Here is a 141079-nt window from a genome sequence, read left to right as displayed (position 1 = left end):
GAATAGCTAATGATAACAGCCTCAGGCAATGGATGGACTTGCAAGCCCCTTCTAGGTCCCTTTCGGCATAATTTCACAGTGGAGTATAAGGCTGATCCCTTGACTGCCATTGCTCATCCACACTCCTCTGTGCATGTAAAGACAAGCCAGTTGTCACACAGCCTAACAATACCCTTTTGGAGGACACCATGGAGAACAGCATGATTCTTCATTTAATTTCAGCCAAGGAAAGGCCAAATACAAGCTGAGAAATATGAAATACATGCAAAATGCATCTTTGATGTACTCTGCCTCTGAGAAAGAGAGGGAGGAGGCAAGAGGACACATGGGGAAAAGGGGGTGCTAGAGGTGGCACTGGAAATAATAAACAAAGAAGGAAAGCTGCTTAGCTTGTGGTGGAAACATCAGGGTGAGTGAAAGATCCTGACAGTTTATTGAGAATAACAAGGACCAGAGTTCACTAGGTTTGGGCAGTATCCAAGAAGTAGAAAGATGATATTGCAAAGCACAACAGCTAACAAGCAATTTGCAAGGATAGATATATATGTATATATATCACATGCTACTCTGAGAAAAAAAATAAATGACTGTGGGAAACATCCCAGTAAGCCTGACTCACAAGACGTCGTTAAAACTTTGTGTACAGCAGTGGAATAACTCACATTGCTGAATGAAGTGTTTGGGAATAGGCTGACATGCACGTGATACAACAGCCAACCCCCTCCTCACCGCAGACAATGGTTTCAGGCTCTCTTCCACTTTCCTACAATCTGATGTGTTTGCACTGCACTCACCTGTAGGATTTGGTTTTCAATTACATCTGTGAGAAAACTGCAGCAGCCAGACTGTGGGGAGGATGCAGCCAGGCAGTGTGGGGAGGATGCTGCACCCAGCTCCTCATCACTGCTTACTTCCTCTTCAGCCCATTCCACCCTTGCAGTCTGCCACATTTCTGCCCATACTTCCAGCCCAAATGATGTAGTTTAAAAGAGATTCCCTGCAATAAGAAGCATTTTCCTTTCAAGGAGACTGGGCATGTGGCTGTGCTGGGAGACCAGGAAACAGCCTGGGGGGGGATGGACCTGTCCTGGCTACAGGCAGGACAGCCCTATGGCCTGGATCCTACAGCTCTGCTTGCAGTCCACCTCATATTTACCTAGCACTCACCTCCTTCTAGACCTCTGCTTCTGTCGGTGCTATAGATGTGTAGGAACTGCAGGAAGACATAGGATTCCTTCCATTTGCTACGAGAAAACTGCAGCTTGGCTTATGTTACGTGTGTTTCTCTGTGTGCACAGGAAGGGTTATTGGATGTTAATAGAATTATCAGTGTTTAAACAATTGCTGGCCACATCCTCCACAGGCGCAGACCAGCATCTCCAGAATCTGACTGATTTTCCTTCCAGACAACTCAGCCACATCTAGTGACTTGAAATGTGTTTTGCAGGAGTGCTCAGAAAGGCGGATGCACGGAAGCATGTTCCCTTCTTCTCCATTCATCTGCTACTATGATGATGAATATGATATCAAGAGAAGGGCAAACAGATTAAAAAGAAAGGTTGCAGGTACAGTATGTTTTGTGAGATCTCTCCTGCCTTTCAGTTCTTCAAAATACTTTTTGTTGTGTTTAATGTTTCACATGTTGGGAAGGCTATAGGGACTTGCAGGTAGACTTGAACACTAGTATAAGATCTGTGACTTTATTCAACCCTGACTATCATGGAAATTTATTGTGTCAAAGTCACAAGGTGGGTGCTATCAGATGTTTTAATCCTAAAAAATCCACTGAGATTGAAAATGCTATAAACGAGGCAGAAGAGGATTAAGATGTAACTTGTTATGATTCTAGTCTGCTGACAGAAAAAAAAAATACTATGAAAAAATCTACCAGAGTCGCTACCCAAATTTTGGCTTCAATGGACAGCACAGCTACCCCAGCTGCAAGCACAGCTTCCCCAGCTGCAAGCACAGCAGCTACTCAAACTTCGACTGCAACAGACAGCGCGGCTACCCCAGCTCCAAGCACCATAGCTACACCAATCCCAGCGACAAGGATAGTCGTTACTCAAACCACAGTGATAATAACTGCAGCTAAACCAGAGGACCAATTCGTACCAATATCGGTTGCCCCTGTAAGCAAGAGAAAAAGCAAAAAAGAGGCAAGAAGGGTGAAGCAAGATGAAGAAACAATGCATTCACCACTCGGTCCAGCATCTGATCAGGAGTCATCATCACATGAAGACGAAGAAGAAGAAGAGGTGACTTCTCGATCTCGGACCTCAACCAAGCTACAGAATATGAGAAAAGATTAAAATCTTTTAATCTTGCCATCAATCAAGGGAGCACATCATCACCTGGTTGCTCCGATGCTGGGACAATGGGGCCAATGGTCACGAACTAGAAGGCAGGGAAGCCAAGCAGCTGGTATCACTTGCTAGAGAAGGGGGAATTGACAAAGCAAATGCAAGAGAGAAAAAGTCCCTCAGTCTTTGGAGGTGCCTCTTGGCAGCTGTGAAAGAAAGGTTCCTATACAAGGATGATGTTATGAGTCGTTCAGCCAAGTGGACTACTTTAGACAAAGGCATCCAGTCTCTGAGGCAATCAGCCATTGTAGAGATGATCTTTCACATCAAGTCAAATAATGGGGATATACCCATAGACCCAGATGAAGTTGAATGTACACGATCCATGTGGCGAAAACTAACACAGAATGCATCGTCGTCATATGCCCATTCATTGGCAACGGTAACCTGGAATGACATGGTACCACTAACAGTGGATGAAATTATTCATAAACTCCGGGAGTTCAAAGACAACCTCACCCCTTCCATCATCTCAGCTGTGGAAAATCTGTCCCAGGATCTCAGACAACTGAGGGACGATCTGTCTGATTTATCCAGCTCCTCACGTGTACCAACACATGTCTCAGCTATTAACAAAAGGAGTCCTATTCTCCAAGAGAGAAGATATAGAAGGTATATGCCACAGGCCACCCTATGGTTTTACCTGTGGGATCACAGAGAAGACATGACAAAGTGGGACGGAAAACCTACTTCAGCTTTGGAGGAATGGGTGAGTGAATTGAAGAGGGGAGCAAGGGCCAAGACTATCATCCCATGAGATCTGCAGCTTCAGTCTCTGGTGAGCAGGTTCCCAGATGGAGTGGAAGAGCTGATTTTACTCCAGCTCCTGTGATAAAGACTAATCCCTATCAAGAAGACGTAAGTGACCAATGTGACGACTATTAGAGCCTCCAGCCGGGTGGAGGTAGGGGACGATTGGATTTACTGGACTGTGTGGATCAGATGGCCTGGCACATCTGTCCCACAGAAGTATAAGGCTCTAGTAGATACCAGTGCACAGTGTAACCTGATGCCATCAAGCTGTCAAGGGGTAGAACCCATCTATATTTCTGGAGTGACAGGAGGATCCCAAGAGTTGACTGTACTGGAGGCTGAAATCAGCCTGACTGGGAGGAAATGGCAAAAGCACCCCATTGTGACTGGTCCATGCACTAAGAAATTATTTATTTTTTTCTCTCTGTCTGTGGGTGTATGTGAATGTATATATATGTAAGAGTGATGTCATATTGAAAATGTGGGATCTGAGCATGACGTGAATGGTGTGGAATAAGGGGTGGATACTGTCCTGGGTTCAGCAGTAGCAGTCAGTTTTCTCCTTCTTAGCAGCTGGTGCAGTGCTGTGTTTTGACTTTCGGCCTGGGAACACAGCTGATAACACAAATGTTTTTAGTTGTTGCTAAGTAATGTTTACTCTGACTAAGGACTTTGTGAGTCTCATGCTCTGCCAGGGACGAGGGGAGGCCGGAAGGAAGCAGAGACAGGACACCTGACCCAAACTAACCAAAGGGGTATTCCATACCACAGCACAGCATGCCCAGGGAGGTAACTGGGAGTTACCCGGAAGGGGCACAGGCTGTCTTTGGCGGGGGTTCAGACTCGTTCGGCAAGTGGTATCATATTCTCTTCCCTTGTTATTTTCTCTTATTATTATCATTGGTGGTAGCAGTAGTGGTTTGTGTTATACCTTAGTTACTGGACTGTTCTTATCTCAACCCATGGGAGTTACATTCTCTTGATTCTCTTCACCATCCCTGCGGGAGCTGGGGGGGGGCAGCGAGGGGAAGGAAAGAAAGAGGGAGAAAGTGGCGGGGGGAGTGCGTGGACAAGCTGTGTGGCTGGGTTTAAACCACAACATTGTCTAACTAACTTCATAAATACACAAGGACAGCTGTGATGGCTTGAGCACTATGTTTTAGGTGGTTTGCATGCTTATTGAAAGGCACTGCTCTGTTTTGCAGAACTATATGAAGCTGGCCTTCTGCCTGAAAAGCCAGAGACACCATGGCAGGAGGAGGAACATGAGGGGCACAGCCGTAAGAAAAAGAACAAGCCTTGGAAAGAACATCAGAAACATAACAAAGATGGCAAGTGTCAGAAAAGGGTGAAGATGTCCCAGGCAGAGAAACACAGAGAAGAGAAACCCAGGAGTGATGTTGAAATCAGCCACAACCTGGAAGAGGACTTCCCTAGAGGGTGTAAAAGGCAGGCATTTAAGGGCAGCAGAATCCATCACAAGTCCATTTTCAAGGCATTCTCAGGCAGCAAGACTGCTTACACACAGGAGTCTCTGAAAGGTGCTAAAAGAAAGAAGAAATGGAAAAAGCGGAAAGATGCTAGTGCTGGTAACACTGAGAATTTATTCCTCATAAAACAGAAGAAGAAGAGGTCTTCTTCCTGGTGATGAGGAAGCAGATAGGTAGCACTGGCATTTACTGACTCCAGTTCTGTCTTCTCTTTATTTTTGTCCCTCTCTTAGTACACTGAATTTGAGTTTGTCCCTGAACCCATATGGGCATACCCAGGTACAAGTCACACACTGAATTCTGTTCCCAGAAGGGAGTGCTCTGTCTGTCATGAACTGGCCACTTGACAGGCGGGCTTAGTGGTTGTGCCTGGAGTGGCTGTACTTTTCAGCAGTCCCCATATAGGCTGTAAGTCTTCTTTGCTTGGGGGGATATTTAGGTAAAAGGGGCCATGCTTGATTTGGTAGCTTTTGTTTTTGCATTAGTGAGGTGTTGCTCTGCCTGCCAGAGCAGGATGTGTTGCTAGGGAACACAGTGCCTTTGGAGCTGATGGAGGAGAGACTCTCATGTTAGGGGAAGTTGGGATGCAGACCAGGGATGTGGATATAAAGCATGTTTCCTGCAGCCACTCAGTATTTTCCGGCTTGCATCTGGGCACGGTTTCACTTCAGTTCCTCCCAGAAGGAGGGTGTTGCAAAGTCATTGGCTTGCACTTTGAGATTTGACAGTCTTCTGCCTCATGCTCCATTGTGGATCCATCACCCCCAGTGCCACAATTTTTGGTGCACAGGCCCATTCCCTCTCCTTGCCAACAAGTCAGCAGGGCAGGAAAAAGCGGCTGAGAACAGAGTTTACATCTCAAATTAAATATGTCCTGTTCCCCTTGATGTGGAAGTTATTTCCAGTGAAAAGATAGCAGAGTATGAAAGAATTATTTGGTTCCAGACATACTGTGTTAAAATTTAGTATTTTTTTTAAAGACAGGTATTTTTGTACACTGGAATTAAATGTGTTTAAAAGCTTTGTAAGAAGAAATGCTTAATCAAAGGAGCAACCCAAATAAAACTTCACAAGGGATATAAAAAAATGTAGCTTTATTTCACATTTTCTCACATTACTAAGCATAATTAAAGCCAGTTTTCTTCTCTTTTGTGAGCTGAAACTACATCACCTCTGGCAAGAGATTCTCCTGGTTTTGAAAAGAAAATTATGACTCATAACCTGCTCCATCCTATACCACTCCTTTTGCTAAGCAATTGATAGTAACTAAAAGCTGCGTTTCAGAAAAGTGCATGTCCTCTCTTAATTTTACTAAGAGATAGGCCTTTGTCTACGGTTGTGTTTTAAAATTAGAAAGCATTTGTAACCTGTGCTAATTTAAGGGCATCTGAGAAACTGATAGAGATACTCTAGAAACAGTTCAGGGGTATCATTCTGACAGCAGTATTCTTTGCTGGTACTTCCTGAATTCATCAGCTTTTTGTTTGGCAAAGTTGCCAGTGAGAACACTGGTATTTTAGTGACCATATCACCTCATCTCAGAGGTGGCTGGAGTAGAGCTACACCTGCATAATACTTGAGAACCTAATGCCCTGTTTTGTGTGTATGTCCTTGCTGGCAACCAAAGTTAAATTTCAGTGATCACTTGATTGAAAAGTTCCTGACAACACTGAAAAAGGAAATCAGTTTTAGCCCTAATAAAAAATAAAAAAATGAAGAAAATACTAATTCCATTCCTGAAAAAGCTCTACCCTAACATTGAAACTCATCTTTTCTTGTATGCTGAGTTTTGCATCTTGACTTCCAGATGTGTTTTCTCCACTGTTTTTCAAGGTAATATTGAATAAATCTGGGGATTTTTTGAGTAAAAATGGCTCAGTGAAATTGTGGCCTCACCATTTTCTTCACTGTACAGTTGTGTGATAAGGACTGGTATCCCTGGGAGTGTTCACAAACCATATAGATGAGACCCTTAATGACATGGTTTAGTGGTGGCCTTGATAGTGATGGGGAGCTGTTGGACTTGATCTTCAAGGTCTTTTCCAACCTGATCGATTCTATGGTTCTAACCCACAGAAGCCTGACTGTAGATTGTGACTTGTGCCTGTCACTGGCAGTAACTGCTGCAAGCACCAGATGATACATTTTTGATGGAAACATCTCTTGACTTTCCTTTTGAGTCCTGAGATCCCTAACCTGGCCCTTGCTCTGATAGATGTCTTGCTTGTTGTTGCAAGACAGTGAACAAAAGCACAGGGAAGTGGGGTATTTGGAAGCATGCGAAGAGAAGAAGAACAGTTGGAGCTGGATGAAGGAACTCCTGGCAACATTGCAGGTGAATGCCAGGATCTGAGTGACCAGGGACCAGTGCTGCAGTGCAGCTCCCATAAGTTGCTGACCATGAGGCAGCAAAGCTGTGTTAAAGGAAACAACATACTGCAGAAACATACACAAACTGAAGCAATAACCACAAGCCTACTTAGGTCATGGCAGGTTAAGACATCAGCTCAAATACTACTTTATGTCAGGCTTTGCACAGCAAAAGAGGGCAAATCTGCTGTAGAGGGCCCACAAGAGAATTTGGAGGTGAATCAGAGGGCCAAGATAATGCAGCTATCAAGGAAAGGTTGACTTGTTTTCTAGAGGAAAGGCAGCTGGATAAATAACGTGCAAAGTAAAATTTCCGTTCTTAATATGGGAGTCAGTAGAACAGCAAAGCATGCATTTAAAGAACAGAAACAAATGTGTAACTGAACCACTAAGGAAAAAGACCCTAAAATGGTAAAGCTGACAAGGGGACAGCAGAGGGCTGCCTGAGGGGGTGTGCTGTCTTGCTGGTGGGTTTCAGGAAAGAGTTGAACAACCTGGTGGAAATCATAGAATCACAGAATGCCTCCAGAGACAGCGCATCTACCACCTCTCTGGGCAACCTGTGCCAGTGTTTTACCACCCTCATTGTAAAGAATTTCTTCCTCTCATCCAGCCTGAATCCCCCCTCTTTTAGTTTAAAGTCATCACCCCTCATCCTGTTGCATCAGTCCCTGCTAAAAAGTCTTTCCCCATCTTTCTTACAGGCTCCTTTTAAGAACTGAAAGGCCACAATAAGGTTTCCCTGGAACCTTCTCTTCTCCAGGCTAAACAACCCCAACTCTCTCAGCCGTTCCTCATAGCAGAGGTGCTCCATCCCTCTGATCCTTTTTGTGGCCCTTCTCTGGACCCTCTCCAACAGGCCTATGTCTTTCCTGTACTGAGGACTCCAGACCTGGGCACAGTACTCCAAGTGGGGTCTCATCAGAGCAAAGTAGAGGGGCAGACTCACCTCCCTTGGCCTGCTGGCTATGCTTCTCTGGATGCAGCCCAAGATACAATTGGCCTGGGCTGCAAGCACGCATTGCCCACTCATGTCCAATCTTTCATCCACCAGTACCGCCAAGTCCTTCTCCTCACAGTTACTCTCAATCCCTTCATCCCCCAGCATGTATTGATACCAGAGGTTGTCTTAACCCACTTGCAGGACTCTGCACTTGGCCTTGTTGAACCTCATGAAGTTCATGTGGTGAAAGAGGTGGCTGAGCAAGCTGATGAGTGGATGGACCGATGAGGTCCCTTCCTTCAGCAGTCTCAGCAGGCTGGTCCTGCCCTCCCTCATGCATAAGCAGCAGTGCCCTGAGCTGCTATTGGGTAGTGCAAAGTTATGCGTGCCTCTAGTCAGACACTGCAGGAAAGGAGAGCAGGAAAATGAAGACTCTTACATCCCACCAGCTGCACGGGACTGCCTGTCCTCAGCAATTGCTCCCCAGCCTGGAGGAGTGCTCAGGTGGCTGAAAGTCAGTGCCCCACATCTCCCAACAAGTGCACTCCACTCCAGTTTCAAAATCTTCCCTCAGACTGGGTGCTCTAGCCTCCTTGCACATGGGAGTGACAGGGCGCAGTGAAGCAACATTGATTTGTCTCTTGCCTGACACTGGGGCTGTAGCAGGACCCTCATTTGCAGACCTGTTTCCAGCCTCAGATGGAGTTTGATGGTGTACAGCCAGTCAGTGAACCTTCTCTCCCCAGATCTTTAAACTTCACCTGGACCAGTGAGTAAATCATCGCCATTTACCTGCTGGAGGAGAACCAAGCATCTGGTCTGTGTGCCCATGCTGGGGGCTCCACTCCCAGGTCTCTTTCTTGGGCCACTTGAAACAAAATGGGGTTTGTCCTGCACCAGTGGGCTGTCACTCGTAATCAGTGACCCTCAGCACTACCAATAAGGCTTCTGTCCAGCAGCTGATGAATTTTACAGACCTTAGCCTAAAAATAATATAGTTGAAGATGTTTCTGCATGAAATAAGAAGGATGGGATAAGGAAAATAGCTGAAGGGGTAAAGTATTTTCCACAACCAAAAATATCACTACATTAGGTACTAGTTAAAAGAAAGCACTGCATTAAAATCCTGTTCTTGGCCTGGTGACTTGCAGACTGAGTTACTTTCATTAAGCTCCACTTTATCCTATTAAACCAAAATGTATTTCAGCCTGTCATTCCTCCCACCTGCTTTTTCCCCCTCCTTTAAAGAACTGTCAGTCTTTACTCCAGGGATGCCTGCGACTGAAAAACATGCTTATCCCAGGAGAGGATAGTGTCTTGAGGTCACAGTTGATGTGCACTGGTGAAGCAGCATGAGGAAACCTACACTGCGTGAATAAATAAAGGACTGTAGCTCAGCCCAGACTTGGTGGAGGAGACAAGATGGACGGATCAAAAGGTCAGAGTCTTGTTTGATAATGGGGGCAGTTGTCCCAGGAGTGAAGAGGAGGGAAGAGAGTATTTGGTCTATCATTTGTTGCAGCCTCTACACAGCAAGGTTGAGGAAGAAAGAAATACTTTTGATTTGAGGTGTACATCTCTGCAGCATACCAGCAAGCAGTAGAAAGGAATTAAATGTGTCTTTGTAATACAGTGGAATAGAGGGCTGGCTCCTGCTTGAAACTTTCTTTTCCCTAAAGACTGCCTCTATATATATATATACATATATATATATATATATATATATACACACATATACATATATATTTATATATAAAAATTATTTTTATTAGTATATATTCTTATATATATTCTAGATAATATATTTTATATATAATTTTTCAATACATTTTATATCAAATATATTATAAATATTATGTATTTATATATTATATATAATATTTTTATATTTTTATATATATATATAGAGAGAGAGGTACAAGATATTGTAGAATCTGCTAGGAAAGTCATTTAACTAAGCATGTCTGAGCTACACAGCCACCCTGTACTGCACCACTGTGAACAGTGACCAGAATTTTCAATGCTGAGAGCCAGGCTGCATGACCCCAAGCAGCTCCAAAGGAGAGGTCTGAAACCTGCTGCAGAAAGGTGATCTGCTCCCATGTCACCAGTGCTGTGTGGGTCTCCAGCCAGATCCCCAGGGAAGCATCAGACATAAGCAGCATCCTGCTGATGGCAGGACGAAAATTCAGGGCTTCCCCCCTCAGACAGCACTGGTACCGAGGTGCAGGGTCCCATGATGTTCTGACCAGAGTGTGCTGCCTCCTCCGAGTTGGCACTGCTCCTCTGGCAGCAGCACTAGGCAGTCTGTTTCAGACACCACAGCTCTCCAGTCTGACTTCCTGTTTGCCAGCAAGCTGGTGGAGATGTTTCCCCTAAGGAGACCCTAAAGCGTAATGTCAGTTGCTGATCTTTCTGTGGCACCAGAGCACCACAGCACGGAGCTGTGTCCCAATCCTGCCCGTGCAGAGGCTGCAGTGAGAGCAGGAGTGGGTGTCCTGGCACTGAGGACAGATAGGCTTAATGACAGAGGGGAGCAATTATCACCCGGTTTTGGTGTGTGGAGCCAAAGGCCAGACAGGTATGCCTAAGACCTGCTGCTGAGCCAGGAGCAGAGTATAGGCATGGCCCACATCACCCTTAAAAACATCCTTCTTCCCTCTCAGGCAAGGAGCTGCAGCTGCACTGCTGGCTTAGCAGACTTGGCAGACCCTGGAGGTTCAGCCCTTGATCTTTGCCAAGCAATAGTCACTTGCTATGACTCACTTGCAGAGCGTGGCTGGGATTTAATTTGCTGTGCTTTGCCAGCCTTCTTTAGCTGCAGCTCAGAAGACACCGTTACCTGCCCACTCTGGAAATCTTAAGAAAAATTTGTCTGACAAACAATCAATTTTGTTTCCAGGCAGCAACCCTGGTCTCAGCTGAGAGGAGGTGCATCACCTCTGGTACCTGCCAGACATGTGGGATCTCACGTACTCCTGTAGCTTCTGGTAGCCTGAGCAGCCTCCACCTGCAGCAGGAGGGCCACCTGCCTCACGTGCTGCAAGTGTACAGGCATGGGCTTAGGCCCCAGGTGCCCGTGTTTGGGGTCACAATCTCCAAATGAGCTGTTGAGCTGATCCCAGCAAGCAGTGGATGTAATTGCACCTGTGGTGCTTGCATAGAGCAGGGCAAAATTAGCTGTCTTTATCTCTTATCATTTTCCTTCCACAGCAGCTCAAGAGCAGACTGAGCCCTGAGGAGTCAGGTCCTGTCTGTGGTGACCCTTGCAGACCCACAAGCCTTGGCCTCACTCTTGCCAACAGAGTTTGTTCCACCCACGTCACTGAATGGCTCTTCCAAGAGTGATGAGTTTTTGCCCTGTGAGCAAACCAAGACAAAAGCCAAACCAAGGCTCAGTTTGCCTGAATCCCTGGATGGGGACACCTCAATGCATCAGCCTTTTACAGGCCAGATCAGCAAGGAAGGGTACTCTCACACTGCCCTGTTCCACATCCACCTTTTAGATGGGACTGCGTTCTTCTGCCAGCAAGTCACCAACACACACCTGAGACTGGTTCCTTCCCAGAACTGGGTTTGCTTTTTGTGGGAAGGAGTCCCTTCTTCTTCACCCAGTCTTTACAGGTTGTCTGCCAAAAATCCCTACAATCTGCCAGCTAGCAGAGGTGCAAAGGACTTCATCCAGCATCCACAAAAAGACTTAATATGGAAACAGGGTTGATTCAGCTCACAGTGTGTGCATTGGTCTGGAAGATGATCTCTGCAGTGAACTGAAATGATAAGGCTGGATCAGATCTTGCCCTCTTTCTCAATATTGTGGCCTAAGTCTCCTGCAGGTGTTCTGCAGGAGGAAATCTCTTTCTTTGCAACAGTTATTACAAAAGGTGAAAAATACAGTAGGCTAACGAGTCATGAGTGAGGGAAGCTGCCCACATGGATGAGGCTCTGTGGGTTGATTGCTGCTGCCAAAACATCAGTGGGTGCACTTTCTAAAGCAATGCTGGAGCAGGAGGACCCACACCAATATGAAAGCTTGTCTCCAGCATTGACTTCCTAATCACAAAGTCCTGCAAAAATTAATTTGCATACTGTTTGTTGGGGCTTAGGCAGAACATAAGCTCTAAGAACCCCACTGTATGAGAAATTCAGCACTTGCTGAAGCAGACTAAGCAAAGCTTCTCCTCCTTCTCCTCCTCTTAGCCTGTGTGTGTCAAGAGGCTTCTACTGAACTCCTCGTAGATTTTACATGCACCGTGGGGTTTTTGTCTTATAATTATTCTTTTAATAATTTACTTTCAATGAAAGAACAAAGTCAACTCAAGCTGCAAGATATTTTTTTAAATACATACACATTCTGAGATTTATTTTTAACTTTAAAATTATATTAGCAAAACTGCCTCAGCTAAAGGTAGGAAGCACTACCTAAAGTGGGTGTTGCCCATGGATCGTATTCCTCCTCTTCCTCTGTAGTGCACTGATTTGGTACCTAAAGTCCTCTGCTTTTTTGTCTTCTTCACAGGTGAGAGAAATCCAAAGCAGTTTAGACTAATACCCAACCCGCTTGTGCCCCCTGACAGGCAGAATTATCTCAGAGAAGCGCAGGTGCCTGAAAAGCTATTGCTTCCAGTCCTGATTCTGTCCCCGGTCTGGGCAGAAGTTTGATCCAAGAAGGTGCAAGCTGGTGGCTGCATGTCCCTTCAGCTCCTTGCTGCTGGCATGAATGAGTGCATTGTGGAGGTAAAGAAAACTTCATTGTCACGGCATAGTTCTTCCCCTTTTGGGGAACAGAGGTTTACACTGCAGCTGTGCAGTTCCTGCTGACAGTGCCCAGCAGCACAGAGGGAACTGATGGAGCACTCACAGCTGTGCAGCACCATTCTGCACTTCAGATGGGGACAGACAGTTTTGTCTGCAGCCCTCGGTGGCTCTTAACTGTCTTCACTGTGTCCATTGGTACTGATGCAGACTTTCAGACAGCTACAACTGCCTGTGTCACTGCATGGCACATCAGCCAGTAACTGCACCTTTTTGCATTGCAAAATGATTATTAGCACCTCAGTTCATTATCAAAGCAAATTTAATTTTTCAATGTAAAGGAGCCAGTTGTATTTATAAAGGAAACACTGTTGATACAGCCAGAAAAAATTAATTCATGACAAATGTAAGGAAAATTAATAGTATTTAACCAGGACAATATTTGACTGTGTCTAATTGTGCTTTGACAGGTAAAATACACTATCTTTGAAAAGTCCTGACAGAGATTCTGGCAGAAGCTTTTTACACTTCTGATGAAACTGCATTTAAATATCGGGGTTTTTAATTAACCTTGTACCAGTCTGGTCAAATCATACAAAAACTGTTGTGGAAACTCAGTATTCTCCCGTGTATTTGTGCACTGGCAGAAGTGTTGTGTACATTCAGGAGGGTCTTGTCTAATTCAAATGCATTGAGGCAGAAAAAATGAAAAGGAAGAGGAGAAAACAGCAATGGCAGAACTGCCTTGAAGCACCCCTGGACTGCAGGTGTGGATCCTCGTAGGGGGCACAGTGGCATGGACATACAGACACCAGCCAGATTCAGCTGAGGCCACATCTGAGAAAGCATCCACCACTGCTTCCCTCTGTCAGCCCTCCCTGCACTGTGGGGGTGCCCACTCATACGTGAGAAGCAGAACAGAAATGGGAGCAGGACACTGATGGGGTGGATTTCCCTTTGAAGGGGAAGCCAAAGAACCAGGCTCTACCCCAAGGTCCATTCACCACACAGGGCTTGCTCCTGCTGGTGCAAATGGTCTCCTACAGCTGGAGTCCCTGCACCTTTCCATATGCTCTGGACTACCTTCCTGTATTTCCCTGTGGTAGGCAGATACGAAGAGCACCACTGCATAGTAACAAAAGCCCCAAGGCTTCTCACTGGACATGAACTCATATTCATTTAGGGCAGGACAAGTCCCCAGGTGATCTCCACCAGTCAGGTTCTTCCCTGGCAGATCCCTCTCCTCAGGCTTACCATGGCAAATGAGGCCTGCAGACACACGTGGTCACAGGGACCCCAAAAGTGGAAGGTTCAGCAGGTGTTGAGGCATTTGGGGTGGGGGAAATCTCATAGAGCCACATAGGGTCCCTAGTTCTTCTAAGAAGCTTACCAGCAAGAACATGCTGATGCAGGTGACATTTTGAATCATGAGTTGGTTGTGAATAGCAGGAACAGGTTCAGTAGAAGAACAAACTCAGCCAAGGCCTAGGTGCCCCTTAGATCAGAGCACCAGAGGTTCTGGTTCTCCAAAGCTTTCCACATCCCAGCTGTGGCCCAGCCCCTCTACAATACCAGCTGTCAACAGCAGCAGGAGAGCTGCATCATTTGGGTGAAGAAATCCCACAGGAGGGAGTTTTGTCTTGTTAACACCTTCCCCATTACACTTGAGCAGAGGTTTCTCAAGCAACTAGCTCTAGTTCCAGTGCCAGTGCTCCCATGGAGAGCTGTGTGGGTACCATGGCCTTCTCCAGCACTCTGGCACCAAATGACATGCCAGATTCCTGCTGTGCTCAGTGGGTTGACAGCAGTGTGTACCTCTGAGCCACCCTCAGGTCAAAGTTGCATCATGTCCTTTTTGCACCCATGTTGTCTGCTTGCCGCAGCCAGGGCTGGAGATGGGAGCAGGATGGTGCTGGCTGGGGCTGCTTGCTGATGGATTGATTTTTCCTGCTCTTGGGGAAGATTCAAAGCTTGTCTGAGCTTTGGAAAGGCAACCTGGAGAGCCCCAGTGAATGAAAGCACCAGGCAGGCAGGACAGGCTCCCCCATTTCCCTTGTGGGGTGTGGGTGCTGCAGAAAGAACATCTACCTCCTCAGTGTCCTCCCCCAGCCCTGCAGACAGTCACAGTCTCTCACCCTGCCACCACACCCAGCTCTCCTCAGGACGGCTTGGAAATGCACTGTCTTCCCAACTCAGCCTGCCAACTTGAAGCCAATTTGCATTGGATAATTGTTTTCAATTAAGTGATAACAATCCTGTTCTGAACAGAAATAATCTTGTCCAAAGGCCAAACAGTTTATCCTGTCTTGGAGATGAGGCTGCAGCTTTGTGGAGGCACACATCAGTGTCAGCGCTGTTATGCAGTCCCATGTGCTGACTAATTCAGCCCTCTCAAATCAGCCCACCATGGTCCCTGGTGCACCCTCCAGGTCCCCCACCAGCGCCCGTGGCTCCTGTGCAGGCCCACCGGCACACCAGGTCCCCCAGTGAGCAAAGGGGTTTTGCAACCCTGGCAGTTTTATTCCTGTCCCCAGGTGGGAGCAGAGTTATTTCCCATCTGCTGGTCTCACTTGCCCACTGGCTTCCTTCCTCCTGCAGCACCACCTGGAGCAGGCACATGGTCTGCACAGCAAGTACAGCAAGAACAGAGGTGTGCACCAAAACAGCCCAAATCTCCCACAGCCCTGATGGAGAGGACTCAGGTGTGTTTTGTGCAATGTTGGTAGCTTTCTGCTCAGCATCTTCCCTGCTTAGAACGTCTGGCCTCTGCAGGAACCAGCAGCAGGAGTGTCCAGATGCCCTTTGTGAACCAGCCTCTTGGTGCTACTTGTGCGCACTGTCCTTTGCTCTTGAAAGAGGCAAGAGCCACTGAGGGTCGCTCTCACACAGTGTGCAGTGAGTGTGGGCTGGTGACATTTCCCAGTAGTGAATGTAGGCTGCCCATCTTTAACTTGGTTGTCATGAGAAAACACAGATAGGAATGCTGCCACCAAAGTACAGAGTTGGCTGGTCTGTATCCTGCCCTCGTGTGGGGCAAGGATCCACCCCAACCAAACTATCTGCCTGCTTATAGAATCATAGAATCACAGAACTGCAGAACAGTTTGCGTCAGAAACCACCTTCTAAGCTCATCTAGTCCATCACTCCTGCAATGAGCAGGGACATCTTGAGCTGGGACATCTTCAGCTAGCTCAGAACCACATCCAGCCTGGCCTCAAATGTTTCCGGGGATGGCTCATCCACTGCCTCTTTGGCCAGCCTTTGACAGAAGTCATGGGAATTTGGTTCTGAGATCTGGAGGGTCTGGCCAGCTCCAGCACAGGAAGGGATAGAGACTGCAGGCAACAGACACGGCTGCAGAGGAGGGCTGCCTGTGGTGCTTGTGACTGTGCCTCAGAGACAGCCATGGAGCCAAGCTGAACCTGCAGGGGCAGTTGTACATGCACAGATTTATGTTCCGTGCTTTACTGGATGGAAGTTGGGGTGGGTTTGTTGGTTTGGGGTTTTTTTAATCCACCAAAGCCCAGTCGGGAAGATTGGACTATAGAGCTCCTGCAAGTGAAAAATGGCAAATCCAATATCTTTTTAGTAGTGTTTTTATATTCAAATTAGACATAATCTCCATGAATAAAATTACTGTTCCCAAGGGATCATGCCCAATTTAAATGTATAAAATGTCATTAAAAGGGCACTGGCTTGCTATTAAAATTTAACTCCAGCAAACCCCCAATGTCATTTGTATTATAGTTTTACAATTAAGCCAGAGATGTTGGAAATAATAGTTTTGATGTACAATCTGGTACCATACAGTAGGAGTGCGTTGCTCCTAAGACTGCAGTCAGACCCATGGCTGGAAACATGGCCACATTGAATCACTGATGTCACCTGCGCTGGCTGCAGCTCTGGGGAGGAGTTCAGCCATGGCACTGCTGAGAGGCATCCGGTCAGGAGCAGGTCTGGAGCACTGCACCTTTGACTCATGCTTGCAGTGGTCTCATCCAAGGCCAATGGCTGCAGCAAAGATGAGGCCAGAGCAAGCTGCTGTGCTGCTGGAAAGACTCCATGCATGGGGCTGGGACCCCCTCTCTTTCAGGCCCATGAAAGCTGTTCCAGGACTGGGCCAGGCAAAGGATGCCGATCCCTTTCTTTGCAGTTTTGCTGTCCCAAAAGTGCTGCTCCTGATCATGTGGTACCACCAAAAACATCCCAGGGTTCATCCTCCCGCCCTGCCCCTGGCAGCAGGGCTCAGCTGGATCCCAGGAGGGTGAGGTGCAGCACCTATTGAGTCTGGTGTGTGCATGCTGGCTGCCCATCCATGCTGTGGGGATGGCTCGCTGCAGCCACATTTGTCCAAGATGAGGAGCAAGGCACAGACAGTGCAGGGAGCAGCTTGGCTTTGCTCCTGGCATTGCCTCTGGTCAGCTGCACTGGTGCTGCATGCCATGGTGTGGCTGCATGGGGAGGACAGTGGTGCTCTCAAGGGCAGGAAATCCCCAGCAGGGATCTTCCCCAGGCAGCTGGTGCACTCAGGAAGCAGCTAGAAGTGGCCACAGGATGAAGCAAGGCCAGAAGGGAAGGTCTGCCCTGCATGATGCTGCACCAGACAGGCTGGGGAGGTGGTGCCAACGCTTACCTCCCTGCCCCCAGCAGAGGTGTAGCTTGTGCCAGGTCATTATGCAGTCCAGAAAGCCAACTGTATCCTGGGCTGCATCAAAAGAGGCGTGACCCGCAGGTCGAAGGAGGTGATCCTGCCCCTCTACTCTGCTCTTGTGAGACCCCACTTTGAGCACTGTGTACTGTTGCTGTGTCCTCAATATAAGAAGGACAGAGAAGAGATTCAGAGCAGCTCTGCGGAGAAGGACTTGGGGGTGTTGGTTGGTGGGAAACTGAACATGAGCCAGCTTCAGTGTGCGCTCGCAGCCCAGAAAGCCAACCGTATCCTGGGCTGCATCAAAAGGAGCGTGACCAGCAGGTCGAAGGAGGTGATCCTGCCCCTCTACTCTGCTCTCGTGAGACCTCACCTGGAGTATTGTGTGCAGTTCTGGTGTCCTCGACATAAAAAGGACATGGAACTGCTGGAACAAGTCCAGAGGAGGGCCACGAGGATGATCAGGGGACTGGAGCAGCTCCCGTATGAAGACAGGCTGAGAAAGTCGGGGCTGTTCAGCCTGGAGAAGAGAAGGCTGCGTGGGGACCTAATAGCAGCCTTCCAGTACCTGAAGGGGGCCTATACGGATGCTGGGGAGGGACTCTTCATTAGGGACTGTAATGACAGGACAAGGGGTAACGGGTTAAAACTTAAACAGGGGAAGTTTAGATTGGATATAAGGAGGAAGTTCTTCACTGTAAGGGTGGTGAGGCACTGGAATGGGTTGCCCAGGGAGGTTGTGAATGCTCCATCCCTGGAGGTGTTCAAGGGCAGGCTGGACAAAGCCTTGGGTGGGATGGTTTAGTGTGAGGTGTCCCTGCCCATGGCATGGGGGTTGGAACTAGATGATCTGAAGGTCCTTTCCAGCCCTTACTATTCTACGCTTATATGATTCTATGGCATAGAGCTGCTGGAGCAAGCCCAGAAGAGGCCATGGGTATGATCAGGGGGCTAACACTCTCCCTAACAGATGGTGACCGTGCTGAGCCTTGCTGTCATGTACTGCAGTCCAAAAGCCAAACCAGGTAATCCTAGGAGGTGCCAGCAACCACTGGAATGGCCTGTCCTGTCCCTAACACAGGCTTCAGCTTTTGTTGAACACTGATCAGCATAACCAAAGCAGCTTCCTACTCAATGTGCCAGCCAACTGTGCCTGCCAAAAGGATGCAACCAATGTTTCCTGCAAAATCTGAGAACCTGAAGCCCCCAGCTGAGGTTAGCAGGAGCTGGCCCTCTGGCAAACTGGTCACTGAGTCCAGAGCCTATGCTGGCCTCAGGCATCTGACACTAGGGCCTCTTTTGCTGAGATCTGGAGGAGAAAAAGGAATCCAAGCAAGCTCTGCACATCCTTTCCAGACAGCACTTGCTGTCACACAAAGTGCAAGTGATCCCTGGGAGAGGAGCTGCTGTGCCATCAAGGTGTCTGTCACCCACCCCAGGCCATGCCAGGTCACTCAGTGGAACTGTGGACTGAGACAGCCTGGGGAACCACCACCAGTCCTTCCTCTTCTTTTTGCCCACAAAGCCCAACCCTTTGGAAAAGCTGGGTGCTCGCTCTGTGAGGGCCTGGCCTGGCCATGGAAAAGGCAGGTGGCAGGGAGGGGAGCAGTCGTCTGTCCATTCCTGCAGCCGGCCACAGCCCGTGACCTCTGCAGACCCGGTGCAGTTTGCTTCCAAGAGTCAACATGACAGCACTGCACACAAACATGTACTCCATTGGAAGAGACTGCATAGAAAGTCTTTGCTCTCTGCCAAATAATTACAATGCACTAAAGGGTATAATCAATATTTAAATATGCATTTAACTGTCACTAACTGTTGAGTAAACAGGGGAATGAATACGCATGTTATAAAATACATGTATTTAACTAACATGCAATTAATGCGGCAAAACAGTCAAAACAGTGTTATTTTTTTTCATTTCTTCTGGGAACAGAACACCTTCCAAAGCATTTTAATTAATGCAGTAATATTCTGCAAACAAAGACCACATTCAATATTTTCATTCTCTTCTTTTTCCCAGAGAACAGAAAAAGCAATCCTCCATGTAGAAGAGCACTGTTAAGCAAAACAGAGTATGCAGACCCCCGGGACAGCTGCAGTCGAACAGCCACAACAAGAGAAAAGTAAACACCCCTCTGTGGACTTTGCAAGATCCAGCTCAGTTCCTGGCCTTCACCCCAGCAAGGTGACACCACAGCCTGTGGGGACTGTGCAGGTAGCACCATGCGGAGCAGCACCAAGAGGACTCTGCCTAGCACTGCAGAGGGACACCAGCAGAGGTGGCCTTGGAGGCGTCTGCCATAAGTTGCCCTCATGGCCAGGCTGCTTGCCACCCCAGGGAGAGAGTGGTCCCAGCCACAAGTCCTTGGCAGCACCCAGCATCATGGCATCCTCTGCCAGTCTCCTCTCTTGTCATCTGTCTGGCAGTTGCCTGAATTACTGCTGGAGCTCATAAAGTACATGCAAAAAGCCCGCAAAATGGGAAGCATTCATCTGAGACATGCAGCCCAAACGTCCTGCTCGTGCTGCAGACGGATCACTTAGCCTTGTCATTGTGTGAGGGTGAGAGTTTTTCACTGCTGTGATATTTTCCCATTAGCTATTACAAGGAGATGCTGCTGGAGGGAACAAGAGAAAGGTTTCTCCTACGCATGACTGAGCTGCAAAGGCCAAATCAAAGGGACAGGTTGTGCCCTGGGTAATCCTTACCTTGATTTCCATGTTAAAACATGATAAGCCATGTAATAAAAACCTTGTTTCCTTTCCACACCCTCATATCCTCAGTACTGGAGCCCTTTATCGTGCCCAGCCCCACAGCCATGAACACCACCAAAATTCCAGTAGGGTGCCCTCCCTCCCTGGCCAGTGCTGTCTCTACAGCCACGATAGCAGCTGTCAATGGGCAGGTGTCCCCTGTCACACCAAAGCCACTATCATGCCCCTGTGGTCACGGCAAGTTGCAGAGGCGCAGCAAAGCCTCAAAGCGTGGCAATGCAGAGGAAAAACAAATCCCAGGGACCACCCCGTAGAGGAGCATGAGAGACAGTGAGCTGTGCCATCAGCAGCCACTGCAGCAATAGGTGGTGCCCATCCTCTCTTCTCTGGTCTCTCTGGCTGGGGTCTCTCTTGTACGTGTGGGTCCTCAGGGGTCTGTACTGGAACTAGAACTGTTCAATATCTTCATCAAAGACAGTGGGATTGCGTGTACCCTCTGCACATTTGCAGATGACATGAAGCTGAGTGGTGCAGTTGACATGCCCAAGGGACAGGATGCTATCCAGCGGGACTTGGACAGGCTGAAGAGGTGGGCCCATGTGAACCTCATAACGTTCAACAGGGCGAAATGCAGGGTCCTGCACGTTGGTCAAAGCAATCCTCAGTATCAATACATGCTGGGGGACAGAGGGATTGAGAGTTGCCCTGAGGAGAAGGACTTGGGGGTACTGGTGGATTGGACATGAGTGGGCAATGTGCACTTGCAGCCCAGAAGGCCAATCATATCTTGGGCTGCATCCAGAGGAGCATAGCCAGCAGGTCAAGGGAAGCGATTCTTCCCCTCTACCCCTCTCTCCCCTCTGGTGAGACCCCACTTGGAGTACTGTGCCCAGGACTGGAGTCCTCAGTACAGGAAAGACATAGGCCTGTTGGAGAGGGTCCAGAGAAGGGCCACAAAAAGGATCAGAGGGATGGAGCACCTCTGCTATGAGGAACGGCTGAGAGAGTTGGGGTTGTTTAGCCTGGAGAAGAGAAGGTTCCAGGGAAACCTTATTGTGGCCTTTCAGTTCTTAAAAGGAGCCTATAAGAAAGATGGGGAAAGACATTTTAGCAGGGACTGATGCAACAGGATGAGGGGTGACGACCTCATCATGGGGGATTCAGGCTGGACATGAGGAAGAAATCTTCTACAGTGAGAGTGGCAAAACACTGGGGGCACAGGTTGCCCAGACAGGTGGTGAATGCACCATCCCTGGAGATGTGCAGGGCCAGGCTGGATGTGGTTCTGGGCAGCCTGCTGTAGTTGAAGATGTCCCTGTTCATTGCAGGGGGTTGGACTAGATGAGCTTTGAAGGTCCCTTCCAGCACAAACTATTCTATGATTCTATGACTCCATGATTCTGCTCTTGCCACCTGTGTGGGCACAAAGGGACAGTGGGTGAATGCAGCCAGCAGAAAGCAGGCTCTCCCAGCCCTCCTGCCATTCCACGTGCACAGTGCTCCTGCAGGCTCTGCTGCCATGCACCTCCCCAGCGGCCAGGTGACAAGCTGCATATGAGTGTCCTGGGGGACCCGTATTACACCAGAGCTAGTGGAAAGCATCCCAGGGCACTGCTGTGCTCAACTTCCCTTTGCGGAGGACATGTGACTCAGCAGGCAGAAACCCCCTGTGAGGACCAGCAGGAACTGAAGTGCTGGGAGCGGCAACTGTGGGGCAAAACCTGTGTCTACACAGGCTTCTCCTCATGTGCAGAGATGTACTGAACAGCTTGCTCCTGTATGCACCCAGAGACCAAGAAGCACCAGCACACTCCAGAACCCCCATTGTTTGTGCTCTGTGACCTCCTGAAGCACTTTCTGCACATCCTGCCCAAGGGAGGGAGTTTTGCTTTTATTGTTAGAGAAAAGCAGCAACTTAATGAAAAATATGTTTTGGGGTTGGTTTTTTTTTTTCTTTTGAAGAAGTTTCCAGATTTATGCTAATGTCAGAGCATAATGTCAAGCATCTGAGTCATTAGGTGGCTGACAGCACAGTGGGTCATGTTTTTTTATTAGAATGCATGAATCCAAAATGAAAATATTGGCAGACTTAGCATGCAGCGGTCTGGTGGGGAAATGCCCCCATCCGGGCATTTCCAACAATAGATTGCATCTAAAACAGTTCTGAGTTTGGTCCTGACCACTAATGCTCTGCACAATCACATGAAAAAAAGTCCCTTTTAATTCTTAAAAGAAAAACAGTTTAATCATCGTAAGAAACTATACCTTCAGGGTATCATTTCAAAAATACAGGCAGAGATTAGAAGGGATTTGCGAGATTGTGTTTATTCCCAATTTAGGTGCTTTCCATAAATTAATTATAAAAGCAAGCCCAAACCAGTCAGAAGTACACTGGGAAATTCTCAGAGTGTTAGTCATTTTCATGCACTAATATTCATGCCATCTGCCTGCCCTTTTTCTATTTTTTTCTAAACAATCTATTGTTAACTGTAGCATGCTTTCTTTTGCTGCATTTAGTCCCTCTCCCCCTCACCCTGCTGCAGGTAGTTACCCTGGGCATGCTGTTGTATTTTTATTGAAAAAGCATTAAAAGGAGGAAGGCATGCTTTGTTAATTGGCACCGATGCACAGCACTGCATCACAAGGCACACACCAGTCATCCTTTCGTTCCCGTTTAGGGGGGTTCTCTCCCATCTGTGCATCATTGCCTTTCCAAGCTTCCCACTGCAGAAGACCAGGGGCTGGAGGACAGTATCTCCAGCAGGATGAAGAGCGTGGAATAAGGCTACACTTGTCCTAGGTCCTTCCTGCAGCACAGTGTGACATCCTGGGAGAGCCCTGGAGCTCCAGGAGCAGAGGATGTACCAGACGAGGCTGAGCATTTCTCCACACGTGATATCTACATAATGTAATCAAAGACCAACCTCTGTGTCAGCCTGTAACAGCAATAGTAAAATGCAGGTGCCAAGCATCCTCCAGGCAAGTCTCTTCTGGCAGCCGTTACATTTCGGAAAAGTGAGAGAAGGAGGGAAGCACATTTGATAAGAACGGGGGACAGCAGGACAAGATCTTGTGACAGGATGAGATCTGCCAAAAAATGGTTCCAGTGCTGTCAGTGCCACTGCAGCCCACTCAGCAGTAGTCTTGGGATTAAGGACCCTTCCCTCACCTTGGGAGCTGCAGCCCAGCGTAACCTACCTGGCCTTGTCCAGCAGTGTCTGGCTGGGCCAGGGGGAAGAGGAGAGAGCAGGAGAGCTGTCGGGGAGGCAAGCTGCAGGGCCAGGGCTGCAGGACGTGTGTATGGGCAGCCCGATACTCTCCCTGCAACCCGGGCAGGCACAGGGTAGACACGGGAGCCGCGCCAAGCACAGCCACTGCTGCCACCTAGGACGCGGATCCCTCTCTCCAGGCTGGCAGGGGGTCAGTACCCCCTGCCCTCAGTGTTCCGAAAATGGTGCTCCCCACTTGCGCCTGCAGACAGCTGCTCAGGCGGCCTAATGACCAGAACCAGAGCTTGCGTCTCTCCTCACTCCTGCTCTGTGCCCCGCTGGGGGTGCTGGCTGGTCACAACCCCTGAAGGAATCCTTCCTGAACCTCCCAAAACCTGCAGCTGCTGTGAAAATACAAGCGCCTCACCTCTGCCACCTATCTTGGCCAGTCCATCATGGAAGCGGCGGTGGTGGCTTGGTTTTGTCCCTTGAGCCATCTGGAAACAGGAAGGAAGGGCAGAAGTCAGCGCAGGGAAGCACCCAGGAGCTGCCCTAGCTCCAGGGCCATGCCATTTGGCTGCTCCTCCATTCCCTGGCTGGCAGAAACCCAGGCCATTGCATGAAGGCAACTGGTGGTGAGTTTTATCTGTCTGCACTGAATTCTATCTAGGCACAGCTTTGAGCCTTCTTTTAGAGATGGAAGCTGTCACTTTTAAGAAAGGAAAATTAAAATATTGCTGGTTAGAACAGCATTGTCCAAAGGTTTTTGTTGCTCCTAAATACAAAATCCTAGCTATCCCTTAAGAAGGATTAAAGAAGCTGGTATGGTTGAAATCCCTAATGGAGACAATATGTATTTCCTCCCTACAGGAAAACTCTGAAAATGCTTTAAAAATAATCTTGTGGTAATACTCTAACAGCCTAAGCACACATTCACCCTCCAGTAAAGCCAGACTTTCATCTGGCTAATAGACTTCTGAACAGAGCCCTGCTCCTCATGTCCCACATGCAAAATCCCTGGCTGTGCAAACTGCACAGAGGAGAGGAGCCCCCTCTGCTGTGGGACAGCAAGGCAAGCGGGGATGCAGGCACACAGCCAAGGCAAGTGGGAGCCGCAATGGAAGGAAGCTCAGACCAGACCAGGATGGGAAAAGCTGGGCTCTGCCAGCCTTGGGCCCCCAGCCGTGCAGGCAGTATGCTCCCACGTACAGCTCCACATCCCTCTCTCCGAGGAGGGAGTCTTGAATATCCAGTGGCAGTGAGGAAGAGAGTGGGAAGAGATTGCATTTGAAGGAGCAATCCTGAAAGGCTCTAGCTCTCCGTGGGACAGGGCAGTCCCCCTCCACATGTGCAGGTGCTGAGGAGCAGTGCAGACCAGAACCTGGAGTCACAGCCCAGGAGGAAGGAGAGGTGAGTGCCTGTGCCTTGGGAGAGCCTATGGGACCACAGCATGAGGTCCTTCTGTGAACCAAAATCTTCCTGTCACCACAGATACTGGCAATGACAAGATAAATGACTGATGGAGCAAAAAGCCAGTTCTCCCAGTGCACCCCTGTGGATCCTTGCCTTCATGCTGCCTCTTCACTGACCCTCACAAGGCCCATAACAACTTCAGGCAGCTTTGTCCACCTGCCTACCCAGCCACCCATCATAAAGAGGTCAGAGGCACTTGCTCGATAAATTAACCCATAGGCTTGTGAGTATCTGATCTTTTCCATGGCCCCACCTCCCCAGCTGCCACATTGACTAGCAGGACTCTAGTGACCCCAGTCCTGCACAGAAGTCACAGCGCAAGTGCCTGAGATCCCAGGGCTTGTGCTGGAGGAGATGCAGCCTTGGAGGCAGCAGCATGACTGGCAGGGCCACCAGAACTGCTGATGGAGGGCTGTGCAGCACCAGCACAGCAGAAGGGTGTGTGTGTGTGTGTGTGTGCTTCCAGCCTCGCAGGGAGACTGTTTGGCAAGAAAAGTGCCTTGCATGAGGACAGCGAGTGACTTTGCGTGCAGTGATGATGCTGACTGACAAGGTCCTGCTGGGCTGGTGCTCCCAGGCTGGCTAGTTCTGGCTTAGGGCAGCCCCTTCCAGCAGATTACCAGTTTTGTCAGGAACAGGTCTGGTAGCTGCAAACCACCACCAGGCTATGGTCACCAGTCACTCTTCTGCAATGTCAGGAACCCAACCCAAGAGCAGATAGCACCACCACAGTAGGACATGACCACTTTTATCCCAGGGAGGCAAAGAGGAGGTGAGCGGTGCACCAGCAAGCAGCAGCACATCTAGCCCCTTTCCCCAAGGCATTGAACAGGGACTGCTGGGGGATTCTGGGTGGGAAAGACAGTCCAGACCTACTCACCCCAGGCAAGGGGCATGCAGAACCATGGGCACAGACCCGCAGGCCAGGTCCCCTGCTCCTCCCAGGAGCCAGTGCCACTGCTGGTGCTCAGCTTTATTAATGGAGACACAGCACATCCCAAAATAGGAGTGCAGCCATGCCCCACAGCAGAGTTATTAATTAAACAGCTGGATCCCAACAAATGGACTTTGCTCTGAGAAGCGACCAAGTAATTTGGTGGGGGTAAAGTTGGCTGGATTTGGTCCCATGACCCGCCCTCTGGCAAGTAGTTTTCCAGTCCAGGCTGGTATAAACCCCTGGGAAACTGATTCTCACTCCCAGCACTCCCTGGAGAGCCAGGGCCAGGGTGAGGTGGGATGGGATGGACTGGGATGGGTTTGGATGGGATAGAATGGGATGGGATGGGATGGGGAGACAGATGAGATCCAGTCATTTTGCTGGCTTTTTAGAAGGAGCTGCCATTCCTCCACACTCCTGTATCCTCTGAAGAGCTGCAAGCTTTGCTGGGGTGATTTATATTTCAAAGGACATTACCTTCATATAGTGAAAGCCAGAGGTTGCTTTTGTCCTGCCCTTACATGCACTCCTAAAATCCCAGCAAATTCCTGCTGTACTGAAGAGGGTGACATTCCCATCTCCTCCAGTTGAGCACACACCCAAGTCACTGGCAGAGGCCGGTGCTCAGCTCACAGCAGCTCTGTGGCCCCACCTGTAGTGGCCCCATGGTTTGAGAGGCTAGGTGAAGCTGGGACACATCTAGAGCTGCCTCCTGACCTATCCAGCCAGCTGTCTCTCTTTGCACTGAGCCCACTGACAGCAGAAAATAAAAGCAAAGCATCGGGAATTTGACAGCCTTGCACAGGTGAAGTGTGAAAACCATGCTCAGGGAGGCTGCTCCCACGGGGAGGCTTTTACAGATGTGACAGCATCAATGTGGTGTTAAGGCCAACCCCTGCAAGTTCATGAAGAAGGAAAGCAAAGCTGGCTGTGGACCTGGCTAGGACAAACCCAGGTTCCTTGATTCTCCAGCAGCAGCCCAGCCTCCTGCCAGCAAGTGAAGAAAGACGTGGCACCTTTTCAACTAATTTCAGCTTTCGGAAAGGTTTTGCAGAGCCCTGAAGAGTTTCCCAGGGTGGAAGGATCAGTCTGAAACAAACCAGACAGTAAGAACAGAATTTACAGCTCAGTTTTCACCAGCGTATCCAGATAACACAAAAGGTGCCATGTCAAAGATCAGTGACTGATTAATTGCTTTAACATTCTGAAACTCCAGGGTGAAGCAAAGTGTGGTAGACCAAGAAAAGGCTATGAAGCATCCCCCCAGCTTAGGCAGACTGACAGACACTGTGCAGCATGTCAAGAAGCCAGCAAAAGTTGGTGGAAGAGGCTATGGTGGAGGACAGTGGTGGGTGCAAACACAGTGGGAAAACAATTCAGAAGGAAAAGGTGGGATGAGAATATTGTGACAGGTAAAGATTCCATGGCTAAGCCCAATGTATATGATGTAAGCCTGATGTATTTACGCGTTCAACACTGTCCCACACGACATCATTTGTCTCTAAATCAGAGAGACATCAATTTGATATGTGGACAACTCGGTGGATAAAGAACTGGCTGGATGGCCGCACACAAAGAGTTGTGGTCAATGGCTCAATGTCCAGCTGGAGACCACTAACGAGTGGTGTCCCTCAGGGATCGGTGTTGGGATCGGTTCAACATCTCTGTTGGTGACATGGACAGTGGGATTGAGTGCACACTCAGCAAGTTTGCCAATGACACCAAGCTGTGTGGTTCGGTTGATACACTGGAGGGAAGGGATGCCATCCAGAGGGACCTTGACATGCTGTGAGGTGGGCTGATGCCAACCTTGTGAAGCTTAACCATGACACGTGCAGGGTCCTGCACCTGGGTCGGAGCAATCCCAGGCACAGCTACAGGTTGGGCAGAGAAGAGATTCAGAGCAGCCCTGCAGAGAAGAACTTGGGGGTTTTGGTTGATGAGAAAATGAACATGAGCCTGCTTCAGTGTGCGCTCGCAGCCCAGAAAGCCAACCGTATCCTGGGCTGCATCAAAAGGAGCGTGACCAGCATGTATGTGTGTGCATAAGTGTATACCTCGTCCACACCAGCTACCCCCTGGGACGAAGGGCTCCTTAGCTCTCCATGTTGACATGCGTACCTGTATGCGCACACATACATGAAGGACTGACAGAGGGACACACCCAGTTTGTTCCCTCTGTCCTTCCATTTGCCTGCTGTGCTTTTCTGAGCCACCAGTGCACAGACACCCGTAAGAATACAGACAGATTTTATTAAAACTTCATCTTAGGTTTAAACAATCGAGGATGATCAGGGGACTGGAGCACCTCCCGTATGAAGACAGGCTGAGAAAGTTGGGGCTGTTCAGCCTGGAGAAGAGAAGGCTGCGTGGAGACCTCATAGCAGCCTTCCAGTACCTGAAGGGGGCCTATAGGGATGCTGGGGAGGGACTCTTCGTCAGGGACTGTAGTGACAGCACAAGGGGTAACGGGTTAAAACTTAAAGAGGGGAAGTTTAGACTGGATATAAGGAGGAAGTTCTTTACTGTAAGGATGGTGAGGTACTGTAATTGGCTGCCCAGGGAAGATGTGAATGCTCCATCTGTTGTGGTGTTCAAGGTCTTGGGTGACGTGGTTTAGTGTGAGGTGTCCCTGCCCATGGCAGGGGGGTTGGAACTAAATGATCTTAATGTCCTTTCCAGCCCTAACTATTCTATGATTCTATGATTTACTAAATAACGACTGAAAATACATGCAGGAAATTAATCAACAGTTTTCCTCACTGGCATCTGTGTTCATCAGGACACTCCTGTTCATCAGGAGCTGTTAACGGTCAGAGGCTGAATAAAAGACGACACTTCATCTAGAAGAGGCATCTCCAGGCCACTAAAATACATTCTGGCTTGCCCAAAAGGAGTGGCCCCATTCTCTCTTCCCAAAATGTAGGTGTTCCTTTTTTTTAGTGGGGAGAAAATTGAGCCTTATCCTCAGAAATGTAAATGCTTCTTTTTATTTGGGAAAGACTTCGTCTGTCCGGGAAGATAGCGAAGCAGAGAAAATTTACAGAAACGATATGTTCCACCAACGCCTATATGCAGGCGCAGAGCCATCTTGGGCGTGGCGGTAGGCCCGGCAGCCATCTTGTGCGTGGCGGCAAGCCCCGGGGGCCATCTTGTGCATGGCGGCGCCCGGCGGCGCGGCTCTTACTGCAGTCCCTAGCGGCGTTCGGATTTCCTTGCTTAGAGGGGCTGCTGCTAAGCGTGTGGGTAGAGCCTAGAACAGCTCTTTATCTAATGTCTTCTGAAAAAGCATTTTTTTCTACTCGATACTATGTGCCTCAGCTGGGCTGGGTGTAGTTATGCCTGAGGAAGGAGCTTCCTCTCAAAGAGAGGGAGAACAACGTTCTCCAGTTGGACTGAAGCAGAGACATCGATCTGACCTGGAATGTTGCTTTGGCTGTTTTGTTTTCTCCTTTATTCCAGCTTATAGCTGGAAAGTTTTCTTGTGGCACCACTGTTGTGCAAAGTGTTCTGTTTTCATGACCAAAGGCAAAAGGGATGCCAGTAGTTGAAAACAAGTGGTGTGTAGAGACAAGCTGTAGGGGATAGACACAAGGTGTAGGGGATGATGCATGCTACTGGACCCGTCCTGTGGCATTACTGTTGTTGCAGAGTTGAAGCATTGCTTTAGGGTGTGGAAGGGCTGAGTACTTCAAGGGGTTCAACAGTTGCATTTTTAGAGACCCTGGCATCTCTGAGAAAAGCCAATTCTTAGTGCACAAGCATTTTCCTTGACACCTTGTGAGATTTTTGCCTCCAAAGCCTTGCATGTACCTTTTTGTAGGAGGTGGCCTACTCACAGGATCATGGGGTATCTTGGGTGGGAACTGGCTTCTAGAGGCTTCTGCTTGAACCTCGTGCTCAAAGCAGCATCAGACCAAGCTTCTTGGGGCTTTGTCCCATCACATCTTCCTGGCATGAGACAGCGCCGTCCCTCTGGGCAACCTGTTCATCTCTTTGCTGTCCTTATGAGGAGAAAGGCTTTTCCTTATTTCCAGCCTGATTGTCTCTCGATGCCTTTCGATTCCCTCACGCTGTGAGGTGGGCTGATGCCAACTTTGTGAAGCTTAACCATGACACGTGCAGGGTCCTGCACCTGGGTCGGAGCAATCCCAGGCACAGCTACAGGTTGGGCAGAGAAGAGATTCAGAGCGGCCCTGCAGAGAAGGACTTGGGGGTTTTGGTTGATGAGAAAATGAACATGAGCCTGCTTCAGTGTGCGCTCGCAGCCCAGAAAGCCAACCGTATCCTGGGCTGCATCAAAAGGAGCATGACCAGCAGGTCGAAGGAGGTGATCCTGCCCCTCTACTCTGCTCTTGTGAGACCTCACCTGGAGTATTGTGTGCAGTTCTGGTGTCCTCAACATAAAAAGGACATGGAGCTGTTGGAACAAGTCCAGAGGAGGGCCGTGAGGATGATCAGGGGACTGGAGCACCTCCCATATGAAGACAGGCTGAGAAAGTTGGGACTGTTCAGCCTGGAGAAGAGAAGGCTGCATGTGGACCTCATAGCAGCCTTCCAGTATCTGAAGGGGGGCCTATACGGATGCTGAGGAGGGACTCTTCATTAGGGACTGTAGTGACAGGACAAGGGGATAAGGGGTTAAAACTTAAACAGGGGAAGTTCAGGTTGGATAGGAAGTTCTTTACTGTAAGGGTGGTGAGGCACTGGAATGGGTTGCCCAGGAGAGCTGTGAGTGCTCCATCCCTGGCAGTGTTCAAGGCCAGGTTGGACACAGCTTGGGTGGCATGGTTTAGTGTGAGGTGTCTCTGCCCATGGCAGGGGGGCTGGAACTAGCTGATCTTAAGGTCCTTTCCAACCCTAACTAATCTATGATTCTACGACTCCCCCTTCACAGCATGCACAAAGGAGTGGGGAGCTGGCCAGGTGGTGCTGTGGAGAGCCATCACAGGCTGGCATTTCACCAAAAGAAAGGAATTAGAGGAAATACAGGAAATAATTACATGCAAAGCATGCATTCATGTGTGTGTGTATGTCTTTTTTTACACAGATATTTATATGCAGGATCTATAAAACACCAGATGGGAAACAATAAATGGCTATCCAGTTTGTTCTGTTGGACAAGAAGAAGAAGAAATACACCTCTTTCTGTGTACGGCTGGGAGCCAGTCACCAAAGGGGTCACAAACAGACTGGATGCTCCATTGAACAGACAGACACTTCAGGCTTAGAAAAACTGCCTATGTTTTGCAAATGGCACAATCTCTGTGCACTTGTGAAGTGCTAATTAAAAGGGGTTATTTCTTAGGGTAGCTTTACTGATACCTCTGCTCTGAAAGGTCCAAAGAAGCCGAAATAGGCCAGCCTTGGGAGCAGGCAGTGGGATGGGAGCACCCGAAGCAGAGAGAGATGGTGCAGCCACCTGCTGCTGCTCTGTGCCCTCAAGGGACAAGCAGGTCTGCCTATCCAGCAATGGTTTCAAACTGCTTTGGTTTGGCTTGCAGCAGCAGGGCAGCTGGAACCCCTCTGGATGTGCCATACAGCCTCCTGGCTGATCTCCTGCAGACTTTCCTACTAACCAGCAGCTGCCCCCATGCATCTCCCATTCCTTTCTCCCAGACCCTGCTTCAGGGTCCTGACTCAGTCCCTCCAGTTCTCCCAGAGTGCTCCCAGTTTCCTCCTACATCCCCAAGTGCTGGCTAATGAGGAGCTGGGTAGGGTGCCAGGTGACTGTATGCTCCTCCAGTGGGCAGGTTGCCTGCACCACACAGCAGGACCAGCAGCAGCCGCAGGCTTCTCTTGCCAGGACCCTGGCACTGGTCTCCCTTCTTCTGCCCGCCTTTAGCAAGCGGGACTGCTGCCAGGCTAGGATGAAAGTGAATGGAGGTTTCATGCACTTTGGGGAAGAATCAGCAGAGGTGGGTAGAAGTCATCCATGCAGGGAGAGAGGGGATGGGCAGACACTCCTGACGCCCCCACACTGCAAGGCAAGGTACCACAACTCAGATGGCATTGAGTGCTCTCTCCTCCTCCACTCTCCAACCTGATGGCTTAAAAACCCACGAGGATTTGGAAAAGCTGGACCACTTTGATTTGCACTCTGTGTCTGGAGATGTGAGCCACACTCCTACAGCCATCAGTGTAAAAGGTGGACATTTAGAGGGCCAGAACCTTGCCAGTGTCCAATGGAGGGAAGGGCTGCATCACACACTGAAGTCAGACACATGGTCAGTGCCTTCACCCCTCCATCCTCATCCCCTGGGAACACTTCAGCAAGACCTTCACCTCCTTTGGCACTGAACAGTCATCCACAAGGCAGAGACTCACAGGAGATCATGATCCATTTGTTCCTGTGCTCATGAAACTCCTGCCTTTTGAAAATCAAGCACACAATCCTGTGATGCAGGACCAGTGGCTCTGAGTGGCACTGGAGATGGGGCAATATGGGTGAGGAAGCTATGAGTGTCAGCAGCAGGCTCAAGTGCAGTCCCATCTGTGCCTGGCCTGACAACATGGTTTTGACCAGTGCAGGAGCTGAGGAAAAAGAAGGCTCAGGAGGTCCTATCACTGTGTATGAATACCTGGTGGGGGAACAGAGATGCAGAAGCCAGGCTCTTCTCAACAGTGTCCAGTGGCAAGGTGATGGGCACACACTGAGACACAGGAAATTCCACCAAAATGGAAGAAAAACACTTTTTCACTTTCAGGGTGGCTGAACACTGGAACCAGTTGTCCAAAGAGATTGTGGAGCCTCCATCTGCGGAGATACCTAATCCCAGCTGGACATGACAATGGTTCCAGGTGACCCTGCTTTGGCAGAGGTTGGACAAGGTGATGTATGGAGGTTCCTCCAGCCTCAGAAACCCTGTGGCTCTGAGCTGCACCCTGTCACATAGGACACCAGTAAGATGTAGTGAACTGACAGCCTCTTCAGGACTGAGGAGCTTGCACTTTCCAAAAGGCAGCCCTAAGTTTCTTGCCCTGTGGGCTGTGACCTGTAAAGTGAACAGGCTTGTAGAACCAGGCTGCTTGTGTAGTGCAAAAGGATTTTTTCACCAAGCTGACCAAAGTGATGTTATCTACAGGACTAGGACTGAGTCTGTGAGCAAAATACCCTCAGGTCTGGCAAGAGCCTGGCTTCATCCCACTGGAGCCATCTTCCAGAAGCATGATGCAGGGAAGAACACATTCCCTTAACCTTGCCCAGATCATGTTGTCGCAAGCTTTTGCCACTGACCTGTGATTTTCCGAGACAAGAGTGCATTTACTGGGCAGGTCCTGAGAACACTTTGTGCCTCCACCCTAGTGGAGCTAGTGTCTCAGGAGTGGTGATGAGCCAAGGCACTCAAGAAAAGCGGTTCTGAACAGTTATAGCAGACTTTGAATCTCAAGCCACATAGCTAAGGGCACAGTTTATAGGTTCTCTATGCATCTGTTGCTTGAAAATCCATTTGTGCTTGGTGTGATGTAAACCAATCTGTGACACACTCACTAGAGATACTGCTAATTCAGGCCTGGGTGCTCAGTGGACTGTTCCACAAGTCAAATACACCAGTACAGCCAACTCATTACATTTATACACAAAAGGTACAGGGAGTACAGTTCCAGCGATAGTGATCGGTTGTAATCTACATATAATTGTAATATTTGATGCCTCATTCCCAGGTGTGTGCTCTCACAGCCCAGAAAGGCAACTGTATCCTGGGCTGCATCAAAATGAGTGTGACCAGCAAGCTGAAAGAGGTGATCTTGCCCTTCTGCTCTCATGAGACCTCACTTGGAGTATTGTGTACAGTTCTGGTGTCCTCAGCATAAAAAGGACATGGAACTGCTGGAGCAAGTCCAGAGGAGTCCATGAGGATGATGAGGGGACTGGAGCACCTCCCGTATGAAGACAGGCTGAGAAAGTTGGGGCTGTTCAGCCTGGAGAAGAGAAGGCTGCGTTGAGACCTCATAGCAGCCTTCCAGTATCTGAAGGGGGCCTACAAGAATGCTGGAGAGGGACTCTACATCAGGGACTGTGGTGACAGGACATGGGGAAATGGTTTAGACTTAAAAGGGGGAAGTTCAAGTTAGATATAAGGAGGAAGTTCTTTACTGTGAAGGTGGTGAGGCACTGGAACAGGCTTCCCAGAGAAGTGGTGACTGCTCCATCCCTGGCAGTGTTCAAGGCCAGGTTGGATAGCGCCTTGAGAGTCATGATCTAGTGTGAGGTGTGCCTGCCTGTGGCAGGGGGATGATCTTAAAGACCTTTCCAAATCAAACCATTCTATGATTCTGTGATCCTATGATTCTAATCACTATGCACGCTCTGTGGAAGGGTCTTCACACGGGCTGGGGTCTTTCTGAGCTGTGGATGTGATTTTTAGTATTATAATGAAGGCAGTTCACTTTAGGACAACTTGAAATATAGTTCTTTTCCCAAGTTAAGTAATCAAATGGTGACCTGGCCAAGCTGTCAAATAACTCAGCCTTTGGTGCCACCAATCCTGGACATTCTCCTTGGATCCTTCGAACACAGCAAAGTTTGTTTTTTCCTTTTTGTTTTATGAGGGGTGCTTCCTCCCAGGCCCAAGATACAGTAACTATGAACTATGGTACCATTTGCAGGTGCACGGTATAACAAACAAGCAATATATCTGAAGATAGAAAAGAGATTTCAATAGAAAATTTAATAAAAATTTTCTTTCAAGAATTATGTTGACATAATAAAAAAGGTCAACAGAAAAACAATCTAATCTATTGCTGTTTCCCTGCACTTGGAGGAAGAATCTCATAAGAAGCTCTTTCACGTCAATGCCCTGGATCAGACCAGCTGGTTAGGGATCCCACTCCTCTTTGGCCTCCGGAGGCAGCGCCACAGTGCTGGCAGGCAGGAACTGCCAGAAGGCTCTTTACATGCATCATACAGCATCTGCTTCATTTCAAGCGCCAGGGAAGAGACCAAGGGGCTGCTGTCATTCTCCATGTTTTGAAGGGCTGGGATGGAAACGAACAGAACCACGGTCACAGCCCAGATCTGCAGGGGATCTGAAGAGTACCTCCAGCTAGGGCCACTCTCGCCCCGCTGCAATTCCCACAGCCAGGAAGGAGGCAGGGGTACCAGGATTAGCTGGAAGGTGTTGCCCACCAATGTCCCACATGCTCCTCAAATCTCTCTACTCTGCTCACACCATCCTTCACCCACAGAGGGAGCAGAGCCCTCCTAGGCCAGGACAGGGATTATAGCTTCCTACCCAGGGCCTTTCCTCCTACCCACAGGCACCCACTTCCCTCACTCACCCTCATTAATGACCAGGATCTTCTCCTTGCGCCCATCCTTCAGCCGCTGCCCAGCAAGCCCTAGGCACACACAGCCCGTCACAGATCCCGCTGACCTGACCACCCCCGCAGCCCAGTTCACACCCGCCAGCCCACTGGGCAAGGCTGAGCCCAGGGTAGCTCCTGGAGCGTGAAGTGGCCATGAGGGACCAAGCCCCACATCAATCACATCGGGCAGCTGGGGCTCTGCAGCTGCCCAGTGGATTTGGCAGTAGCCATGGCTGGGGCTAAGCTGCTGAGGTGCAGTGAGGGACCCCCGGACCAGTTGTGACTCACCAATGAACCTGACAGCCACCTCGCGCAAGGGCTCCTGCGGGCTCTGCAGGTACAGCAGGCTATGGTGCACGCAGTCCTCCAATCTGCTTCTGCTACTCTTCAGCTAGAGCGAGCACACAGGGACAGAGTTGACACAGTCCCTCCCCCCGCACCCAGGACTGGCCTCCCCTGCCAGGACACCCGCGATGCCCAGCCAGCAGCTAGCTGGGGCCAGGGTTTGGAGGGAGCAGAGGGCAGTGTGCTCCCTGCCCACAGTGCTGCACTGCCACCCTGCCACCGAAGGCCAGTGGGGCACCCCTGGACTCTGGAGGGGGGAGGAAATGGGACCCTTGTGCGCTGCAGGCAGGCAGCACAGGGCTGCCCTGGAGGGCAGGGGGAAAGCTACTAGCCCCACGTGCTGGGGACTGCGGGAGAGAGGCTTCTCCAGGCTGGCTTGCAGGGCTTTGGGGACATCCTTACCATGCACTTGGCAGCTCTCCATATCTGCTCTGTCTGCAGCAGCTTCTGGAGCTGCTGCCACCTCAGGAACTTGGCAGCTTCAAGGACAGCTTCCTTGGAGACCTTCAGAACAGCAGGGACAGGGAGATGCTACCTCTACCCAGGAAAGAGGACCTGGAGGTCCCTGGGCAGAGCATGAGGGCAGCAAGGGTTGGGGTCAAAACCTGGCCTTAGGCACCTGCAGGTGCCTCTGGAAAGCCCACAGGGCCTCCAGTGCTCAGGTCTTTGCAGCCAGCACTGCTGCTGGGCAACGCTGGATCTGGCAGGGCAAGTGTAGGATATGTCCCTAACCACCTTCACAGGGGCTGCCAGCTCTGCGGCTGCAGGCAGGAAGGGGCTCTGAGCCCTCATCAGGGCTCCAGCTGAAGCACATTCAAAGAGCTCAGAATTGCCCACCTGAGCCACACTTGAGTCACTATCATGCAGGTGGAAGAACAAGGGCAGGAGGCTTCTCTGCACATCCTTCCTCCTCTGCTTTTTGTGAGAGCTGAATGGAACCCTCATCACATCTCTGCTGAGGAGGATGGACTGCTTTCGCACGCAGCTGCTCGCCTAGGACGAGAGAAGTAAGAGGAGAGGACCTCAGCCCTCGCTCCTCCAAGCCACTGAAGTGAGAAGAACCACCACTCACAGGCCAGTGGGCACACATGGAGAGTGATGCACCATCCCTGAGCCACACGCACACGCCACCCAAGGGGTCTCTCGCTGCCTTACGTTTTCAAAGAGTGTCAGGAGCATTTTGAGCAGCTGCAGAGCAATGGCGCCAGCCGTCTGCCTGTCTACCACGCAGAGCACGTTGCTGAGGACAGTCAGGGCTGCCTTCAAGACATCGCAGTCATCATCCTGCAGTTGCTGCATAACAGCTGGCAGCAGGCCTTGCAGAGACATAGCCTTTGCCTATGTGAAACACGCTTTTTTGGTGACACAGTCGAGGAGGACAGCACCAGCAAAACCACTCTGCTTGCAGAGGGGCAGAGAGAGATCTCTCCATGCGCAGCACAGCCCAAGGCCCTGCCTTACGCTTTCAGTGGCTGAGGGGCTGCTGAACAGGGCAGTGGGGGCAGTGGGCACAGCTCTCACCACTCCTGATTCCTGGCACAGCCCAAGCACACCGCTGCGCACACCACCACCTGCTGCCCGGGCCCGGGCAGATGCCCTCACTGAGCCTGGCTGCCCCTGCTCACCTGCTCAGGTTTCTCAGACAGCGTGGCGAGGCTTGTGACCGCTGCCTTGCGCAGCACCAAACTCTTGCTATGCAGCTGCGTGTGGAGGACGTGCAGGATGGGGGTATTGTCAGCCTTAAACCTGGTGCAGTCCAGGAGCTGAAACACACCCGGAGTTGAGTGAGAGCCCAGCACAGCAACAGAGCTCCTGGAAGGCTCAGGGCAAGGCACCAGAGCTGGGCACAGCTCAGACGGGAGGCAGTGGCACCCTTGCCACCGACCCTCTGCCTCATGCACGTGGCCCAGCTTCCCCCTGCCTGCTCTTGGAGGGGAAATACTTGCCCCCAGGCCCACCTCAATGAAGACAATAAGGGCACAGATGTCCTCATAGGATCGCACGATTCCAGCCGCCTCTTCACATATGGAGGCGCAGCTGACCAGTTCTTTACGCTTCAGGACTCTAGCAGGGGGAAGAAAGCATTGGCAGCACTGAGACAGGCAAAGCTCTCTGGGACCATGGTGCCAGCCCCAGCCATTACCCTGTAGGCCAGGCCACACAGGTCAATCAAGGCTCCATCTGCACCTTGTGTTGGCTGCTTGCACCTCACCACCTGTGCTAAAGGGGATCATGGAGGGGACCCTTTCTCTCCAGGGGGGAAACACCAGCAGATGCAAGGATGACTGACAAAGCTCTTACCTACTCAGCACCCTGATGCCAGTGGGGTAGTCACGGGGGCTCATGAGCATGTCCCAGGCACCCTCCCCTTTGATGTCTTCAACCAGGGAGTCACCACCCAGAAAATGGCATAAAGCTTGCATGGTCCTCACCATGCACCTGCACACAGAGCGAAAGCATGGTCAGATGTGGAAGCCTGGCCCTGGCTCTGTCCCAGGGCACAAACCAGGGAGCAGCAACAGAGCACCTGCGACGGTTGACTACACGATCCTCAACCTCCTTCTTCCAAGTCTCAAAGCAGCAGCAGCCCTCCTGTGGGCTCTTCATGGTGAAGGAGATCTGCAAGACTATTGCCATGAAGAGCTCCTCTAAAAGTTTCCTTACTTTGCTTTGGTTGGAAGGCACCGAGAAGACCATGCGCATGACAGTAGCTACCTGCAGAAAACACCAAGGGACACTCATGCTGCAAAGATGTCTCTGCAGAGATGTCCCCTGTGGGCTGGGGGGTTCCGGAGCTGCTCTGAGCTGAGGGAGATGCCAGGATAAGAGTCCAGCCAGCTGCATGGCCTGGAACTCCCCTGTGGCAGCATTCAGGGCTTGGTGCCCATTTGTAGCCTAGGCACATAAGCTTTGATGGTCCTGAGGGGAGAGCTCAGCCAGCCCCATGGGCCATGATGGCTACGCTGCACTCAGCTTCTCCAGCCCCACAGCCTGCTCTGCCCCTCAGGCTTCCTGGCTGCCCAAATGGCAGGAGGTGGGGAGGGAGGAGGACCCCCAAGGGCAGCAGGGGCAGGCTGCCTGCCAGTCTGCCATGGGGCCGAGCAGCATGTGCTGCCCTGCCTGGCTGTAGCCCTGAAGCCCCCAGTGACCTTTTGGAGGTCCAGGTTTGGGAGCAGATGGAGAGGGGAGGAAGAGCTGGAGAGGGCTGCGCAGCCCCGGGCAGGGGGAACCAGGCCTCATCCGGACACTCACAGTCAGCAATAAGTGGCAGTTGCATTTTGTGCTGAATCTGTTGTGTGACATGCTTCTGTGCTGGATCAGCAGCAGTGACTTCAGTATTCTGTCTGAAATGCTGGGCTCACGCACCAGCATGTTCCACATGGCCTCGGTAGTGGTGTAATGACAGAGCTCAGAGTCAGTGGGGCCATCCTGGCCATAACAAGTTTTGTCTGGGCAGTTCTCAGAGGTCCTAGGATTCCCCTGAAGCTGAAGGGCCACGTCTATGTCACCACTGATGGAAATAAGCAGCAGGTTAGTGGTCACATCCCAAGAGTGCAGATCAGCCATTTGGAGAAGGGTCTGCATCAGGATGTCCTGCAGGGACCTTCTGGTGACACGCATCAGCTGCCTGTAGATGATCTGCATGAGGTCGTCCACCTGGCGGAGGCAGGAGTGTGGAGCTGGGTGGAGTGCAGCCACGGCCCCTGCTGCCACCAAGAACTGCTCCTCTCCTGTCACCCCTTGCCAGCCTCAAAGGCCACCGGACGTGTGCCCTGAGGGCACACGCGCGGGGCAGTCCAGCTGCACGCTGCTTACCTTGGTCAGCTTCAAGCACGATTGTGTCAAGACTACCTTCAGCGTGTTGGCAATCACCTGGATGTTAGAGACTCTTTCTTGTGCCATGTTCCTCAAGATTGTGAGGATGAAGTCGTACCTCTCAAGTGGGAGTAAGAAGCTCCCAGTTGCCTAAGGGAGAAAGAGAAGGAAAAGTTGTCGCCCTGAGGGCCCTGGTGGCAGAGCAGAGCTAAGTAGCCAGGTTGGCTCTGGGCTGACACAGCCGGGGCAGTGCTGGCCCACCGCCAGAACAAGTGCCAGCACTGGGGGCTGCTCTGGGGTGATTGCAGCCGTGAGAGCATGTGTGAGAGACTGAACTGAAATCAGGCTCTACCATTCATTGCCTCAAAGATTGGTGTGAAAGACTGGTGTGAGGAACTGAGGTCCACTGTCTCAAAGACTGCTCTCCCTTATCTCAAGAACTGCTGACAGACATGTACACAGAGCTGGCTGCAAGACCAGCGAAACTGGATGCATGCTATCAACCAGGAATGGGCAGTACAGGACATTACAAACAGAGGTACTTCCTCCCAACACATAATAAAACGGGACAAAAGTAATCGCCGGGTGGCCACCCAAGAAGGAAGATGACTATGGGCCCTCATGACGCCACTGGATCCACAGTGGTGACTATATCTCTGCCCTCTGAATGCTTGCTTCATTTCTGTCCTCTTTTCCAAACTGTCCTAGCACTATATATTTTATAGTAATCTTTTTAAAATAATTCTATTTTTATAATGAACAAACTGACCAAGTGTGGCACTTGACCTCATTTGCATCTTAATTTCACTCTGGGAATCACTACAAAAATATTTCTGACACTAGGTTTTATCCAGTCGGACTTTCAGAGCGTGTAGAGGGAGCTGCCCTCCGGGCTGGAAGAATGGGCTGAGCCACAGGCAAGAGCTACAGTGTGTTGGCTCTGCCAGGAATCGGAGCTTGCCAGTGGCCAGGACGGCCAGAGCTGCTCCGCTGACACTGGGTTAAAGCCCCTGTGTGCTCCCTTGTGGAGCATGGGACGCCATGCCATCCGCCACAATAGGCAAGGCACTGGTTCATGGGAGTGTCCTGCTAGCCCCACAGCCGAGACCCCCAGTAAGAGAGGAGCAGGTCATTACCACCATTTCATCACTGAGCTCTATAGGCCACAAGGTGTTAGTGGCTTCCCGCTCCAGAGGGATCTCTGCATCCTCACGTTCTGTACAGCAGCCTGGGCAGGAGGGGAAACACGGAGTGAACAATGGCAGGAACAGCAGAGAGCTGGAGGGAGCAGGTGAGGGTGTCAAGGAGAGCCGTGCTTGGCTCTCCACTCCACGGGAGCTGGAGATGTGCCAGGGCGGTCGTGGGCCCATTTACCAGGGGAGGGGAGGAAACCGCCTGTTAGGCTGTGGAAGGGCAGGGGAGTTCAGTCTGGCTTTCTGCTCAGGAGGAGGACAGAAGCCCAGGCATGCTGCAGCCACCGGCTCTCCAGCTCAAGGGTTCTCGGGACAGGCCCCAAGCTGCTGCTCCGCAGCAGGCTGTGTGTGCGCTACGGTTTGCACAGCTGCTGCTCTGCTCCAGCCTCGGAGGCATTTGCTGCTCCTTCCTCTAGCAGAGGAGGGGGCTAGAGCAGTGCAGCACCTTGCCTGGGCCCTTGCAGCTGGAAAGCTCCAGCCTGCCTCAGTGTCTCTTACTCTGTCGCACCAGAAGGAACCTCTTGAAGTTACACAATGCCTGCAAAGCCCCGCAGCTGATCTCCTGGTCCTTCTCAGCACAGGAGAGGGCAAGGTACCCCAGTGCCTGCCCTAGGAATTCCAGAGGCTTGCTTCTGGAGAAGCACTGTGTGCTGCGTCTTGCATTCAAGTGCTGTGGGAGAGAGGAAGCGGCAGTAGCAGGGCCAAGCTGTGGCAGATGGGATGAAAGCCTTAACCTCTAAGAGCAGCCCCCAGGCCGAGTGCCGCGTGAGCAGCAGCTCTGGAGAGCTCTGCCCTGTGCTGCACCGCGTGGAGACCCAGTTCGTGGCGGTCCAGCCAGGGCAAGGACTGTGCTGCCTCCCTACAAAGGGAACTCTGGAAGGGTTCTGCCTTCTCGGCCTGTGAGCCCCTGGGACTGGGGTAGGTGTCTGAAAGAAGACCGAGACCCTGGATCTGCTGCTCCTCCAGACCCATAGTCAGCTGACAGAGCCCTCTTTCACCACCTGCAGGACTCCCCATCTCCAGGGAAGGGAGGGCTGCCAGAGGAGCATCTGCAAAATGCTCTCATGCCCAGGGGCAGTACTGGCCCCTGAGAGAAAAGGCACAGGACAGAGTGCAGCTCCCAGAGAGAGGACCAAAGATGCTGGTGCAAGGTTGAGCCTTGCTGAAGCCCCTACTGCCCTGCACCCAGGCTTCCCTTGCAGGGGGCCCAGAGTGATTGGCTGCTTTGTGGCAGCAGGAAGGGGCAAGTGGTAGCCGTAAGTCACCTTCATCACAGGCTCCTTACCTCCAGCGCTGAAGAGGGCGAGAAAAGGTAGGAGAGGCGTACAATCCACCCTACAGCCTTCCGGCGCTTAGCCACATCCTCGGATGCCGTGATGGGCAGCAGAGCCTGAGGAGGGAAAAGCTGCAGGTCTGCTGTGGGAAACAACAGCGACTCGGAGGGCAGTGGTTGTGACAAGCATCTCGTGCTGTTTATGCAATGTGCTGCCAAGGCTTCCCATGGTCCAGAGTAAGACCTGGAATGGGGCCCATCTGTGTCGTCATCTGGGGACCACTGCCAGCTGTTGGTGACCTGCTGCAGTCAGGGAAGTTGCCAGCTCCCATCCCCAAGGCACCTCTGTCCCCTTCCACATGCAGCTCCAAAAAGGCTCCAAGAGGACCAGAACCTCTGGCAGGGGCTGCACAAAGGAGGCCAGGCCCATGAGGACGCCAGAAGAGAAGACCTTCAGGGCTGGACTCCCATTGCACTATGTACCTTGTACCATGGCCGTACCCTAGGGCATCCCCACCCTGCTGGCAAATGGGGAGGAGAACGTGAACGGGGCAGACAGTGAGGGCAGTGGCTCAGCAGTGCCAGAAACTCCTTTCACCCCTTGGCCTGGGGGCTGGGGTGCGCATGCTTTAGAAGGTCTCCTCACTTTAGGGTAAGGCAAGGAAGACACCCCCTGAGCTCTGCTCTTGGTAAATGCCTGACCTGCAATATCCTCCCTGTTATGAAGATGCAGGATCTCTGTGAAGCACCACAGATCAGCACCTTCAGCAGAGTGTCCAGAGTTTTCAGGATCTGTAAGGAGAGACAGAGACAGATACACACAGATACAGCAGCTTACATGCTCACCCTGACCCTTCTTCCTTGCAGAAAGCTTGTTTGCCTGCCTTCTACCTGAGGTGGGCTTCAGCTGCCCTCTGGTGCCCAGGGGAGGCCTCAGGGTCTCCCTCACCTTCCTTCTCCGGTTCGCTTCCAGCAGCCAAAGTCAATAAGGGGACCATGCAGAAGGACAGGCTGCCAGGCTCCCTGTAGCTCAGCCCGCATTTACCTGATCATAGAATGGAGTACGCTGGCTGATCGTCTCACTTGCAACAAAAGTGAAGGTGCCACCTATGTGTTTGTAGAGACGCTTGTCCAGCAAGTTTTCCCTGTATTTGCTGTAAGGAGAGAAGGTGCCAGCTGGATGCAAGGGCTTCTACACTGGGGAAGGTGGCCACAAACACTTTGACTAGCAGTCCCCAGGGTTGAACCTGCGCAAGGTAGGCAAGGCATCTCCTCCCTCCCCCATTCTGCTGAGTCAGGGACACAGGGCAGCCCTGGCCAGTGGACCCTGAAGCCCCTTCCATCTCCTGCCTCTTCCTTCAGAGGAAAAGCCAAGAGGCGTCAGGGAGCCCGGGAGCACCCACCGCTATCCTGCCTGACCCACTGATGGGCTGAGAGAGCAGAGGCCCAAAGACCATGCCACCAGGACAGGAAATGCATGGTGCTACCAGGCCCATGGGAGGCTCTGGCCTGGCCAGGCTCTGGGACAGGTACCTCAGGGCAGCGATGGCAAGCAGGGCTTGCTGCCACATCATGGTGTCCATGTTGTCAAAGGCCTCGTTCTGCATTAGTACCTGGAGAGGGAAAGCATGGCTAGGATGGGGCACAGCAGCTGCCAGTGCCTGGCACCAGTCTGCCAGTCTGCAGAGTGGGCAGAGTCTGCAGGTCAGCACCAGCACCCACAGCAGCCCCTCGCTCTGCAGTAGCCCCAGTGGCAGGAAGGGCTGTTCCCACAAGGCCTGTCCCGCTCTCCTGCTGTGCCCACACGCCTGAGTGCTGTCCTTATCACCGGTCCGGTGCTTGGCCATCTTTGCTCCCTTCCCTTAGCCCCACTGGCGGGCCTCTCACCTCCAGTGTATTCAGCAGCTCATGGGATGCTGGGCTTTGGTACCTTCCCTGCAGTGAGGCTCTGCAGAGCATGTCGATGGAGGCCAGAAACTTCATCTTCGACTCCTGATCCTGTCAGTCCAGGAGAAGAGAGACAGAGAAGACGGGTGAGGGGGCAGAGGCACAGCCAGCAGGAGTTGAGGCTTGAGGGGCTGCAGCAATGGTGCAGGGGGCCAGGAGGCGAACAGCTCTGTACTGCCAGCAGCCCTCCTGGAGCTTGTGTGTCGGCAGCACACGTGGCAGCACCCAACTGGGAGCTGCTGGCGCAGCTTTGCTGACAAATTCTGCCATTACCCTTCTGGTGCTTTTGATAAAGTCCATGATGTAGTTGCGGGCTTCCTTTTCCTCATTCTGCAACTGGCTGCTAGCGTCAGCAGCAGCTACACCTGATGAAGAGCAAACACGGGGATAGTTGTAGGCAGGGGAAGGAGGCAGAGGGAAGAGAAGAGTCCTCTCTCCAGCCCTGCACCGGCTGCTGTGCCCGCAGCACACCCTGGGCCAGGGTGCTGATGCCCTGTCCATCTCCTCCAGGATGCTGCCAGGAGCAGGGCGAGAAAGGTGCCAAGCCCTGTAGCACCGCTGCCTCCTGCCCATGCAGCTGCTTCTCCCTGACCTGTTCTGTGCCCCAAGGTCGTCCCCCCGGGGTCCTGTTGATACCTACTCATGTAATGGATGGAGGCACTCTGAGATTCCTCCGTGGGCATTGCCTGGGTCTTTCTGACTGCTGATGGTCACCATCAGCTGCCCCAGCAGGGGCTCCTGCAAGAGCTGCTTGGCTCTTCTCTCCTCGGAGTCCTGGATACTGTGGGGCTGGGCACACTACTTGCCATGAAGGCCCCATTGTTACCCACCACCCGCATTGTGTATCTTGTCCCGCATTGTGACCTACGTGCCACAGAGCCAACCAGCATGTGTTGCCCTGCCTGGCTGCGGCCCTGAACTCAGGTAACCAAGAAACCACATTTTCTTCCACCTTATTTTTTCTTTTCATTAACAGCTAGAATTTCACTGAATGGTTCAGGCTGGAAAGGAACTTAAGATCATCCAGTTCCTCAGAGGAGGCTGAGGGAAAGACATTCATTCAGCCTGTAGAGGAGACAGCTTCAGTGCAGACCTCACAGCAGTCTTTTACTACCTACAGGAGGACATGAAGACAGAGCCAGTTTCTTCACAGCACTGCATGGGGGGATAATGGCAGACAAGAGGCATCGAGAGACAATCAGGCTGGAAATAAGGAAAAGCCTTTCTCCTCATAAGGACAGCAAAGAGATGAACAGGTTGCCCAGAGGGACGGCGCTGTCTCATGCCAGGAAGATGTGATGGGACAAAGCCCCAAGAAGCTTGGTCTGATGCTGCTTTGAGCACGAGGTTCAAGCAGAATCCTCTAGAAGCCAGTTCCCACCCAAGATACCCCATGATCCTGTGAGTAGGCCACCTCCTACAAAAAGGTACATGCAAGGCTTTGGAGGCAAAAATCTCACAAGGTGTCAAGGAAAATGCTTGTGCACTAAGATTTGGCTTTTCTCAGAGATGCCAGGGTCTCTAAAAATGCAACTGTTGAACCCCTTGAAGGACTCAGCCCTTCCACACCCTAAAGCAATGCTTCAACTCTGCAACAACAGTAATGCCACAGGACGGGTCCAGTAGCATGCATCACCCCCTACACTTTGTGTCTATCCCCTACAGCTTGTCTCTACACACCACTTGTTTTCAACTACTGGCATCCCTTTTGCCTTTGGTCATGAAAACAGAACACTTTGCACAACAGTGGTGCCACAAGAAAACTTTCCAGCTATAAGCTGGAATAAAGGAGAAAACAAAACAGCCAAAGCAACATTCCAGGTCAGATCTGTGTCTCTGCTTCAGTCCAACTGGAGAACGTTGTTCTCCCTCTCTTTGAGAGGAAGCTCCTTCCTCAGGCATAACTACACCCAGCCCAGCTGAGGCACATAGTATCGAGTAGAAAAAAATGCTTTTTCAGAAGACATTAGATAAAGAGCTGTTCTAGGCTCTACCCACACGCTTAGCAGCAGCCCCTCTAAGCAAGGAAATCCGAACGCCGCTAGGGACTGCAGTAAGAGCCGCGCCGCCGGGCGCCGCCATGCACAAGATGGCCCCCGGGGCTTGCCGCCACGCACAAAATGGCTGCCGGGCCTACCGCCACGCCCAAGATGGCTCTGCGCCTGCATATAGGCGTTGGTGGAACATATCGTTTCTGTAAATTTTCTCTGCTTCGCTATCTTCCCGGACAGACGAAGTCTTTCCCAAATAAAAAGAAGCATTTACATTTCTGAGGATAAGGCTCAATTTTCTCCCCACTAAAAAAAAGGAACACCTACATTTTGGGAAGAGAGAATGGGGCCACTCCTTTTGGGCAAGCCAGAATGTATTTTACTGGCCTGGAGATGCCTCTTCTAGATGAAGTGTCGTCTTTTATTCAGCCTCTGACCGTTAACAGCTCCTGATGAACAGGAGTGTCCTGATGAACACAGATGCCAGTGAGGAAAACTGTTGATTAATTTCCTGCATGTATTTTCAGTCGTTATTTAGTAAATCATAGAATCATAGAATAGTTAGGGCTGGAAAGGACATTAAGATCATTTAGTTCCAACCCCCCTGCCATGGGCAGGGACACCTCACACTAAACCACGTCACTCAAGACCTTGAACACCACAACAGATGGAGCATTCACATCTTCCCTGGGCAGCCAATTACAGTACCTCACCATCCTTACAGTAAAGAACTTCCTCCTTATATCCAGTCTAAACTTCCCCTCTTTAAGTTTTAACCCGTTACCCCTTGTCCTATCACTACAGTCCCTAATGAAGAGTCCCTCCCCAGCATCCGTATAGGCCCCCTTCAGATACTGGAAGGCTGCTATGAGGTCCCCACACAGCCTTCTCTTCTCCAGGCTGAGCAGCCCCAACTTTCTCAGCCTGTCTTCATACGGGAGGTGCTCCAGTCCCCTGATCATCCTCGATTGTTTAAACCTAAGATGAAGTTTTAATAAAATCTGTCTGTATTCTTACGGGTGTCTGTGCACTGGTGGCTCAGAAAAGCACAGCAGGCAAATGGAAGGACAGAGGGAACAAACTGGGTGTGTCCCTCTGTCAGTCCTTCATGTATGTGTGCGCATACAGGTACGCATGTCAACATGGAGAGCTAAGGAGCCCTTCGTCCCAGGGGGTAGCTGGTGTGGACGAGGTATACACTTATGCACACACATACATGTATGTGTATATGTGTATCTGTATTTGCATATATTTATTTGGACTTCTTTTGACTTTTTTCAAATTCTCTGCAAAATCAGGGTTTTATCTGTGAGCCCTGGTGTCTTCTCCAGAACTGGCGGAGGGGCTACTACCAAATACTGCAAACTATGACACCTCTGCCTGTCACCACAGTGATGATTCCATACCTTTGTACAGAAGTAAGGCTATAATACATAATGCCGTTATCACAGCATCACCACTCAGCCAGGGGTCTGGTAGTCTAGATAAGCAAGGTGGGGCAGGAACTGCATCAATCAGCGTTTAGGCATGGATTTTTGCCTTTTTTTTTTTTTTTTTTTGGGTGCCAGTGCCCTTACAGTTGTGTTGGTGATGACTGGTACCACTTTTGCTGGGAGAGTGTGTTTCTGGTCCTAGATTCTGTTTTGCTGTGGTCACTCAACCTGGTCCTTGACAAGAGGTGTAGAATATCTTATTGATATAAGATTCCTCAGGCACGCTGATGAAAATTCCTTTGATGCTGTTGAGAAAATTGTAGTACATGTTCACAGTAATCAGATTCTTGTGCTACAAGTTAGGAATTCAAATAGAAGTAGAAAAGCATGGAGCGTGGGGTTTTTTTTAGAGTTAATGTAATAGTCATTCAGTTTAAATTCTACCAGATTAGGTGCGTGGCAGTAAGTTTATTCAATGTCCATTCTTTTTCTATGGGGTTGCATCACGTATGGGGTCTAGGCTGAGCTGGTTGCCAGCGCTTCATAGAAAACCTGCGTTTGATGCTACAGGTATTGGGTAGTGGTTTAGGATGAAAGTTTCCACCTCAGAGCTGCCAGCGACTCCTCTGGGAGCTGTCGGAAGGCCAGAGATAAGCAGAGTAAAGTCTCTTTCAGTGCTAAACAGACTTTGCTTGTTAATACACAGATTTGAATTTGCCGGAGACCTGATCTGATTCTACTCTATGATCACAAAATGAACACAGGTATACGAGTGGGACACACACACACATCAAAAGAAAGTGGGATAAACCAGATGCATTATCTCTGGGCATAAGCACAGAGTCACACCCGTAAAGAAAACACACTTGTGGACAGAGAGCAAGTGTATTTTAATGTCCTGGAATATCTATCCAGGATTCCTTCTGCTGCTACACAGCAGGTGCTCCACAGGCTTGTGCCACATGAGATGGGGACACGTGCAGCACACCACAACACCCCGGGTTTGTGTTTAGGAAGATGACAATCTGCAGGCAGAGGCTGAAGCCCTATGACTCTGTTTGGCAGGTGCGATGTGACCAATATGACCACGGGGCAGAGCCTGACTGGCTCACCACGGTTCACTGTGCCAGCTCTGTTGGGAAAACAAAGGGTCTATGCACTATGTGGCTTCTTCCTCATCATTGCCCTGGGAGGTAAAAGCCTTCCATTACCTAAGGGAAGCTTTAACAAGAGGGCTGGAGAGAGCCAGAGCGCACACCCATCTGATCTTTATGGGAGCTTTATGGTAAACTCGGAGGCCAGGGATTAGAGTGCTTTTCTCTGGTACGAGTCACCAGTGCTGTATGAGGTATCCACTTGGAAACTGTACTGGTGGGATTTTCCTTTATCGTGATGCATGCCTGCTCCGACCGTCAGTATGTTGTCAGATTATGCCAGTAGTTTTATTTTTCAAATAATTGCTTGAAAGTTTATTTTATTTGATTGAGCTGTGTTATCATTAGAGCTGACATCTTATCTCCCTCCCTGATCACATAAGGATTTGTGTCAGGAGTATATGCTCTTCAGTATGACATATCCACACTAATCTTATGGCACAGTGGCTGCAAGGGTTTTCCTTTTCCCTTTCCTCTGTCCTCCTCTGCTTATCCAGGTGAATATGGTAAAGTCGTTGTTGAATATGGAGTGACGCACTTCACTTGTGAGAGAAGCAGAAATATGTTTATTGATGTAAAATTTGTAAAAAATTGTTGGTAAATGTGGCAGTGGTTTAACAAGATTCAATGGCAAGGTACACTTGAGTATTTACTGCATAGAGGACAGGGTCACATTGTCAGGGAGGCCCTCTCCTTGAGTCATAAGGTTCAGAAAGGGCCCCCTTGCATTCTAAACTCCTTCTCAGAGAGGAGCCTAGGTGCAGCGGGATCAAGACTTCACACTTGGTCAATGGTTTATGTCTAAAGGGTTGTACGTGTACAGTCAGTCCTTTCCATCACTTTGCTAAGACTTCAGAGTTTAGCATGCTGTTAATCGCTTACTGAGGATCTCTTGCCGCAAGGAGTCTCTCAACCTTGAGGACTAACCTTGAGAGGCATCCCTACTCAAGGGGAGATCCTGGACTGCAGCCTGCTCTCAGGCAGGATAGCTCCATGGGCTCTGTGCTGCCCACCAGCTATGGAGTGAGATAATTGACTCATAGTCATGTTTGCATACTGACTACAGAAACTTGGACCTTGACCAGAACTACAGGGGGTGGGGGTGGGGGAGCACATTGTTGAGATTAGCCTTTGGCTATTGTGTTGTTATCCATCTCCCCAGAAATGAGTTGCGGCTATCACGACCAGACCAGACGCATCCATTACCACCACCACTGGTGGTTATTGCGCAGAATTGCAAGAAATAAAGGTCGGCGGGAGGGGGGCAGGGGGGAAGGGTGGGGAGAGGGAGAGGGAGGGGGAACTTACCATCACAGTAACTCATTTGGAAGAACCTGTTTGTGACTCCAGAGCCAGTGCACTGCGTGCTGGGGCAGTGTCTGGACGCTTCACCTGTTCCTCCAGTGGCACCAGTAGGAGTGAAATGGAGACCTCCAGAGAGGATTTATTTACAAAACAAAACACACTATGCAAACATGTGTTTTTGTCAACATAATACATTCCACATCTGCTGTTGGTAGTCATCCTTAGTGTATGTATAGGATCTTGAACATGGGACAATAAGGAATTTGTGAGAGAAAGACAGGTCCTGGTCCCGTTTGAAAAGATCAAAGGAGAACATCCAGGATTGCCTGTACCAAGGATAAGTTCTTGATAGCTTGGCCAAGTCACCATTTGATTACATAACTTGGGAAAAGAACTAACTTTCAAGGTGTCATAAAGTGAACTGCCTTCATTATAATACTAAAAATCACATCCACAGCTCAGAAAGACCCCGGCCCAGGTGTAGACCCTTCCACAGAGCACGTACAATGATTAGAAGGTACGACACAGCAAATACAACAATTACACGTAGATTAAAACCGATTACTGTCACTGGGACTGTACTACCTATACCTTTTGTGTATAAACGTAATAAGAAAGGCACATTGATGTGCCTGACTTGTGGAACAGTCCACTGAGCACCCAGCCTGAATAAACAGTATCTCTCCTGAGTGTGTTGAATTGCTTTACTGCACACTGGGCACGAATCTGCTTTTCGGACCACAGTGGTACTGGCTTTGCTGTCTTCCCAGACATACGAAGTCTTTCCCAAATAAAAAGAAGCATTTACATTTCTGAGGATAAGGCTCAATTTTCTCCCCAGTGAAAAAAAGGAACACCTACATTTTGGGAAGAGAGAATGGGGCCACTCCTTTTGGGCAAGCCAAAATGTATTTTAGTGGCCTGGAGATGCCTCTTCTAGATGAGGTGTCATCTTTTATTCAGCCTCTGACCGTTAACAGCTCCTGATGAACAGGAATGTCCTGATGAACACAGATGCCAGTGAGGAAAACTGTTGATTATCAATTTCCTGCATGTATTTTCAGTCATTATTTAGTAAATCATAGAATTATAGAAGCATAAATGTGGGGATTGGAACATACTGAAACTGTCAGAGACCATGGGAAGGAGGAACTACAGCAGGCAATTAAGAGTGACCCGTCTCTGACTGGTACTTGGAAGATGTTGGAACTGGCAAGAACAAGGACGTTGGAACTGGAAAGAGGATGTTGATAAGAAAATCAGGTAGACCTTTCACCTGATGTAACCGCAAGGCCAACACAGATGTGCTTGGCTAATTGCTTGGAAGCATATAAATATCGCGTAACCTTTGCAATAAGCGATCCAGCTTGTACTCTGCCTCTGGGTCCGTGCCTTCCATCGTCACAATAGAATAGTTAGGGTTGGAAAGGACATGGTGACCTGGCCAAGCTGTCAAATAACTCAGCCTTTGGTGCCACCAATCCTGGACATTCTCCTTGGATCCTTTGAACGCAACAAAGTTGAGGAGGAGGAGGACCTCTGCCCTGGGATACAGGCGGCTGATCTTATACTGGGCTCTAAACTAAATGAGCCTCCCATGGTGGAAATGCAGCACTGAGCACCCTGTGCAGGATATACGCCATGCTGAATGGTGAAAAGGAGGGAAGGTGTTTCAGGAGGCTAGCCAGCTTTTGCCTGGCAACTGCTTGGGCATAGGCTTACCCTGAGTGTGGTAGGTGCTTGCCTCTTGCCTTTGCATTGCTTGCCTTGTTTTCTTTCTGTCCTCTTCCACTTCTCCTTTGCTTGTCTTGCCTTACCAGGTTACTTGCTTTTAGTGTTCCTTTCCTCTTCCCACAACCCAAGCAAGCCTGGAAGCCTACTAGCATTAATCCTCAGCACCAAGATACCCTGCCTTGCCTCAGTCAACACCAGTAACGAGTTACCCGTGCATCTCCCATTCAGTGTCGTTAGTTAGCAACAGTCATATTAAGTCAGCTATTTCTGGAAAGCATGCTAAGGCACATGAGAAACAATCAGGTGGTTGGTGACAGCCAGCATGGCTTCACTAAGGGGAAATCCTGCCTGACCAATCTGGTGGCCTTCTGTGATGGGGCTACGGAACGGACGGACAAGGGTAGAGCAGTTGACGTCATCTATCTGGACTTGTGCAAAGTGTTCGACTCTGTCCCACATGACATCCTTGTCTCTAAACTGGACAGAGATCGGTTTGATAGATGGACCACTCGGTGGATGAAGAACTGGCTGGATGGCCGCACACAAAGAGTTGTGGTCAATGGCTCAATGTCCAGCTGGAGACCAGTAACGAGTGGTGTCGCTCAGGGATCAGTGTTGGGACTGGTCTTGTTCAACATCTCTGTCGGTGACATGGACAGTGAGATTGAGTGCGCACTCAGCAAGTTTGCCAGTGACACCAAGCTGTGTGGTTCGGTTGATACACTGGAGGGAAGGGATGCCATCCAGAGGGACATTGACACGCTGTGAGGTGAGCAGATGCCAACCTTATGAAGTTCAACCATGCCAAGTGCAAGGTCCTGCACCTGGGTCGGAGCAATCCCAGGCACAGCTACAGGTTGGGCAGAGCAGCCCTGCAGAGAAGGACTTGGGGGTGTTGGTTGATAAGAAAATGAACATGAGCTGGCTTCAGTGTGCGCTCTCAGCCCAGAAAGCCATCCGCATCCTGGGCTGCATCAAAAGGAGCGTGACCAGCAGGTCGAAGGAGGTGATCCTGCCCCTCTACTCTGCTCTCGTGTGACCTCACCTGGAGTATTGTGTGCAGTTCTGGTGTCCTCAACATAAAAAGGACATGGAACTGTTGGAACAAGTCCAGAGGAGGGCCACGAGGATGATCAGGGGACTGGAGCACCTCCCGTATGAAGACCGGCTGAGAAAGTTGGGGCTGTTCAGCCTGGAGAAGAGAAGGCTGCGTGGGGATCTCATAGCAACCTTCCAGTATCTGAAGGGGGCCTATACGGATGCTGGGGAGGGACTCTTCATTAGGGACTGTAGTGATAGGACAAGGGGTAACGGGTTCAAACTTAAACAGGGGAAGTTTAGACTGGATATAAGGAGGAAGTTCTTTACTGTAAGGATGGTGAGGTACTGTAATTGGCTGCCCAGGGAAGATGTGAATGCTCCATCTGTTGTGGTATTCAAGGTCTTGGGTGACGTGGTTTAGTGTGAGGTGTCCCTGCCCATGGCAGGGGGGTTGAAACTAGATGATCTTAATGTCCTTTCCAACCCTAACTATTCTATGATTCTATGAAGCAGAGACATAGATCTGACCTGGGGATCTGGGGAGACGGGTAACAACACAATAGCCAAAGGCTAATCTCAACAATGTGCTCCCCCACCCCCACCCCCTGTAGCTCTGGTCAAGGTCCAAGTTTCTGTAGTCAGTATGCTGTCCTGGTTTGAGGACATGACTATGAGTCAATTATCTCACTCCATAGCTGGTGAGCAGCACAGAGCCCATGGAGCTATCCTGCCTGAGAGCAGGCTGCAGTCCAGGATCTCCCCTTGAGTAGGGATGCCTCTCAAGGTTAGTCCTCAAGGTTGAGAGACTCCTTGTGGCAAGAGATCCTCAGTAAGCGATTAACAGCATGCTAAACTCTGAAGTCTTAGCAAAGTGATGGAAAGGACTGACTGTACACGTACAACCCTTTATACATAAACCATTGACCAAGTGTGAAGTCTTGATCCCGCTGCACCTAGGCTCCTCTCTGAGAAGGAGTTTAGAATGCAAGGGGGCCCTTTCTGAACCTTATGACTCAAGGAGAGGGCCTCCCTGACAATGTGACCCTGTCCTCTATGCAGTAAATACTCAAGTGTACCTTGCCATTGAATCTTGTTAAACCACTGCCACATTTACCAACAATTTTTTACAAATTTTACATCAATAAATATATTTCTGCTTCTCTCACAAGTGAAGTGCGTCACTCCATATTCAACAACGACTTTACCATATTCACCTGGATAAGCAGAGGAGGACAGAGGAAAGGGGAAAGGAAAACCCTTGCAGCCACTGTGCCATAAGATTAGTGTGGATATGTCATACTGAAGAGCATATACTCCTGACACAAATCCTTATGTGATCAGGGAGGGAGATAAGATGTCAGCTCTAATGATAACACAGCTCAATCAAATAAAATAAACTTTCAAGCAATTATTTGAAAAATAAAACTACTGGCATAATCTGACAACATACTGACGGTCGGAGCAGGCATGCATCACGATAAAGGAAAATCCCACCAGTACAGTTTCCAAGCGGATACCTCATACAGCACTGGTGACTCGTACCAGAGAAAAGCACTCTAATCCCTGGCCTCCGAGTTTACCATAAAGCTCCCATAAAGATCAGATGGGTGTGCGCTCTGGCTCTCTCCAGCCCTCTTGTTAAAGCTTCCCTTAGGTAATGGAAGGCTTTTACCTCCCAGGGCAATGATGAGGAAGAAGCCACATAGTGCATAGACCCTTTGTTTTCCCAACAGAGCTGGCACAGTGAACCGTGGTGAGCCAGTCAGGCTCTGCCCCGTGGTCATATTGGTCACATCGCACCTGCCAAACAGAGTCATAGGGCTTCAGCCTCTGCCTGCAGATTGTCATCTTCCTAAACACAAACCCGGGGTGTTGTGGTGTGCTGCACGTGTCCCCATCTCATGTGGCACAAGCCTGTGGAGCACCTGCTGTGTAGCAGCAGAAGGAATCCTGGATAGATATTCCAGGACATTAAAATACACTTGCTCTCTGTCCACAAGTGTGTTTTCTTTACGGGTGTGACTCTGTGCTTATGCCCAGAGATAATGCATCTGGTTTATCCCACTTTCTTTTGATGTGTGTGTGTGTCCCACTCGTATACCTGTGTTCATTTTGTGATCATAGAGTAGAATCAGATCAGGTCTCCGGCAAATTCAAATCTGTGTATTAACAAGCAAAGTCTGTTTAGCACTGAAAGAGACTTTACTCTGCTTATCTCTGGCCTTCCGACAGCTCCCAGAGGAGTCGCTGGCAGCTCTGAGGTGGAAACTTTCATCCTAAACCACTACCCAATACCTGTAGCATCAAATGCAGGTTTTCTATGAAGCGCTGGCAACCAGCTCAGCCTAGACCCCATACGTGATGCAACCCCATAGAAAAAGAATGGACATTGAATAAACTTACTGCCACGCACCTAATCTGGTAGAATTTAAACTGAATGACTATTACATTAACTCTAAAAAAAACCCCACGCTCCATGCTTTTCTACTTCTATTTGAATTCCTAACTTGTAGCACAAGAATCTGATTACTGTGAACATGTACTACAATTTTCTCAACAGCATCAAAGGAATTTTCATCAGCGTGCCTGAGGAATCTTATATCAATAAGATATTCTACACCTCTTGTCAAGGACCAGGTTGAGTGACCACAGCAAAACAGAATCTAGGACCAGAAACACACTCTCTCAGCAAAAGTGGTACCAGTCATCACCAACACAACTGTAAGGGCACTGGCACCCAAAAAAAAAAAAAAAAAAAGGCAAAAATCCATGCCTAAACGCTGATTGATGCAGTTCCTGCCCCACCTTGCTTATCTAGACTACCAGACCCCTGGCTGAGTAGTTATCAATGCTGTGATAACGGCATTATGTATTATAGCCTTACTTCTGTACAAAGGTATGGAATCATCACTGTGGTGACAGACAGAGGTGTCATAGTTTGCAGTATTTGGTAGTAGCCCCTCCGCCAGTTCTGGAGAAGACACCAGGGCTCACAAATAAAACCCTGATGTTGCAGAGAATTTGAAAAAAGTCAAAAGAAGTCCAAATAAATGTATGCAAATACAGATACACATATACACATACATGTATGTGTGTGCATAAGTGTATACCTCGTCCACACCAGCTACCCCCTGGGACGAAGGGCTCCTTAGCTCTCCATGTTGACATGCGTACCTGTATGCGCACACATACATGAAGGACTGACAGAGGGACACACCCAGTTTGTTCCCTCTGTCCTTCCATTTGCCTGCTGTGCTTTTCTGAGCCACCAGTGCACAGACACCCGTAAGAATACAGACAGATTTTATTAAAACTTCATCTTAGGTTTAAACAATCTTTTAAAAGCCCTGCAGAGCTTGTGTAAGTTTCAGGCCCCTGCTAGCCCACAGGCAGAGAGCAGGCAGGCAGATCTTCAGCAGGTGTACACTGAATGCAGATGTCTGCAAGCTGGAGCACAGTAGCTAGGCCTCCACTCCATTTCTCAGGATTCGCAGTATCCACATGTCCAGTGGAGCTGCCTGTCTACAAAAGGCTTACGTAAGGTTCCATCTCCTGCTTCATGATACAATCCACCCTTCCCTCTACAGTCCTTAAACATTACCCATCAGCTTCCCAGCCACACTGCTGGGTGCCCACCGCCAGACTAGGCAACCCAGGTACCAACAGACCCTCTCTTCTCCAGGGCACCGATCCAGCAGCTTGAAAGGCAGGAGTCTTTCCCTCCTGCAGCCACTGTTAGGGCTTGGATACATTTGTCCTGTGCAAGGCAGGAATGGGAGGCTGCATGCGGAGTGGCTTCATTGAGGGAGGGCCCCCAGCAGCCCCTGCAGAAATTGGCACGGGGCAGAGGTGTTGCTGGCTCCTCCTGACTCTCGTGTCCTGCCACCCACACAAGCACCAACAGCAGCATAATGGGAGGGTTCCTCTGAAGTGGAGGTGGTGGTTCTGAACAGTGAAGCTCCCACCCAAGCCTCCAGACCAGCGGGTTTGCAGGGCAAAGATAGGCTGCTCTTCCTGGTGGGCATGGCAAAGCTCTGTGCAGAGAGCAACCCACACCTGAAACCTCATGGTCATTTACTGGCTGGCCTCATGACAAGCTGCTAGTCTACCAGCAGCATGAATGTGATACGCGGATTGATACGCGGATTGACTCCACAACTCGTTAAAGTTGTAAAGTAGGTATGCTTTATTCAGCACTGAGGTGCATGGGGATCGTTCCTCCAAAGTATGCACACCCAGGGTCGTTTTTCCTTTACATTTATTCCCTTGAGGCATACATATGCATTAGATTACTGATACGCCTATACACATTTAGTATCTGTTCCCGCTTCGTATTATAGTGAGCTAGAAGGTCCTTTGCGCCTGCACAGTGCCCCCTCTGGTCATGGGCAGGGGTCTCAAGATGAAGTAAATGAGTCTTCCTCCTGTGGGCAGGGGTCCTCAAGATGAAGTAAATGAGTCTTCCTCTTCTTAAACTTTTCACCTTTTAATCTTCGTGCATGGCTTTAGGGTTTAGTCAGTACCTCATCCATAAATCATCAGCTTCTCCCCCTTATCAATAGACCCAGACATTTGCATTTCCTTGTCAACAGTTGCTTATCAGTAGAATCAGGCCTCTGTCTCCTCCTCTTATCAGTAGTCTGTGCCTTGTTTGCTTGGTAAGCATGATAGTTGTTTACAGCAGATAATACTTTTGTTTAAGCAAGGGGTTCTTCTAACTCTCTTATACAATCCCCTGTATTTTCCTTTGTACATTTCATTAACCCTGTATCAAATACATGCCTCAGTCTGGAGGAAGAAAAGGCAACATTAGTCGGGCGGAGGAGCTGCAGAGAGGCTGTAAGCCCCACAAGGCACCACCAGCAGACCAGCACCCACCAGCCCATCACTAGCAAGGCACCACCAACAGCCCCAGCATGGTGATTCAACATGACTGGTTGAGGTTTAACAGGCAAAGTGCCAGGTCGTGCACTTGGGCCACAACGACCCCATGCAACACTCCAGGCTTGGGTAAGAGTGGCTGGAAAGCTGTTTGGTGGAAAAGGACCTCAGGGTGCTGACTGACAGAGCTGAACACGAGCCAGCTTGTGCCCAGGCAGCCAAGGCCGACAGCGTCCTGGCCTGTATCAGCACCAGTGTGGGCAGCCGGACCAGGGCAGGACGCTGCACTGGCACTGGTGAGGCCGTAGCTCAGATACTGCATTCAGTTCTGGGCCCCTCACTACAAGAAGGACATTGAGATGCTGGAGCGGGTCCAGAGAAGGGCAACGGGGCTGGTGAAGGGCCTGGGACACAGGGGTGATGGGGAACGGCTGAGGGACCTAGGGCATTTAGTCTGAAGAAGGCTCAGGGGGTACCTTGTTGCTGTCTACAACTACGGGACAGGAGACTGGAGCCAGGAGGTGATCTCTTCTCCCAAATAACAAGGGCTAGGACAAGAGGAAACAGCATCAAGCTACTCCAGAGGAGGTTTAGACTGGAGATTAGGAACAATTTCTTCACCAAAAGGGCAGTCAGGCATTGGAACAGGCTGCCCAGGGAAGTGGTGGAACCACCACCCTTGGCAGCCTTCAAAGTGTAATTGAGGCCCTTAGTGACATGGTTCAGTGGTGGTGCTGGCAGTGCTGGGGGAACTGTAAGATCTGACGGCCTGAAAAGGCCTTTTCCAACTTGGCTGCCTCCGTGATTCTACGGTGGGTAAGCAGCCAGGCCTTCTGCCCCCTCTGCGGAGGCCCTTCCAACGTGCCCCAACGGCCGATCGCAGTGGGCGGGCGCTTGCCTAGCCGGGCCGGGGCGGGCCGGGGCGGAGCGGCCGCCCGGGGTCGCTGCGGCGGCAGCGGTGACGGGTCGGGTCGGTTCAGCGTGGCGGCCATGGCGGTGTTCGTGACGCGGCGGATCCCGGCCGAAGGGCTGCGCGTACTGTCGCAGGCTGGCGGGTGAGCGTGGGTCGGGGTCCAAGTGCGGGTGGGTCGGTGTCCCCTCGGCCCCGGTCCGGGGCGGGGTGACGGGCCGCTCTCTCGCAGATGCCGCGTCCAGCAGTGGGACTCGGAGGAGCCGGTGCCGCGGGCCGAGCTGCTGGCGGGAGTGGCGGGGAAGCACGGGCTGCTCTGCCTGCTCTCCGACCGCATCGACCGCGAGGTGCTGGAGGCCGCCGGTGGGTGCGGGCAGCGGGACCCGCTGCCCCTCTCCCGTTCCTTTCCCCGTTCCCTTCCCAGCGTTCGCCCGCCCCCCCCCCCCCCCGGGGCGACGGTGGGCAGCAGCGTGCCGTGGCGTGTCGTAGGTCCCGGCCTGAAAGTCATCAGCACCATGTCCGTGGGGTTTGACCACCTCGCCCTGGAGGAAATCAAGAAGCGGTAACCTTTGCCTGCTCTGTACCTCACCCTGCCCTGTGAGGGATGGGGTCCAGCCGCGGGAGGTGGTGGGGAAGGGGGGTGAAGCTCAGAGCTCATCCCGCTGTTCACACAGCAGATCACACTGTGGATTGCTTGGCACAGGCGTGGTGGGTGACTTGACAGAGCATGGGGCTGGATAGGTGGGTAGGGTTTGTGACCTGCACCTCCCTGTTGGTAGGGTATGGCTGGGGTCACCTCCAACCCAGCTGGGGTTGGAGGAGCCTCTGGATGTCAGGGTATGGTTCGGATAACCTCACCCCAACTGCTGTTGAGATGACTCTTTGGAGGACAGGCTGAGAAGCCGAAAGGGATGTTCTCTTGCATGTGGTACTGCAGATACGTAGAAGAGGGAACTTCAGCAACTTGGCCAGAACATCAGTGACTTGCCCAGAAATTTTGAGGTAGAGCCCCAAGGCTGGCAGCATTGCCCCAGAGACCTTTGCTTACCTTGCAGAGGGATCCGTGTGGGGTATACCCCTGATGTCCTGACCGATGCCACCGCAGAGCTGTCTGTAGCTTTACTTCTGTCTGCATGCCGCCGGCTGCCAGAGGCAGTGGAGCAGGTAAAGAAGTGAGTGTCACCATCAGCCAGCTGGTGCAAGGGCTGGCACCAGCCACCTTGCAGGCCAAGGTGGGAGTCCCCTGCAGTTCCCTGGCTTTTCGTAGACATGCTGCTCAGGGGCTGTAAGAGGGGCAGAGTTCCCCTCTTGTGTGCTAGGTAGAGGCCCTGTGTGAAAGGGCACCCAAAGCCACTGCAGACCCCTCTGGGAGGGCACGCACGGAAGGTCTGGCCAGAGCTCCCTGAATGGCAGTTGCTCCAGGGCTGGGGATAGCAGTGCCTAATTCAAATCAGTCCCAAGGCAGCTGCTTCTGCAGCATACCTAAGGAGACCTGCAGGAGACCACCAAGGTCCCTTGAAGCAGGAGCCTCAGAGAAGCTGGCTGTAAGATCATCTGGCTGTGTCAGAGGGACTGGCCATCCCCAGCATTGTACTCTAGTGTGCTTGCCCAAATGCTGGACTGGGCTGTGCACAGGCTCTCTCGTGCCGCCATCTGACATCTGTTTCTACCTGACTTTCTCTTTTAGTGGTGGCTGGACAACATGGAAGCCCTTGTGGATGTGTGGTTATGGTCTGTCTGATAGTACGGTGGGCATCATAGGTCTGGGGAGAATAGGTAAGTGCAGGTCATGCAGAAGATTCGTGTGTCTCCAGCGACGGCAAGGTGGTTCTGGAGGTGTTCAGCCAAGGTGGTGTCCCTGTTGCTCACCTCCTTAAAGTCCATGACAGCAGCCAGGAGAGCTGCTCTGAGCCGTGATCTTGACTCATCAGGCCTAAACTTTGAAAGTGTTAAAGCGTTCAAACACATCCAGTACATGTAAATGGTAGAGCAAACTGGATGTCATCCTCTCAATATTCAGGTAAACAAAAGCCCTGACAAAGTCCAAGGTGACATGTTTGTCATCCATTCAGTTGTGGACTTTGTCAGATGGCTATTTCTTTCCTCACTTTCCAGTTTGCTCCCTAGGGTGTCTTCAGGTTTAATATCCCATTGCTCCATTTCTGCAGTTTCGCTATGGGAGTTCAGTCCTGCTCACTTCAGGAGCAGCAGAAGACCTCCACCCCATGCTCGCCATGCGCCTGGCAGGAGGAATACCACCACAATGACCCTTTAGCGAGCAGTGTGCTCTCTGCAATAAGTGCAAGCTCGCTGAAGGATGGATTGCCTGGAGAGTACTGACAGATGCTCGCAGCCCAGCACGGGTCTCTGTGCAGCATGTGTCGTGCAGGCACAGTGGCTAAACAGTCTCCTCTTTTCCTTCTAGGACAGGCAGTTGCCCGCCGCCTAAAGCCATTTGGGGTCAAGAAGTTTTTGTACACTGGCAGTGGCCCAAAACCAGAGAGTGGTGCGGAGTTTGGAGCTGAGTTTGGTAAGCAAGGCTCCAGGAGCAGGGGCGGCATCTGTTTCATGGCAGCACAGAGAACTATTCGGGCTCACTGGGGAGTTGTCACTCCCTGGGAGTGGTCCAGCGGGGAAGAGAGGTTCCAGGTGACTTCCTCGGTGTAGCTGGCATGAACTACAGTGGGAGCAGCAAAGGAAGGAATGGGAATCCCCAAACGCTTCTCATGCAGTGTTAGTGGATGGCAGGGAAGAGACCTGCCTTCTTTGAGTCAGGTGATTCCAGCCAGTAAGCTGCACATACCTGGGCTCCAACTGACAACCGTTGCTGTGGGCTGTGGTGGTTTCTGCTGCTTTTGCCTTTCGACTTTCTCCTGTGTCCATCCATTTATGATTTTCAGTTAGTTTCATTTGTGCAAGGAAGTGGAATGTAACAGGGATTGGAAAGTGGCAGTCGTGCGCCTTTGAGGAGGGGATGGATCTTTGGCAGGACTTCTCCTGCCCCTTGCACTTTCCTCTCACCTCCAGGAGTGAAAGTGACCCTGCCTGTGGCAGGGGGGTGGAACTAAATGATCTTTTAAGGTCCCTTCTAACCCAAACTGTTCTTTCATGATTCTACAATGATTCTATGAAGTCATCGGTAGGTAACACATAGAAAGATTTAATGCTGGCATAAGCTGGTGCTACCATATTTTGCTGCCTAAACGTGAAGTATGTACCACAGCCTCCTTTAGGCCAGATGGCTGAAGCACTGCTAGATTCCCCTTTGGCTTGGTTTTAATTCAAAAGTGAAACAAAACATTGCAGTAGTATCTGTAGGGATGTGTTTGATTTTTGTTGGGTGTTTAATGGTCCTTGTGCCTCCCCATTTTGTGGAGAGGGGTCTCTCCAGAGCAGCACTCACTTGCAGGTGAACTTTTTGGATAAAGAAGGTTACTGAGGTCTGTTGGTGAGGTTCCCCAGGCCAAACTGACCTGTTTTTCTCCACTCAGTCCCACTCACAAGGCTGGCCGAAGAATCAGACTTCGTTGTGGTGACATGCGCTTTGACTCCGGCCACCCAAGGAATGTGCAACAAGGACTTCTTCACCAGAATGAAGAAGACCTCTGTGTTTGTCAACACAAGCAGGTAATCGCAACCAGATCTCCTGCACAGGGCTGGGGGGTGGGTGTTGACCATCACCCTCTGACAATTACAGCTCCATGGGGGATCTGGTAGGATGAGGTGTGCTTCCGCTGCAGGTGCAGGCAGTCTGTACAACCTTCATGGTCCAAGGTGTCTTAGGACCACGGCAAAGGCAGGATAAGTTATTCCATCACACAGCTGCCCCAGAGTTGTCCTGTGCTTGGGCACTCGGCTCCTCTCCCACTGCTGGGCAGCCTGGACCAGAAGAAATAGCAGCTCATTGTGTTGCGAGGTTCAGGCAGATCCAGAGAGAGTCTGAAATCTTCTCAGGCAGAGAGGATCCAGGTGCCTCTACTCAGGCTGTCCCTGCCATGGGCTGTGTCCTGGCCATGTGCCCCTCGGAGCCCATGGGACCCCTCAGCAGCATGGGGTCTCTGTGTTTGCCAGGGGGTCTGTGGTGAACCAGGAGGATCTGTACAACGCACTGGCCCAGGGCCAGATCGCAGCAGCAGGCCTGGATGTCACAACACCGGAGCCACTGCCCACTGATCACCCCCTGCTCTCCCTCAAGAACTGTGGTAAGTGAGTGGCTGGGCCCCAACTCTGCTCTGACAGCCTGCACTTTGGGTGCCTCGTGTGCCCATGGCTGGGGACCTGCTAGCTGAAGTGTGAGGGATTCCCTGCCACTGTTAGCCTGCCAGTGTGACCAAGCACTGAAATGTGAAAGGACAGGAAGGTCAAGTGTATTTAAGCAAACTGTAGGTAGGCACTGCACAATGCAGAGAGCTCGTAGGGTGGAAGACCTCATCAACATGATGTAAAACAAATGTGGGAGGTATTTTGATTCTCCAGAAAGCAGCTGAGGTCAGCTCATTTTTTAACACCTTCCTGATGGATCTCCATTTGATCATTAAAGGCATGGGGAGAAATTCGTGGAAGAGTCTGATACCAGTGGGTGCCTGAATGAGAAACTGAATCTCTGCTCATGCCCTGCTAAGCTGTGGTATAGATGTTCTGCTAGAACATAGGTAGATACAGAATAGATACTGAATAGATACAGAAGATATATGTAATAATTACGTATATAAGAATGTATAATAATTATATATATACCTAGAATATATGCTGTATATAATCTCTAGATAATACATATTTGTATTCTAGCATATGTTCTGTTAGAAACATTTCCCATGTGGCTAAAAATCTGGGTGCTGAGTCTGCCTAGAAGAATTTTGGCCTTGGGAGTGCTGCAGCCACTGTAGAACTCTCCAGCTAGCCCATCTACTGTGAGCCTGGGCTGCCAGGCGCAGGTTCAGCATACATGCTCAAAAGCACAGTTCATGTAAGTGCTGAAGTGCTGGCCTTGTCCTGACATCCACATTCGCCATCAGATGTCAGCAAATGAGACAGCCCCGAGCTGAAAAGGCCGGCAAGTGTTCATGCAGAGCATGAGCAGAGGATGAGCAGAGGTTTCTTTGCAGATCTAGCTGTATCCCCTGGACAGACTAGGGCAGCTTTGACTGGTAAAGTGGAGCCCAGTGAGCTCAGGCAGCCTGTTTTCTGTATGATGACAAGTGTCAGGCCAGTAGGAAGATGCTGGTCTCAGGACTAGTGCATGTATTCTCCAGAGGAGATTGGGTTGGATGAAGCAGGCTGGTTAGGAAGGTGCTTGCTCAGCTGCTCTTGTGCTTCAGTATTGTCCGGCTGCTGGACTGGAAGTGGGAGTGCCTGCCATTAGGGGCAGTAGCTGATCACTGTTACTTTCACTAATGGTTTCCTGAAAGCTTCCTGAGAGCTACTGGGTGGGGCACAATGATGTTTTAGTGCAAGAGATTAGCAGCCCTCAGAGTTTACCTGGGATCCTCATTGTAGCAGACTGAAGGGACTGTGCAGGGTGGTGTGTTCCATGGCCTCACTGCCCACCAGTGCAGCTTCATCCTCAAAGGCACCATGGGCTCACAAGCCGCCTGGGATGAGTTAGGGACAGCTCCTGGTGTAGTTACTGCCTCCCCTCATGTGGCCTTCAGTGAGTAACTTGGCCTAATCCTTATAAAATGGGGCAAGGAGCTTTGCTGCTCCAGATAGGGAATGTATAGGTCAGGCTAGGTACTCAGTGGGACTGACTTGGACACAAGCCGGTAAACCTCACTTGTATCCCTTGAGGCAGAAAATACATAAAACAGAAATGCAACACAGAGAGGACACAGCTTTCTAGTTGGAAAGTCAATGTATGCAGTTGTCTGCAGCCCCATTGCTGGCGCAGGGGCAGGGTGCCTGTTCCTACCTGAATGCTCAGCTTTGCTGGGGTGACCAGCCTTCCTGAGAACTGATGGCATGAGCTGGGCCAGAGTAGCCTCCTCTCACGTGGTTGAGTGCTTTGGCTGCTCAGGCTGCACCTGAAGCAGGAGATGTGGTGCATGAGCCTTCATTTGTGAGGGCAAAATACCAGAGTGGTTGTGCAGGCGGCAGCAGTATGCCCTCTCTCCAGGAAGGAGGTTTTTGGAGTAGGAAATGTCTGTTTCAAAATGAAACCATAGAGACAGCCATGAAAATTTGGAACTGGCAGTGGCTGAGTTTCTGTTTCGGAAGTACAAGATCATAGCTGTGGCATTATCTTTTTCTTTTTTTTTTTTAAGACTTTTTTTACGTGTTTGCTTTGATTCCCACAGTAGACAGGAAATAGAGTTGACATTGCTTTCACAGCAAACAAGGAGCCCAGACTGTTCTCAGCTTGGGGAGAAAGGACCTGTGTGTGCCCACAGCCCTTGAGAGAGCCTTTTATCCCCAGACAGCAGCATGTCAGGTGTTCAGGCTTCTGCATTGCCTGTAGTTGCTGTCTGTTATGAAACCAGCAGAGATGCAGAGGTTTTTATCCGTACCTTTGGCAAGTACTCTTCACTACTGTTATAATAATTTGCTACTGAAACAACTTTGGCTCATTCCTTTGCATTGCATAAGAGGAGCCTTTCCACACAGGCGGATGGAAATCCCTGCCCTGACTATGCTACAGCATACCAGCTGTGTTGCAAGGGCCACTTGCTTCCACGTGTGCCTTTCCAGTACACCCATGGGTCTGTAAACCAGGATGTTTCACAGTAGTCTTCAGTTTCTTGCTGCAATATGTGTTGGTTCATGCCTGTCAGTGAGCTGATCCTCCTTAAAGCCGTTTGGCAATCACACAACAGTGTGTAAATTTCACTGCATTTTTGTCTGCCACAGGGATAGTAGGAGGACTCTCTCTTGGCTGACTCTCTTTGGCCTGGACGACTTAAAAAAGCCCAGTTAGCCATTTGTTTCTTGTTCCATGTCTGCTGCCAGCTCCTGGTGGAGCAGCAGCTGGTGCCTGGTGGACCCAGGTTGCCCACATCCCAGGAAGACCCCTGAAAGAGGCTGTAAGAGGTCAGCAAAGGTAAGGAACAAGCAAGTAACCTTCCCTGTCCCCCTGCAGTGATTCTGCCACACATCGGGAGTGCCACGTATGCCACAAGGAGCACCATGGCAGTACTGGCAGCCAACAACCTCCTGGCTGGGCTGCGAGGGGAGGCCATGCCCCACGAGCTGCTGCTGTGATGGCCAGAGTCCCCACCCTGGAGGGCAGCAGGACTTGGTGTTACTGTCCCCTGGAGAAGTCTTGGAGACCAGTCTTGTGCCTCCTTGCCTCTGCAGCAGCGTGCCAGCAGTGCCTGTGGTGAGGGAACTGCACCAAAGCTATTAAAGAGAAGCAATGAGTGTGTCGTGCTTATTTTCTATGAGAACAGGGTGCACATGGCATAGCACACAGCTCTGCAGGGGGCTGCGAGTGCCCTGGTCATGTTGCTGCTGAATTCAGCAGGCTATGGATGGTGTTAAGTCCCAGTTCAGAAAACACTGGCAGTGTTGGGATTTGAATGTTAGCCAGCATGTGTCATATGTAAAAGAGCTGCTGCAGTAGCACCTGTCCTCGGAAGCCTGGCTCCTGGGGTCACAGCGAGAGGCCATGCAGTTCCAGACTGGAGCTCCCAGCCTCATAGCGAGGGAGGGAGGAGAGGTAATTGCTCAGTTGGCACAGGCCCACTGCTGCCAAGGGAGCTGCTGCCAAGCACATGTTCAAGGGGTTTGCTGAATCAGCGCTAAGGTGTGATATTTCCATTCTTCAAACGTCAAAAGCAGAAAGGCTTGTATGGCTGCCCTGGCATTTTCAGTTCTGCTTTTGTCTCTGTAACTAATTCTGGGCACAGCTCTGAAGTGGACTACAGACTGGAATTCACACTGGGAGCTTCTGCATCCTCCTGTGCGTTCTGGCTTCAGCTCACCACCTCAGTTTGGTTTGGTTTTTTTTCCCCAGACACGCAATGACACGTTAGTGCAGGGGAAAGCCTGAGCAGGTGCCAAGCCTGTAGCTGCCAGAAGAGGCCTGGGTGAGCACATTTCAGGGGCTTTGAGGGGTCTATCTCTCCTCTAGTACTGTCCCACTTCTATAAACGGGGGTTGGAACCCATCTCTCTGTGCCAGTCCTCCACAGCAAGTTTCTGCTCCAGTTGATGACACAATTGGCTCCAGGTGTGCTCCTTGGATTGCTCTGTGCTGCTTGCTTGTTTGAGGGCTGCATGTCCCAGTGACATTGTTTCCTTAAGGAAAAAAGAAAGGTGGCTGCAACATTGCATTGCAGTGGCAAGAGGACTTTAACATGTGTAAAGCTTGTTAGAAATCCTGCTTTGAATGGGTGCATGTAGAGTGTGATCTCCAAGCAGTTTCCTGCTGCAAGGGTGGAAAGGGTCAAGAACACTTTCCAGTTTCATGGGGGCATGCCTATAAGCCATATGCAGCAGGATATTGCACAGGGAGTGCACAGCCCTGCAGAATCCAGCCATGCTCTTGAAGGCAGGAGCAACTCATCCCTTACTTTCTTCAGCAGAGGGCTTGGCTGTGTGCTTGCATTCTTCTTTCCAAGAATAAGGAGTGAGTAAGCCCTTTTCCCAGTGTTACCCTGCTACCTCTGGGAGCTTGCCTGAAGGGGACATCTTTCCTCACAGTCCCCTGCAGCAGTCTTTCCCAGTCTGCTGCAAGCAAGACCAGGTCAGGCATCTCTCCTCAGGTGGTAGCTGAGCCCTCTGGGGGCCATGGGACATGTTCTCTGGTTGGGAGTCAGGGTCACAGCTTCATGGCATAGACCAGCAATTTTCCCATCCTGTACAGCCAGCACTCGGGGAGCAGTTGTTGAAAGGTTGCTACACAGCAAAGGAAAACACCCAACTGGGATTTTCAGAGTAAAAGGCTAGGATTTGATGTATAGGAATGCTGCATTTTGAACTCAACAGCATTAAACAAGCACGTTGCTGTTGCTTCACTGGAGATATAGCAGAAACTTTTTCTGTATCTAGTCTTGCAGCAACAGCACTGCCAGAGCTGGACACATCTGCAAGCTGTGAATCTGTATTCCCCATTTATGAACAAATGTATGATGAGGAAGCCAGTTCAATTTAATTTCTTTTTGTGTTCTACCTCTGCAGGGTTGTGGGGAAAGCCTTGGTGAAAGCAGTGTGCTAGGGCTGGTAGGGGATGAGACTGGGGTCCAAGGTGGCCCATCACTGCCCAGAGGTGGCAAGGCTGCTTGGAGGTGCAGTGTGGTCTTGCCATGGTCCCATCCCCTTGTGCCCTCCTGGCACCTACTACAATGAGGCAGATGGGACCACCCTGCCTGCTGCCTGCAGGATCTGTTCACAGACCTGCCAGTCATGGCTGCATGGTGCCACCCGCCCTGGCCAGCCCCTGCTGCATGGTGTGGAGATGGCTCTCACCGGTGTTAAACCAGCCTCCTCCCAACTCCGTGTGCTCCCAGCCACTGTGCTGTGGAAAGTGGTGAAAAGCAGGCCTGGGCTCAGGTTCCTTGTGAGCTGTGGCTCTCCACTGGCCATCCTTCTCTCCATGCCTTGTCACTCTTCTCTCCAGGTTTCAGCATTCAGAGCAGCATATGGAGCAAAGGACAGCCTCATTTCCAAGGCTGTGGGAGGTTTGGAGCAGAGGAGGAAGCAAGAGAACATGTCGGTTTGCTTGACCCCAGGGGAATCTGTCCCACGGACACAGAACACAAAGCATGCCCAGTGCATTCAGCCAGGGCAGGTGCTGAAGCTGCTGGGCAGTTACAGGCTCTGACAGCAGGGGAGCACCTGCACCAACCACCTGGCCACTACGGGGTCACAGCATACTATGTTTCCAAAGGCAAGAGTGCAGCAGCTCCATTGGCCTCATGGGCACAGGAGCCCACCATGTGCTCCACTACACAACACCTAAACACAACTCAGGAGCTTGTGGTTTTGGAGGAGCCATCTTCAGCTGGGATTAAGCACACTTAAGAGACAGTGTCATGGTTTAACTCCAGCCAAGTACCACACAGCCACTCGCTCCCTCACTTACCCCCTGCCCTGGTGGGATGGGGAGGAGAATCAGAGAAAAGGTAAAACCCATGGGTTAAGATAAGAACAGTTTAATAGTTAAAATAAAATACAATACTACTAATAATGAAAACAGAGATGGCAAAAAGAGAGCTCAAAGAAAACCAAACAACAGCCAGCCCACTCCTGGAAGGCAACCAGTGCCCAGTGCAGCTTCGCTTCTCTTCTCCCAGCATATCAGGCACCAGGCAAGCAGTGCACAGCAGGCAGCCATGCCACCAAAGGTGCTCAAGCCTGTAGGTAGCAATGCAGCCACATGGACAAAGAGAGAACAGCCTCTGGAAGACAGCCCAAGACAGTAACCAGCCATAACATGCCTGAACTGCTTAATTCACTGCTTGTTACTGTACAGCACAGGAAAGTTTCTGGCAAGAGTAAATAAAAAGTCTGCATCTCTGAGAGCAGCAGTGCACTGTTGTCTCCAGTTCTCATCATATATAAAAACTGAGCAGGGTCCTGCATAATAATCCAGCACATTTCGTAAGTGATGAGAGGGGAAGGCAGTAGCTGGCAGCAGTGTAAGCCTGGTCCAGAGAGGAAGCTGGAACACGCAGAGAAAAGCCTGTGCTTGGGAATTAAAGTTCATCTAGTGCACTCTAGTTCTCTCTCTGTCCCGTGGCAAGTGTTCTTCATACAGAATGCTCTACTTGAACTTCTCAATGTTAACTGAACCATACTCTGATAGCAATAATAGCTATTGGAAGATGTTCGTTAATTAGTTATAGATGCTGGCTAGTTAAAGGAAGACCTTTGTTTCATGTCTCAGAGAGTATCTGGCATGTTTATCAATATGTTTTGATTCACAAGCCTTGTTCGAGTACTGACCATCAGAAGCAGAGTGTTTGGGAATTTTCTAGTAAGGCCTCCGCTGACCAAGGAATGGCTGGTACCCATGGTGGATAGGAAGGGAGTGGGCTCCTGAGCATCTCAGCTGGCTGGAAATTTCCAAGTGACACAACAGAAGGACTTATTTTGATGTGAAAACCTTGGCTGTATTACGTGGATGTCAGCCCATCAGGTTAGTTTGCTGGTCTGTATGATTTTTTGAGGTTTGACCCTAAAGATCCTGGTATTGGTAAAGTTACTGTAATGCCGAAGGATGTTGACTAAATATTTGAGAGGTTATTGTGACCCCTAATAATGTGAGAAATAGTTAAGTGTAAGTGAACTGGTACCTGAGCACCTGTATTAGATTCCTGAGCACATTATGAAATAGACACAAGCTTGTAAATAAGGCTGCTGTAGTGACTGAAGCACATTTCGGGTGTCACATCTTGGAATTTCTTCGAGAAGGGAACCTTCTGCAGCTATCATTTTGCTCTGCCACACAGAGAAATCATCAGTATGCCCTTAGTGAAAAGATTTTGCTTTCTAAAAGTACTGAAGAAACTGTAAATGATGAAATGATAACCTTATCTTTCTGCCCCAGCTTCAATGAACCTGTAGTTTTTTGGGCGAGTCTTGAGTGTGGCTGGTCAGAGCTGAGCCTAACGACAGCAAAGCACAGTTAAGCCTTGCCGCATCTCTGTCCAAAGGCAAACAACAGGATTTCTTGCTCAGCAAGTTATGGGCATAACCCATACCAACAATCCCTAGTCAAAACTTTATGCCACCAACAACTAAATCGCTAGCCAGCGTGGTGAGCAAGCAGCAGCATCTCAGTAGCTGCACTGGGCTTCCAGACCAGTGTCAACATGTTCCCATGGGAATTCAGAGAGCAGCCATCACAATGGATTACGGATTTTACAGATGTCATGTAGACATTAACATTATTTCAGAAACAACCATAATAATAATATTCTACCAGGAACAAAATTGTTAATGAGTGAAGTACAGGCTTGTATGATTAGGTTTTGCCAAGAACAAGTATTTCTTTACAGCCTTTCATAAGGAGCAATAATCACTTTGCAGGTGCCTTTTGCATGTCCTGTTTTGGGGATTATTTGGCTGATGCAAACAAGGAGACATGCACTTAACCTGCTTTGAGGGAAACAACATCTCACACCAGCAGAGTGATTTCTTCATTCACAGCACGCTCAAGGCAGCAGGAAGAGCCCAGAGCACAGCAAGGAAGAGGTATTGGAACACAGACCCTCTAGACAGGCAGCCAGTGTCTGTGGAGCTGAGTACCTTGCTTGCTTTTTTCATCTGCTTACAAGGGTCAGCCCACACTGCGTAACACATATGCAGTGAAGGTGGTAAAAGTGCCACAGAAGTGGCACTTGAAGAACCTACTGCCGCTTAAACAATCATTGGCAGGGAGAGACCCCTCCCTTGGACTTTCTGAATTCTTCTTGTGGTTTGGTCATGTTTTACATGGTTAAATTAGGAGTCAGAGATGCTTGTGGACTGACCTAGTGAGGCTGCAGTACCCTGCTGAAGTCAGCAATGTGTAACAGACATCTGCAGATTCAGCTAGCAGAGGACAGAACACGAAGCCTTGCCTGATGGAAGCTTTCCAACAGGAAACTGCCACAGTCCTTCCAAGAGTACATTTTCTGGCAAGAACAGCAAGTTCGACAGCATAAGTGAACACTGCACTTCAGTTAAGCATGCACTCCTACAAACGCAGGGTTACATAGATGTGGTATTGATTTATGATTTTTACCAACTGACACATTAATTCAGTCATTCCTTTTTACAGGAAGCTCCAGACTGAACTTATTTTCACCTATTTTTAAGAAAAAATTAGAGTGGAATGCAGCTTTTAAACTACAGACTCTTGGGTTTATGCCTTTTCAAAGTCTATTTAATGACCCTGATGTCTATTCAAGGTATCATGTCATGAAATTTAGTCTTGTCAGCACTAATACATTCTATTACGCAAGTCACCGAGCCAGTCTTTGTTAGTTGCCATGTGCTGCGGACACGGGAGGTCACTGATGCACATTCAGATGTTATAATCAAAATGAATTGCACCATTACCAGTCACTTACCCTGCCAGCACGAGCACATGTGTGGGTGAGACAGCTGAAAAAAAGGTCAATAATTTCCATGCACAACTAGGGATGCTCCCAGAATCCCAAGGCTTTACAGCCTTTGTCTGATGAGGGACATGCAGGCAATGCGCCTCTTCCCACCCAGGTTGTGGCAGGAATTCATGTAAGTAGGTCAGCCAGCTGCAGGGCATCTCAAATGATCTGCAGGAAACATCTTTAATATCACCTCCAGAGCAGACAGCTGGCCAGAAGACAGCCCACCGCACTGAGGCAGTGGGTCCATGAGACATTACCACTCTGAGCCTGATCAAAACCACTACAGTCAAGTACAGCCACACTTTGGCTATCAGCTAAAAGTGTTGATGGGACAAGACTGTCCTTCAAGACTTTATACTGGCTCAAATATGAAACCACTTCTAGCTGATCAGATACTACACATCCTCTCGAAATCGGCAAAGCCTCAGCATGAAGCAGGATGCCGGCCATGGGCAGCACTACACGCTTGACCTCATTTCACAAAAAACGCCTATGCGTGTGCCTACATTTCAATAGGATTATTTTGCACTGTCAAGTGATCTAGTAACACAGAGTCCAGTCAGCTAACACACAAGCATTACTTGTTTAGTCAATACATTATATGCTTTTGGCAAAGACCTCAGGATAGCATAAACAAGTAAATCAAGTCAGACACAGCAGCACAAAAATGCAGGGTTTATTTTCAGATGTTTCGTAATACTAACATACGGACATCTTCACATGAGATGTCACTGTAGCATTTGCAAAGTTAAATTTTGAACAAAAGTCAGGGTGATAAATTCTGACAGAGTTACTAGGCTTTGAGATGAGAGACTCTCATTTTACTGTAGAGGATAGTTAAGTGGAGATAACCATTCTGAGGTATTGCTTCATACTGGAAGTCTAAGGAAGCAACAAGCCAGCCACAGGCTCCCGGGTTTGCAGTGTGCTCCTCCGGATGCACAAGATCTCAATGAATAATGAAATTTAAAATTGCTACTTCCAAAAAATGCTCTAAGTTGAATCTTTTCTTAAAGAAAGAAGGCAGAAGTCCTCCTGCACCAGTTCTGATATTTTGAAATATCATAATTTTTTTTTATAAAAACAGATCAAAAGTATAGTTAAGTATATTTATCTGCTCATATTGGTTCTTAATTACTCTAGTCTCCTTACTCAGATAGATGCCTTATTGTGATGTGTAAGAATTCAAGGAATTCAGATGTGCTATAGGACCAGATAGAAAATATAAAAAAACCCTATTTTTAAAGCAAAACACTAGAAATGCAAGGGAGTTGAAACAATGTCAGGACATTACTAATAAGGCTACATGAGAAAATACTGAAGTACAAAATACTGCAGTTCATTGATGTTTCGGTGAGATTGCTTAGTATAGCTCAATGCTGTTAGTCCCCTGATAGCAAAATTATCATCAATTAAAATACGGCGTGTCCCAATGCTTTAAAAAAATGCAGCACATTTCCTTAATGCTTATAAAATCAAGAGCCAGAAATATGTCCATTAAATAAATCCTATGACAAAATACTAATATTTTAAACGAATCAATCCCGTCATTCACTGTGTTTCTACGTTCCTGTTTACCTTGGATGCTCAAGGTACAAATGACACTTTGACAGACACCTGCCAATTTTTTTCAACATGAAGCAGTGTAATTGGAGATGAAGACACATTTCCCTATTAGCGGACTACTGTTTCTCATAAAGCCAGGTACAGAAAGATTTCCGTATTTCCTTTGGCTTGTGACAGTTTAGTGACCGTTTGGTTTCTGTGCTTCAACAGTTTTGATAGCATCCTGTTAAATGACCTACAGAACTGTGGATTAGGACTTTATTTTCAGTTTACCTAAATATAAATCCGAGATGTTTAAGAAAGCTGACTATTAGGTAGCACAAAATCCGTAAAACTGCTGAATATCATCACACAGAATTTTGCTACACGGAATAAAAAAAGAGGGGAAGGTTTGCCATTCTTTTTTCAGTATTAATGGAAAGCTGTTGCTCTGTGACTTAAGATACTAGGAAATGTAAATCCCATCTCTCCTGAGCAGAAAGGACATGCTGTAGCTCTGACCCAGCTCCTGTATGGCAGGGCAGTTATTTATCAGCAGAAGTGCCCCAAACTTTTACTTGGAAACCTTACATGCTGAATGCCTGTAGTTAGTTCATGTGTATCTTAACAAAAAATCCCAAAAAACCCTCCCCCCCAAAAACCCCACTGCAGACAGTGTTAGTTACAATAGCGTGAAAGAAAAGGAAATTAAAGCAAGATTTACACAACTCACTTGAAGAATAATGATCACTGAATTTCTGCTATACAAAGCGTACAGTGCTATTTTTTTAAAATTAATGTTAGATTTTTTTATAAATGTATGTGGAAAAGTACTTTTTTGACACTGCTTTAACAGGAAGGACTAGATTTGACAACTACATTTTATAAAGACATAAATAAATATGGCAGATGAGGATTATCCTTGACTGGTTTGACCTGAGGAACAATCCACAATTGTGAAGAAAAGTAAATACGCATACAGAGGAGGAAATTAAAGCCTAAAGATAGGAGTGTCAGAAAAAACCCAATATGTTTCTGCAATAACAGGGATCAGATTGACTATATCAGCATCTGGAAACAGCAAGAGACTATCTTACACAGTAAAAAAGCCATCACAAATTACCTCTCTCCTTCAAAATAACAAAGCAGACAAAGACAAGGTCTTTTCAGACTTCTGTGTATATAGAATTTTAACACAGGAGATACAAAGTGGTTAAAATACTGCTAAGAATAGCACAAACAAGAAACAGTACTTCACTTACCACTTACTACAAGTTTCTACAGAAAAAAATCAAACATCCAGATCTTGCTGTATTCAAATCATATACACATCTGGCAGTCCAAATGTTACCTGCCTTGGATTTAATTTAAGCACCTTCATTACACAGTGTCCTTTACTACAAAACAGCCAAACATACATTCATGACCCTAAAACTATTCTTATAATTAGTATATTTTAAAGCATTATGTCAGACAGGTGCATCCAAAGTTTTCTCTTTTCAAGATACGTGGTCTGCATTGGTTACAGTAAACAGTGCTTGCATTACTGTCCACACATAATGCAACAACTTGGTTTACAGGTAATTTATTTAAATGCTTGAAGTTTTACAAAGTATTTTAGGGGGAAAAAATTAGAAAAAAAAAAAAAAAAGAAAAGAAAAAAGAGGAAATTTGCACTTCAGTTTCTCATTCTTGAAACACGCTACTTCTTGAGATAACTATGCTCTCACTCCTCTGCCCTGCAAAGGAACTGCTGAGCTTTATTGATTTTATCCCCATCAGCCCAAGGCCTGAATGTACATCACTGTAATCACACATCTACAGTGTGACTTCTGATGATCCACAAGTTCTCCACTTACAGCTGTTTAAGCCTCACAACACCCCTGTGAGGTAGGTACAGTAATATCCCCAATTTATAGAACCAAGACTTTTGTGTGTGTGGCAAATCATATGTTGTGTTCACTGACTGACCAGAGCAGCTTCTAAGCCTGCAGCCTTCAAGAAAACAGTGTTCATGTTCAGGTACTTCAGGGAGCTAGATGTCTGCACTGGCATGCTCCTTCAGGCCCGGAGTGGATAAGGTTAAAGCAAAGTGCTAGGCAGATTGCTGCTCTGCCACCTCAGGCAGGTTGTCTTGGAGTGTTTGTACAGGTGACTGGACTGGCTGAACCGCTTGCCACACTTGAGGCAGGCATAAGGCTTTTCTCCCGTGTGCACACGGATGTGTTTCTTGCAGTCTGTCAAGGTCAAAAATGTCTTGCAGCAGATCTTGCATGCATACTTGCGTGCACCTTCTACAACCAAGACGTTGTGCTCCGATAAGGCCTTCTTGCATTTTGAAAGGACATCTGCAGATGCCCGTGTCAGCTGTGGCGGACCAGGTTGCGATGGATGCCCATTTTCAAAAGAAGTGGTCCCATTCATGATCAGCTGGGAACTGGATGAGTTATCTTGCATCTGGGAGCTCCTGACCGAGGTCACCACAGGCATTTTGGGGGCTATGCGTCGGTAGCCAGGAAAACTGTTAGCTCCACCTCTTACTGAGCCCATCATTGCCCTTGATAGGGAGTGCAAGCCTAAGCCTGACCGTGGAAAATCCATGCCAAACTGTTCTGCTGCACGGTACCCAGAAGTCTGTACACACGGGAGACCCATCACATCCTGCATTGGTCTAACAAAATGAGAATCTGCAGGCTCACTAAATGGATTCTCAACATGAGACACAGTGGCAGATGAATGGCCAACCGCAGGCCCTGACTCTGGACTCATTAGATAAGAGGCATCACTGTCCATTCTGCAGTCACTGGTGGTATTTGGAATATTGTCATCGCTGTTTTGAGTGGCACTGAAGCCACCACTTCTACTTTTATTCAGAAAATTTGAGATACTGAAGGTAGACTTGTGTTCCAGGTTATTTGATACCTCCATGATATGGATGTCTCCCACCCTATCAGTAGTAGACTGTGGGTCAGAAAAGCTACGATCACTGCTTTCAGGACTCAGTTCTATCTTCTCTGCACTCACTACTCCTCCTTCCACTTCAACAGACTCACTCCCCTCCGCTTGGGAAGTGACATCGCTCACCTCATCTTGAGGCTCCGGGGAACTCAACGGCTCAGACTTCACCACCACCCTCATGTGCTCTTTTTCATTCAGGCTGACCTCTGGATTCTCACATGGGAAGTTGTTCTTCTCAGAAGCAGCCTCCTGGTCAAAGCTGGTTTCCACTTGTGTTGCCTGGGATGCCATAGACATTTGTGAAATGTTTCCTCCGCTGTTGTCAGACTGGCTGGGCACTTGAGCATCTTCCTGAGTACTGAAAGACTGATCAAACAAAATAGTATTATCCTCCTGGTTATCAGCAACAGCATCAGCCTTAGAGTTGTCCACAATCTTCAGTGAATCCGGTGAGAAGAAGTCTTCCCGTGAATGAACTACTGACTGCCCGCTCTCTGTAGTCACATCAGAAACAGACTCATCCATGGTAGGCCTAATGCGCTGCCTGGCCCGATCTTCAGAAGACTGTTTACGTTTGTGGAGACGACGGATAGGGAAAGTAGTGCGCTGTTCAATGTTACTTCTCATAGAGGAGCTCATAGTATTTGGTTGTTCCTCTGTGCTCTGAGTAGAATTTAGGGCAGAGCTCACAATGCTCAGTCCAAGCTGCTGCAGCATGAAAGACCTCTGCATGCGTGCATTTTGCTCTTGAACTCTATCACTTGGTGGAGACATCGGCAGTGTCCTGGTAGTAAGGTAGTGCTTGCATGCTTTAACAACAGAATTCAAATGTAAGTGAGAAGCTGCCAGTAAGACATCCATAACATTGCTCTCCCCAAGCATTAGTGTGGAAGTATACATCATGTCTATCAGAGCAGCAAAAGCTTCTGCTGTCACCACCTCGCTGTCCAGCTGAATCATATTCATAGTCTGATCTCCTTCTGCTACAGTAAACAGAGCTCGGAAATGTGTGCTACATGCTGCCAAAACAGAGCGATGGGCTTTGAAATGCCTGTTTCCCACCACAATGACACAATCACAAAGCTGGCCATGAAGCCTCTGGTAGTTGAGCTGCTGAAAAATTTGCTCAAAATGTCCTGGAAAATCCATGATCCTGTAAAACAGAACAGAAGAAACTATAATATTAAAAACAGTTGAAGTCCTATTCAGACCACAGCCAAACTGGGCTTAACAATGCAAGATGGCAGCTGAAACACAGATGAACAATAACTGATCTTAATTTACCACTGCCACATTGGTACTGCATCAAAGTTAGCAATCTTGCAGGGGCAGAATAGGAATAAGAATATACAGGTTCTGCCATGCAGCTGACCTAGAATAACAGCCGCCTCAGCATCAGACATGTCATGGGCAGCTCTGCTGCAAACTGTGTAACACAGGTCATTTCACCTCCGTCAGCTGCTGTCCAAACTAAAACACACTCTTCAGCAAAATATTTAATCCTGGTTCTTAAAAAAATCTGTAAAAAATCTACTGCAGCCTTTGATAACCTCCTGCTGAAAAGTCTGAACTTTAAGTCTCATTTAATCCAGCTTCACCTTCTGCAAATGACTTTCCGCATAGTTTCTCAGATACTGTGCAGAACTGACATTCACGTATCTGCTTTCAACATAGAAACACAGCAAAAAAGACTTCATGGAAAAGAAGGGAGACACTTCTGCACTAGGACAAGTGGTCAGCTCTTATCTCAAGCTGCCATCTTTAGCTATCAGAAGTGCAATACGGTTCTGTTATTTAGTATCCCTTATCAGCTGGGATGCACTGAAAGTCCATGAAATGGCAGTAGGATAGAAGAGTCTGACAACATTAAGAGACATCACCATGCTTGCTATTCCTTGCAAACCTTCTTGGTCCACAAGGAAGTTATAGAAAGCTTCAGACAACATGATGGACTAATCAACATGACAACTAGACAAACTCAAGGGTGTTTTCTTCTTTAATTTCCATTAACAGAACATAAGTCAAATCTTAGTAGACTCACATTAAGACTAAATAAATGACTTCTGGTGATACTTTTTCTCATGACGAGTCAACAAAATGTAAGATCTAGGAAACAGAAAGGTTGCACATACAGGGCATACACACACACATTTTTGTGTTCATATTTATTTTTCAGTAGCAATACCAGTATCACATGACACAAGATGACCGTAAATTAGCTAAATAAAAGGTCACGCAGAAAGAATTATGCTTTTGAAATGGGATCAAATATGAGTGCACCATTTTAGCAATTCTGTCCTCAAATGCACACATTGTAAACAAAACATATTTGCATTTGCATATATGCACAGTCATAAGCTATGTGAGAAAAACTGCATACAAAGCTTCCCATGGTCATATTTAACTCAAACTCTTTGCAGGTGTTTCACTTTACACACTGACTTTGCTCAGAAGGTTGCTAGGTCAGGGGCAGTGGCTGCTAGTACGCATACTCATTCAGAGGAAAATGGGTACAGCAGTTATTGTTGATTGCTAATTACTTTGCAATTTTGTTCACCTGGATGGACACAGATTAACTATTTACTTAGAAGGATCAGCAGAAAAAGCAAAATCTCAGAGCAACCCCTGAGATCACAGGCATGGAGCAACAGCAGCACATGTCCACAAAGGTTCCCTCAGCCTGCAGAAGCACACAAACACCAGCAGCTCAAAGCTCTGTGCTCTCCTTTACTGAAGGCAAAAGGCAGTAAGGAAGGCAGGACAGACAAGGGACTACCAACTTCGAGACACGTACTGCTGTAAGACTGTGCTGGTTAAGGGTCAGAAAGACAAGCAATGCACTGAAGACCACTGATGGATTTACACACTTACGTATATGTAAGCAGGCAGCTGTGGAATTAGAAGGATCTGTGGGTTTCCAGCAGCAACTTGGTTCCTACAAGGAAAGTACCTCTGCAATGCTCCCCAGCCTTGGATTATCACTATTAACATCAGGGGAAAGTGGAAAGGTTCTTGATCCTCTTCTATTAAGAACATACTTCTTTTGAACTCATTTGGAAGTTATTCTGCCAGTAGCATGAGATTAGGTTTCTCAGTCACACCATCCACTGGCAGAACTGAACAAGCACAAGCTGTATACATGCTGGTCCCATCCAGCAAGGGGACAAAGCTAGCCCCTCCCCCCTTTTCTATTAGTCCCACAGCTATAAACCATGTTGGACTTAAATATTAGCATCCTCAGTCAAAACCTGCCAGCGTCTCCAATAGCTACAGAAGGAGTGGGCAGAGAAGCATGCCCTGTAACACTTTTTGTCGTTAAGTAACACTTTTTGTTGTTAAGTAACAAACTTTCGTGTTGCCAGGAGAGGTGGCTACAGACAGCTGTCCTATAGGAAAGACTTTAAGACACTCTCTGCTTTTAAGCCTGCCTTGAGGCTACTACGGACACTAGTGTGGGGTGAACAGCTGCCATTTTCTGATTCCCAGGCTTATGAAACACCTTAGGGGCAACCTGGACAAAGGGACTTGCTCAAGTTTGCAGCTTTTGCAGTACTTGACTATCATCAGGCTGTATAAAATTAATGGAATTGGTAGTATAGTAGGTGAAGAGATCTGAATTCACGCCAGAAGAGGTGGCAAACTAACATAAAACACAAAGACTAAAACCCTAAGGTCACAAAAGATGTCACAGAATGGCCCCAGACTGCCTCAACTGTCAGGCTGTAGCTACTGCAAAAGTAGCTACTGTTCCCCAGCTGAGAGGCAGCTGGCATTCACCCACTTCCTCCATGTGTAATGGGATACAACACATGTTTTGCAGGTCTTGGCTGGAAAAGGATTTCATGACATAGTCCACTGGAAAAAGAACCTTTGCCCTCTCCGACAGATACAGGCTCACAAAGAACTTCAGTTTTACCTAAACACTGAAAAGCTGGAATTTCTGCTGGCAAGTTATCTGCTGCCTTCAACTGTAATTGTTTCCTGAATATTTTAGGAAGAAGAAATAAATAAATGACAGTTTATGTCTTCCAGCAACGGAGAGGGTCCAGGCTTACTAGTGGCATCAAAAATCCACTAACTTGGCAGCACTAAGGCTATGATGCCTGAAAAAACACCATAATGCAATTTAATTAAGTATTGTGGCACAGTACTCCCTTATCACTATGAAGCTGTGTAATAAACCAGAAGAATTTGGGTTTGACACTTTATTTTTTAAGTAATAGGAATGCAGATAATACCTGAATTTATTTCTTTTTAACTATCCATGCATATTTGACAGTAAAAAAACATTTTCAAACTAAAAAACATTAAACAAGACAAACTTTGGAATTGCATAGTTTTTATTTCTATACATTTCCTCTGAGAGAAGTGTAAGACAAGGGAAAGGGAGCAAGTACTTCTTGGTGCCCTCCTGGAGGAAGGAGGAACAAAAGAGCAGACCCTGAAAACTCACTGATCTCCAGCAGCCAGACAAAAGGAAGACTGGGGAGCCTGTTGTGACAAGAGACACAAGTCCTGACAAGAAATGTCTGGAATGTGGCAGATGCCAGGACTGCTTCCTGAGTACTGCTGCTAACACTGCTGTCTGCCTCTGCTGCCCAGCACACCTGGTTAAACATGCTTTCCTTTGTTCAGCAAGCACCATGCACAGACAATCATCTCTGTCAGGAAAGGTCCCCTCCAGCCAGCCATCTCTGCAAAGTTGAGAGGGGACTGCCAAATAACTGTTCATTTATCTTCTTTTGCTCACCTCCGAGATGGGCCAGGTGTTATACCAGAGATAACAGTCTGTTCTTGATTTCATGGGACTGAACAATGTAGGGGGAATTTTGAGAGAAGACTGGTGAGGCTGGTGGGTGCAACAGTTGCCAGAGTTACAAAGAAACTCTTGCTCCTTCTAGAGTACCATCACTAAGCATCAGTGTGCTCTTGGGGGCCTAGATGCTGGCTGATCTTTTTTTTCACCTTGCTCCCCAGTCAAGACTGACAGCTCCAAGAACAGTTGTGTGGCTATATGCAGGGCTCATCTACACAGCATACAATGCTACAGCCCGCTTGGCAGATGCCCTGGAAAACACCAGACACACACCACACCAGGAGAGGCAAGGGATCTCCTTTCCTTCAGGACTAGAACTGGAGGGCACTGTGGTTTTAACTACAGTGACTTTCCAAAATGCAGCAGTGCTGAACCATTAGCAGCACCACCTACAAGGGCAGCTAAGACGGGAGCACTGTGCCCCATCTGCAGCCAAGAACGAAATCATTCCACTTGTACCTTCACTGCAGAAAGCACAAGCCCAGTAGAGACTGCTCCATCTTCAAGGGTCATTAGCACTCAAGCACTCAAGTAGTTCCCAGTCTGTGTACTGCTTTATGCCATTTTAGGAAATGCACGGTAGAAGACAAAATACTTGAGAGCTCATGCATTGCCCCTATCAAGACAATCCCAGGGGGTGGCATTCTTTAGAAGGCTGTATAATAATGCATTCCAACCAATGCACAGAGAAGGCTGGAGGTGTAAAACACCAAGCAACAGGAGGACAGGATTTCACATCAGTAAAAACACTGAGAGGGACTCCAGAAAGAAAGACAGGCTAAAGGGAGGGTCCAAGGTATTTCTGCCCAGGCAGGAATATATACCTGAACAAGTCAGAACTTGTTTTGACCGATGATTTGGGATTTCAGAGTTCACAGAGAGTCCTTCCCTAGAGTCACCAAAAGTGACTGCATCCTTCATGCATCTGAAATAATACAAACCCCAGTTTTGCTTCAATTAATCTGGATTGGTATTTAACTTCTACTACCCCAGAAACGCTGAAGTCCTTGAATCAGAATCAACAAACAGACCACACAAATGAAGTTGAGATCTTGTACAAGATCAATTGAAAATTATAAACCAGATTTGATTTGTATCTATCGTATACTATCCACATATCACATTTGGTGAGATTATGAGCTACTCCAGCTTATTAAATACATGCAAAGCATTTATGTCATTATCAAAATATGTATGAGTGGCATAGTTCAGGATACACCCATTCTGTCTGTCTTCTGCTGCTGTTCCACTGATATCTCACCCTTCAGCAACAGCTGGCTGTAAAAACACTGCTGAAACACTGACAGGCTGCACATCTCATCATTCTCCTGTCAAGCAACTCAACATCTCCAGCACACGATGGGTGGTATCCCATGACATGGTGTGCAAATGCCTACTCAGATGAAGGACACAGATGTTCCCAACTGAGTAGTGAGTGGTTTCAGCAGTCAGTCTTTGCAGCCTTCAGGAGGCTCACAGCCAGCTCCAGTTCATATCCTGGGGACAAAGGGAAAGTCAGATGAAACATTCTGATGAATCAGATCCAGTCTGTCGGACTCAGGGAGAAGCATCAGTGGTGAAAACAGCACACACTGAGTCCAGTGAAGAGCAGCGGGAAAGGGAACAGCTTAGTTCTATAATTGAACAATGACCACAATTGAAAAGAAACTATACCAAATTGTCTGGTATAATATTGTGTTAGTAAAACTACAATTTGTTTAGTAAAACTATACAAATATACTATACTTGTTTAGCAAATACTGTAATTGTCCAGTAAAACTATACAAATAGTTTTACCAATAAGTAAAAATAGTCAGAGCCATAAAAATTTTAAGAGCAAGCCATGAAAAAACATCTAGCAACCTAGTCTAGTGGAAGGCATCCTGGTCTGCAGCAGGTGAGGTTGGAACTAGATGGTCTTTAAGGTCTCTTCCAACCCAAACCATTCTATGATTCTATGAAATCCTGACCGCAATACAAACCTTCTTCCTGTCCCTGGACTAAGGTCTATGAGATGAAACCAGCAGGGTAAGAACAAAAGAAATACTCCTTCACATAATGCAGTTAAGCTACAGAACTCCTTGCCATGGGCAAGTACATGTGAATTCAACAGCAATTATGTAGATGCATTGAAGAATAACAGAGAGCTGTTAAATATTCAGATGCCACCTCTACCTAGAGAAGTCACTAAACCACAAGTCACTGGAGGCACAGGTTTATATACACTTACCTTTCTGGCTTTATATTTTACAGCTTGCTTTGTTGTTTCTGAAGAGTTTTAGGAGAGAACTAAGGGTTTTTTTTTAATGTAAGAATAATTTGGTAAAAAATAATAGAGAAACATCTTCTACCTAGCATTTTGATTATGCTTGAATAAAAAAAATATGCTTAGGATATATTTAAAAACTTGCCTTTCCACTGCTAGAGGAAAATATACCAACAGCCCACGCGAGGTGAGACTGCTGCTATTGCTAAATGCCCACAGATTGCAGCAGGAAAGTCAGAGAAGATAGATTCCCAGCAGGCACAAATGCATGGAGCATATGTATACAAGAGACACTCAGCACTCACACAAACACAGGTAGAAGCAAAGGCCTCATCCTGCTCTCCTCTCTGGCTGGAGGACACATGCAGGCAAGACTCCTCCAGCAGCTGGCCCTCCCAGTAGCTGTCCTGTGGGTCCCAGTCTCCCCATTGCCAGTCTGCATGCACACAAGCCCCTAGGCCACAGCCTGTCTCCAGCTGCCAGCAGACTGTCACAGGTACACAGAAACAATCTTGTAGATACAGGTGGTGTCACACCCAGAGCTGCCCTTACAGACCCTGTAATGGATGGGAACCTAACTGAGAGTCCATTCCCTCTCATGATCATGAGAAGCATTAATGAAGCACGTTTTTACAAAGTGTATTTGAGAAAGTATATATATTTTTATCCATTGACTATTTGTTGTAAAGAGGCGGGAAAACATGCATGCAGCTGTTCTATGACCATCACATTTGGCTGTGCCAGACGGCCTGGCCAATGCTCTTGGTGTGGCCAACAGTGAGAAGGTGAGAAACTGCACGGCCTCACGAGTAAAAAATTACAGATCTAGCATAAAGCCAGCTGTGTTTCTGAGAAAAAAAGCAGGCCTCTGAAGCCTCACCTATAGATGGACTCACTGTGTGGGAGTTTTCCCAGTTACCTGAGACTCCCAGCATCACCTGCAATGGGGCTTCCCAGCTTGAAGTGTGGACATAGATGATGATTTGGTGGTAATTGGCAACGTATTTCTTCTTAATCTCTCTTCTCTTTATGCAGTAACGATTTGATGCATTGCTAATTTTCCTCTGTGGTATAAATACATACAGGTATCTCTGAATCGCTTTATTGTGCCTGTTTACTATATACATAGATATATACCTGATTCACATTAGTGTGCTTATTTGCTTTAGTAAGCTTGTTTAATAAACTGTGCATGTTATACGGCTACCATGTGATTGTTTCAAGTACCCTGCCTGTTTGCAAAACAGACCCACAAACCCCCTTGCTCCCAGGACACTTCACCTGCTCATCCAGTTTGATCTCTGCTGGCTATTAGACACCCACATACCCACACTGGCTTCAGTCAATGCCCCATGGACACAGTGACCCTCTGCCCTGTAGCTGCATTCATAGTAACCACAGATCCCTCACACAGGACAGACAGGAACTCAGTGAGGAGCAGGATAGATGACACTGATCACATGCGGGGCATGGTCAGGCAAGCTTAGTGACCAGCCAACTGCCTACACATGATTAGCCCTTTTCACCCCCTCTGTATTTCCACACTTGTTCCTCCTCAAATCTCCTAAACTACCCCTTTGCCCCACTTTTGGTGTCTCATGTAAACATCCCATAGTAAGTCCTGTGGGACTTCCGGTTTTCCCTGCAGCCCCTGTATCTCTGCAGTGGGCAGCAACCCCTTTAGTATGACGGGACACTGGGCAGATGCTCTGCTGGACTGCCCTAGCAGGGGCCTGGATAGGGTGCTCCTTTCTTGGGGTTCTTGATTTAGATTCCCACTGTGCCCCTATGGCCTCTGGGCCTGCGGAGATGGGCCTGTGATGGGCTAGCTCCAGGTATGGCCTTGGGAGCAGCTCTGCAGGGTAGCATTTAGGCTCCCGCTCCTGCTATTGCCTTTCCAAGCTCCCTTAGGGCTGTGCAGAGGAGCTTTGATCATGTTACTGGACATTCATGGTGTCACACAGTATAATATTTCTCATGTATTTGGTATATGTGGATGAAAATATGGCCTAAATTTCTTAAAGTAAGCTTTCCATATTAAGAAAGCATCAGGACTAAAAATACCTAATTGGGAAGATGATATGCATGTGTTCTGAAATTCTAGGGGAAATAACCTACAGTTTACAGTTACACAGCCTGTTTAGTCATTTCTCATTAGCTATTAACCTCAGAGTCTGTCAACTCCAACCAAATTTAACAAAGATGAGACTAGATAGTGAATTCCCATATTTTCTGTTGGTGCCTGGTTACAGAAGCAGCCAGATTTATAAGGACGACTTTTCATATTCTCTTAAACACCACAAAACACCCAAACCCAGCCAGCTGACCAGTTTGAACACACAGCCACCAATAAAGCACTCATTCAGCCATCTGCTCAGCCAGGAAACACAAGGGACAGCTGGTAACACAACCATGTAGCAGGACAAGGGGCACTAGATCTTTCCATAGGAAATCAGGTTTTATTAGCGCATATTTCTGCTTCTTCTAATGGTAATAATTTCTCACACGGTTTCTTTCTATTTTTTGTATGATTAACATTCAGAATACTTTGTAGACTTACAGCCCTTTTTTCCAGCAAATCCTTAATACTTAATCTAATACTTAAGCTGCAGCAAGCTGGGAGAAGGCAAGTATTTAAGTACACCTGAACTGAAACTGCTGCAGAATCCAAACCTCTTCTTTCACGTCTTAAAAAAACAAAAAAGTTAAGGTTAACTCACTATAAAATAGTGTGAAAAATAACAGCTCCAAATAATGATCTAGTTACAATTTTATTACTATGTCAAACACTACAGGACACAGTTTAGATTACACTATAATCCTGAGCCACTGTTAAGAAGTCAAACATATGCAGTCAAACATATAAAAAACTTAAACACGACCTCAAGTTTCCCCTAAGGAAGCTTTGAAAAGTTTGCAAAGTAACTGATTTTGTGTTACTAAACCAACAAAAGCTGCCTCAACTATATGATTCATTAGAACGGTATCAGAAGAAATCTCACATACAAATACACTAATGAAAACTTCAGACTAGGTACTTGGTTTTTCTTTATCAAGTAAGTGAAGGACAATTTATTACTTGCATCTCAAACCCCATTCCCAACAATCTGTATTTAAATGCAGTCAGTATTCTAGGTACCAAGCTTGCAGGAATTCCTGGCATATAGTCAAAACTTAAGAGCATGCCAACATAACTGCTTTCCCCTTAGCTTAAATGACATTTTACAAAACATTACAATGCACTTGTACTGTGCTTAAGCAACATGCTTAAAAAAAATACACCTCATATAAAGCTCCCCTGAAGCCTGAACTACACATATAAATCTAGATAGGAGTCAGTGATACACGTGTTATTTTTAGAAAATGCCTTCTACTATCAGTTAGGTTTTTAACTACCAGTTGGGTTTTTAACAAGTCAGCAGGACAGCGGGAGCACAGAGGCAAGAAGAAATGGAAGTCTTCACTTCGACATCTTCTGCAAGTTTTGTCACTTCGAAATATGGATGGTATGCATTTTGTGCTCTGAGAGTGTTTTCAATCTGAACATACGGTGAAATTTTAGTTAACAGTTGTTAAAACGGTTTCTGTATCTGTGCCATGTAACTACAGCAGACTCCAGTGTTACATCACTTTTGTGTATGTGACAATACAGTGAGTGCCGAACATGAAAGGCATTTTGTATGTGTCTGACAAGCACCTGCAACTACTGACTTTCACGACTGACAGTTGTGCTTACAGCATCTCATTTGAGGTGCTTTCTTAGCCAAGTTTTATATATAGCTCTACTCACACAGTTTATCTCCCTATTTATTGTCAAGGAGGATGAGTTACAACTTGTCTAAGAATCAGAAAGGATAAACTGCACTGCAAAAGCTGCTGCTGGTTACACCAGCCCTCCAGAGAAGAGATTAAAATATGGTTTAGTATTTTCTCATCATCTGAAAGGTACTGCAGATAGATAGTCTACCTCATGGCAACACCAAGTCATTAACAAACAGTAACAGCACAGCTTGCCAGGAGCAAAAAAAGCTTCTTTGAAAGAAGCAACAAAATGCTTCCTAAAACCAGCTAAATTTTTCCTAGACACTGAAGAGACACTACCTGTGACACGGCCATCTTTCTGTTTTCTGGCATTTCTACTCACTTCCTCCCAACCCTCTGATGTACCTCTTGGTCTCCAGATCCTGCAGTGTAGCTTAAGGTTCAGAAGACACACAGGAGACTGAAACGTGACACACATTTTGATGCACGATCTCAGCTTGCCACCAGAGGGGTTGTTGTTGTAATTCCACTATTTAACACACCTACATTGCTGTATATTCTTAACTCACAGAACACTGTCCCCTTGTAATTCTTGGCTAACCCCTTCACTGACTGAGCTTCAAAGTCAGTACCATAGCTTTCATAGGCATCAGTCTCTCTCAAGAGGTCACATATGCTTTTCTGGTCAGCTTACAAAAGCACAGTGTTTCCTAGGTATCAGTAAGAAGCAGATGATGATAATGGATTCTTTTCTTGATCTTGGGAAGCTAAAAAACCTGTATCTAAATATAAGAAAATGGTTGCTCCCCAGAGCACAAAAAGTTTTATAGGCACTGCACAAAGAAACACCTGAAGACAGGTGTTTGGGCACTACCACTATTTGACTCATTTAGAAAGGGAAAAGCAGAGAATGCTGCTACACAGAACTGGCAGAAAAGCCATTTAAGGGCATGGGAAGATATGCTGCCATCAACAAGGATTGATTTGAACTCAGTTACACTATCAGTTCAAATAACTTCTCTTGAGATTCATGGTACCATGGCAGTCTCTCTCACTGCCATGGTTCTCTCACAACAATGTCCAGTACTGCAAAGCAAACTTAGCTGCCAGCTTCTCCTGCCTACCATCACCCCAGTTTATTAACCAAACAAGAAACACCATGCAGAAGCAAAGGTCTTCAGGCACGGATCCCAAAGGCAGCTCAGCACCAGTATGATGTCTTCTTGCCTAATATGGCAATAATTTCTCAATCTAGCTCTTCAACTTCACTATTTACCAGAGATTCAAGAATTTTAAACAACCCTGTTCAACAGCCTTCCTTGCTGATTCCTTTGCCTAAGCTTTCAAAGCCAGTGAAACTAAAAGTTAACTGCATACACATGTACTTTTGCCAGAAAATGGTTTAGATTGAAGAAATATTAGTCTGCCACCACCAGAATGGATTCATTAGTATTATACATCTTTAGCCAATCAAATAACTATATCCACATAACCAATTCAACAGATGACTGCTATATATCAAATGAGAACTGTTGAGCTGTCTTGCTCCTGATCTTCCCAAACTCATTTCAAAAATTCATCTTCTAACATTGTCTTTTTATCCTCATGGATGCACTGCACAGTTCTGTCTACTTTGGTACTGTGAGGGGTTTACAACACCCCCACCCAACTGTTCTCTGACTCCCCCTCCTCAGCAAGATGCAGGAGAAAGATGAAAAGCCTTAGGGGTTGAGATAAGGACAGGGAAATCATTCACCAATTACCATCTGAAACACTCAACTTGGGGAAGATTAATTTAATTTATTGCCCATAGATAAGAGTAGGATAGAAAGAAAGAAAACCAAAACCACATTCCCCCCACCCTTCTTCCCAGGCTCAACTTCACTCCCAATTCTTCTACCTCTTCCCCTCAAGCAGCTTAGGGGAAAACACAGTGCGGATGGTGGTGAGTTCACAATGCTTCATCTCTGCTGCTCCTTCCTCCTCACACTCTTTCATTGCTCCAGCGTGGGTCTCTCCCACAAGGTGCAGTCCTTCAGGAGCACACGGCTCCAGCGCAGGTCCCCCATGGTCCACAGGTCCTGCCAGCAAACCTGCTTCAGTGTGGGCTTCTGTCTCCATGGGGCCACAGGTCCAGTCAGGAGCCTGCTCCAGGGCAGGCTCTCCATAGGCTGCAGCTTCCCTCAAGGCATTCCACCTGCTCCACTGTGGACCCTGATGATCTTCAGGTGGACAATATCCCTAACCATGGTCTTCACCACCAGCTGCAGGGAATCTCTGCTCTGGCACCTGGAGCACCTCCTCCCCCTCCGTCTTCACTGACCGTGGTAGCTTGCAGGGCTGTTTTTCTCACTCCTCTCTCACAGCTGCTGTTGCCAAGTGTTTTCTAGCCTTTCTTAAATATGTTATTTGGCCAACAGCAGGTCCATCTTGGAGCTGGCTGGAACAGGCTTTGTCCTGTATGGAGTAACTTCTGGTGTCTTCTCACAGAATAAACTCCTGCAGCCTCTCAGCTACTAAAACCTTGCTACAAACCCTGAAATAGGCATGTATTAATGAAGAATTTGAAAGAACACATTGTCCTAATCACGATTTGAAAGTCAAAATACAGGGTTACAACTTACATGGTTTGAATGCATTATGCCAAATTAACTAAATTCCTTCTTAATAATTTTTGAAAGGTGCATGATGCAGCTTTTGTTGGTCCAGAGATGGTAACTTCCTTCTCTGTTCTGGCACAGGACTACCTTTTCCTTATAACATATGGGTCTACAGCAGAATCTAACATAGTTACCAGCTTGAACACTACAGTGTTTGCCTTTGTTAGCACAAACATGAGAAAAACTGGCATCTACAGGTGTAAGTGCCACAGAGATAACACATTCCAGAGAAGCAACTGGTGTGCACACAACTTTTGTAAACCAGTAGTACACGTAACACCTCTCCACTAGTACGCTGTCCTCCACAAGACAGGATATGGTTCAATTATCAAACATCACTGCAGGCATCACACAAACATCACTGCAGACTCAGCAAAAAAGGCCCCCCAGAAATTCCTTCTCAAACGCAGCATCTCAGCTCAGCATAACCGCTGTGTATGTCGTGAGAAGGTCGAAGCCAAACGCATTTCGAGAAGATCCGAGGCAGAGGCCAAGCACCAGCTCTACTCCACCAGACCCTGGCTGAAGGAGGGCCCGACCCCTGCAGGCGCCCTGCATTCGCCAGTGTGACCCTGCAGACACCAGCCCGTGACTGAACTGGCCCACGGACCTGAACAGCACATGGAAACCCCGCGAAGAGAACTGCAGCGCCGAGAAAAGCGAAGCCAGCACCAGCCCGTGGGGCACGCCTGCTACCCTAGGGGGTCCTCTCAACAACAACAGGGCCACGTTGCCTGCCACCAGCTGAGCATCTACTGCTACTGCCACCCGCAGCTGCCCACTCCGCAGCACCGGCGGCGCTCTGACCTCTTGCGCTCTCCGCCGGGGTGGCTTCGGCGGCTGCTCTGCTCCGCCAGCAGCGCGCCACCCTCCCAGGCACCTCGGCCTACCGAGCGCTCCCAGCTGGCCTAGGAGTCCTGCCCGGGGTGGGAACAGGAGACGGGGAAGCCGCGGCCGCCCTCGTCACCCGCCCCTCCCCCGCTGCCTGGCGCCGGCACCACCCGCCGGGCCCGCCACCGCCACCGCTCACCTGCGGTCCCCGCCCCCCCCGCTGCCTCTGCTCTCCGGTCGGGAAGGGCCCCGGCGGGGCGCCCTGGGAGGCAGGAAGGGCCAGGCGAGCCTGCGGCCGCTGTCGTCGTCGTCCCTGCTGCCCTGTGCCCCGCTTCCGCAGCTCCGCCCTCACGGGTCCTCCTCTGCAGCGGCGCCGCCGTCGGACGGAAGTGACGCCATCGTGCAGCAACCCGCTCGGTGGGCGTGGGCGGGCCGGCCTGCCCGGCCATCGACCAATCAGCGCCCTCATTGCTGACAGGCAACGGCACCGCCGTCTTCCTCCCTACTGCCGTCCGGACACGATAATAAGCACAGCCGTGATTGGGCGAATCGCGCCTCCCCGGGAGCCAGCTCCAGCTGCCACCTTTTGCCGCCATGGCCGCCGCCACCGCCACTTGGTGCTACCGCGGGGACCCCGGCTCGGAGCAGCCGGCGGTGCTGGGTGAGGCGGGAGCCGAGATGGGGCGGACGGGAGCGGGGTCGGGGTCGGGGTTGGGGTTGCGGGGCGGGGCAGGGCAGGGCCAGGCCACCCTGGCTTACAGGCTCTCTTCGCCGCCTTGCAGTGCAGTTCTCTAACGGCAGGCTGCAGCGGACCGGCTCGATGCGGTTCACCGTCTACCGGAACAGGGACACGGCACACCCCCAGAAGAAGCACCGGAGGATTTTGGTAAGGGCTCGCCTGAAGAGCACGCTCCCGCGGCCGCCTGTAGCCGGGCCTCGTGTGGGCAGCGGCTCCTGTAAGGCCGGCCGCGGAAGCCTGGGGCTGCGCCGGCCCCGAAAAGGTGCCGTCCGTGGTACGTACCGTGCAGCTGGTACCGTCCACCCGCCCTTGTCTCGCCGTGTAACGAGGGCTACACTGCTGCAGCCTAGGCCTGCCGGAAGGCGGCAGCGCCTGTTGGAGATACAGGAGCATAGACTCATAGAATAGTTTGGGTTGGAAGGGACCTTCCTGGAGTCTTCTCCAGGCTGAACAACCCCAGCCCTCTCAGTTCGTCATAGCAGAGGTGCTCTATCCCCCTGATCCTTTTTGTGGCCCTTCTCTGGATCGTCTCCCAACAGGTCCATGTCTTTCTTGTACTGAGGACTCCAGAGCTGGACACAGTACTCCAGGTGGAGTCTCACCAGAGCAGAGGGGCAGAATCACCTCCCTTGACCTGTTGGCCACTCTCCTCTGGATGCAGCCCAAGATACAATTGGCCCGGGCTGCAGTCACACATTGCCTGCTCGTGTCCAGTCTTTTATCCACCAGTACCCCCAAGTCCTTCTTGGGGTTACTCAATCCCTTCATCCCCCAGCCTTTATTGATACCAGGGATTTCCCCAACCCATGTGCATGAGTCTGCACTTGGCCCTGTTACGAGTTTCGCATGGGCCTAACTCTTGAGCTTGTCCAGGTCCCTCTGGATGGCTTCCTGTCCCTTGGGCTGTCCCACTCAGCTTCATGTCATCTGCAAATGTGCTGAGAGTATACTCAATCCCACTATGTCACTGATGAAGACATTAAATAGTGCTGGTCCCAGTACAGACTCATGAGGAGCACCACTTGTCACTGATGTGGATCCAGACATTGAGCCATTGACCAGTACCTACTGGATCCAGGAGGGAGCTGCACCCACTCCTGTGCCAAGGATGCACCAGGGATCCCTACCTTGGGATAGCAAAGGTTTGGCAGCAAAGGTTTTTTGCCTTTGTTTTGTTTTGCAACAGGGAGCAGCATCAAGCTGCACTATGGGAGGTTTAGACTGGATATGAGGAACAATTCCTTCTCCATAGGGTCTTGAGGCATTGGAACAGGCTGCCCAGGGCAGTAGAGTCACCGTCCCTGGAAGTGTTCACAAACCGCATAGACAAGGCTCTTAGTGACATGGTTTAGTGGTGGCATTGACAGTGTTCAGGACAATTAGACTTGATGATCTTAAAGGTCTTTTCCGACTTGTTTGATTTTGTCATTCTGCGAAGTTCTGGTTCTTATGTGGGCTGCTGCCATAATGGAGGTGGGCGTGATGGGGTGTGGCAGAACAGGGAAGCCCTTGGCAGGGGTGGGAGAACCCTTCCCTTACCCTGCGTGCTCCCGGGTGAGCCATGCTCGCTGCACTTCTGCGGAGACCCACTAGGTGTCCTTGGACCCCGGAGGAATGGGTGCAGGTTCTGCAGGGTCACTATGGTTTCTGTGGAGCATGTCATGATCACCTTCTTGGCACTGTGAGTTAACTCTTGGAACAGAAAGGAATCTGAAAAATTGCAGTATGGGATGTTTGTGATTAAGGATATTGAGACGGATGTATGAGTAAATTTCCATCTGAGCTGAGTATGTGCTTATTTGACAAAAATTTGACGTATACATGGTATTCTTAGGCAGAGGTTGAGGCACTGAAGTTGCGTGTATTCATGATTTATTTTAATAACCTACAGGGAAAAAATGTTTGAAAATGAAAAGCTGTTACTTAACTAGTCATGTCCATTTGGTCGCAAAATCTGCTGTGTTATGTTTACACGGTGAACACAGTGGATTCTTTATAAATTTTTTTTGTTGTTGTTCTTGTTAAGTTACATTATAAGGAAATTTATATCTTTTCACTGAAGGGAGAGCCAAGATTAAAGTCAGAATTTGCTTTGTTCTGCTATTGTTAAGTTTTACAGCTGCCTACATGCATGATTCGATGAATAAATGGATTTTCAGACATTTATTTTTCAGCCAGTTATGAGTAATTCCGATTACTCAGGAGAAACACTCTGTAGTATAGTAGAAACACAAATATTTTGAAATGCATTTAGATGGTTGAGGCGTTTGTGGTAGTGCTGGCTCTTTATAGTCAGTGAATTGCAGTCACTTGGCAGTACTAGACCTTTAAGTCTTTATATTACAAACATAGACTCTACGTTTAAATTACTATTCACATGATTTCTTTGCAGTGGTTCCTCATCTTCTGGCTGAGGTAGAATTATATATCATTGGTGGTCTCAGCTTCAAGAAATGTTGTCTGTTAAAGATTTTGACCTGATGCAGAGTGTACCCAGGGTGGGCTAGTGTCTAATGCCTAGGAATGTAGAGCTTTGTGGCACCAGGGAAAATGAAATGCGGAGAAGGTTATTTACAGTCCTGTACTCAAGTAATTTTCCTTTGGTTTTCAGGTCTCAGAAACTGAAAGGCTTTCATATGTGGGGAATAACTTTGGCAGCGGAGCTATGAAATGTAATTCCCTATGCAGGTATGGATTGCTAGCAAAATGAGGGCACAAACTTGGAGGCAGAAGCAAAGGTGTTGCTCATACACAAAGTTCCTGGTAGCCTTTTTTAAATGTGGCTCAGAAGTTCCCATGGAGGCCGCGATTTGATTTGTTGGGAGACTCCAGCATTTGACAGCTGCATAGTTTGTGCACTTTACATCCCTTTGGAAGTTGTGATATTTCATACAGTGTGTGTTTGATAAGGTCTTCAGAAGGAAAAGATGAGGAGATGGTTTGATGTAGTTGAGATGTAGGAATAATAGCTTTGTTATTAAGAAACTATAAAACTAATGTTAAGAAATTGCCAAGATCATCTGCTGCTGCCCAGGAACCTTCTGGGTCATTAATCACCATTTAACTTCAGGGCCACAGCACGGTGTTGCTAGGTGAAATAACAAGCTGCCGTACACTGTAAAAAGAACACTGGTGAAATCACCAGCTTTTACATGTTCTGGTGTAAGATTATGACCTTTGTGGCATTGGGGCAGATCCCACTGGTCTCCTCTAAGTATACTGTATGTGAAATCTTTCTCAGTCTCTAACAGAATCACCACCAAAAGGGTAGAGAGCCAGTGTGAAATAATCTTGCCTTGTTATAACCTAAGGTGTTTATTTTCTCCTTTGGTACATATTATTGTTCCTACTAGCCTACACAAGGCTGAAATGCATATAATGTGCATGTCAGGATCTTGGTACCAAGTGCTTTGCTCTGTAGATCCACTCCACTTGGCCCATGTGGTTTGCTTGCGTAGGTCATCTCTTCTCTAGTTGGACTGTACTGATGTGTTTTGTATCTGGCTAGTTAAAGTGCAGGTGAGGGAGTAAGAAGCAGATCTGTGTACAATTTTTAGGAAGAGGAGGTATTTTCAGATGTTGGTGCCCTGGTGGTCCAGTGTTCTGAGTAAGACCGGACATTAGGAAGCATTTCTTTACAGAGGTGGTGTTCAGACTCTGGGACAGGCTTACTAGGCGGCTGGTTGATGCTCCAAGCCTGTCAGTGTTTGAGAGGTATTTGAGCAATGCCCTTAATGACATGCTTTAACTTTTGGTCAGCCCCGACTTGATCAGGCAGTTGCACTAGATGATCACTGTAGGCTCCTTCCAGCCTAAATACTCTATATTCTATAAAAGGAACAGGTTTCACCTCTGCAAATAGTCTGTCAAAATAATACTACTACTACTCATTGTTCTTTTCTCTGGGAAGTGAAACACGGAGAACTGCACCTTCAGATGTAGTAGTCTTCAGTTTAAGATACTATAGCTGAAAAAAGGCATCAAGGAGCTTTTTCTTCTTGAGTTTGAAAGATAAATTTAGTTTTCTGAGTATGTATGATACAGATATCAATGCAGTATTATTTCTAGGCTTATTTAGCAGTCTTATCTCTGGGCACTGATTAAGAGATGGTTTTAATGGCTTAAGTTGTTCTTACCTGCACCTCTGAAGATCCCGAGCTATGGACACTAACAAGGCAAGCTAACTGCTGATAATATGTTCAGCTTCAGGTATTAGTTTTGCATTAGGTGTGCACATGCCTCACGATCCACAGAGATGCAGGCAAGAATCAATTAAGTAATTTCTTGCTTTTCTTTCAAGTTTTCCCACGCCATCCTTCTGTCCCTTTTCTCCCGCATCTGCTTCAGCTGCGTGTATGAGGATTTCCTCCAGTGGATCCATTCCTGTAGTTCTTAGCAGCTGTTAGCCTAGAAATGTGCATTCACAACTGCTCAAGTAAGTGTAACAGGGAGCAGAAACTAGCTCTGATCAAACCACCCTCTGTATTCTGAGTGGAAAGTCTTTATTCTGAGTTTTCTGAGTGGCAAGTCTTTATTCTGAGTTGAGCCCACTCAACCTCTTGGCTTCCTGGGACAGCAGGAACTGCCCAGAAATCCTTTCTGGCCAAGAGGTGCTGAGGTTCCCACTGTATGTGGGCAGCTCCTCTGAGAGCATAGAGTGTTGCTGTCACTGCAGCAGGCAGCCTGTTGTGCAAGTGGGTTTTTGCTTCAGGAAGTGTGTTTTGACTTCTAGGAAAATGTGTTATGGACTGGAAGAAGTTCAGGTACCAGTCAGAAGGGGTCATATGGAATGAACTCTTCTGGCTGGATAAGAAACTGGTGCAGGTGATAACTTGATCTGTGTTAGCCAAGGGTGACATACAGCCTGTTCTTCTTGGTGGGTCATGAGACATAGTGAGGAGCTGCATAAACCATTTGGGCTTGCCCCTCTGAGATGTGGGATGAAAAGGAAGTTACCTGAGAGAAATTATCATATTTCAGAAATGGCAAAGTCACATTTCCAAGGAGCTCTGAGGACTTAAAAGTGACTTGTACTAAGCAGAGAACTGGCCACAGGGAACCAAAGCTTTAAAAACACAGGCAACCGCATAGAAGCACTATATGTAACACCTATATAACATAGAAAAGAAACCAAAGGCTCTGGCACATCAAAAGAGGCAAAAGACAATTTAGCATTCTGGAGCTAATTTAGTTGTCATAAAACTTCTACATTTACTTAGGGCAACAAGTCTTTATATTTTTATTTATGTGCATGCGTGCTGTAACTCGTTTTACTGTGATATTCTAAATGTGCTTGGAAAACTTGCATTTGCAAAGCAGAATAATTGGCAGAGGGTGAGGAATACACATGGCTTTGCACTATTTATTTTAAAACATCAGTTCCACTGGACTGTCTCTCACTAATGATTTGCCCCTCTTCTTCCCAGGTATTTTATTGGTGTGTTAGACAAGAACTCTGGGCAAATGGAAGTGTATAATGCTGAAATATTCAACATGCAGCCCTTGCTGTCAGGTAAGAAGATACTGTGTTTAACCCCAGCACCAGAGTCACAGCATGCTAGACCTCTGTATGCATTCAGCTACTGACTGCTTGATTGCTGACAGCAAAACTCTGTTTTCTCCCTGGCTGCTCTTTCTTTCTCATTTCTGCCTTATTCCCTTAGCATGAAGGAAGGAGGATACATTACACTCTCCTTCGGAAGCACTGAATGATGTGAAAACAGGGGGAATAAATTAAGGTGAAATTTAGGGTGGATGTTAGCCAGAGAGCGTTATGGGTGGGAGGGTGGAGGTTCTGGAGTTGGTAGCAAAGTTGTCACTGTTCAGAATATTGTAGCTTTGTCTAGATGTGCTCTGCTGAGGGAATCCTAGAAATTGTCAGGTCAAGGGACTGGATCACTGTAAAAACGAAACAGCTTTTCTTCAGCAGAACTGCTTTTTGTTACTGAACTCAGGAGGATAACCCAAAGAATTTGGTCTTTTGGGAGCTTATTTTCCCCTGTGCTGCAGTCCATGTGTTATGCTCATAGACTTTATAGCAATAATTGGCCCGTCTTTTGTGTTCTAGGTGCATACTCTCTTATTCGATGTGTTCTGTAATTGACAAAGTCCTGTGGAGGAGATCTTGAAGTGATGTGCTAAGTGTTTTAGTAATGCATTACAGCTAAAGGGATACCAAATAACTGTGCTGTCCTTGCTCCTGCAATCCAAGCATACTAACTTTTGTTCTTTCATAGATAACTTAGTACCTGATGACACAAAGGATTATCGGAATAAATCCTACAGGGAGAAGGTAAGGTTGAGATCCTGTATCATATTCTGCTGTGATCCCACTAACAGCGGCAGATGATACTTACCTGAGACTGTAATGTTTGGTTTACTGCTGTGTAAACCTGTGTAGTTTCAGTACTCCCTCTGTGCCTTACAGGTCTATGAGGTAGTGCATTATTAGCGCTTACCTTGCAGAATTTTCGTAATTATTTTAGGTTTATTGCAATCTCAGTTACTTCCTGACCCTTGTGGATCAGCGCTTGTTGCATGGTTGGGTTGTGCCTAGTGAAATGTTTGAAGTTTTCTTAAGAGAGTGTGAATGTGGAACAAGTGGTGGTTAGCTGAGTTTTCTTCTTGTGTGCAAAGTGTCTTCAGTTCAGCAGTGTGTTTCAGTTTGCATCTTTCTTGCCTAGATGGATTTGTGCATTGAGGCCTTTGGTACAAGCAAGCAGAAGCGAGCTCTGAACTCTCGGCGAGTGAATGCAGTGGGCAGTGATATTTTGAACACAGCTGTGACAAAAGCAGCAGCAAACATTATAGATGCAAAGGGAGTAACAGGTAATATTATTGTCTCAGGGGTTTAATGAAGGCAATCAGAAGTCCCTTTTTCTGTCTTTCCCTTGACAAGTATGGTGAGAAGAAGAAAGCGGGTGTCTTTGAGTGACCAAGGAGGCAGCTGGAGAGGGGCACGTGTGGAAGAACTCACAGGTCTTTCTAGTGGGAAAGGAACTGCTTCCTTTTGATCCTGCTAGTCTTGCTGTGGGAGTTGCCTGAAGGAGGAAAGATTACTGTGGCATCAATGTCCCTGGCCATTACTGGGATTTCCTGGGATTCAGTGTTCTGGGATAAAGGGAGTGCATTCACCTGGTCTGAACTAAGACACTGAACATTCATTAAGGTGAACTGTACCACTGGCTTCACAGTGGCATGTCTATGTAAAATGGTCCATGTCCTAAATCAGGTCACAGCCCCATCAAGTGCAATCCCATGTGCTGTTGTGAGATAGGTTGATGGACTTAGGCTTCTGCTATGGAGGAGCCTGCAGCAAATAGGCAGTCTGCTATGCACTTAGTTATTGTCACTATTGCAGGGAACATTCACTCTCCAAAGCGTCATCTTGAGCTGAAGCTTCAAGGAGAGTTGATAACCTCACTACTGAGTGCTGGTGAAGCTGCATCTGTATCATGTCATCCAGCCTATGCTACCCTGTCCTGATCAAGAGGGAGGTGAAGAAATGATGGAGGAGAGGCCACGCAACTTGCAGGCAGGGGCCACACAACTGACAAGGAGAGGTAGAAGGAGCTGAGCTTGGTTAGTCTGGTAAAGAGGAGGCCCAGGAGGATCTAACAGCCCACAGCTACCTGAAGGGCAGTCAGAGCCAAACCCTTTTCAGCAGTACCAGGCAGTACAAGAATCACTAGCACAAGCTGCAGCGGTACCTGAACCTTGAGAGGACCAGATGGGAGACTGGGGGAACTGTCTTGCCTTGGAGGGTTGTGGAGCCCTGAAACACATCCCAGAGAGGTGTAGACTCATCATCCTTGGGACTTCCAAGCTCTGGGAGGACAGATCTAGGGTAGCACTGATACTGTGCTGTAGACAGCGCTACTCTGAGCAGGAGGTTTAACAGGAGACCTCCAGAGCTCCTTTCCACTAGTGCTTCTGGGATTGTGGGTTTCATTGGCTATGCATGGGAGAGATGTCTGTTGACCATAGAACCCGTCAGCTGTCTTCCCTTCTGTTCCAGGTGGATAATGTCTGTGCTCTTGGAGCTGCTTTGTGCCAAATGGCTCTCCAGTAGAACCCATAGTGCAAAAAACATATACTGTCCACCCTGCAGGAAAGAGGTGCAGCAGGAGCAGCAACCAGTTTGTCTTGGTGCACTTCTTTCCCAGATTTTTATCTAGTCTGGAGAGGCTTTTGTAAATTTTAAGGAGCAGGAAGTTCTTGGTGGAAATGATGACCCAGGATGCTGAGTACATAGCAGGCATGTCAGAAGCTGTCAGCCTTTCTGTGCCTATGGGAATGCTTTCTGTACAGTCACCACCTACATGTGTCAGGAACAAAACAAAATGGGGAATAGCTGTAGCCTTTCCTTACTACTGTCCCAACTGAAATAAACTGAACTGGTGTTTTAAACTAGTGACAAAACTGGTGTTGATGCAAGAACCACCATTGAGTAGACCTGTATTTAAAGAAAGGATTTGGGTTGTGGTCATGTTCTTGGTGTTTTTGTTTGTATGGTGCAAATATTTTTTTTCCTGCTTCCCTCCAAAGCTCTGATCCAGGATGTGGCCCAAGATGATGTACAGAACATCTCTACCTTCCTCCCACCATGTAATGAAGATGCTGACAAACCAGAAAATGTTTACAAGTTTGAGGACAGTATCTTTTTCTGTGGCACAGTGGTTTCTTATACAACTGTAACCCTTTATGTCAGTGATCTGACATGGGAGTGAGTGTTGTGAAGTGTGTGAATGAGCCAAGCCTTCTTCCCTCGCAAGCCAAAAGCTGAGAGCAAGGACACAATGCGTTGAGATTTCTCCCATATCCTGCCTCTTTGCTACAAGAGAACAGGATGCTGTGCCTCGCTGTTGGCAGTAGTTCGACTGAGATTAGGGATGAGGTTGGCTATGCAGACATGACTTGGGGTACAGTTACAGTCCTTTAGAGACCTTTGTTATTGGCCAGCTTCCAAGTGTAGTTACAACCTGCCTATTTATAATTTCATTTTGTCCTTCCCTGCCCCGTATCTCTTAGAATGGATGTAGCTTATCTCATTGTGGGCTGTTCAGACCAGAAAGGAGAGCAAAGGCATTTTTGTTCTTTTCTTTAAAATCCTTCCAGTTCTGTCCCCAGCAGAGTATGAAGCATTGCGGATTCCAGCAGCAGCTTTTGTTAACATCACTCCAGAAGAAATCACCAGGAAAACACAAGAGAGAAGGTAATGCTGCTGCAAACAGCCTCCTAATAGTCTAGATGTGCCCTGTGAAGCTGTAGTTTATCTGTGGGTCAGGATGGCTACTGCTGCCAGCTCCAATGCACCCAGGCTGACCTTTTCAGTGCAGAGGGAAGACATTTGATCCAGCCACAGCTGCGCAACACTTACCCTGGGGAGTTTGTGATATAATTTTATACATGTGAGGAAACTGTACACAGCAGCATGGTTGCTCTTCGGGGAACTGATTGCAGAGGACAAGAGTGGAGAAATCCTAAGTGGGGTCTGAAGGCAGGTGCCTAGAAGATGGACCACAGAACTACTGAACATGATATTCCCATGGCTGGGCACTGTCACAGCCAAATAGTGATTTGCTGTTGAGGTTTCTGTGGCTTGGCATGGATGTACATTTAGAGCTATTAGGCCATTGTGCTAAGGGTCTGAAGTGAGCAGGAAGAGCACAAACTGCACCTGTGCTTCCTGCCTGTGCTGAAGTAGAGGTTTGTGTGCGACATGAAGAGCCTCCAGTTTCTGCAGTGCAGGGACCTTCTTAGTAGCTGCACACTAAAAGGGCTGGCTGAACATGGTGGGCATTGACAGGAAAGTGTACTCACAAAGCAGTTTCCTGGGCTATTCTTAGAGGTGTCCAGGGCGCAATTCTCAAACAGCTGAGCATTGAAGTTACAGGTGTGTCCTGTCCTTCTGATGATGTAAATTGATTCCTGGTTCTTTGAGTCTCAGCCTCTTCTTTCTTCTTCAGCCATTGCTGCTTTGTTTTAGAAGAGCTGAAGTTCCTGCCTGCTAATGAGAAGAGCAGAGATCACAAAGCCCGATGCCTCTGGTTCCTGGACACCCTTATTAAGTTCAGCTACCAGAAAGTGATCAAAACAAAGTGTAAGAGTTTTCAGCTCCTCTACTTTTAAGCTGTGACTTTTTAATGCTGAGACTTGTTTTGTAATTACTGCAGTAGAAAATTATGAAGCTGCCCAGAATGAGCTGAGTGATCAAAGAGCTAGCTAGTGGTTGAACAGCTGCAGCTAGCTGCAGCAGTTTCTTTCAGCCTGTTTCATGCTGAGGTTGATGATCTCCACATTGTTGAGGGTTGCTAGATCTGCATCTGCTGCGAGATGGATGTCTAATCTTTTTTAGTTCCTTTGTAACTGGTGTGCATCAGAATGTGCATCACGAGATTCTCTTTGTAGGAGACAGGGTAGCTTAGATTGGAAATTTTGAGATTCTCCCTAGTTTATCGATAGTGCTGCACTTATAAACAAGTTTTATGTTTTCACTCTTTAGTCCTAAGCCAAGAAGCTGGAAAGTGTTATCCAGCCTCCGTATTTCAGGTGCAAAAGGCATTCAGTACACAGTACATCTTTTATCTTTCTTTTTGTGCTTTTGTCTTCATCATCCTTTGCTTATTAGTTCAGTCTGTGGGTCACAGTGATCATATCTGTTATATTCAGGGTTCTACTTTTTAAATACCAGGAACTGCTGTTTTCAAAATGACTACACAAAATATTTTGGTTGAAATCTTCAGGACTTACCATCTTCCATAGAACTTGTGTATCTCCTTGTCAGTGGTGAAAATGTAATTTTTGGCATTTTCAATGGCAGGGGGTGATGGAGGAGGACATGGCAAGCCTGATTGTAAATATCTTCCTGCACTGCTGGAAACAGAGGAGTCACCCTGTAGAACTTAGTCAAGGATGACATGGAAATGACGGGTCTTGGTTGCTAGTAGGAATTCATTAGCGTGGTTTCAGTTTTAATAATATTTTCTGACAGGACCATTTATTGAAGGGTAGAAATCTATTAAAAGAAATATATGCATAGGTGCACATGCACACATTCTAGATTGTGTAGTTTTGATGTAGGAGGTCCCATTTAGAAAGAAAATAAAAGCTGTTAGGAGCCTCTTTAAGACCTGAAAAATGATGCGACCTAGAAATTAAGTGCTGAGGTTTCTTTTGGGTTTTCTATGTTCCTGGGAAGAGTGATGAATGTCATAGTGATAGGTGTGCTATTATGATGGCTGGAGTAGTAGTGAAAGAAAGAGTATGTTCATTCCACTGTAAAATCCTTTTCTGTCCTAGATCCAATGGGTCCTGAATGCCCACAGATTATTAGCAGGAAACTCATGAAGAATTTCACTTCACTGACATACAACAATAGCAGGTAAGGAATTATGTTTGTTTTGATGGTCTTGAGCCAGACATACAGCAGAGTTCAGCTTAAAGGTCTATGGACACATTGTCAGGAAACCTACCGAAATGTAAGTACATTTTCTTGATTCATGCCTTCAGCCCCACAGAACACTGGGCTGTGGCTGGTGGTAGTCGCTTTCAGAGAATGCTGGTCCATCATGTAAAAGGGGGGGAGATTTTCTCAACCCCTAGTGTTCATTCTGTTTCTCAGCGCCCCAAGAAAGCTGAGACCCTGTGCCCAACCAGTCTGTTTATAGAGACCATTCACTGACCAGTCCTGCTGGTTCAGAGGGTGATTCAACTGACTTGCCTCAGGGAAGTGCTCTTGTTATAACAGCCTGGCAATCCTGTTGAATGGAAGTACCAAACTAAAGGGAAGAGTGAAGAGTGTCCTCACTCTTGCCAGTGTCTTCTCCATGCTCAGGGAGCTGACAGCCTCTCTGCCTAGAAGGGGCATAATGGTGATGCTTTGCTATTGCATAGCTGTACTACCACTGTTGATCTGTCAGAAGTAGAGAGTTTGAGTCCAAATGGGCCAGCTTTTGTCTGAAGGCTCTGACCCGTGACAAATGGCAAGCAATCAAATGCTCCCAGAGGATCACCAGACAGGGATCTGATTTGTGTGGATTATGTGTTTGAGGTGCCATTAGTACTTCCACTGAATACCCTCAGAACAGCTTTCCTTTGCCTTTCTCTTGCAAGAGACCAGTGCCAAAGAGACTGAAGTGCCTTTAGCTGGTGGATTTGTCAAGGTTGCATAGTGATAAGCTCAGGGGCCCCCACTTCTGAATAGAAGCGGGCACCTGAGGTGGACAAAGAAGTCTGTTAAGCCCCTGTGATCAGGGGTCTGTGCTGCTTTGAGCTCTTTGGTGTCTAGGAAAAGTCCACCATGTCTAACTGGGGCTCCAGTTCTGTCTGCACCTAGTGGGGCTTGTGTTTTGGGTTCACTGACACTTCACGTCTCATGTGTTCTTCCTCTTGCCATGCAGTGTCCAGAATTTAATCTCTGCATCAATGAAGGCTAAAATCACAGCATATGTTATTGCATTGGCTCTGCACATTAACAACTTCCAAATCGACCTCACTGTCCTGCAGAATGACTTGAAGCTCCAAGAAGGCAGGTGAGTTGTCATGTTTGTTCAGACCTGCTGAGATATGCTGTGATCCTCCTACAAAGAGCTCTGAGGAGAGATCTTGTTCTGAAGCCCCTCTGGTACCTGGGTAGTACAGTAATACCTGCTAGCAAGTCCCTTCTGTTATAACTGGACTCTTATCTTTTATGAGTTTGTTGAAGCTTTATTTTTAAGCCCTGTTGTTCATAAAGGGGGTGGTTACATATCTGAAACTTAGGGTGCTTGCCACAGAGGTCCTCAACTGCATCAAGAGGCTCTTCAGCTGTTCTGCCAGGAAGGAAATAAAGGCAGGCAGTATAGAAGTAGCCAGGTGCGGCAGATTCTAGACAGGACTTATTCACTGCCACTTAGCTCTGTTTCTTGCATGATAAATCACATCACTCTTGACCTTCTTGCCTGCTGTGTCCCTTGTCCTGCAGAGCTCCAGTCCTTGTTAGGTACCAATTTGGGTGTAAGTAGTACTTCAAAGGTACCTGTAAGGTTTGCAGCTGACTGCAACAGGAAAACTAGAAACAGGGGTTTTCTCTCACAGTTGCATGATGAGCATGTAGTTGTATTTACGTGGAGGAATCCCAGGCCCCTGAAATTTATCCATTCTGGGCTTGGCTGCAAGAAGATTGTTTTTTAAATACTGACAAACTTGGGGACTCTGCGACAAACATCATGGGGAGAGGCTGTAGGCAGAAATGCTGGCCATATGGCATATGCCGGCAGTATTTGAAATGTTTGCCAGATCACGGCTAGTGAAAGTGGGTAGAAAACAGCTTGCAGAATAACCTTCAGGGCAAAGAGCCCTTGCTGTGTTAGCTCTTCAGGGCAGTTGCTCCATAGACTTCAATTGTCATGCATCTGCCTTTAGCTGCAAGACCTGCTTTTCCCAGCAGGTGTCAGTCGGAGCCTGCTGCCAGCTCGTCTGGCTCTGGGAGTTCTATTCCAGTTTATGCTGCACTGTACTGTCTCTCAGGCCCCTGCTGAATTAATCAGGCATCGATGAGAACTGCTGAAGAAGTGCACTGTGCTTGATGGGAAGCTTCCCAGCAAGCAGACATCAGCTCAGCCTGCACTTTTTTATTAGTTGTGCCTGGAAAGAGGTCAGGTGGCTCTGTTAGTGACTGCTCAGCCATGCTGATTAGTATCTGTCTCCCACCCTGTGGCGTTTTGTGGGCGATGGTTACACCAAGGACATGTGCTTCCTAACTCAGTCACTGAGACTGTGGTCTTACCAGAATTGCTTAGTGACTGTGCAGCTGGGTAGGAACTGTGGAGGGACATAAGCCCTTCACTGCAACTCAGAAAAACACTGTGGCATATCCTGGGGTTTCTGGCTGAGGGGTGTAATGTTAAGGTCCATTAATATCTGGAAATAATCAGAGCCCTTAGTCACCTCCTGGTTTTGCAAGCTCCTTAGTCACCCATGATGCGGTTAATTCTAAATTTTGTCCCCAGTTGCGTTCTTTATTCTTTGATGTGTAGTAGTGGGTTTAACAGCAGTGTTTGCTACTAGTTTCCGCCTTCTGTTTCTTGTTCTCTCTTTTTTTTCTCTCTTGGTTTTTCCCCTTTCTCTTCATTCTTTTCATTCTTCTCAGTATTTTTTTTCTTTTTCCATTTTCCTTTTTTTTTTTTTTTTTTTTTTTAATTTTTCTTTTCCTTGTTGCAGTGAAGTTTTTTTAAGGAATCCATGTTGGTTTTTGCAATTGATACCCAGATTTTGTTCTTAACTACTGTACTGAAGCTGGCAGCACAGGCCATAGGATGCTGTTGAGAAAAAGGTGGAGAAGGCTAGGACCTGTTGGAAAAATTGTGGAGAGACACATAGCCCTGAGTCCCCTGATGGGATGATCCGTGCTTCAAGTGAGAGGTTTGACTGAAGAACCCTTCCCAGCTCAATCTGTATGTCTTTCAAAGATAACAAAGTCAGCTGGGAGGATTCTGGGACTTGAGTGTTCTCAAGACCCCAGATGAAGCTGGGACATTTATTTCCCTGCTAGCTTCCCTTCAGCTGCACTTTGTTCTCTCTGTTGGACAAGCTTGCAGGTGTGTTCTGGTTGTGCCTTCTTGCCCAAACTCTTCACATTGCACATCTCAGCCAAGCCTCTCTTCTTACACCGAAGAATGCTCAATTTTAGTTGCTAAGAGACATTCTTGCTGTACCAAGTTCCATTCATCATACAACACACAAGAGATGAGTGCACAGGGAAGCATCCATGGGCTGCCAGCAGCAGCATCTGAACACAAACAGTGCCTGTTCTCTTCGTAGGGAAGCATTATTTTTCTCTCAAGTAAGCTTGAGTAAAGCAGTGTGGGTTTAGAATGCTATCCAAGGTGCTGGTGCTGAGCTCAGAAGCCTTGTAGTCTCCCCAGGAAGGCTCTACCTCGTAGTCTTTGAATACTTTCAGCATCTGTCTCCATGGTATCCTTTACATGCGGAAAACACATCCTGCTTGCTGGCGCCTTTTGGCTTCTGCCCTGTGGCAACACCCTGTTAGTTGATTTTTTGTGCAGTATTATGGGACAGAAGACTTGTGCACCCCACTCACACAGTGTTTCTCTGGTGTTTTCCAGGATGATGGACATAGCAAAGGCCATGCGGTTGAAGGTCTCCAAGGCAAAGGGACTGCCAGAATTTGAAAATTACCAGAACCACAAGCTGGGCACTCTTTCTCTCCCCTTGCCTGTGCAGAAGGCATCAGGGAACCAAAAGAAGCGCAAGAAAATGAACTAAAATGTCTGGGAGGGGCAAAACAGTTGTTTTCTCAACTGCTGTTCCACATCACAGGAGTGCTTTTTTCTGTTGGATTTGGCTGTCCAGCATCAGCACATAACCCTGCTGAAATCCTCTCTCAAGGCTGGGTTGTAGCAGATGTTCACCTTATTAAACTGCTTATTTTTTTCATTTATGTAGAAAAAGCTGTAGTAAAACCTTTTTCTTTTTTCCTGTCTGTATGAGGGGAGAAAGATGTAGGTTGTGCTGGAGCAAGAAAACATGGTTTGAAACTGCAGGTCCTCCACTGACTACTGAGGATTCCCAGTACCTGGGAGAGACACTGCTGGGTTAATTTCTCTGTGTATTCAGTCTAGTCCTGGGCTGCAAGGCTCATTTATATGTGTATACTAAGCAAGGCTGTAGGAATCTGGGGCTTGTGAGGCTGAGGATTACCTCCAAGAGAAAAAGCTTACATGAAACAGGAACATGGGCTGCCAAGAGCAGTCTTCTCTTTGAGGTGTTTTTGCTCGATTGTAATTTGAGTTTAGTACATAATTCTGGGATTTAAGAGTAACTCATTGCACACCTTAATGACTCACTACTCACAGCTCTGTCACTCACAGAAGTGACAGAAACATCCAGTTTTCTGAGTAAAGGAGAATTAATCCCATGGGAATTATAGGCTGCAGTTAGGAATGTTTCTATCACAGAATTGCTGATATTGGAAGGGAACTCTGGTGGTCAGTTTGTCTAGTCCCCCTGTTCAACCAGGGCCACCCACAGCCAGGTGCTTTTGCGAAATGAGTAGCTTAGCGTTAAAGAATGTTCTTCAAAGGTTTTAGCAAGAGCAGTTTTAATGAGATCTATAGAGGCATGACTTAACAGAATTCAATGGCAAGGTTCACTCTATTACATATTACACGGATGACCCATACAAAGGAAAATCGAGGTAAAATTGAGCTAGGGATGATTGATACAGAGACCAAAGTCACAAAGGGTAAGGGAAACCCTCCTGTTGAATTATGAGATTCAGAGTAGACCATTTTCCTTTCTAAGCTCCTGATGGAATCTAGGTTCAGCAGTATCTAGTCTTGGTCTTGGATGTGGTCAATGGCATTCATATAACAGGTCACAAATGTCATTTAGCAGCAGTTTGTTGTTTTAAGGTGCCTCTTACAAAGTGAGTCAGTGGAATTTACTGTAATTACTATAACAATCTACACCTGCCTACAGATACATAAAGACATATAAATGTATACCTGTTAAAAATTTCCCTTGAATCAGTGAAACATTCACCTCTAACGGCTTGGCATTTCTCAGCAGATGAGGGTTGAATCTCAAGGAGTGGGGGACTGCAGCCTAGGCTCCATCTTCTAGTGATGGTCCTGACAGTCCTCAGATTACTGCATACTCCCAGAGACAAATGCTGGTCACTGCCTGCTGCAGTCCAGGAGAGCTCAAAAGGCCTCACTTTGAACCGCTGTTTATAGGTTTGCAAGAAAATCAGTTTTAGTCATTAATAAATCTCCATCCTGGCTGCAGCCCAAGATGGTAATTGCTGGAAATGTTTCAAAACTCCAGTAACAGTGGTACTGTTCCACTTGCGCTGCAGTCAGGGAAGGAGTGTTCTAGGGCTGTCAGGGGATGACTCATTATTCCTGCTCTTGTTTCCTACCATAGCCAGGGTCCCTGGTGTGCTCAGTGCATCCCTCCTTGCCATGTATTAGTTCCTGTTATGGTCAAGGGATGCTTCACCTTTCAACTCATCAGAGAAAGACCAAGAATTGATGGGAATTCCTGGATTGTGGAGCAGCCCAGAAGGTGGGGGTTGGAGGAAGGGGGATGCACCACCACAGGTGCCCAGAACCATATCCGTATGACTTGTGCGTCTCTCCAGTGATGAAAAATCCACAATCTCCCTGGGCAACCTGTGGCAGTGCTCAGTCACTCTTACAGTAAAGTAGTGCTGGCTGATGTTCAGAGGGAGCCTTCTGTGTTTCAGTGTGTGCTTGTGGCCTCTGGTCCTGGCACTGGGCATCCCTGGAAAGCCTGGTTTGTCTTCTTGGCACCTTCTGTTCCGTTATTTATAGACATGGGTGAGATCCCCCTGAACCTTCTTTCCAGGCTGAGCAGTCCTAGCTCTCAGTCTTTCCTCATAGGAGTGATGCTTCAGGCCCTCCAGCATCTTAGCTGCCCTTCATTGGACTCTCTCCAGTATGTCCCTGTCTCTCTTGTACTGGGAAGCCCAGAACAGGACACAGCACTCCAGGTGTGAGGGCTGAGCAGAGGGAAAGTGTCACCTCCCTTGACCTGCTGGAGATGGTCCTCCAAATGCCACCCAGAACACCACTAGCCTGTCTGCAAGGACCTGTTTCTGGCTCATGTTCAACTTGGTGTCTCTCTCAACCTGATCGGAAGACATATGTGACTCAGACCTGGTCAAAGTCAATATATTTGTCACTTGTTTGGAATTAAGGCACAAACGAGGCCAGATGCTGAAACTGTCTAACAAACTAAAGTGTTTATTCCTAGAGATCAGAGAGAGAAGAGGGGAAGAGAGAGATCAGAAGAGTTGCAAGCAGATAGTCACCACCTGTGGATTCAGCAACGTCTCACTGGTCCTCTTCACCCATGGTGTTGCTGGTGGTGGGAGCTCCCCTTCTGACCTCAGCCCTGCCCTTGATGTTCATGTTCTTTGGGGTGTTATCCATAACATGCATGCGGAGTGTAGAGATAATGACGGATGTGTTTTAGTGAACACATTCATAGTTCCAAAGTTGGGGTTCCGTGAGCATCCTCTGGGAGGTCATCCTTCGTATTGTGGTGCCCCATCCTTTGAGTCAGCATTTTTCACAGACCTGTGAACAGGGGATCAGAACAATCCTGCCTATGCAGTATTGAAAGCAACATCCTTACTGTTTGCTTCATATGCAATAATTCTTGCAAAACTTCCCAGGGTCGAATGCAAATGGTATCGAGACAAGCTCAATTAAAGTGGTGTTTGAGAAGTGGTGTTTGACACAAGCTCAGTTTCCAGTGTCCATGAGGACCCTGAGGTGCCTTTATGCCAAGCTGTCTTCCAGCTGCGCAGCCCCCAGCATGTTTTGGTGCATGGGGTTGCTCCTCCCCAGGTGGAGGACTCTGCACTTCCCCATGCTGAACTTTGGAAGCCCCTGACTTATACAGACCTTGTTCCCAAGTCTTCAGTAAAGTGGATTTGCTCAGGGAGCTGGTCTGGCTGAAAGCACTTTTTGTGGTGGTCTTTTAATTCTCATTAGGATCTGGTCTTCTGCATGTCAGAGCCAGCAGCTCTCACTTAGGCTGGTATGAAGCACTATTCTGAGATACATAATTAGCTTATCCTCTTTATCTAACTGTAGTTCATTGCAGCTGTGTTTCTGGTGGCTGGTATGGAGCATGAGGAAGGGCAGATGTGAATCACCCTAAGTGCCATGGGTTTTTGGAAGAAAAATTAAATGGTACTGCAATGTACCCCTTCCCCTCCTGGAGGGATGGGGAGGAGAATCGAGAGAATGTAACTCCCATGGGTTGAGGCAAGAACAGTTTAGTAACTAAGGTATAACACAAACCACTACTGCTACCGCCAATGATAATAATAAGAGAAAATAACAAGGGAAGAGAATATGATACCACTCGCCAAACGAGTCCGAACCCCCGCCAAAGACAGCCCGTGCCCCTTCCGGGTAACTCCCATTTACCTCCCTGGCCATGATGTGCTGTGGTATGGAATACCTCTTTGGTCAGTTTGCGTCAGGTGTCCTGTCTCTTGCTTCCTCCTGGCCTCCCCTCCTCCCTGGCAGAGCATGAGGCTCAGAAAGTCCTTGGCCAGACCAAACATTGGTGTTATCAGCTCTGTTCCCAGGCCAAAAGTCAAAACACAGCACTGCACCAGCTACTAAAAAGGAGAAAACTGACTGCTACTGCTGAACCCAGGACAGTATCCACCCCTTATTCCATACCATTCACGTCATGCTCAGATCCCACATTTTCAATATACCATCACTCTTATCTCAGTGCACTCTTATCTTAGTGCATGGACCAGTTCCTGTAAAGCTGCTGAGTCCATCTGATCCATGATGTCAGGCTACATCTCTTGTAACAGTCTCTCAGAGCAGGAGAGGCTTTGTGCAGTGATCACACTAGTGAATAACCTGGGCAATAGTGTCCATTGCTAAGTCCATCCCTCGATCATGAGTCTATCTGTATGTTGCATCTCTGCCCTGATGGCCTGAAGTGTCATGGGCCCACCAGGCTCAAAATAATTCATGGCCCCCTTCAGCAGTTTCTGCAGCTTGTTGCTGGGGACTCCATACAGCTGCCTTCCATCTCCGACGCTTCCAAAGCACTGGAGGGGCCCAGTGGACCAGATACTCGCTCATACTGTCCCACACACCCTGCCACTCATGACTCTCCAGCCTTGGGGAAAATCTCCTGCTCCTCCTATATCGTCATCTAACCCTAGACAAGACCCAAACCCGACTCTGCTTAGCTTTTGAGATCAGACAAAATGGTCGTGGGTAGAACACACTCTGTGTGTGTCCCAGCATGCCGATCCCCATCACAATCAGCAGGCAGGTCCCAAGGGTACCCAAAGGCCATTCAAAACCTTCAGAACTCCCAAATGATGCTGCTGTACCTGTCACAGTGCTGCAACAGCTGCTAAGAAGGAGAAAAATAACTGGTACTGCTGAACCCAGGACACAGAGGTGGTTGCCTAACCAACTGAGCAAAAAGTGATGCTTTTTTCCATGATTTGGAGCACCTTACATCAGAGAATGTTAATTGTCTCTCTTGATATCACTGCTGTGTGCAGCAGAGCATGTTCTGTCTGTGTCTGAAAGCATCACTCCTGATTCAGGTGCTAACTTAGCCCAAATGGGAGAACTGCTCATCTGCAATGTATCTCACTATTAGCTGATGCACTTTGGAAAGCAGCTGTTTGCCTTCCCAACAACACAGCAGAGTTCTCTGTGTGGAGAGAAGTGCCAAGGCAGGGATGTGGCAGTGGGATGTGGAAGGGGACCAGATATTCCATCTTAGTGCCAGAGAGATACCCTGCAGCATTGGGCAGCTCCGACTGAAGCAGGCAGGACAGGGCTGCAGGCAGGTCCCATGGAGGGGACACTTGCCAAGGTGTGAACCACAGCAGGGTGTAGGTAGGCTAGAGGGACTCAGAGGCCCCAGTAACGTACACTCATCCGTGTCCACATCATGAAGAGGGGAATGTGAGTAGATGAGTTGATCCCTCAGAGACAGGAATGGGTGAAAGGAGAAATCCAGTGGCACAGGGGAAAGATGCTTTGCTGGAAAGGGGGAGAGGTTTACTAACACTCTTCTTAACTTTCTGGGGTCACGTTACTTGAGAGCACATCCTGGACATTGAGAACACAAGATACGCTGGTATCTCTCCAGAAGCTTGTGTGCAGGTTGGCCTGTGGGAGGCTGACTGACACAGAACCTCTCCCCATTAATCCTCTGCCTCTGCCCAGTCCTTTGCTAGCATACAGACAGCATTATAGTCCTCTTGATAATGTGTTTGGCCACCAGATAGAAGATTCCATGAAATAGGTTTGGACACAGGCTCTCACACCTAAGAGCATGGAGCTCTGTAGAACAGAGGTTGCAGTCAGCTTCTCTCAGCAGTACTGGCATATTGTCTCACAGGTGGCTCCTGCACAGACAGCAGCAGGACAGGCACAGCAGCAGGGAGGTACTCAGCTTCTGCCACTGCTACCTTTCTGGAAATTATGATCTCTAATTAACTTACAAGCAGACAAATCACTCTTTGAGCAAAGCAAAGTGCAAGGTCTGTGCTGTGCCAAGAAGTGGCTGTACAGGTCATGTATGTGCACTGGCTTTGCACAAAGTTCAGGTGATGAAGAAGCCAGCAGAGCTCTGGGCTATGCCCTCAGCAATCTGCCGGGTCAGGGTGGCTGTGAGCTGTTACCCACTGTGTCATGATGAGCACCTGAATTAGGGTGTTGCACAAGTACAGCAGCAGCAACCCATGCTGCTTCCATTATGCTCTACAAACTATCCACTGTATACAAGATCATGAAACATTTTATGATTAATGCACACCAGTGAAAATTAATTGAGGACCCACTGAATTCTCTCCACAAAACAGACTAGTCTTCTGACTTTGTGTCTGAAAGTCCCAACAGTACTAACCACTCAGGGCCTTAAATATATTTAACATAAAACTGAAATATTAATTGGGAAAGCAAACTTTAATTTTGCTTTCTTTGTGAAGATGAAGTTAATATGAGCATTTGGATTTTTCCATAGTGATTGACAGTGCAAATATTAACATTTGAAGACAGTATTTGAACCCTACTTCCAGAGCATCCTGTTGAAAGTTTAAGAATACTTACTCAATATATTGCAATTAACTGCTTGCTTATATTCTGCAATGTGAAGTGAGCTAAACTACATGTATTTTGTGAGCAATATTCTGTATGCCTGCTTGACAGCATGTAGATCCTCTGTGGGACATTTTGCTGCCCCAGAGTGAAAAAAAAGCACTGAATGAAGAAGATGTAAAAGCTATTGTAAAAATCCCAAATCTCACTTTTTTTTTTTTTTTTTTTTTTGTTTGCATGATGGGATTCAGCAGCCCCTGGGAAGTGCCTGAATAAAGTCATTCTCTGAAATCCCAGCATTCAGGCCACTACAGGCAGCCCCATTACAGATTCTCCACCTTATTTTTGAGGTTCTCAGCACTGGCTTAAAAGTATGTTGAGCCTACTCCACCTTGTGTGTGCCAGTAACCACTGCTGTGAAAAGTCTGAGCCTCCACACCTATTGCAATTGTGCTATGTAATTCCTTACAGGCATTTTCAGAGTAGTACAGAACATATCCAGGTGCTTCTGCAGACATTCCAACCTTCTGACAACTTCCAGTTTAAACATTCCACCATCATCTTTCTGTCTGTGCCAGCAACCTGCCTCTGTCCTGACTCACGTACAGCCCACTCTTCCTTTCCCAGTTCCCCTGTCTCTGAAGGTTCGCCAAGGTGATGCTCTTCCCCCACATCAAGGCTGTGGATGCATGCCTTTGTACATGAGGCAGTGCTGCAGAGACAGCCACACAGACTCTGGGACTTCAGATTCCTGACCTGCAACTTGAATTTGGGTTCTTGCATCCTCCCCACAAGCCTATTCTTCCTATGAACCTGGGCATTCACTCCTCTCCTGCCACTTACCCAGTGACTCAAACAGGCATGTTGTCTATTGGCCTCTCTCCTGCTACCACTGCTGGATTCTACTGCTTAAGCCTGTTCCTCTCCAGAATGATCCACCAGGAAACCAATCCTGTTATGAGATGGAGGGTGAGTCTCAGGTAGGAGCTACAAGCCTCCTTTCCCTTAAGTTTGTCTCTGCCAGAGCATCACCACGGCAGGGACTGCCCTGCCACGCCCTAGTGGGTCTCATCTTCACATTTCCCTAAGCCTACTTCAGCTCAGCCATGCTCAGCTCAACAGAACCCTGTGTTCAGCTCTCCCTTGTGCTGTGCACATTTTTCCCCATGCTGCCCAGGGACCAGCGATCAGCAATTTGCGCTTCAGCTGCACTGGTCTCTGGAAGCTTGTGCTTGTCCAGCTTTGACTCCATCCTGAGGCGAATGAGGTGTCTGACCAACTCACGAGCTATACTGTACCAAAATAAAACTTCTTACCGGTAAAAGATTTCCGGTGGTGGTGGTGGTGGTGGTTCAAGATGACTCGACTGCACACCCAGAAGTAATACATTTCTATAGCTAGGGGCAGATATTTGCCAATTTACAATGTTGTTGCTTACCTCTGGTTTTAAACCTACTCCTGAGCATAGGAAAACCCCGAGGGCTTTGGCACAAGCTGTGTGCTTGCCAAGTGCTCAACCCTGCCAGATGAGCCAGATTGCATCGCATGGTCTTGCAGTGCAGTGAGCCTCTTCGGAAACAGTTGCCCCACAAACCACTCTGGGAACTTCACTCAGTTTAGAAAGCAACCCAGTTATTTAAATGTTTTTAAAATACAGCATTTTATTTGTGTCAGCTTTCCTGATATTATAGTAAATAGTAAGATAGTACTTCTCAAAAAAAGATAATAATAAAAAACGGATTGAATGGATTGGATGTTCTTATATCATTGGTCTGCAGAGAAGCAGCAGGCTGTGCAACACAGATATACCAGCTTGTATCAGGAGAAACCTGCATGACCAGTTTGTTACGTGAATGAGACAGAGAACATCCAGCTGGGAAAAAACTGCCAGTCTCAAGATGGGGGATGACAAGGCAGGAACTGCTAACTGGTCACATGAAACTATGGTGTGAAAGCCTCTGTCTTTCCACAGCAAGAACCCTGAAGCCCAGGGGCTAGCAGGGGTCCCCAGGACACTCACCCTCTCCCCAGCACCTCAAAGACCCAGGGGTAACTTGCCACCAGTGCAGGGTGCAGGGGAAGAGCATTCCGGGATTGCACAAGGCTTGTTACAGGGTGCCTAGGGAGGAACCACATGTGGGGCAACACAGGCATTGACACAGTTTGGGGAGAACAGATTTGGGAAAACAAAGCGATAAGGTGATTGATAAAAAAAGCCACCCACTGTGTGTAAACAGGTGGCTGGCGACCAAGGACAGATCATGGAATGGTTTGGCCTGGAAGGGACCTTAAAACTCTTCCAGTTCTAACCCCCTGCCACAGGCAGAGACACCTTCCACTAGACCAGGTTGCTGCAAGCCCTGTCCAACCTGGCCTTGAACACTGTCAGGGATGGGGCAGCAACAGGTTCTCTGGTCAACCTGTGCCAGGCCCTCACCGTCCTCACAGGGAAGACCTTCTGCCTAAGATCTCATTTCAATCTCCCTTCTGTCAGGGTACAAGCCATTCCCCATTGTCCTGTCGCTACATGCGCTTACCAGCATAGATGCTGGTCTGGCCCTGCCTATGAGCACATCCTGTCTGCTCATCAAGTTCTCTTTATAACTTTTCCTGGGATGAGAGCTCTCCCTTTGGTGGGTGCCAGCATCACTGGTGTGTGTGGATCTGCATGGGCATCAAGTGGTTTGGGAGCCCAGACACTCTCTGTCTGTCTGTCTGTTGTGGGGGGAAGGGGAGCTAGAGCCTCCTGGTGTCAGAAACTGGGGAGAATGGGACACAGGGGTAGGTACTGACCAGACAGTATCCCATCCAGCTGCTGGAGGGACCTTACTGGATGTATGTATGTCTGTGCCTTTGTCTGTCTGCATCACTTTGTGTGCCTCATCTGGCTCAGAATCAGCACAGACAGAAATAGAGCAAGACCACAAAAGATAAGCTGTTAGCCTGGCACAAGTGCGGATAGTCTCCAACAAAGTATCTTCAAGGTAAGTGATTCCCAAATAAATAATGTTGCAGGGCCACAGCAAGAGAGGTTTGTCTGGAGCTCAGGCTGGGGAGACCTGGCCTGGTACGCTGCTGGTCCTGCCAGCAGTGCATTTCATCTAAGCACTGCTTGCTTGCAAATTACCCCAGCAGCGATCTCAGTGGGCAAAGAGGAAGGCATTAATGGCTGTTTCCCCAGCTACTTTTTTTATTTAATGAGGTGCCAATGAAGTTGCAAAAACCTTCATGAAAAGGGAGTACATCCCAATAAGGGTACTCATCCCTGAGCTGTGAGAGCTTCCCAGGAGCAGCTCTGGAGAAAAGACAGATGAAGACACCAGTGAAGAAACCTCCCTCCCTTGTCAAAGAATGGTGCAAAGATGCTCCCGTGGTTGTGGCAGCCTCCATCCACTCAGCTGGTTATGCTGGAAACCCTCTGACGTCCAGCTGCCATGCAGTACCCCAGCGCACCTCCTCCAATGAGAGGCCGTGCTGGAGGGTTGATCAGCATCCACTCCATATCAAACCTTGGAAAAGGAGAGACACCCCATATGGACATGAGTGTGTAAGTCCTTACAGAGCATCCTTAGAAACACTCCCTTGAGGTTTACCCTTCAAGGAGGAAAGAGGCAGAGCAGTGCTGGCAGGTGCACAATGACTCACCACACAATGTCTGTTCCAATACTCAAGTGGAACAGAAGTGACTGGAGAATTGGCGCAGAACATCTTGCTTTACTGCACAATGTACTTTCTGTGATTTCACCTCTAAGTGACTGCGAGTTCTGAGGGATGAGGCAAGAGCCTGCAGAAGGAAAGTCAATGCTGGGACCTCCCAATAATTGCTTAAAGGAGGCCAGATTTAAAAGCCTAATGGAGGAATCATAGGGATAAGGGCACTGAGAGTCCCTAGTAGAGTCTAAGCTGACAGTCCTCACTAGTACACTTGACTTTCATGCTACGGGATTCTAGAGGACCAGATGAGAGCATCATCAACCTCAGAGACCACATGTCCTAGCATCCCCCCAAGTAGCGCAAGTCTTCCAACTTGCCGGTGTCCTCTCCCACACCCTATACCAAGATTTATGACCCAGAGAGAAGATTCAAGGTCAAATTTCTAATGAAAAAGAACAATCCACTAAATACCCAGCCCTTGTATGGATGATGAGGCTCCGGTTTTCCCTCCACATGCATCTGCTTCAGAGTCCTGGCCTAGAGTGATCGGTTTTGAACAAAGCTCATAAAGATGAGAGTCACTGAGATCTGGGTGACAGCCAGCAGCTAAGGAAAGCTTTTCAATACCTATTAGAGGTCTGCAACTACAGACATACCTCTGAAGACCACCATGAACTCTCTCCACTGGCACAAAGGTGGCTAAACCATGCCAAGGAAAAATAAGCACTCCAAGATCCATTTTCCCATTTGCCATTCACATTGCTCTGGTAGCAAAAGCCTGGAGGTGGAACCTGGTGCCCAATACCACTCTACTCCTAATTATCATGAAAGCACAACATGGATGGGGAGTGGCTCTGGCCTTCCCTCCTTCCCTGACTCTCACAGTCCAGGCTACAACACCCCAGGGCTGTCTGTGCTGCAGGGACAGTAGTACAGCCTGCAAACATAGCAGCCAGGCTTCAAAGGCAGCACTGCACAGGAGAATGAGCTGGCCAGGTCAGAGGGCAGACATGCCAATATTCAAGAGACATTGTGAAGACAAATGCTGGCCTGTCAAAGAATAATCCAAGCTCCTCTAGAGAGGCTTTAGAGGTATCCTGTGAGGAACCTCCTGGCTCTGCTTGATCTGCAGTCCTCACCTACAGTGGTCACGCTCATGCGGCTGGTGCCATGGGTCATCTGGTATGGGAAACTGCAAAGAAGAGCTAGAAAGCAGAGCTCTCCAGTACTCGCCTAGCAAGAGAGTTGTGAGTGCAAGCTTACAGCTGCACTCCATGGTGCCAGGGGCCTCACCTTTTCTTGAAGGTGAGAAGCATGCTGGTTTGGATGATGCAATCCTCTGCATTTGATATTGGTCGCAAAACGGACTTCTTGGATCTCCCTTGGAAAGTGAGGTTTTCCTGTACCACGACTTCACCGAAGAGAGCAAATCCACATTTCCAGAAGGATTGGATCCTGTTCTTGGTCACTTGCAAAATAAGCCTTAGACATGATGGCCCAAGCATAAAGTTCATATGGCTTTTTGATCAACAAAAAACCAAATCCGAAAGGCTTACCAGCACTCCCTGGCAGATTGGGAGCATGCCATAGGTTCAAACTGGACAATCTATAGCCATGCACACAAAAGCTTTCCCAAGGCCTTCCACACACTACAGATGGCCGCAGCTGGCAGCTCAGTAGCTGGCAGTGCTAGATGCTACAAGCTTCCCCGCAGCTGGCACAAAGCACCTTGTTGAAAGAGAAGCACAGATGCTGCTGAACGTGAACCTGCTGCTGCTCCTTGCCCTTCAGATTTGAAACAGCTGTACTTAGAGGCTCTCACTTCTTTGTATATGAAAAGAAAGTACTTAGGAGTCTCTTCTTCCTCAGGAACCACTGTGCCATCATCTGGAAGGTCAGTCCTTTCTTCTCCCTGCAGCTACAGCTGCTGCAGTGCTCCTTGCCAAACACTCTCCCCAACCCAGCACCACAGACTGTCCCACCTGCTCTCAGGCTATCTGTTTGGCTCTGCCTGTGGGCAGACGAGAAATGACAGCACCATGACATTGCCAGTACTTCAAGAAGGACCTGTTGCCCGTATGAACCCTGCAACATGAATCCTGCCTGTATGCTCCAGGAGACCAGACAGCTGGGACCATGAAAAATGCACTCGGTTTTAGTTTCTAGTCCAGAAGACAATGTTTTTCTACAGGCATCGTTTTCAGAAAGAGTCTGCAGTCCCTGCAGGACTCATGCAGAGCATTTGTCTTGGCAGAGATTTCTGTATACTCATTTTAGGGTTCCTTCATGATGAGTTAAACTGCATTTTTCTATCATTTTGGTGCACAATGGCTTCGTCTCAACAAAGAACAGAATGGAGGCAGCCTTGAGCCAGGTACTAACCTTGGGAACTGGCTACATGCTGCAAAACTGCATCTAACTTCCAAAAATTCTAGTTCAGGTGCCAATTACCCCAGTTCTTCAGCACAGCTCACACAGCCTGCCAATTCAATGGGATCACAGAGTAACAGAATGGTTCAGATCGGGAAGGACCTTAAGATCATCTAGTTCCAACCCCCTGTCATGGGCAGGGACACCTCACTCTAGACCATTTTGCCCAAGGTTCCGGCCAACCTGGCCTTGGACACCGCCAGGGACGGAGAGCTCACTTTGCTCCCAGCTGCAGGGACACATGTCAGTGCCTCATCAGCAATCTGCAGGATGTACCTTCGTATCTGCTGCCTGGAGCAGCGGAAGGCCACACTGGTGGTTGCCAGTGATGTCATTCTCTGTGATGATGCCCTCTACCCTGGAGACAATGCTGTGGCTGCAGTTCTTGTAGATGCCATTTCCACGTACCTCCACCTGGCACTCTGGCTCCACCAACATGCCTCTCCGCCTGTTACAGGAAATGCTGGCAACACATGGCAGCTGGCTGCTCTGCACCACCACCACCCTGCCATCATGGTTGGCATGAATGACATTGGCGATGACATTGAGCACTTTGCTGCTCTTGACATGCAAGCCAGCAGCTGCCAACAAAAAAGACCTATTGGTCAAGAGCTTGTAGCCTCAGTCATGATGGCCACAAATGTATTTCTATGTCTAAAAGACACAGTTTCTTCTCTCACAATATGACCTTCCGACTAGGAAAACAACCCACCCACACTCAGGTCTCAGATCACCATTCTCCAGGGTCCTTCTGATCCAGTGGCTGCTTAGGTAGGCCCTGGGCGACCCCACTGCTGTTGGGCCAGGACAACACACTGTTCTGCACACCATCCCTTCCTCTGGAGCCCAGGAAAAGCGTCAGGCCTCGAGCTCACCTCCACTGTAGTTGATGCTGTTCAACTCCACCAGTGCCACATTGATGGGATGGTGGACAGCTGGGTACTCCTCACTGTCAGGGTCATTCTCCCCACCAGCATCCTCCCTTTCCTCCTGTAAACTCTCGTAGTGCCCCTGACCAGATGTTAGTAACCAGCATCCTTGTGGCAGAACACTGCCACCCCCCAGATGCTGATCTGGTGGCTGATGAGGTGTGGGAGGCTGAAGGACATCATCCACATGCCACAGCCCTTGTTGCCTAAAGTGCAGGGTGGCACGGCCCATCAACTTAGCAGTGCTTGGAGACCCCCAGCCCTGCCTCAAAGCAGCTGGCAGTCCACATGCAATGCAGGTGGGATGGAGGCGAACTCCTCTTCGAGCACACATGAAGGCTAATCCTACACATGAGGGGCTAACAGGGATCCTTTAGTCCAGATTTGGTCCCACTGGGCTGACTCAAGTCTGTGAGCCTTTTTTTCCCCACCTCTGCCCTTTCCTGGCACTGTCCATGCTCTGACCCCAGCACAAGTGCCCTGGTTCAAGTCCTGCAACCAAGAGGTAGATTCCTACTGCCCTGGGGCTCTGTGGGATGGCCAGGCACAGTCCTGTCCACTGACTCCATGCACAGGTGGCTCTGATGCAGATGAGCAACCACAGAGTGGGAAGCCCAAGTGCCCTGGTCTCTCCTTCTCCAGGACTGGGAGTCTCTGGGGCCAGGGAGTGAGCAGCTTTGCGAGCACCAGCCTGGGTTTCCCTGCAGCTTGGCCTCATGTGCCCAGATGTATTCTCCAGTTTCTAAAGCAGGCTGAGCCACAGCTTCGTCATGCACAGGGTAGCCAGCCTCTACAATCACCTTCCTCCTGCCCTGGCCACTGCCAATCCACAAAACTCTGGTAACTGGTAACTCCCTATCTGTGTACCTTACCCTCACTGCAAGAGGCTGACACTTTTTGTCAGTGCTACAGACCACCACCGCAGCCAGCATTACGAGTTGGACAGACAGACAGGTAGATGCACACAAAGCCATGTTATGTGAGTACCTGTGCTGCATCTCTGTTCCAAATACAGCCAAAGAGAAGTTCAGCTGCTCCAGGATGTAGATCCATGCCCTGGGAGTGTGGGTTTCTCTGCAGCACTTCTCTCTCTGCAGCTGCTTTAAAACCCCTTTAAAAAAAAAAAATATTTCCAGTTTCCTAAGAAAACCACATAAGGAGCTTAGCCTCTGTCACAAGTTAGCCCAGTCACTGGATTACAGACCCTGCCAGACTACTCTGTCCATTAGTTAGCTGGTGCAGGACAGCAGCAGATGCAACTCACCTTGTCCCATGGGGACTGTGCATCCTCTACTTCAACCCTGCCCTACAGGAGGGTGATGGTGCTAGACTGGCTTCCTTCTCAAGGCTCAGAGGGAAGCTCCTGCCCTCCACTGGAGAGAAAGCAGTGGTGAGGGAGAGGGCCTCTTGTGAGCAGCAGCCCAGTAGTGCTGGTGGCACGACCTCTGAAGTGCTTGCTCTGGGCTGGGCTGGTGCTGTTCCTTGACAAGCCTCCTGTGCACCCACTACCAACCCTCTCCTGGGCTCCCACCACAGCTCTGGGGTGTGCCAGAGGTAGAAGGCAGCCCAGCAAGGCAAGACTCATCCCCCACCTGGTCTTGTTTCCCTGCCGTAAATGGTGTTCCCTTCAATGAGGCCCTTCCCACGCTCGTCCATCACCACGCTGTCCAAGCAGCTGTAAGAGATGAAGCTGTTCTTGAGGACTGGGTCAACCCCAGCAGATATCTGCTCCACCCCACAGGCTCTTGCAGATGACGCTCCCTAGGGAAAGGCAGGGAGGACGAGGTGACTGCATGTGCCTCCTGCCCATGGAAGAGAAGACACCTCCCTAGCTGAGACCTGGCCCCACTGGAAAACTTCCATTGCCTGCGCCAGAGCCCGAGCCTCAGAAGCTTCCTTAGCAGTGCTCTCCCACACAGGCCACCAGTCATTAGCAGTTCCAGTAACCATCACCTCCCTGTCGTCTGAGATGTAGAGCACAGTGGAAGACCACTCAGAGGTGTCAGGACAATAGGAAAGCATCACTGACAGTATTATAAACTAAATAGCATGGGAGGGGAAAAAAGCAGTCTGCATGTTAGACTGCTCTAGAGCACAGCTCCATGTCCCAGCTGGGCCAGAGACAAAGGGAACAATAATTTGGAGGACACACTGCAGAAAGACATGCTCCCCCCATCAACAACAAAAATGCCAACTAGAAAATGCAAACTAGGGGATTATTGAACCGAAAGTCATCCAAGAACCACAACAAGATAAGTTTTGCAGTTGAACAGAGAATTAAAGACAGAAACAAACTGAGCATAACAAAATCATTTTCATTCCCATACCTGTGATCTGGCCTCGCCTGTTATCATTCACTGCTATTCCAGCAGCCAGTCTCTGGAAAATATGGCTCCCACTGAGGGAGGAAGAGAAGAAAGTTGCCAGCAGCAGTGTTGCCTGCTCAAGGTTTGGACTGATGCCAGCACAGCAGGTCTTTGCAGAGGCACCAGTCCCCCTGGCTGGCTACTTGTCACAGCCTGTTGCCCATGCCTAGCAGGAGAGCTGGGCATGGGGCAGCTGCACAGCGAAGTGCAGGGAGAGGGAAGCACCGTGGGACAGGAAGGTACATGCAAAGCAGAGCAGAGCTTCGGTCAGCTGAACCACTTTCAAGGAGGCAAAAGCACAAAGAGGCACAGGGAAGCACACATCTGTAAGAGTATTCAAATGGCAGGAAATGCTCATGAATATCCAAACAGCCACCGTATTAGACCACTTGTCTGTCCAGCCAGGGTTCCGTCTCCAGGAGTTGCCAGCCACAGCTGCAACCACTGGGAAACTACTGACAAGGAGAAGTAAGTGCTGCCTCCTGCAGCCTGGCTTCTCCACCCCACTGGTTACCTGCACTCACAGTTATCCCTGCTCCCGAGATGGACTTTCCTTTTCCTCGGGATTAAACTCACTCCCCTGCAAACCACCCTCATGTTCAGCTCTCCCAGCACCACACAGAACACCCCACAGGGAGGCAGGCTACCTACTGCAAGCTGCTGCAGCCTCCCTACCCCAGAGGTGCTGAGGAGCAGAGGGGCTCCAAGCTACAGGCTCCTGTGCCCCATAGAAAAGCACAGGAGATGCAGCATGTAGCAGCTGAAGCCCACCTCTGTTGATGCCACAGAGGAGTCTGGGCTTTAGCCTCCTTCAGCCATCCTCCTCACACCAGGGACGAGGTGAGAGGCTTTATCTGCCACGGGGCTGCTGCTCTAAGAGAGGCCCCAAAACCAGTGTGCAGATGGTGACCCTGGTTGATGGTGGGAAACATTAGACACAGTAGAAGGAGCAGAGGCAGTGCTGCACTGGAAATGACAGCCTGCAGAGCACATGTGGGCCCTGTTGCGCATGAGTAGAGGTGTCACCTGCTGTCCCCTGGGCTTCCACCTGCCTCCTGCCAGAAGGAACAAAGCCCAAGGGCCCCAACCCCACCACCAGCTCCTCCTCCCCAGTGTGACCCTGAATCTCTGGGTTGTTGTTGAGATCCAGAGAGGAGCAACCAGGCTGATCATGAAATAAAACTACCAACTGAGCACTCTGCCTGCCACAGACTGCCTCGGCATCCACTCAGGAGCACTCACCAGAGATGGCTCCACTCCAACCAGGCTGTGAAGTGAGTGGAGGAGCTTTTGCAGCAGTGAACCGGGGTGCGAAAGCAGTGCATGTGGCATGCGATCACAAGCAATGCACGATCACTATCGCTGGCTGGGGGTGTAGGGCTGGGTGCTGCTCTTCAAGCTGCTGTTCTGCTGCAAGGGTAAATGCAGTCAGTGCAGGGGCCATCCATCTTGCCTGGCCAGACAGCTGTGTCCTTGCTGTCCTTGGTTGCCCAAGCATGGCTGCCCCTCCTCCCACTGCTGCCTGCTCGGGGCAGTGGCTGTGGTTGCCCGCTCAGGTAAGGCCTGGCAGCTGAGGAAAGCCCCTATCACCCTGCCAGAGCAGCGCAGGCTACCAGCAGTGCCCAAGGAATGGGAAGCTGCTTGTGGGCTGCAGGCCCTGGTGTGACATATGTGCTGGCCTCTAGAAAGAAGGGCCAGGCAGGAAGAACACACAATGTGCTCACTGGACATCCACACTTCCACCAGCAGCTGCAAGGGTGCGAAGGAAGAGAAGCTGTGAAACCATCCTAGAGGCAAGCCTCCAGGAACACAAGGCAGAGGCCCTCAGCTGTGGGGCAGTGCCCTCCAGTGCTGCTTTCACCAGCTTAGGGGAGCAGGCAGTAGCTTCGCACCACCAAGCACCACCATGCTTAGCATCTCCCAGCCTCACCATCAGCACAGCAAGGGATCAGTCTCACCCAAACATGCTGCAGAGGGTTCTTCTGACTGGAAAATACACATCCCAAGGCACCCGTATCATGCTTAAAAACGGTACTTGGCACCCAAGTAGCTGGCACACTTCTCAAAAGGGCACCCCCCCTGCTTTCTTCACAGAGCCCCTTGCAACGTCTCATCTAAACTTGTCCCCCAGCCAGGCAGCTGCATGCTGTGTCACAGGACAGAGCTGGGCTTGCAGCTCTCAGGAATGAGCAAAATATTGTTCTGCTTCCATGTGTGGTAAAGGCATCCAGCAAAGGGCATGCACCTACCATAAATATCCCCCTTCTGCCAGCCCTGTTTGCCTGCAGTTGTATATACCAACCTGTCAGCTGAGCCCCGTGCTCAACACAGTATGTGGCACTGGTCGGACAGCATGCGTGCATGCAGCCCTGGGCAGGGCTGGAACCTGCCTCAAGCCAGCACAGAGCAGCACCCATGAGAGGAGCTTGAGGGCTCCTCCAAGCAGGCAACTGGTCAGGAGAAAAAAGGTATCTTCCCACTGAGCTTGCTCTCTGCCTTCTCCCCATCATCTCCAAGGTGCCAGCAGGCAGGGAGGGTCACGTGCATCAGTCACAAGGTGAAAGCTGTGGTTGCAAACAGTGTTGTAAGAAGGTACTAAGGGAAGGATATCTAGTGAATCTCTCCATCCCCCAAGATACTTCCTCTGCACTGCTGGGCTCTGCTATTACAATACCCCTTCTCTCAGAATGCAATACCTCTTTGAGAGAGCACTTGCATAACCCCTCATTGGAAAGCCCAGCCCTGACACCTGCGTTTTCAGGGCTGACACTTCTGCTGCAGACCTCTTCAGGTCCCAACCTAGACTAAGCGCCTCAGTAACCTGTTCTTAAGTGTCCATACAGGTAGTCTGTCTAAACCTCACCAGCTCTCCATGCAGGTCACAAACCTCCAAGAGGTCACTTTCATTAGATCTGTAGGACTCAAGACTGAAGCACTGTTATTTATCCACACTTCCAGCATGAACACTCACATCTTAGCTATGGGGCTGATCCACGGCAACCATTTTCTTCCCTTTGTGCCCCACCCTGCTCTACAGTACCATGAGTTACCATATGCCCGTTCCTTATCACTCACAGGCACAGTGAGAGGTGGGAGGGGGTGGCAGTACAGATGAGATGTCCCTCACATCTGCCACCAAAACCATGCTCCAGCTGCCATCTCAGTTCTGTGCTCATTGCTACCAGTTGATACCACCGGGTAAAGCTGACGGTATCAACCTGAATAAAGCCTGCCAGAGACCAGCACTAACATCTAAATCAAATGGTATTAAACACATACAAGTCACTAGCATCAGATGTTTAAAGCTGAAAGGTGAATTGGAGTAACAATGACTGGAGTGTTGAGGTCCTTTACCCTTTTCCTGCAAAAGGCACCGTGACATGTGAGTTGTTCATCTTGAACACAGCTTGCGTACTCCTCAGATCTGAGGGAAAACCTGGGGACTGGCACTTGTGAAAGACCTGGGTGCAGCAAGCAGAGAGAGGAAAGGCAAAGAAAGGCACTAGCACACCATGGTCCTATTTCTGCTCTATGATGGGTATTGAAAAAAAAACAGAAGTGTGCAGATTGGGAGGAATAATTCATAACAAACAAAGGAGGAGAGAGGTCAGTGCTAACATACCTCGCAGAAGGGTTTCCATTATACCGAATATAAATGCCAGCTTGTTTATTTCCATAGATCTGATTGCTATGGATGATGCCTTTTTTGTTGCCAACGATGACAATGCCTGAGTGAAGGCCTCTGTGTATCTTACTGCACTACAGTTTCATTTTTGCACATGTAGAGTGAATAAAAGAAAGAGAGAGGAAGGCCACTTATAAAAGTGAGCAAGCAAGACAGCAACCACAGAGAAAAGCAACAGCTCCTAACCCTGCTGGTGAAAAGGGCAGAAGTGTAATTAATCCAGCTGCCAAGAAATCACTCTGAAATGGTCAATGCATGCTTCAATTTTACATTTCTTTGGGTTTCTAGTACACAATGCCACATTTCTCTTCTTATCATGCCAGCAGCCTCTTCTTCCTTCAGCAGCTCCTGCTGCCATCTCCAAGGGCCACCCTGGACCTGGTGATGCTTCATTCACCACAGCCTATCTGACACTGGGCAGGGCTTGTAGGGCTGCAAGTCTAACACCTCCCATGTCCAAGAGGAAAAAATCCTCACTGGCACCCCACAGAAGCTGGAGGCTGGAGTCCAAGCAGAGCGCTCAGTGTTACGGTGTGGTGCCTTTTCTCGAGCTGCCAAACAGTGCTTTGCACAGCATGTATGATCACTGCCAGCAGCCACATGGCTGCTTCTCTCCAACATCTTCATGAGAACAGGAGAGGAGTACTCTGGGACCCTCTGAGCAGTCCCAGCCCAGTATCTTGCACAGAGGCACAGTAGGAATCGCCGAACTAGGAAAAGCAAGAAACAGCAGCTCAGAGCTGCAATTGAGCCAGATAAAGCTCTGTGGCTGAGCTGCCACTTCCTTACAGCCCATCTTCACAAGGCTGCCTGGCTCCATCTCTAGAGAGCTCACATATAGAGCTCAATGTAGCCACAGGGTCACTCAGATAGTAGCTTGTATCTATGTCTTTGCCTTTCCCTGCACAACAAGGTCCCAGTTTCTTCAAGGATGACTACAGATACAGCATTCAGTAAGGTTACCCGCTCAGAGGAAGAGCCATGCTGCTGGAGAGCAGTGGCTGGAGAGCAGGTGGAGGAACTCAGGTGTCTGCTCAGCTGAGATCCTCCACCAGCTCCTAGGGCAGACAACATGATTCCCAACACGGGAAAAACGATTTACAGTACAGTGCTGATTTACTACTTTGCTTGCAGAAGTTCACTCATTACACAGGGGTATTTATTCGATAGGGGAACATGCTCTCACCCTCCTCTCTATCTGCAGCAATTTTAAGACACATACCATCAAACAGAGAAGAAGACCATGCATGTACTATCAGGCAGCACTTCACTGGGCCTTACCCTTGGGGTAACCTGTAGTTTAATCTGTAAAAAAAAAAAAAAGAAAAACAGACAGAAGGGCAAAGCTAACAGAAAGGTCAGTCCTCAGAAAGGAAAGCACATGACAGAAAGAGCACGCTGCTCTCCAGCACGGCTTAGAGGGGTACATAACAGAACAGGGCTGTTCTGAATCTCTTCTCTGCCCAACCTGCAGCTGTGACTGGGATTGCTCCGACACAGGTGTAGGACCTTGCACTTGGCATGGTTAAACTTCATGGGGTTGGCATCAGCCCACCTCACAAGCGTGTCGATGTCCCTCTGGATGGCATTCCTTCCCTCCAGCATATCAACCGAACCACACAGCTTGGTGTCATCGGCAAACTTGCTGAGGGCGCACTCAATCCCACTGTCCATGTCAGCGACAAAGAAGTTGAACAAGACCGGTCCCGACACCAATCCCTGAGGAACACCACTCGTTACAGGTCTCCAGCCGGACACTGGGCCATTGATCACAACTCTTTGTGTGCAGCCAGCCAGCCAGTTCTTTATCCACCGAGTGGTCCATCCATCAAATTGATGTCTCTCCAATTTAGAGACAAGGATGTCGTGTGGGACAGTGTCGAACGCTTTGCACAAGTCCAGGCAGACGACATCAACTGCCCTAGCCCTGTCTATCGGTTCCGTAGCCCCATCATAGAAGGCCACCAAATTGGTCAGGCAGGGTTTCCCCTTAGCGAAGCCATGCTGGCTGTCACCAAGCACCTTGTTGTTTTTCATGTGCCTTAGCATGCTGTCCAGGAGAATGTGCTCCAAGATTTTACCAGGCACAGAGGTGAGACTGACTGGTCTGTAATTCCCTGGATCATCCATTTTCCCCTTCTTGAAAATTAGGGTTATATTTCCCTTTTTCCAGTCATCTGGAACTTCACCTGACTGCTATAATTTTTCAAATATGATAGACAGTGTCTTAGCAACTTCATTCACCAGCTCCTTCACGACACACGGATGGATTTCATCAGGTCCCACGGACTTGTGCAAGTTCAGGTTCTTAAGATGATCTTGAATCAGATCCTCTCCTACAGTGGGCCTAAGGTCTTCATTCTCACAGTCCCTCTGTCTGCCTTCATAGACTTGGGTGGTGTGGTCAGAGCATTTGCCAGTGAAGACAGAGGCAAAGAAGTCATTAAGAACCTCAGCCTTTTCCAAATCCAGGTGTCCTGGGTTCAGCAGTAGCAGTCATTTTTTCTCCTTCTTAGTAGCTGGTGCAGTGCTGTGTTTTTGACTTTTGGCCTGGGAACAACACTGATAACACTGATGTTTTTAGTTGTTGCTAAGTAATGTTTACTCCAACCAAGGACTTTCTGAGTCTCATGCTCTGCCAGGGAGGAGGGGAAGCTGGGAGGAAGCAGAGACAGGACGCCTGACCCAAACTAGCCAAAGAGGTGTTCCATACCACAGCACATCATGCCCAGTGTATAAACTGTGGGGAGCTACTCAGAAGGGCTAGATCACTGTTCGGATTGGGTTGGGTATCGGTTGGCAGGTGGTGACCAGTTGTATTCTCTTCCCTTGTTATTTCCCTTATCATTATTGTTATTGGTGGTAGCAGCAGTGGTTTTGTGCTATACCTTAGTTACTGGACTGCTCTTATCTCAACCCGTGGGAGTTACATTCTTTCCATTCTCCTCTCCATCCCTCTGGGAGCTGGGGAGGAAGGAGGGGAGTGAGCGAGAGGCTGTGTGGTTCTGGGTTGCCAGCTGGGCAACCACAGCACCACAACACCAGGGTAACCAGTGCTCCTGATAGCTTCTGGAGAGGGCCCACGCTGTCCCTAGTCTGTCTTTTATTTGAAATGTACCTACAGAATCCCTTCCTGTTATCTTTCACACCCCTAGCCAAGTAACAACCTAGTTTCCACTAAGCAAACAAGTAGCTAAATATTTACATAACAGCAATCTTCAGTATTTTCCAGCCAAACAAAATCATGTCGTAAATCCACATCATATGAGTGCTAAGAAATAATCTACAAATTGCCTTTGCGTATCCCACTTCAATGAGCAACAAAGATCAGAAGGTAATTAAATTATACTTCCTTTTATTTGCACACTCCAGAATGGTGCTTCACTCAATCCCTCAGCTAAACGTTACTTGACAGCTGCCTGTCTCCATCAGTCATGTTTGGCTGCCTGGGGAGGGACCTACGAGAGGCAAGAAACGCAGGCACCTGCTCCAGCTGAGTCCCGCACACCAAACCCTGGTCCAGGATTGCCCTGCACTGGAGGGTCCTGGCTGTGCAAGGACATGGGGCCCTTGCCAGCTCCACCACACTCCCAATTTGTGTATCAACTTGCTCCCATCTCACATCCACGCACTCCACTGCCTCCCACTGCCTGGTGCTCTGACACCCATCTCTCGACAACAGCCTCTGATCTAATTCCTAGATGAGCAAATTTTCACTGAGAGCAGCAGCTGGGCTGGCCTCATCTCCCTCCCATTTGCCACCAGTTAAAACCAGGCTGCTGAGCAAACTAGAAGCAAACAAAAGAGAACAACAGAAGAGAGGCCAAAGCTGGATCTGCATTTGTTGCCAGCCTAACTCTTACGAAAACAGCCCCATAGCAGCTCAGAGCGGCTGAAGAGCTAAATTCAGCCTCCACTCCCTCCTGCTACTACTCTGTCCATGGGTCAGCCTTCAGGATGGCACCTTTGGTACAGGTATTCCTTGGAAATAAAGGAGGGGTCTTCCACTGGCAAGAAACAAGGTGTTTCTGCACAGGAACAGTGATCTTGGGTGGGGACTGCAGATGAGGAGCTAGCAGAAATAACAGCAGTGCCCTTTCCCAGAGTCAGATGGAAAAATATCCCCCACCTCCCTTTGCACAAAACTTTTCTTTGCAGTCTTTAAAAGCAGTAGACTGAAAAGCAGGCCCAGATCCTGAGCTGCCCTGATCAAGCAGTGGAGATGGTCTTGCTCTGCGCAGGTGGCTGGAGATGAACTTCCAGAGCCTCCCTCACACTGGGGGATTTTTATCCTTTTTTATCCTTTACACCCTTGTCTCCTGTCTGAAGAAGGAACACAGGCACAGAGGTGAACTTTGGGCAAGCACTGTGCTGACAGAAAACCTCAGTTCAGCCTCCAGCACATGTCCTGAGCCAAAATCCCTGCTTACATCCCTGTGGCAGGCAGCCTTCCCTGAGGGTCTCCTGAAGCAGCCAGGTCTGGACATGGCAATGGTCAAGACCAGAGGCTGACACCACAGCCCTGCAGTCCCTGCATTTGTGGTATGTGCTGTGCAGCACTTTCATAGGGTGAGAGTTTAATTTACAGGTAGAGCAGGCCTGACTACATGACCTCAGCATGCCACCAAGTTAACATCTCCAATTGCAATTACATTACTGCATGAAGAAAGCAGGTGGCTGCAAGTGGCCTGCCTTTCATTTGGGCTGGTTAACACGGCAATGCATAGAAAAGGAGACAGTGGAGCACAAGGGAGAGGCAAGAGGGCTCGCAGCAGTCTTCACAGCACCTTACTGTTCTGTATGCAGCACACTGAGTAGGTAAGATCCCTCAAGATGCTTCCTTTCAGTTTTGCTTGCCCTTGTGAATAAATGAATAGTCCTCCCTTCCCATCCCTGAAAAGGCACTGTCAGATGATGCAGCCTTGCAGAGAGCTGGCCAAAGACTGGGCCTCCTTGTCCTGCTGCAGCTCCTGCTGCAGAGACCCCTCTGAAGGGTGTGCAGTCTGTTGCTTTGAAGCCTGCTGTCCATAACATTAGCAATTGTGCCACTCACATTGCCAGCTTGATAGGGCAGTTTGTAGGCAGCCTGAGCACCCTCTGCATTGTCGCTGTTTAAGTCACTGTCACTAGAGTTTGAGTTGAGGGCTGGGGATTCCCCCTCCTTTGCTGCCTGCAAGTTGTCTCTGAATCCAGTGGCTTCCTGGGATGAGCCAAGCAAGGCTTGAGCACCCACAGCAGAGAGGAAACTGCTTTGTCCTTACCCTATGACAATCTCACATGTTCTCACTGGCTCCAGCAGCGATTCCCCCACAGCCATCCCACTTGGCCAAAGGGCAGCCAGCTGGGTCGATCTCCTGTATGGGACTGGCCAGCATGGCGAGGTGCTTGCAGGCCCAGTTACAGTCAGAGCTTGGGCAGCCTTCCACAATTACAGAGGCATTCTCACTGCTGGTGAACTCACAGCTCTCATGCGAGGTAGATACTGCACTGGTTGAAGGTGCAGAACTTCACCTGGCACGTCCCTGGTGTATGGATCTGCAGCTGCCCACTTTCAAAGTTGCAACTGTCTAACTGGACATAGCCTGAGCTCATCTGGAGAGCAAGCACAAAGTGAGTTCATTGCACAAAGCAAGAAAAAGTGGTCTTGGACACACCATCAAGTCCTTCCACAGCAAACAAGCTCAAGCTCACAATATGCATTCAGGTGTCACAAAAAAGTTCACGCAGGCGTAGATGCCGTGCTGCAAGCCGAGTATCTTGCAACAAGTGGTATCTGCTGACTTTCTTCCCTGCTGGCAACATTTCCTTAACTTCAGAGGCAAGACACAGCTTTGCAGTTGTCGTGGTTTATCACTTCAATGTTTAAGTGGTTTAAGCCACTTTAATGTGGTTAAACACTTGCTCAAGGAGGCCCAGCAGTCACAAGAAGGAGCAGACAGGGCCTGAAGTGCCAAGATCATTAAACCTTAGCAACACTCTCTACGCAGTACAGTTTGCAACTTCAGAGATGTGTATTGGCCATTGGGCATTGTTAATGGGCTCACAGGTTTACTGAGTGAATCACAAGACGACACCAAGCATTACATGGGTGACCTGGAGAGCTACAATTCTCCCCTGAGCCATTAGCATAATTGGTGAAGAGTGCTGCACCCACAGCATATCAAGCGCAAAGCAAAGAATGTAAAAATTTGTGCCATACGGTTGCGCAGGCATTATGTTGTGACACTGCAGTGGCAGAGACACCATCAGTTCCTTGTTCCCTCACTGTGGTTAACCATCTGACTTGCTTGCAGAACTGTGAGCCATGCCTACCATGGCCTTCCTGCTTTGTTAAGTAATACATATAGCAATTTATGGGTGCTGGCATGCCACCAGGATGATTGTGCATGGCCAAGTATCTCTACTTATCTACTGAAAAGGCCAACTGTAATGCAACAAGGTACAGAGAAGCCAGGTCAGAAAAGATGAGTAGTGTGCTCGGAATTTCACAGTGCTCCTAATTTGACAAGAATCTCTTAGATCATTATTTTCTCTTCCTTGATTGGTGCGTCACATTAAAAGCAGACTGAAAATAGCTTGTGACAAGTGAGCTGGGGCAATTTTACAGACATCCAGAGTCTGCAGCCAACATACAGTCCTAACATCTGGTTTCAGCCTTGAGCACCCTCAGAAGTGGTCATACTGCAGAAAGGTTTCGAAATGCACTTATTTGTACCCAAAGCAACACCGAAACAACCTGTTCTGAGGTCTCTGCTCTTTCAGGGTGTTTAAAAATTTGTTGTTTAAGGTTCAAAGATGCACGTAAACAAGCACAGCCATCCTCCCCTAACAATGGATCTCTCACTGCAGCTTCCCCTGTCCCAGTCCCTGCTGTCACCTCCCTGGGAGAGTCGTCTGTCAGCGCCCACACAGTGACATGGCGTAAGATCGCAGGAGTGAGGGGCTGCCGAGGCAGGGCGGGCATGAGGACAGATGCACCTCCGGTGAATGAAAAGCGCGGCTGTGAGCACACGCTGCACGACACAAGAACTGCTGCGTGTTCTGCCAGGTCTTGCTGCTAGGAGGGCGCAATGCGCCATGCAGCAGCTACATGGCTAACTAGCAGGCGTTCTGCCGACGAGCGCCTGCGGTATTCTGAGGACCACGCCTCCGGGATGCAGTACCCGATCCTAAAACAGCTTCTCCAGGACCTACAAACAGGGCCGCGGAGACCACCACAAACCCGGAGCAGCGCTGGGAGCCGCGAAGCTGGAGAAAGACACCAAGACAGAAGCTCTCCGGCGCCCCCTCCGCGCCCTTCCCCAGCACCCGCAGAGGGGGAGCGCCCCGCCCGCGGCAGCGGAGCCGCTCCCGCCCGGCCCGTTTGCCGCTCGGCGGCCCGGCGCTCGCCCCGGCTCCCCGCCACCCACGCACCACTTCCGCTCCCGCGGCGCCAGGAGCGCGGCTGGCCGCACGGCGGGGCCTGCGCGTGCGCAGGACGCACCGTCACCTTATTGACTGGGAGCGTCGGGTCACGTGGAGCGAAGACGGCAGTACGTTTCCTCGCCCTCTTCTCGTCGCCCTCTGCCGCCGTCACCCCTTGCGCCGGGCAGGGCGGCTGCGGTACGGGTGCGCGCGCGGCGGCAGGCGGAGGCCTGGCCTGCCGGCAAAGGCTCCCGTGCCGTCCCGCCCCGGCCCGCCGCCGCCGCCGCCATGGCAACGGCCGCAGGTACGTGCTGCGGCGCGCCCCGCCACCTGAGCCCCGCATCCCATCTGCTCGGGGTCGCGCAAGCGCGTTGTGCCGGGGGCGGGCGAGAGATCGTGGTTCCATTGGGAGCGGGCTGCAGCCGCCGCCCTCGGCTCCGCCGCGCCGGCGGCCTGACCTTGAGCTCCCTCTCGGGGCCCAGAGCCTTCGGGAACGGGGCAGCGCCTCAGGCCGCAGCCCTGGAGAGCGTCGCGCTGCTGGCCACTCAACCGGAAGGCCGGGTGTCTTCGCTCGTGGCCTCCCCGCTTGCGCCGCTGCTGCGGTACTGACTTGTGCTTGGCTGCTTGCTTTTAGGTCGCCTGGCGCCGTGTTCCGGGGCGGCTGCGATCGCAACCAAACGTTCCCGGCACACCGTCGCCGCGGCCGGGCAGGCCTGCCAGCGTCGTCGAGAGCATTGAGGGCTCTTCAGCGGCGTCAGCCCGGCCAGTTTTGTCCTGGCACAGTGGCTCCGCGGAAGTCCCGCGCCAATAATGCAGTGAGTTTGGAAGCGTGGCTGTGAGGGGCTCGGTGCTGCCGGCGGGCCGCTGAGCCCGAGGTAGTAATCTGGTGTTTGACATCGCGGTAGGTGATCGGCTGGAGAAGCTAGTGGGCGAATCCATCAGCCTTCTGTGCTGACTGCATGCCTTCACGATTTGGTTAGTATTTTAGGGTGAACATTTCTCACGATGGCGTAAGTGTGAGTTTGTAGAGTTGCTCTGGTTTACTGATCGAACAGGTGTTCGGGGTGATCTTAAACAGTGATTTGTTGAGGAGTTCCTACGCAGCACATTCGTTCCATGGCAGTCAGGATGACAGGGAACACTGCAGTCTTCTGCAAGAATTGGAAATACAGAGACATAATGCAATACCAGATACCAAATGCCTTTTTCTTTATGTTTTCCCTTGTGTTTTTCAGACGTAGTGGGTCACCTGCCATCATTTTGAAGGCCATGGCCATTTAAGCAGGTAAGTGGGTTGAGACTAGGTACATGTACCATATGATGTACAGACCTTGGATTAAGGAGCCTGATGTCAAAAAGTATTGCATGTGCCCCCTTGCTCTGAGCACTCTGAATTTGGCTGCTGCATTGAGGGGAACTTCGGTGTATAAATGGGATGTCGCAGCAGCTTCAGGTGTTCACCTATATAGGCAATTTTGTTAATTCAAAACTTCTTTTTGTTTGAGAACCGTTTTTGGTTTTTTTAAATGTTAAATTGTAATAAAATGGCTGCTGTGCTGAGGTACTTGTAGATGGTACAGGCCATACAAAGTGTGCCTGAAAACAGGGGTTCTGTTGTATGCACTTCTGGGAGGACTTGCAGTGCTTGGCTCTTGCAAGTTCCCAACTCAGAAGTGTGACGAGGATCCTTCATTCCTCAACAACTCCTTACTGCACACAACCAGTACTTATACCAAAAGGAGCATGTAGCTTCTGGAACTAAAAGTGTCTCTCTCTCTTAGTTTTGTTTTGTCTTTGTTGGTTGTTGGTTTTTGTCTCAGGCAGCTGTCACCCATGTAAATGACTAGTTGTCAAAGGCCTTTTGAATCATCTTGTTATTGTCTGTGATGAGACTGTTCCACACTGTTAGTTAACATGACCCACTATCCCCTGTCTAAGGCTAGCATATCTTCAGATGTGGTTTTTTTAGTATATTCAACTAGAATTACAGTGATCTGAATAACACTGTAAACCACGACATATATAGTGATGTATAAGCCATGTAATACAAATCTTTGTCTCTTATGTGCCTTCCTATATTGACAGAAACAATTCATCTTTGTAAAATATTAAAGTGGCATTTTCACTTGCTAGACCTTAAAGGATTAAATAGCATGTAAGTGTAGGGGAAAATCCAATCAAGGTAAATATGTGTTTTGTTTTAGGAAGAAATTGTGTACTTGGTCAGAATAATCTATCAGGTTGCTTTGAGCAATCCATCTTGTTTCTGGATAGCCTTTGCAACACATCCTTCACATAATAGCCTGTAGTGGCTGCACCTTGAGAATTAGGTCCTCGTGGCAGTTACAAGTATTAGCTTCAAATACTGTTTTTAAATCATGGGACTCTCATGGCGGTTGCTGGCAGGTAGTGTCTGAAGTTTGCAAGCCAGCACCTGCCTCACTTGATTGTTACCAACTTAGCTCAGACTGTGCCATAATGAAAGTTAAGATTTGAATCAGCTGCAAAAACAGATTTTTATAATTGTTGAACAAGCAATCCCATTTTAAGTGATGAACAAGTGTTGCCTGGTAATGATTATTTTAGTGCTTCTCTGCTTCATTTAGTAGAACTGTCTCTGGTTTTGTGTCCTTCAGGACCTCAGATTGAGCCAAGCTCAAGGTCCTAAACTTCTTGACAGAACATGAAAACAAAGTGTGGGTTCAGGAAGCAATCTTTCTCAGAAGATAAGGCTGCAGGTTAATTAACTGGAATGATCAGAAATTTTCAAAACTATTAGATTTTTTCTTGTTTAATTTAAAGCTGGGATTACAGTTGTTTATTAGATTTGGAATAGAGTTAATTTTCTTCAGAGTAGCTGATACAGGGTTGTATTTTGGATTTGTGATGAAAATAATGTTGGTAAAACAAGGATGTTTTAGCTATTGCTGAGCAGTGATTGCACAGAGTCAAGAGCTCTTTCATTCCTCATGCTGCCTTGCCAGCAAGCAGTCTGGGGGTGCACAAGAGTTTGGAGGGAATGCAAAGTAAGACAGCTGACCCTCATCGACCAAAGGGATGTTCCATACCATACAATGTCATCCTCAGCAATAAATCTGGGGGAGGGAGGTTGGAGCTGGGATGCTGCTCGGAGGCTGGTTCCTATTTCTCTCTGTTGGGTTTTTTGGTTGGTTTTTGTGTTGTTTTTTTTTTTTTGAGGGGGGGAAGGTGCCCCTTAAAAGATACTTCTAAAATCTTTTTAATTATTAAATTATTTATTTATTTATTTTTAATTATTTAATTATTTTTAGCTCACTTTTACCTCCCTGATTCTCGGAGAGGGGAGAGTGAGCATGTCATGTTTAGTTGCTGGCTGGGTTAAACCACAACTAACAAATTGTTATTTAAATTATCTGATGTTTTCTGCCACAGAGAAAGGCAGAGTGGAATAACCAGAATTTGTAATACTACAGCATGTATTTTATTTATTTGTTTATTTATTCTTAAGCTCTCTTTTGTCCCTATCACCACCATTCCAGTGATGTATATTTTATTTGCGTGACAGTAGGCCTTTCACTGTTTGAATTATTTGGCACAGTGCATGGGGAAATCCAGTGTATAAGCTTCCTCTTGTTAAGTGTGATGCAGCACTTGCGAAGTTCCTGTCTCAGTTTTCTTCCCAGTTTCCTTCTATTTCAATTTGAAAATGTATAGAAAGGAAAAACTGCCACTTTTTCAGGTCTCTGAGACTTGAGTAGTAAACAGTACAAAATCTGTCAAATCTGGTATTTGTTGCTTTTCTCCTTCATATTTTGTGAGCTTTCCTCAGGTGTAAGATACCAGGTGCTGTTGGGATGATCAGCTAGTGTGGAAAAAAAAAAACCTGCAGGGTCACCTGCAGCTCTGCTCATGTTCTTTCTTTTCATTTTTTGATGTAGGTTAGGAGAATTGAGATGAACTATAGCAAGAAAAACAGTATGATGGATTCAGAAGGTTCTGCCTCAAAGAAGGCAAAAGAGTATCTAAGCACTGATGTAACGGCTACCTCTGGAAAACATTATCTTTGCGGCTGCTGTGCAGCCTTCACAAATATAGCAATCACTTTTCCCATCCAGAAGGTCCTCTTTCGACAGCAGTTGTATGGTTTGAAAACAAAGGATGCAGTACATCAGCTGCAGAAGGATGGGATTCGAAATCTCTATCGTGGTATCCTTCCTCCCTTAATGCAGAAAACAACAACACTGGCTTTAATGTTTGGCTTGTATGAAGATGTCTCATCCCTGCTCCATAGCCACACAAATGCTCCTGAACTAGTCACTTGCAGCATGGCAGCAGTGCTTGCAGGGACCACAGAAGCTGTTCTTACACCTTTTGAGCGAGTTCAGACTTTGCTTCAGGACTACAAACACCATGATAAATTTACAAACACTTACCAGGCTTTCAAGGTACTGAAAGTCTATGGGGTGAGAGAGTATTATCGGGGACTGGTGCCTATTCTGCTCCGAAATGGACCCAGTAACGTACTCTTCTTTGGCCTGCGGGGACCTATTAAACAGTATCTGCCTGAAGCAACTTCTTACAGCACTCATTTGGTCAATGACTTTATCTGCGGAGGGCTGTTGGGTGCCATGCTTGGATTCTTGTTTTTCCCAGTGAATGTTGTAAAAACTCGCATGCAAGCTCAGATTGGTGGTGAATTTCAGTCCTTCTCAAAAGTTTTTGTGAAGATCTGGCTGGAACGAGATAGAAAACTCATCCACCTTTTCCGAGGAGCCCATCTGAATTACCATCGTTCTCTCCTGTCCTGGGGCATAATCAATGCAACCTATGAATTCTTGCTAAAGCTGTCATGAAAACCACTATCTTCCTTTGGCCTCTCTGTTCATATGGTCATTGGGACATACAACGTCACTTAATCCGAGGAAACAGTGCCTGCGTAGTATGAAAGGTAATTAGTCTTGGCCTTCAATATTTGTGGAGTGAATGGTGATGCATCTAAACCTTTCTGCAACTAAGGTGGACTTTTAAAATTATTTGCTGGCAGGTGAGTTTTCCTGTAATGGAGCTACTAGACAAATAAAAGATTTAAAACAAATTTAAAAATACTTTTATTAGTCCAGCAGCTTATTCTGTATCACTCCCAAAATTTTGTAACACTCTGATGGAATGTGCTCCATTGTCCACACTGTAGATCATAAAAATCAAGGGTCGGCTGATGAAAATTGATTCCTTTGCCTGATACACATCAAAATCTCAATGTAAGAACTGTATTTTGTAATGTTTTAGAGTCCTAAGTACGTCCTACTATTTAAAGCTAAAAGGACAGATCCAAATGGGGATAACTGAAGTTTAGAACTTCAAACTTAAACTAAGCCTACGCAAACTGCTTTTTGCCAGCTGTTTTGATGCTTGGCTTTAAGATGAGTATTTCATTCAGCAGTGTAAGAGTGGTTACCAAATGTTTTAATTTCAGTGTAAACTGACTCCAGAGTGGAATCTGTGTATATGTACATGTGTGCCTTCATGTGAAAAGGGAAAGGTGAAAGGAATGAAATGGCAAATCTACTAAAGCTTTAAAGTGTCCTTCCTTGTTAAAAATCCTTCAACTTGTAAACATGGAGTTTATTCTGTTTCTTGTGGTTGGTTGGTTGGTTTTGGTTTTTGGGGATTTTTTTATTGCTGCTTTTTCTGTTACTTGCAGCTATGGGGCTAGTAAGAAGATGGCCCTTTCTGTAATGCTCATGAGATGAGTTCAGCTTCCTACAGCAGAGAAAATAGTTCACAAACACAGTTCTTTGTACTGAATTATCTTGTCTCTTGTAAACTTTTGTTTAGTTTGAGCTGTGGAATAATGGATCACAAGAAGGTACTTTAACCTGAAGCTTGGTGTTCTGCCTACCTGATACATACTCTTGATGGTTCTGTAAGACAGACTTGTATAGCAGCCTTGACAAGATGAGGTTTCTGGGTATTACTGACTTAAGTGGAGGTCTTTAAGTGTAGCAGAGATAACAGCCAAAGATTACTTTAGAAGCACCTAGGTAGAAAAGATACAGTGTCTGGAGATGTGTTTAAGTCTTCTATAGGTGACTATTGAAAAAGAGTTACAGAAATAGGAAGAATTATGTGTCTTGCAGACTTGGGAGTTGAAAGATAAGACTTGAGGCCTTAGAGAAAGGGACAGAAGAGCAAGCATGACCATAAAACAGATGAGGGTCTCAACAAAAAGCGTTTAATTTTCCTGGGGAACTTTGTTTCATGGAACTCTATATGTAAAAAAATATTTTGAATGATGGGGGGCAGGAAAGGTTTTGGAAACTGGCCTGAATTGGTCTTTTCATAAGTTTTGAATGGCTATTACTGTTTAAAATTTGAGTTTTCCATTTGCTAAACTGTCCCAAAACATTGATTCTGATCAGTGTGTTGTATTAATAGTCCCTAGCTTGACAGTCAGAAATGCCCAGGCACAAGTGAGCGTCCTGTATCTGAATGTTGTGATCATCTGTATTTAAATAAAATGTTTACTGAATGTTTGTTACTGGCAGAATCTGTGTACTGGTTTTTTTTTGTAATCATTCCTCAGTGGAATAAAAAAATTGCATCATGTTTCTCTGTGAAAAATGATACATACTTCTCTGATTTTTCTAAGAGAAATCTGAAGTGTTCAAAGTATTAAGCCTGCCCCTAATCGGTGATTGGCATCAAAAGGAAAGTGTGGTCCTGGTCTGTTGCTGTCACTGCTTGTGTTGCATGGTTAGATTGAGTGCACTGCAAATCTGTCATGATGGAACAGTGTTCAAGTATCACCTTTATAGCCACTGACAGTTTTACAGCACACTCAAAGGAATTGTATGCTTAAGGTACAGATGTCTTATGTGTAAGGGGACAGATACTCAAAATCAGTGAAGAGAGGGATCCAGTGAGTTTTGGCACACAAGTTACTGCTTACAAAAGTTACAGTTTACAAGACAGGATGTGTAATTGGTCTTCAAGAGAGCAGAGAAGGAGCTGCAGTGCTTCAACTGTTTAATATTAGTATTTATGTCCCTTTCCCATGGGACAGCACAGGAGTGGGATCCTCAGTGTTTTGCTGCCATGTCTCATCACTGTGTTGCTATTAACCCAGGACATTGCCTGAACAGCTAGTAGGGGCCAGGCCTCATTTGCTGCCTTCTCTGAAAACATATAGCTCATGTTTTGATCAGCCTCTGAAGGAGAATTGTAAAACTGATTGCTGGGGCTGTGGTTGCTTTTCTTGGTGGACTACAACAATAATTTCCAGCTAAAGATGGGAAAGGGCATTGGGAAGGGGAATTCCAAAACAATAATAGCTGGAATAGAGAGAGAATAATAGAGCTAGACTTTGGGTAATAAGTGCTTTGGGCAAAGGAGGGTAATACTACAAAATATTGCTCTGTGGGTTTTCAGGCATATTTCTATTCCAAGACCTTCTATACAATATTTTATGCAAATCAGTTAATCAAGTTTGGCCAGTTCATAGCTGTTTACAGAGGTGGGGGTATGGGGAAATTTTTTGCATGGAAAAGTAAACTAATATGAAGGCAACAGCTTTCAGCACCTTTGAAATGACAGCAGCTGGAAAAGGCAAGCGGCTCCAGTAACAGCTATAAGAAGTAAACATCACATACCAGTCAGGCTGTGATAGTTCAGTTAGATTTTGGTCATAGAAAGAAATCTAACCACACCTGTAACAACTAGAGAGACAGTTTTCTCCTCATTTATTATGCAGTGTGTGATGAGGAGGGTGAGAGAAAGCCACAAGCACTGACAAGCCCAAACAGCATTTTTGCAGCATCAGGGTAGGTAAACTGGATATAGTGTACTGATTTTAGGCAGGGTACAGACTGTTTGTCACAGCCTGCTCTGGTGATCTGTATCAAACAGGGTTGTTGTACCAATAAGAGGTTTAGAGTCAAATTTTTATGCTTCTTAGCTCATTTTCAGGAAAGCTTGATGAAGAAGTGCTACAGCTGGGTCTGTGACCCACAAGTTTGCAAACTGCATCAGCAGCTTAGTATTACCACCTTTATAGTAAAGCCGGGGCAACAAAGTGTGCTCCTTTCCTCAGGTGCTTAGCTTGTATTCCTCTGCCCAAGCTCAGATCCACCTTCTGATTTAAACCCAGATGTCACATTGCTCCTATGTGTGTTGAAGGCCTCATTTACAGAAAACTCAACAGCAGATAATGTGTGCAATGTACCTTCAGCACCCAGTGTCCCACATGCCCCATCAGTCCTGCATGACACTGTGACATTTATCAGCTTTTCAGGTGATAATGAGGCAGAATTCAGTTTTTGTGCAGATGTTGGTTTTGCTGCGCCTAATGGCGAGTGGTTTTACTGGAGCCCAAACCTTTGCAAGTGGAAGAGGGCAGTGTATCA

At 48.3% G+C, this 141079-nt stretch overlaps 6 protein-coding genes and 2 long non-coding RNA genes across 15 annotated transcripts in view; 4 read left to right on the top strand and 4 right to left on the bottom strand.

Annotated features, from left to right (window-relative positions):
* ZCCHC7 (zinc finger CCHC-type containing 7) overlaps positions 1–6479 on the top strand; it is a 119639-nt gene extending 113160 nt beyond the window's left edge. Inside the window, exons 10-11 of the mRNA XM_065662741.1 lie at positions 1448–1565; positions 4322–6479. Of these exons, the coding sequence (XP_065518813.1) occupies positions 1448–1565; positions 4322–4764 (561 nt within the window). The 3' untranslated portion in view covers positions 4765–6479. The remainder of the gene's footprint in view (positions 1–1447; positions 1566–4321) is intronic.
* Positions 6480–22858: 16379 nt separating this feature from the next.
* LOC136004593 (uncharacterized) lies at positions 22859–25684 on the bottom strand. Its single transcript, XR_010608542.1, has 3 exons — positions 25603–25684; positions 23677–23746; positions 22859–22939 (listed from the first exon to the last, which is right to left on the bottom strand). It is a non-coding gene; the product is annotated as an uncharacterized LOC136004593 (long non-coding RNA).
* Positions 25685–57996: 32312 nt separating this feature from the next.
* Positions 57997–65344, top strand: GRHPR (glyoxylate and hydroxypyruvate reductase). Of its 2 annotated transcripts, XM_065662745.1 has the most exons (9): positions 58000–58136; positions 58224–58354; positions 58481–58553; positions 59047–59163; positions 59679–59767; positions 60417–60521; positions 61483–61618; positions 62063–62193; positions 65064–65344. In XM_065662745.1, the coding sequence occupies exons 1-9, from the start codon at positions 58072–58074 to the stop codon at positions 65183–65185; spliced, it is 969 nt and encodes a 322-aa protein (XP_065518817.1). In that variant the 5' UTR covers positions 58000–58071; the 3' UTR covers positions 65186–65344. The 2 variants fall into 2 exon arrangements, with proteins under 2 accessions (XP_065518818.1, XP_065518817.1); XM_065662746.1 differs by lacking the exon at positions 62063–62193 and having other exon boundaries at positions 57997–58136.
* Positions 65345–73211: 7867 nt separating this feature from the next.
* On the bottom strand, positions 73212–90177 carry ZBTB5 (zinc finger and BTB domain containing 5). Of its 4 annotated transcripts, XM_065662452.1 has the most exons (3): positions 90059–90177; positions 88269–88904; positions 73212–76677 (listed from the first exon to the last, which is right to left on the bottom strand). In XM_065662452.1, the coding sequence occupies exons 2-3, from the start codon at positions 88487–88489 to the stop codon at positions 74649–74651; spliced, it is 2250 nt and encodes a 749-aa protein (XP_065518524.1). In that variant the 5' UTR covers positions 88490–88904; positions 90059–90177; the 3' UTR covers positions 73212–74648. The 4 variants fall into 4 exon arrangements, 3 of the variants coding, with proteins under 3 accessions (XP_065518524.1, XP_065518526.1, XP_065518525.1); XM_065662454.1 differs by lacking the exons at positions 88269–88904; positions 90059–90177 and adding an exon at positions 89836–90007; XM_065662453.1 differs by lacking the exon at positions 88269–88904 and having other exon boundaries at positions 73213–76677.
* Positions 90178–90380: 203 nt separating this feature from the next.
* On the top strand, positions 90381–106040 carry POLR1E (RNA polymerase I subunit E). Its single transcript, XM_065662456.1, has 12 exons — positions 90381–90520; positions 90642–90745; positions 93210–93286; positions 96025–96110; positions 96835–96890; positions 97282–97426; positions 99146–99253; positions 99716–99812; positions 100567–100700; positions 101900–101981; positions 103000–103131; positions 105706–106040. Exons 1-12 carry the CDS (start codon positions 90454–90456, stop codon positions 105863–105865), a joined length of 1248 nt encoding a protein of 415 aa, XP_065518528.1. The 5' UTR covers positions 90381–90453; the 3' UTR covers positions 105866–106040.
* Positions 106041–108346: 2306 nt separating this feature from the next.
* Positions 108347–132974, bottom strand: LOC136005191 (uncharacterized). 2 transcript variants are annotated; one of them, XR_010608702.1, is made up of 2 exons: positions 132778–132974; positions 108347–108705 (listed from the first exon to the last, which is right to left on the bottom strand). It is a non-coding gene; the product is annotated as an uncharacterized LOC136005191 (long non-coding RNA). The 2 variants fall into 2 exon arrangements; XR_010608703.1 differs by having other exon boundaries at positions 132784–132974.
* On the bottom strand, positions 116971–130611 carry FBXO10 (F-box protein 10). The gene is given in 10 exon segments (XM_065662728.1): positions 116971–117117; positions 118591–118895; positions 119190–119337; positions 119340–119449; positions 120854–120963; positions 120965–121004; positions 121571–121641; positions 125232–125368; positions 130348–130494; positions 130582–130611. Coding segments are annotated over 10 exon segments (1245 nt in total).
* Positions 132968–139224, top strand: SLC25A51 (solute carrier family 25 member 51). 3 transcript variants are annotated; one of them, XM_065662458.1, is made up of 4 exons: positions 132968–133002; positions 133333–133513; positions 133934–133983; positions 136616–139224. In XM_065662458.1, the coding sequence occupies exon 4, from the start codon at positions 136631–136633 to the stop codon at positions 137528–137530; it is 900 nt and encodes a 299-aa protein (XP_065518530.1). In that variant the 5' UTR covers positions 132968–133002; positions 133333–133513; positions 133934–133983; positions 136616–136630; the 3' UTR covers positions 137531–139224. The 3 variants fall into 3 exon arrangements, with proteins under 3 accessions (XP_065518530.1, XP_065518529.1, XP_065518531.1); XM_065662457.1 differs by lacking the exon at positions 132968–133002 and having other exon boundaries at positions 133044–133513; XM_065662459.1 differs by lacking the exons at positions 132968–133002; positions 133333–133513 and adding an exon at positions 133520–133673.
* The last annotated feature ends 1855 nt before the right edge of the window (positions 139225–141079 follow it).

This window comes from Lathamus discolor, chromosome Z (genome assembly GCF_037157495.1).
Source record: "Lathamus discolor isolate bLatDis1 chromosome Z, bLatDis1.hap1, whole genome shotgun sequence".
NCBI classification, from domain to species: Eukaryota; Metazoa; Chordata; class Aves; order Psittaciformes; family Psittacidae; genus Lathamus; species Lathamus discolor.
This window is presented reverse-complemented; position numbering and strand designations above follow the sequence as displayed.

Coding starts and splice junctions, on each gene's coding strand:
- POLR1E (XM_065662456.1), top strand. CDS start 90,454: ATGGCCGCCGCCACCGCCACTTGGTGCTACCGCGGGGACCCCGGCTCG. Junction 99,254..99,715: donor TGTTTACAAGTTTGAGGACA/GTATCTTTTTCT, acceptor AAATCCTTCCAG/TTCTGTCCCCAGCAGAGTAT. Junction 100,701..101,899: donor GAAAGTGATCAAAACAAAGT/GTAAGAGTTTTC, acceptor TTTCTGTCCTAG/ATCCAATGGGTCCTGAATGC.
- SLC25A51 (XM_065662458.1), top strand. CDS start 136,631: ATGAACTATAGCAAGAAAAACAGTATGATGGATTCAGAAGGTTCTGCC.
- GRHPR (XM_065662745.1), top strand. CDS start 58,072: ATGGCGGTGTTCGTGACGCGGCGGATCCCGGCCGAAGGGCTGCGCGTA. Junction 58,137..58,223: donor GTACTGTCGCAGGCTGGCGG/GTGAGCGTGGGT, acceptor GCTCTCTCGCAG/ATGCCGCGTCCAGCAGTGGG. Junction 58,355..58,480: donor CGAGGTGCTGGAGGCCGCCG/GTGGGTGCGGGC, acceptor GGCGTGTCGTAG/GTCCCGGCCTGAAAGTCATC.
- ZBTB5 (XM_065662452.1), bottom strand. CDS start 88,489: ATGGAGACAGAAGCCCACACTGAAGCAGGTTTGCTGGCAGGACCTGTG. Junction 76,678..88,268: donor AAGCTGCTTGAGGGGAAGAG/GTAGAAGAATTG, acceptor TCTGTTTTACAG/GATCATGGATTTTCCAGGAC.